Here is a 144,179-nt window from a genome sequence, read left to right as displayed (position 1 = left end):
CAAGGCACTGAACCCACTTCCTGCGCTATGCTTTGCTGTACATTTATTACCCCTCCCTGTCAATAACATGTCCTCTAAGCTCCAAGATGGATGCCTGCTGAATGAGTTAACCTTGTGTATATTTGGCAATGGCTATTGGTGGTCCATCTCTTTGAGGGTAACTTGACACAAAGACGCTTTGTATTTGTGATTTTTTTTTTTGTATTTTTTGTATTTTGTATTCTTTTCCCTTGTGCTCTTCTTCTTGGCCTTTTTTCTTGGCACCCTGTTTTTTGTTTAAAAAATGTGAAAAAGGGGAAGAGGAAGAAGAGGTTCCCTTAAAGGCAGGCTTTTCACTTCATCATCTTTCCATTCCCTTTCTCTACACATTTTTCACACTTTCACAATATCTTTCCCTTGGCCCAGCCCCCAGTGTCTATCCGGAGCCCAGTCTCTGTGCCCTGGCGTTGCCTGTCCTGCAGCAGATTTAGCTTTTGTTGGCTAGCGTTAATAGGATTAAAATGGGTTACTACCTCAGCCACAGGGAGCTTCAAACTACCCCTAAATGTAAGTATCGCATGGGGGTCGGGGTGTATTGTGGTTCTGCGCCCACCCCCCGGCAGCCCTCCTGATCGAAGGAGAAACCCCAGGCCTGATGGGGGTGGCAAAGGTTTTGCCTTCAGGAAAATCTGCAGGATTATGTCAGCACTCATTACAATGTACACAAAGACGACAGGATCAGTGGGCACACAAATGGAGCAGTTCAGTCAAATAGGGTGGGCCAGGGAATTCTCTGCTTCTACCGTGACATTGATTAGCCTTTGTGCTCTGCAACTACCCTCATTAAGGTTACAACCACTTGGCCACTCGTAGACAATGTCTGAAGTTTGTGCTACAGGACACTATTTCAAGACAATTTAAAGAGAGTTTCATGTTGTTTAACTTCAGGTGAACTCTTACTCGCACTTCTATATGGGTGGTGAGATTGTTACTGTGCAGACAAAAGGAATGCATGACCTGCCTTAAACAACTAGACTTGGCCGGGTATATATTGTAGAGTGTACTGTGCTTGCCATCCATACATTATTATTAATTAGACAGCCAAAAAAAAATACAAGGGGCTGTACTGTACAAATCTGATTTCATATCGTCCTTGAACATCCATGATAATGACTGTATACAATGAAGTTCTAACCATTAGGGATGGTGAAGTGCCCAGTAGCATATTTACATAGCCCCGGGAGTTGTAATTATTCATCCACGCCACTGATTCACATAGCCCTTTAACAACTGTAAACAGGTAATTTAAAGTATGGAAAAAAAAAGCTGAACTGCAGAAGAGGAATAATATTCTGCTCATTGGTAAAAAAAGCAAAACAAAAAATGCACAAGCATCCTAGGTGGAGTAAGTGTGTGAATATTACACTGTCAACCACCAAGGCTAAGCATGAGGCATAGAGCATGTTTGGCCAGCGATTGATGTTTGTGTTCATTTGAATAGGCACTCAGTGGCAGTGCTACACTCACATTCAGCCCACATTGTCACAGGTGACAATGACACACTCACCTATTCAGACACACATGAAGACATAGAAATACATGTACATAACACTTCATCTTGTGCTACACATAAATGCATTTTGTCTATCGTTGTGGGTACTTGTGTCAAGCTATGCAAAGTGGCCACAGTCACAATGCGCCAGTGCTTGTGCATACTAAAAAGGTCTGGTGTGCCTGCAATGTTTGTTCACTCTGGAGGTACCTCTGCAGTACAGTTTGAGAACATACAGTACATTATTCCTGAGCCTTCCAAGAACATGGCTTTATTTTACTAACCAACAAATATAATAGAATCTCCCCATGCTGCATTGCCAGTATGGTGGCCAAACAATAGGAGGTGATTTAAGGGATTTTGTTTCCATTTCTGCTACATCAGGTTATAAAACAATGCACTTGGTCTACACAGAGTGTACACATAGACTCCTGTTAAAGTAGTTTCTCAGTAAAGCTTGCTTAGGTCCTATAAGAATATTAAAACCGTACGGGTTTTCCTTCCACACATATCTGTTTATTTACATAGATTAAATCATACAATCATGAAATTACCCTAAAATTGCTTTTTTGAGAAAGCATATATGTCCATGTGTATATATATATATATTTACACATATATCCTATCCTGTCAGTGTATTCATAAATGTGACTGAGAATTTTCTTATTTTAGCAATCCTCCAGATAGCCAGTGCCCATTTCCATAGCTTTAAATAATGTCAATCTGGGAAAACCCTGGATTGAAGCCCCTGAGCCGGAAGGCACAATTTCTCTTTTGCCTGCAGTCTGATAATTTCAGAGCTATTGGCAACTTGGGAATTTTGCAGCCTTATCACTTGGGCTCAGCGAAGTTCACTGCCACTAATCGGTACAGGGATCACTCGTTCAAGGATTGCATGATCGTGTTTTTTTTTTTCCAGGGCAGTGACAGCTGTCTACACTAGGCATTAGCAATGCAGATGAGTAAGCCTAATAGGTCAATGTGAAACATGTGAAAATTAGGTTTAATCCCCAAGTGAAATAATGTAACATTTTCAAATTCCTTGATGTGGGAATAGAAACATTGCCCATTACTCAAATAAGTGCAACGGAGATCAAAAACAAACTTACCTAGAGCATGTACCTTGCATCTCAAGCATGAAGGTGTGTGTATACGTGCAGAGCTGTGTGTGTGTTGCATGTAACAGTGAAGGATATGGCCATGTGCCTGTCCTCATAATGCTGCAGGCAAACCCAGGGCATCAATAACATCATCCTGACAGGACCCCTGCCTGCTTATTTATTCCCTTTACATACCTCACTGTTCAAATAATGTCAATACACACATATACACTCACACACAGTCACACACACACACACATACACACACACACACACACACACACACACACATATACACATATACACATATATATACACACACACACACAGTCTCACACACACACACACACACACATACACACACACATACACACACACGCACGCGTGCGCGCACACCCCGACACACAGATGCGCACGTCTTAGCTGTGGAACCTGCAGAGAAGTGATAACTGAGACAGTGGGAGCAGCGGCCGTCACAGCAGCAGTGTTTTCAGCCTAATTGGAACTAAGTACCAGACACATGTGGGAGCAAATATATGTGGTGATTCATATGCATGTGGTCAGGTTGGGATATATTTCTTATTCAAATCTAAATTGCATGGGAGTCAGCGGTATCAATTCCAAATAAAGTGGTAATGTTGAATTCCATCCTGCATCATGCCCTGTGATTACTATTCATAAGCTCCATCCATGTGTACATCAGACATCCTATACAGTTCTTTAGAAAGGATGCTCAATGCTTTTATGTGTATGCCAGCGCCAATGAGTGTGTACATATGTTATGTATCATTTACATGGTGCAGCTGGCCATTATGGTACTAAATGGTGTTGTTTGCTCTCCTCTACACTGTATTCCTTTTGGTAATTCTCTATTGTGTTTCTCTGACCACCGACAGTTTGTTAGAGGACACAAATGTTTCCTCATTGCCTGTCACACAAGTGTGTGAGTTAGGTTCAGACTGATTTCTCAAAGCAGGTAGCAAGTAATGAAAGACACACTCTAAACCTTTACGAATTGGCAATTGAGAGAGCGGAGAAGACTTCTGAAATAAGCACTGTTTAGGGATGGGAAACATCAAAACGCACCAATTACTATGCCTAGGCAGTTAGCCCTTCATGCACACACACACACACACAGAAACTCACTCTGAAATCACAAATCACTGAGGATACAAACTGAACAATCAGCTGGAACTAGCTATCAACAAGGGAGTGAAATATGCAAAAATGCCAATTAAATGTGTTAGCATACGCACTGATTTTTTTTTGTATGATATCCCAACATCTGTGGCATTATCCATGGCTCTTTATGTAAAATAGAGACAGGGAAATGAATACGCAATCTACCACTGTGTTTTCATCATTAGTGCGCTCCAACTCACGGCTGCACTCCCTCCCAAGCTGCCTGAGTGGGGAGAGAGAGGCACATTGTGTGCCCTCGCTTGCCAAATTAATTCTTGTCTTGACATCTTAATTCTCAGTTCTTGTGTGTGGTCAAATCAGCCTACTATAGAAAAGCAATCAAGCAATTATTCCCAAATTATATTTGCCCAACACACACTGATTGGTTTTTCTTTTCTTATTGAGTAAGCTCATTAATTCTGAGCAGCTTGCTTGTTATGCTTGTTATGCCTCTGTCATTACTCCTTTCCCCTCTCATCCCCTCAGTCTCTCAGTCTCTCTCACCCCCTGCTCTTCATCATTCACACTCACTCCTAGCTCTCAACCCCCCATCCCATAGACACAGAAACACAGACACAGACACATAGACAGACATGCACGCACGCACGCATGCAAGCGCACACACACACACACACACACACACACACACACACACACACACACACACAGACACACTCACATACCTCTTTCCTTCTATCTTCAGCAGATGCACCCTATCTTTCAGCCCCAGCCTGGTGATGTTTTGGAGATGACATGCACTACAAAAGCTCCATGATCTGTGGCATTGTCTAGTCTCCCAATTACTATTGCCATCTCTGATTAACTTTGATGTGGAACCTAATGAGATAAGGCAGCTTATCAAGGCAGCAGCTGATAGCGGTCTCATTTATTCCTGTGCCTGGCACACAAAGAAAGTGACAAACCTAATGAGGGGGAGTTTATATGTAAGCTCAGGTCTTAGGGAAGTCTAAAATTATTCATCTGCAGTTCATAATTTCCAGCATGAAATGGCCCGGAATAGTCGGTTTTGGGCACCAGGACACTCCACATAACAGTATACTGGCTCGATGTGAAACAGAGTTTCTCTGTCTGACTTACGCTCTCTTTTGTACCTTAGAGCATTTCCCTCTCTAGTCTCTAGTGCAAATAATTCCTCACTGTTTGGATTTGAAGAACAAGTATGTGTACTGTAAGGCTGTTCATTTTCTTGATAATCTATCTATCTATCTATCTATCTATCTATCTATCTATCTATCTATCTATCTATCTATCTATCTATCTATCTATCTATCTATCTATCTATCTATCTATCTATCTATCTATCTATCTATCTATCTATCTATCTATCTATCTATCCATCTATCTACAGGTAGGTATATAGATACATGTATTTGACATTTAATCCATAGTTTGATAAAATACCATGTTTAGTAAATTTGCATTTAATTAAAAAAAAACAGTTACTGTGAATTGTAGGTTACAAATAATTGTGGAAGCGTCTCTTTTCCCCACACTAATAGTGTGTAATAGTGATTGTCTTTAAAAGGGTTGTTAATATTTTCTTATTGACGATACCACTATATTATAATGAAACAGTCCTTTTAAATAATACTTGTGAAGCAGAGGCATAGTCTTAATGCGGTAATGTGGCTGACGAGGGAGGGAAAATATTACTCTGAAGTGAATTTAACTGTGAATTCTCCGGCATGGACTGTATGCAGAGAGACAGGAAGTGTGTGCCTTTTGATTTAGAGTATAAAAGTAAATAATATTTGTACATCTAACACATACTCGAAGTGAATGAGCAGCGCCTGAATGTGTTTCTATGAGCAAGTGGAGAGCTCTACAGACTTTAAAGCCAGAGCCCAATTAAGCCTCGCCTCATCGGGGGAGGGAGAGGAGCTAAAAGCTGAATACATAAGATAATGCAGCTACGCTAAAGCAGCCAGCTCACTCAGTGTAAAATTAGAGAGGGAAGAAAAAATCTTGATAAAGAGAGAAGAAAAAACAAGGACAGACAGTGTGGGGAAGAAGAGGAAGAAGAGGAAAAGAAGTTCCTTTGGGCAAATTTCCTTTGAAACTGGTTAACCAAATACAGCCATTCATATTCAACACAATTAATGGTGTCTCTTTCTTGTGCAGGCGGCACATCATAACGGGCAGAGGGGAAGAGAGAGAAGAGGATTTCTTTCTTCCTCCGAATTGTTGCCAATTTAAGGATAAAGCTATACTCTCCTGTTACCCCGGAATAGGACTTACATTCTAAAAAGAAGACTGACAGTTGACATCCAAAACTCATTCAAAGATGCAATTTCCAAGTGATAATCATAATCTGCAGATGCTGGTCACTGATGCACCTGTTTGTTTGTTTGTTTGTTTGTTTGTTTGTTTGTTTGTTTGTTTGTTTGTTTGTTTGTTTGCTTATATAAGAAGAATGCCTTTGCCCGTCTTAAAAAGGCGATATGCTTGTTTGAATTCTTGACAAAGCGGTCACTTCCCTACGGCATGACCAGCCGAACCATCTGCACCATCTTCTGAGTTTGTAAGTTTGCAGATACACAAATACAAGAACATGCAAAGAATGGCACATGCAGTGCAGCACTCATATACTCACCCTCACCCTCCTCTTTTTTTTATTCTCTTGCTTTCCTTTATCTCTGGGTTTTTTTAGAGTACCTCAGATGTGTCATCAGACATCGGTTTCTGTCTGAGCCTCGGGGAAGAAAGAAATGCTTGACAGAAAGGAGGACACTCTGAATTTTTGACATTCTTTGTGCAGCTGCTTCAAAATGAGTAGGATGGAGAGGCAAGGAAAAGTAACTGCAAGATGTGTTTTTGTTTATTTGTTGCTTTTTCTCCCTTTCCGCTTTCAGGGAGATAGAGGCTAGCACAAGGCCACAGCTCACTCATCCTTGTAAAGAGATACTCAGTGCAATGAAAGGGAAATAGCTAGGCTAAATAAATTCAGAGATCTGTACTACACAGGCAAATTCAAAAAGGTAACCCTTTTTTTACTTTCTGATTGGAATATAAAACTGAGACCACTTTTACAGTTGGGTGACAGCACTTCCTTTGGTACAGTAGATACATTCAGTAAATGAAGCTGCTGAGAGAAATCTAGATATACTTAGATATGGTATAGTGTTGGGTAGTTTGCAACAGTATATATATTTTTTTTATCTATTCTTGGCTCACCATTTCAAAACATGCTAAAATTCCCATGTCACACTTTTCTATGGCTTATTCTTGCAAAAGTAAATAAAATTTGTCTTTTTTCTATTTAGGTAGACATATTAATATCAGTGTCCTTTATAAATAACATGCCAGAAAAACTCATTTTTTTCTGACAACCAGATTCCAGCATGCTACATTTTAACTGAATGGGGCTATTGAATGTGACTACATGCAATCATAAATTACTACTTGTGCTTACACGATTCCGATCAACAGGCGATCTGTCCTACAGTCGTTAGCAATGTTAGGGAAGCCAACTTGGCACAATGGCAACAATACCTAACTATAAAAGCAGCTGATTGAGGTAGAACTACCAAGATGAGTATTCTGTCGCTATTTGTGATGTTTTGTGGCTCTTTATGGATGCTTGTTCCTTTGAAGCTGTTTCTAGAGCCACTGTTGGCTCCTGGCTCTCTTTGTTGACTTTGTCCAGCCTCGCCCCCAATAAACAATCCTCCCAGCTGATAGCATGCCAGGTTCTGTCTGAAACAATCAGTGCTCATGCCCCTCTCAAGCATGCCAGGCCAATCAAAGGACAGGAGAAGACAAACAGAACTGTGCAGCTGTCTGCTGAACAAAATATAGCACTTCCGGGGTCAGTGAAAAGGAATGAGGCACTGGGTGCATCCTAAATGGGCCATTGTACTCTATTAGAAAAGGGGAAAAAACAGGATCACATAGCACCGAATTGTGAGTCAAATGACATCCCTCCACACCCACCCGCTCATACCTACAAATCGCACATTTACCCCCAATCTTTTTTATTCATTCACACTCTTCCTGTCATGTATGATGAGACTTGTATTCTTTAAGAGGAAGGAAAAGACTAAGCATATTCACAATCACTTCAGTATATCCTCTCACCCTTTGACTAGTAAGCGAGATATTCAGAGCAATGTAGCTATAAGAGTCTGCAGTCTGACTCTATGATGATTTAATATTCTGAGAACCAAATCACTAAAGTAGTATTCATGCATTCAACCTAGAGTTGAGGGGCTATGTCTTCAGTTCGCAATTATGCACAGTGACTACAAACTAAACATCTATCTCTAATGAACAAATTTACATGTCTTCAACAAGGACGTTTGAAAAATGTTTGTAAAAACATGTACAATATTATAAAAGAAAACTATTCAAAACAGGTCACAAATGTGACTTTTATGTTCATCAGCTTTATAGCCTTGTGCTGTGCGGTCTCTGTGAAAGGTCACCTGCTATTTACATTCTTGCACATGTGAACAGTCACACACACACACACAGACACACACACACACACACACAAATAGAAACAAGATAATTTATCAAGTTGACCAGTCGATTATGTGATTGGGTACTGTGACAAAGGGTGAGCATGTTACTAACACATTTCTTTTCAGTACAGGGGCTGTATGTGGGCAGACACAAAGCCTCATTAAAATACATACAGAGCCAGTGCTGCACCAGTGGGTGGGAAAGATGCTCTATCAAGATGTCGTTACGACAAGGCTATCTCCACCCACTGGCATGTATCCTGCTCACACTGTCCTCCCCCATGCCTGGACCGTACAATGGCAGACTCCTTTATAGCTGGTGAGGGCTATTCCTTCCATTCCCCGTGAGGTCACGGCCTAATCCTCTGGGAGTTCTCACATTGTGTCTTTGCGAACTGGGGTCAAACTGTTTCAAATGAGGGGGTTTAGTTAAACATCTATTAGACAGGCCCACTGTGTTGGGGTGTGCTTGATTTATGCGAAAGGTTGTTGTGCTCAGCTGTCTAGAAACACTGTATTGTATTAGGCTGTGTGTTCCTCAGTTTTTACATGTGCAACTGTGAGTTCAAGCTTTCACGGTATATATGGCATTAAATTATACACATTGATCTGAGTTTCACCGCAATACATGTGCACCTACCGTACAAATACCATGTTCCTGAGGATAGAGTGTCATCTGCCACTGAGAGGTGCTGTGCTTGGCAAAAGTGGGGTGAAAATAAAGATTCAGAGTTGAAAGTGGATCTGTGTTGTCAGCATTGCCATAAGCCCACTTCCCTATTAGTGAAGCTTCATTCAAAAAGAGTTGGGATGCCGACAACAATCACAACGCCCCATGCTGTGAGAAGACATTTCGAATGGTGGCTGAGTGCTTTGATACTGCTCCTGTGATCTTGACTTGCATAGCTTTGAGAACACACGTGCACACGTGCATTCACACACATATACATGCACAGCATATTCAACATAACTGTTAAACACCATTTGAACAAAGTGGATGAAATGTGTTGCAAAATGTTCTATTTTATTACCATAAATGTATTATCTTTCAGTTAGATATCAAATGCTTATTTGTGTGGAATTTATGTTGAAATGATCTGTTGCACTTAATTGCCATTTTTACACCAACATTTGATTGACACTCTTGTGCATATTTCAAAGAAATGGGGCAATACATATTTGATAGAATGTACACAGACATATCAAAATGTCGCACTCTGAGAGAGATACAACATCAGAGGCGCCCAACATGTCGGACCGGATCTACTGGTCAACGGCAAAGGCAGCAGGAGTCGATCGCAGAGCCCTGCCAATCAAATAAACATTACCGCACAAAGTAACAAAACACTCAACCGGGAGCCGGTGAATAAACTACAGTACAGGTAGTGTGGGTAGATTCATTTTGATTTCATTTTTATTGCTGATAGATCATTTTGACCAGCCAAAAAAGTGAGACCACCCATGTATTACATTTTAAAGCTAGCTGTTGGATTCTGTTGTAAAACATCCCATTGACAACAAGTCTGCACATGTGGACATTTTACTGCAAGTATTGAACAAAAACCCACAGTATTGACCATACAGTCCACTTTTATGACTAAAGGCAACCTGCTCTAATTACTAAGGCGCTATGCAGTAATTTTTCTGAGCCGGCATTAGTGAATGGTTTCCTATTACTTCACTCTACCAACACCAGATGCTTAAGATAATGACCAGTTACTAATTGGTACTTATACCTTATATCACTTTGTGCAGAATATAATTGTAGCTATTATGGTGCTAAATAATCATTGGAATTAGCATCTTTTAGCAAAAAAAAATGTATAGAGCATTTTAGAGTAAGAGGCCATTGTGCAGGTGCACCACTGGTTGATTCATCATTAACTTAGGTTCAGTGCACTGGGAATGCCTTCCACTCATGTTGTGGTGTCAGTGAATCTTCTTCACCAGCTAATGGAGGCAATATTGAGCCCTATCAATATCTGTGTGTGCAGAGAGAGGTGCATGAAGATATTTGTGTGTGCCTTTGCATGACTTGAAGTGGATAGGCGAATCGAAGGTGCTCTATATTCTATGCAGATCACGTTCTCTGTGCTTGAGCAGCTCCTCCTTTGTGTTGTCCCTTCCGTCAGCTGTTGACTCCCCAAGTGTCTCAGACAGCCGTGTTTCTGTCTGTGCCTCTGTCCCATGCCTTGTCCCGCTCACATTTCTGAAGTCCGCTGACTGCAAATGGCTGTGTCCAGACAAAGAGACCACTCTGTGGCCACTTTGTAGGGCCGAGCCGGGGCCAGGGATGACCAAAGGGGTTCCAAGGAGGAGTAGATGCAGGAAGAGCTGGGTTGAGGAAAAAGGAGGGCTGTAGCCTTGGAAGAACACCCAGAATTGCCGGCCCCTCTACACTCATGTCACACTTGTGTGACAACCACTCCTCTATGCTTGTTTGAACTGTCCCTCCCAATTACCACTAATAGGTCACTTTGTAAGGATGAGCAAGCATAGTGAACCCAATCACCCCCAATTTACATACGCATAAACAGATTTTAGCAAAAACACAAACACATATTCCCTCTACTCCTAAGCTTAGCAGCCCGTGAGAATCCCAAGAGCACAACATCGCTAATAGACAGAGAAAGCTTAAAACACGTCTCATTCCCAGCAAACAAGTGTCAGTAAAGAGGCAAATTAATGACAAGTCATTTGGAGAGGTTGCCTAAGAATAATTTTACTCTGGCATCTCGCTACCACTGGAAAATTGATTAGATCCCTGCTCAATCAAAGTGCCTAAATCAATGGGAGTGGAGCAGGCATGCTCCAGCCCAATTTATTCACAGCATCATTCTAACGTAAGAGACAGAGAGAGACAATTTTTGACAGGTGACAATATGAAGATCCAGCTGACAAGCAGAGAAGTCCAGCAGAAAAGTTATGGTCAATGTGGCAGGTGTGGCCCAATTCATGTCACCACGCTGCAAATATACTATCACATTAACTTGAATTGTAAATGGTCTCAGTTCCAGGGATTAACACCACAGCTGTCTTTTTATGGATGGAGGATCACTTCACATGCATACACTATATTCATAAAATGGAAAATCTTGACGAAATATTTACTGTAGTTTCTTTTCATTACACAGTGTTCAGTTGTAACAACAGACATACTGCATGCAAGAATAAAGCTCTGAAGCAGTCCAATGACTTCACATGTGTTTTCTCAAAGTAAAGACTGGAGGACTTAGTCAAGCTTGGCTGTGCTCAGCTGTTTATTGTTGCTGTGTGTTAATTGTCATGCAGAATGCAGGGGAGGTATTAAAGGCAGATTTCACCCTTATTTTTAAATGTGGTGCTGAAGATTAGAACGCTTGCCAAACACTGTGGAAACACTTAATTGATTTCCTTTGGACTGTTTACCTCTACTGTAGCCCTCCTAGAGCCCAGCACTCACTCGCACACATGCACACACAAACACATAGAGTAAAACCCTGGCCCCATTGACGCCAACACAGGCGTGCCAAGAGCCTCATTAGTATTCGCAGCAGTGGCATTTGCCAGCCTGAGCGTTGCCGTGGTGATGCTGCCCACACAAGTGATGATAAATGGTGCTTTCAGCTTCTCTGCCTTCCATGGAGCTGAGCAGGGAGCTGAGGAGTTGCTGGCTAGAACCCAGCGAGAGCCACAGCTAGTGAGGCCTCATCCCAACACCGGGCAACTGACACATGACTACACAAGCCCAGGGCTGCTTGAAGGCTTTTGGTGCTGGGGTGTGGTGGTTAAGAGGGGTTTGGTGCTATACTAGTTTTGTGTGTGCCTCCATTTATATGACAAAAAGTACTTAAGGGTGTGTGTCAATGTGTCAGGAAAGGGGTGTGCTTCACTATGTTATTGTTAACTAAAGAAAATTATGTGTGTTTCACTGTTCCTCTAGTATACTTTTCTCCCTGCAGTTTTCAAGTTAGCGCCATACAAGCACTACTGAAAGTCCTGGTATATCTCATATGTGTAGTAAAATAGCATGAAAATATTTAGTTCTGTATACAGTATACATTTTTGCAAAAAAAAAAATATACAAAGAATGTTTACATAGTAACAGCATATTGGAAAATATAGCACATTATTTAATATTGTAATAACACGAACAGAAGCATTATAATTGCTATGTTATTAAGAATGTTGCTGTATTTTGTTTCATATGTGATTTGCAAATACATTTTGACTTAGTTTTATTACATGCATCATTGTAGTGTCTCTAAAACTGCTGAAATCAAATGTTTCTCTTCCCCATTAAACTGACAACATACCAAAGTGTCTGAATACTTAAACTGTTTTGTACACCGACAGCTCATCACAACAAAGTGTCCCAAAATCACTGCAGACCAAAGCCACAGCGGGCTGCCTCAGTCCTTTAGCTAGTTATTTTTACTGAAGTTTGAGTATTAAATCAGTTTCGAAAAACAGAGGGTAAAGGTATCCAGCTGCACTTTCATATACATACAGTAGGTCTGTAAGAAGTAATGAAAAGAAAGCTGGATAAAATTATCTTGATCCCATCTAAGAGAGAAAAACAGTTTTAGCCACAGTGTGGAGCAGCAGTAAAGCTTTGCTAATTTGATATCATTAAAATATTATGGATTCATTTTTGTTTTTGTTTAAATGACACACTTTACTAGACCTACCATCATTAGTTATATGTATTAGCTTTGTTTGCTGTGAGCCTCATCATGAAAAAAAAACATGAAAGAAGAACACACCATTATTATTATCCTAAAAATGATGATTAATTTCAAAAGCTACAAAAATAGTCAACCAATCATCTACCAATCAATAATGGGATGGACTGCATGCCCCGCACAATTTAATATGCTTTTCTATTTACTTTTTCTCCTTCCAAAGCTTCACGGCTCAATCAATGACTGACAACTTTTTTTTCTACTTTCAAAGTTGAATACTAGCAAACACAACATGAGAGATTACAATTAACCCATAGCCCACAATCCTGCCACAGCACTCATTATACAGCCATGTTAAAATCTCCCATGCTCACTTTCAGTCAGTTAAAATCCTAACTGAGCAGAGAATACAACAGATGAAATTATATTCATTCTTTCACAGAGCATGAGGACAGCCTTCTGTGGTTGAACTTGGGGATGACTGGCCCTACTAAAGAGGGTCGGACCCTTCCAAAATCAAGGCTGATTACCCATCTCTAGGACACTAAGAAGCACCTAACTTCAAAAGGAGCAGAGATAATCACTGTTGATGGTGGGGTGCTCAGAAGCCTCAACCCTGTGTGCCGTAGCAATGTGGGCCAGACTGAACAGTCTCAGTTAGGGGGCCAAAGCTATTAAAAGATAAATGTATTTCTCTGTTCCATTATTCATGATGTAAGGAGGTGGGAAGGGAGTAGGCAGCCAGAGGCTTAGCACAGCAGTACCTTCTCTGCCTCATCAGGTCCAAGGCCCCTGCTGCCCCGATTGCAGCCACACACAAGAGAGGGTGAGTTCGAAGGGGAGACGGAGCAGCAGCTGTGGGGAAAAAGATATAGAGAGATAACACAGAAGCAAGTACTCTCACGAACACAAAGTGATTCTCGTAATTTCTCGTAATTGTGAATAAACTTGACATAGTATATAATGCCAAAGTTTTGTATAAATTTGAATGGAATATTTCATCATTGATATTTAATTAAGATCTCCCTTTGTTTTTGTTTTTGTTTTTTTTTTTCAAACCTTGTGCTTATAGGATTGTTTAAAGCTGGTTTTGGCTTTGTCATAAAGGCAGACACGTAAATACATCAAAAAAGTGGAAAGGGCATCAGTCTGGCGCCTAATATCCTCTCAGCCAATGACTGAGTAAAGCATGTGGGCAAATATTTTGAAACATATAAGACTTATCTACCAGAGTGAAAAGAAAAGTGCACTTTTGTCCAACCCACTCAGATCGTCAAGAAAAGAAGATTAGGATGACCCCGGTGTCACTCATTTGGGGATGAGTCACAGTTAAGAAAAGCCAAACACACTGAAGAGAATGTCAAACAGCAGCAGCAGCCTACTAGGCCCCCTTCATTGGCCCTTTTTTTCACAGACAAATATTCCCATCTGAAAAATAAAACACATATTATATCTGGAATTCTAAATGTGATCATTTTGATTTTTTGAGTTGTTTTGATACAAGAAAACTGTAGCTTAACAACTTATAAGAAGTTTAAGTCACATATATAAACCTGAGGCTTTTGCTCTATTATTAAATAAGCAATCATTTTTGTCATCCGTCATGTTTTAATCAAATGAAAAAGGGTTCCATAATTACAGAAAACAAACCATGCACATGGCAATTTTGCCATTTCAGGCCAGTATCAATTTTCTGCACTTGAAATCATGCTGGTATATACACTATATGGCCAAAAGTATTCATTCACCCAGCCAAATAATTGGAATCAAGTGTTCCAATCACTTCCATGGCCACAGGTGTATAAAAATCAAGCACCTAGGCATGCAGACTGTTTTGTTTTGTTTTTTGAAAAAAAAAAAAAAAGAAAACGCACAAACATTTGTGAAAGAAAGGGTTGCTCTCATGAGCTCAGTGAATTCCACCATGGACCTGTGACAGGATGCTACCTGTGTGTAACAAATCCAGATGTGAAATTACCTCCCTCCTCAATATTCCACAGTCAACTGTTAGCTGTATTATAAGAACATGGAAGTTTTTGGGAACAACAACTCAGCCGCGAAGTGGTAGCCCACATAAACTGACGGAGCAGGATCAGCAGATACTGACGTGCATAGTGCCAACTTTCTGCAGTCAATTGCTACAGACCCCTAAACTTAATTTGGCCTTCAGATTAACTCAAGAACAGTGCACAGAGAGAATCATAGAATGGATTTCCATGGCCAAGCAGCTGCATCCCAGCCACACATCACCGAGTGCAATGCAAAGCATCGGATGCAGTGGTGTTAAGCACGCCGCCACTGAACTCTAGAGCAGTGGAGACACGTTCTCAGGAGTGACGAATCGCATTTCTCTATCTGGCAATCTGATGGATGAGTCTGGGTTTAGCGATCGCCAGGAGAACAGTACTTGTCTGACTGCATTGTGCCAAGTGTGAAGTTTGGTGGAGGGCCGGATTAAAATAAATAAACACACTCCTGAACCTTGTAGACGCTGTTATAGCTGTTATAGAGAAGCTGTTATAGCTGCAAAGGGTGGACCAACATCATATTACTATGGATTAGGAATGGGTTGTCACTTATATTCATATGCCAGTCAATGTAGTTGAGTGAATACTTTTGGCCATATAGTTTATGTGTCAGCTTTGGCAGTCACAAAAATTAATAGAGTTCAGTGTCAAACCTGATATTTGATTTCATAATCTCACAGATGAAAAAAAGAATTTGAAAACATCCAGTTGGAGTTAAAAAATATAACGTCCACCGCTCACTGCTCACTATTTTACAATGTAAGTTCTTTAACTTACAATGATATCTATGAAATCAACTTATTCATTCATTAAACTGCTCCTCCTGTCCATTAAAAGCCTATTTTAGGCACTGCTCTCATTGCGTATATGTACACATTTGAGATATAGCATACAGTATATTATGATATATATGACATATAATATGTGATATATTATATGAGATATATTACGCAACGGTTAGCACTTCGGCCTCACAGCAAGAAGGACCCTGGTTCGTTTCAAAAAGTCCCCTTGTTGGAATCGAACCAGGGTCCTTTGTGGGAGGCTTTCTGTGTGGAGTTTGCATGTTCTTTCTGTGTTTGCTTAGGTTTCCCCAGGGTTCTGCGGTTTCCTTGAATAGTCCAACAACATGCAGCTGGTAAATTGCTAAAAAATGGGAACATTTCCCCATATCAGTGAGTGAGTGAAAATATAAATATATGTGGATTGACTGGCGACCAGTCCTGGGTGTACCCTGCCTCTCGCCCTATGACAGCTGGGATAGGCTCTAGCATCCCCCGTAACCCTGAGTGCAGGATAAGCGATTGACGATGGTTGGATGGATGGATGGATGGATAGATATACAGGCTTATAATATAATTCTTGGGAGAAAGAGACAAGCTCTTTAACAGAGTGGAGGGTGGTCTGAACACATCAGTACTCATGACTCCATGCTGGTATCATTTGTTTTCAGACAAGAGGGCACAAGGGTGGGAAAAAGAATATAAGACAGCCAGGAGATTTGGGAAGGGTGATGTGGGGTGAGAGTAGGGGATAAAATGTATTTGTATCTGTGTGTGCACTTGGACAGATGAGTGTGTTTTATCAGTCTTTGTGTAGTTGTTTGTGAATTACTATTCTTGCTTTGCCACTATGCACATTCTGGTTTGAATTAGACACAAGAGACAAAAGGCTTCATATTTGTGCTTGCATGTCAAGGATTACTTGTCCCATTGAATGTGTCCCCCCATTATCTGCTTATCACTCTCTGTGCTCTTTAATCTCTTTCTTGTCTCTGCTCAATGGCTTCCTCTCACTGTCTCCCCATCACAAATGTAGCCTTTCTCCCCTTCTATTTTTTAACACTTACAAAACTGAAAAGGCCTGGCCTGGTCTGGGCCACCTGGAAGCACCAGTGAAGCTTTCTCCCAGGCCTGGCTCCCTGCCACTAGCCAGCTGTAGCTTTGTGAGTTGCCCATCTCAGTTAATTCCATGCATTGCAATTGTTCCCGGGCACTGTTTACAGCCACCCCCTACTCTGCCTGGGTAGCCTCTCGGATTGTCCTGGGGCCTCCCTTGTTTAATACTGTTTTGCAAGTTATTAAGCCCTGGAAGTCCATTAATCACAGTTCACGGGCTGTGTAAGCCCACACAAGGCAAGCAGAAGTGGGGGATGGGGAGGCACACTCGCTGTACTCAATGGGCTTAGACGGTGGTCCATTCAGATCCCTAACGAGATCATTACCACTAACTAAATACAAACCTGACCCCACGACCCACTGGGAAATTACGTAGGAGCTCCCTGGTACAAGACATTATTATACCCACCCCCCATACCCCTGTTTTCCACAGCAGCATGTAAACGCCCACCCCCAATGTCTCCCAATCCAGCATGCAACATAACCCTCTCACCCCACCGCACCCCATCTTTGTCCATTCTCACTTTCCTGGCAATAGATAGAAAACTAAACCTGTCATCAAAAGGGGCCTAATCACTGCTGTGATTGTGGTAAACCAAGCCTGACAGACATTTCACTGAGACCTCAATGGCCACATCAGTGCCACCTCCCTAGCTAGCCCAATCCCCTCTACCACCACCCACCACTGTCCCTCGCTCTCTCTTTTTACCAGCCTCTGTCCAATAAGCAACAAACACCAAGGGGCTTTTCAGATTACTTGACACGCTGTGTCCACTTTTGGGAGGGGGACCACCTGGTAAGCTCATTTTAATACAAAACCAGTTCAGTCTCCTCTCCCTTTTCCCTTCTCTAATTCCGCCTCTCAAGCCAAGGTACCACCATGAATTCTGTATAATCCAGTGACCCCACAGAACATTCCTGGTTTAACACTCCTCGGAAGAAGCTGGATTTGGGCGGATTACATGCTTCCAGTTCTGTTTGGAGCCACCTATGACTGGTTGTGGATGGAGGGAGCATAAATGACAGTGAAACACGAACAGATTCCTCCTTTCCTCTGAATCTTTCACTTTCTGTTCGGACTTTTAGGATCACGAGAAGTCATCTTCTTTGTCTCCTCATGCAAGTTTCTCCTTGTGGACTGCAAGTGAGGCCTACAGTGCCACTGTAGGGCTGCTGTGCTGCCCTTGCAGAATTAAGAAGATGAGAGAGTATAAGTGAAGGATGTGAGGTGGGGGAGACACTGGTCAGGGGTTTGCACTGATTTTCACTTTAGCCCTACAGCTTATGTTAAGATGTTGTCACTTTCACCATCTCAAGTGTTGCCACTTCAGATGCCGGAGCTTAGTGTTCGAAATGGGCTTTGAGGGGGAGGGGGGCAAAGAGGGAGGAAGTCTGGGAAGATTTCCATTTTAAACAAGTGCAACTTTGTCACACTGTCACCTGACTACCATAGCTCTCCCTTTTCACTGCTTCCCAACTTCCTGTTTCCTCTTTGCTCCTTTCCAGTCTCTTTCTCTTTAGTAGCCTCTCTTCATCTTTCTCAAGAACTCTTTAGGGCTCTGTTTCCGCCCTAAATTCTTCTGCCAATTTGATAAATTGTATCTCACAGGCTTTTGAGTTGTGTGGGTGAGGCTCCTACTTGTTTCTCTCTCCCTTTTTCAGATCATGGAAAGATATTTAAACCATGTGTCTATTCATAGCTGTGCATATTTTAAATTAGGTACAATATCCACCACTTTAATCCATGATAAGATCTCAATTCTTCCATGATCTGAAATACAGATGCAGAGACATCTAGGGCGGAATCAAATCGAAATCTTAATTTACCTGTACATTGTCCTCCAGTGAAATATAATCACTAACTGAATAACTGAGCTTACTAGAAACTGGCTCTTAATGACTGCCATGGAAAATATGCTCTAGTGTAGATGTAGAGCTGAAGAAAAGATGGTTCTGTAAGCCTAGGATGTGTGAATGTGACTCTGAACAAACACAAACACATAAACACAGTCACATTTTCAAATTATCCACTCTGGGAAAAACAACTATAAACACAAAATGACAAGCTCACACCAAAGGCTGTTTGTAGAGTGGTGCCTGGCACTGCATTGATTGTTCCTCAACACTGACAATTGTAAGCTCATAATGATGATGTCTGGCATGACAAGTGATTTTAACCTGCCTGTGGGCCGCCCCCGCACCAAGTCACAGATCAGCTGCCCCATGTAAACAAAAACATTAGGAGAGCATTCCACATTTAAGAGCATGCTAATTACAGTCATTCCCATGAAGTACTTTCTGCTGCAATTTGTTCAGATCACCAAACCTCCAATCCCTCTTGTGGTAAACAAATAAACTCTCATGCAACAAAGAGATAAAGCAAATAATAAAATAGACACTGGCGCTATCAGAACTCACTGGGGCACTGTGTTTGAAGTAGGCTTCAAATAGTATCATACTACTCTACCGCACTGAGTCCTAGTGTTGTGCATATGCCTAGTGAGGAATAACTACAAGGGTTGTATTCGATGCACCCTGGAAAACAAATAATTCAATTTGTAATGAGAAAATAGAGACGATTCCAACCCCAGTGGTAGAAAATTAAGAAACTTGGTCATTCAAAAACAAAAACAAAAACTTACACATAAAAATGCACATCAATTTATCACCATGCAAAAACCAGCATTTTTCATAGATTACAATCTGAGTTAATTCATCTTCATGTCTCCCCTTAGAAAAGTTGAAGCTGGGGTATCTCTTTCTACAATGGGCAAACAGTTGTCCAGATGGGATAGCAATTACCCTATTAGCAGGTTCCTCTCGGCATCTCTAGTGACTCATATTTGGTCTCAACTGTTCACCTTGGCCCATAGGCACCATAGCTGATTCACAGCAACAGATAGGGGGTTGAATGTCACCACAGCCCTCATGAACTCTCCAGGTGAGTGTGTTTCTCCAGTGGCAGAGGAAATGAAGCAAAAATGATGGAGTGTTTGTTTTCTGACATTTTGTCTCTCTGCGGCCTCATCAGGGCTGAGACTCGCAAACGTCAAGTGTTAATTTGGGGCTCCTGCCGAGCGTGAGCCTGTCAGTGATGACACTAGGAGGAGGGAAGTGAGCTCTTGCAGAAAATGACCCTTCTGGTCTGATTGTCTTCTGGCCTGCAGACTGGCACTGAGAGGAAAAACAAAGACACAGGGAGAGAGGGAGAAGCAGCTGAGTGCTAATGCATCTCGCGGCAATTAAAGAGGCTTACCTGACTGTGTGAGCACAGCACACAAAAACACATGCAAGGTAAACCAAGTAAAGTACAGCGTTCCCGCCAGAGGAAAAAAAAAGGCTCACTCTACACACTCACTAAATACATACACACTCGCTGATCTCAGCACATACGGAAAGATAATGAAAGACTGACGCCTTTTGTAAGAATTAATTTTCCAAACCAAACACGCATACACACTCTTTCCCCACAGCTCATTCTTGGATGGCTTCCCACCACCTTTTAGTCCAGTGATTAATTGGCCTGAACCTACAATAGTGCAAACCTTTACTCTGTGAAACTTAAACAAAAAAGACCGGGCTCTCTAAAGATTACAGCAGCACATTAACCACAGAGTGAACCATGAAATTGCCTTTCCTCTCATCCCATGTTTTGACTCCATAGTGTACAGTGCCTGTCACATGAAAGGTGCACAGGCATTAGTGTTACATCACTAATAGATGGCAAGACATAGAAGAACTTATAGCAATCGGCTGCCAAGCTGGGTACAAGTGGAAAAATAGGCACAGGTATGACAGAAAGAGGAGATAGCGTCACAGGAGAAATTAGGCTCTGCTGCTTTATTCGTCTTTTCAGTTTTTGTTTTTTGTTTTTTTTGTTTTTTCAGGAGAGTCCAAAACATCAAATTCATTGTGATAAAGAGGGTTTGAGGCTTGTCACATTGGAATGAAAGGTTAATTCTATAATTATTTCAGTGTGAAAAATAAATAATGTACCCTTTGCCATTTTCATCATTTCCTAATTCGCTCAAAAATTCATTTTCTTTCCTTTTTTCACATCACCTAGCCCAATTCAATCACTTGAGTTCATCTGTCTATGTTATGCAAATCTGAGCGGCTGAGATTGAACCCATTTGAATACCTGGTTCAGCTTGCGAGCAGAGGTGCTGATAGAAATGATGAATTCTTCCATTTCAATGTGCCTCTCTTTTTCACAGTTGTACGGTATCAAGGCTACCTTTTTACATATTGCTCTCATTTATTTTAGTCCATTGCACAATGCTGCTCTGGCAGTCAAATGTATGAATAAGGAGAAGCATTCACTTGTATGCCCAACAGTCGGACAGGGTCTGTACCTAAGATCACGGACACTAACAGTAAAGACCAGAGTTGATCCTTTTGAAAAAATGAGTGTTCACTCAAAGGGAAGGATTTCCCAAATACACCTACATTTTTTTTACTGAAATGTGCTGTATTTAAAAAGGAAAAACATGTTTTAGGTGCTTTGTTAGTAAATATTTGGTATGCTGAAATTGGCAGCATCAGGGTTTTGATTGACAACCAGACCCAGGGCTGAGTGTGGCTATGGCTGGTGTCTCAGAGGCATTCAGACATAACACTATTATTCAAACTTACCCTTAGGAATACGTCCAGACAGCCATGGTCACAGCAGGAGGCTAATAGACTAGCCCTGAGTAGCCCCCCTGAAGCTTGATACATTGTGTCAAGGCCTTGTCTACATTAAGGATCACATGCAACAATTTCACAGTACAGCAGGGGGACTGGACCCCATCCCAGATCCTTATTGGCAATTGATGGATGATGTTGACAGCTACAAGCCAAGTACCAAGTAGAGCAACAAAAAGGTCAAGGTTGGCTCTACCAGTGTGGTCTTGTTAACAATGGAAGGTCTCCATAGTAAGAAAATGCTGTTTGTATTACCCACTAACAATGCGCCATGTTATCCGGACAAAGAGGGGCTTTAGTGATTTGAAGCCTTTTTTTTATACAGCCGGTTTTGCAGTCTTCGCCATTTAGGACCAGGTTATTAAAAAGTCAATCATCATTAAAATGTCTCAGTGAAAAAGATAGCAAAATGGCCAGCAATGGCAGGACATTTGCATGAGGAAACAGCCTTGTTCTTACAAAAGAACACTTGGTGATTGTATTCTGTGCTCAATCACCTTGAGAAGGAGGGAATAAAAAACTGCAGTGCCCTGCAGTGGGAACAACTTAAGGTTGAAGGCATTTCTCCTGTTATTTTCCTCCAGTACTTCAATGTAATTCTTTTTTCCCCTCTGCCCTCCATTTTCCCCAGCGACTGCAGTATGTGGCAGTTTGAATTGTGTGTTATTACCCAGCAGGAGACAATATCATTACCACATATTTGCTGTCAAGGGTCTGCAAAGAATGGTGCTGTCTTGGGCCTCAGTGATCTAACAACCTCACACCGGGCTCCAGAATTACCCACTCTTGGCTGGGGGAAGTCAAACACTACCAGTTAGAGAGGGGAGTGAACAGAAGAGAGGCAGAACCCCCACCCGACCTCCAAGCTGCTCACTCGTGAAGATAGAAGGGGACACACCTCCTCGGTGCAAAACGGAGGATGCTATTCTGCAACGCCTTGATAGAAATATATGTTTGGTTCAAGTACCCGAACAATATGAGACTGCAAGGTAGATGTAGACGGGCTTCATGTATGACAGACTGTCATTTTAGATAAAGAGACAAATTGTATTCTCTGTGGTATATTATTAGTGTTGGATGAGCAGCTCGTTATTATCAGCACTTGTATAAAGATTTTGCGTGATACTACCTCAGCATCCAACGCAAGGCTCGTAGCAATGAAGGGACAGTGTGCCAAACTCTGTTCAGGCAATAATTTGTGCGTGCAAAACATGTCAAGATTGTTCTCTGCTATCCCCTTAACATATATTTCAGCATTTGAATCATGTAGATATGTCTGAGGAAAATAACTTTAGAATGAACAAACAATCCCTTTTATGAAAACCACTATTCAGACTTTGTAACAATGTCTTTCTCTTGAGACAAATGGAATTGCTATCATTTCCATTGACACCGTACAACAAACAGACCAACAGTTTATGCATACTGAGTGACAAAAGCCACCTATTTTCTCTCTGAAAAAAAAAAAACAGGTAATACAGACTCTGGCAATTGAACCAAAAAGAAAAAAAAAATCAAACTCTCCCAATGCCATCATTTCTACAAACCATAGAAATGTTTGTTTGCTCTTGCATATCTCCTTGTGCTTAAATAGTCAACCAACCAATACACTGCAACATAAACAAAGTTTGGGATTCTATGTGATCCAGTCATGTAAGAATCAAGGTAAAACAGCTGAATAACAACCAAGAGGGCAATGCCAGTTATTCAACATGGGGCTCTTTTTGTTGAGCAAAGATATAAATAGAAAGGCATATTTAAGGTATTACATGGATGTACACTTTTGTAATGAATCAAGACAAGCATCCCTAGTGTCACAACCGAGAGAAAGACACATTGACAATGATCAATCAAGCATACATAAGGATCAATTAAAGGTATGCTACTTTATGAATCCTCAGATTCATCCTACTTGTAGTTTAACAAAAATAATTGCATTTTTTTACTGTTGATGGCAACTTTAAAGGATCAATTCTGGTTCAATAATAGGCAAAAGTAAAACAAATAGGCAAATGGCAGACATCCATGAATTTATTGTAGTCGAATAATTTATGTTCAACTGGTGTACAGTGACATTCACTTCATCCAAAGGAGGTCTCCTTATTCCAATTTAGAATTTAATTAATGTGGTCTTCTCGCAATCACTGCTCTGCAAGCGATATTCAAGATCATGCATCGTCAGATATGGTATCTGACATGATATTAAATTTGAACAGTTACACCTTACAAACAGAGAGCACTCAAAGTCATGAGCAGATTGGATGATATGAAAACGTTTTGAAATCATTGCCACTAAATTAACCTGATTCTATTAGGATTTGAGATAGATAACATGGAAAATTACTGTTTTCTTTTCAAGGCAATATACAAAATGGAAGTGCCTCAAATTGATTTCTACTTCCTTCCTAGATGCCCTCCCCCATCCACACATTTTCATAATTTGAGATGAGGCGATATGGCATTAATATTCCCTGTCTTATCTTGTCACATCCTGAAATTGTTGGAGAGGATATGATTAGCTGAACAATAGCATGAGAAATGCATTTTATGAAGGCTATCCAGGTTTTTATGACAAAGAGAGTAGAGAGGTGCAAGATGGGCAGACATGACAACAGTCAAATGCTGTTCTCTTTGGTTCTTGATTTGACACAGAGGGTATTCTAGAAGAGCCCAGGATTTGATGATACATGCATGGCCATTGGTGTTGCCCATTCACACATGATTAGCATTTTATTATTGTTTATAGGCCATCTAGGAAGCAACAAGACAGTCCAAGCCAATGGCATCAGGATGGCTCCAATACACAGTGTTTTGGACTGGTTAAATGCACCATTAAGCCTTTTAAAATGAGCTCCACCCGTTAGAGACAAAAAACAAACGTGGCTTTCTGGCTATCAATAGGCACCACTTAGAGGAAACAATGCCAGGTTGAGGCCCACCAGTTTCCTCATCAATGAACATCAAAGATGAATGAGCGCTGGTTGACAGCTTTGTTTTGACTCTGATACACATAAATCCCTGCTCAATATCATCCCTATCCTTCTCCTTTGGGCTACCCTAACAGGTGCAATCCCTCTTCTCAATGCACCATTTGACAAGACCGCGGGCGGGAAGGGGCAGTGGGGGGCTTTGTACCACATCAGCTTTAATTCATTCTACTTTAAAAACACTTGTTAAAAAACAAATGTTTATTTGGCTGGTGTCAAAGCCCTGGAGCCTTCGGCACATCCACGGCCTGCCCAGGCCTTCTCCCTTTTTTCCTTGCTGTTTTTGTCAGTGTTAACTCTTCCTTGGCCATTTGGACGGAACATTAAACAGCACAAAGAAGGATGTGATTTTCACCCATTTACCAGAGAAAAAAAATACAGTGAGGACAAGGACAATGAGAAGTGGGAGTCGAGGGTGAGGGTGAGAGTAGGGGGCCAGTCAGTTTACTGGTACAAAATAGTCTGCAAGAAAACAGCCACTGACATCAGAAGATGCAGAAGCAAACCTGATTATCAGACAAGTTACTTTATCGATGTTGAGTATTTGAAGATCCTTAATTTCTGAATGCAACCCCCCTACTTTTTCAGTATTGTGAACTGTGCGTTTCACTGCCAGTGATAGGCTCCCACTACTTCATGAGGAGATTAGAGCTCCTCCACTCAGGGATATAAAAAGGCCTTCAGCTTGGCAGAGAGAGAGGGAGGGCCAATGTTGAGCATTTTAATCTAGGGGCCCCATGATAAGATGCAATGGCAGATCAATATGTGCCCTATGGTGGCAGCTCCCTGAGAACTTGTCTCTCTCACTGTGTACTGAGAAGCCTTTACCCCGTGTACCCCGTGGCTTCATTTCTCTACAGACCAGCTATCTGTTGTGACTTTCTCTCAGTGACATCTTACACCGGGGCATGTATAACCTCAGACACCACACGAAACAGACAGTGAATATCTAAATAGGATCGCTCGGGAAATTTGCTTTGATAAATCACTCCAGGAATCACCCAGTTTGAATATTTGAAATCACATCTGTCCTTGGCTACCTCAGGGGGTGAGGCAGGTATGATAAGGGATATTCAGAGGAGTGATTAGATAAAAGAAAGCTAAATTCTTTTTTGATTGCAAGAGATGCATAGCAATGGTAGTTGCACTCTGCTACGTATGTGTGATTGAAATAAAGTGTTTAGGTAACATTCAGAATGTCATTTTTACTTAATTTGCATCAGTGCAGCATTCCATCATTCCCTTATCATCAGATACACTGTCAAGAAGAAGACATCATATGAAAAAGATAAAATGAAAATTCTTCAATGCTTGATGTTCAAAAGTGAGACACCTTGAACTCCCTTAATTTTCACCCAGATACACTGCTGCCACAACATGCCATTATGTTTTAAGGAGACAGACAACTCATTTGCATGCACTCATACAGACATCATTAGCACACACAAGTGGGTTATGACTACACAGTCTTTCATGTGTTTCCAGCAGCCCACATCCTCTGTTTGTGGTTGTCCTTCACATTTCAGCTCTCTGTCTTTTGACATGGCTGTTCTACACAAAGAGAGATCATTACAGGGAAAAAATGCAAAGTATTGTCATGTTTTGTCTTTTTTCATGCTGAGCAGCAGTTCAGAGTCAACCTCAGCTGCTGCAATGAACAGCAAATCAGGATTTGGGAGCAAAATGCATATCCTGTAAGTCAACTAAACATTTTTTCCTTTTTCTTTTTTCTTTTTTAAGGGGTGGATGCTGCAAGTTGTCAGGCACGTACACACCAGCACACATCTGTGCAAATTTGTGAGTGTTTGTATGTCTGTATGCTGTGAGACAGGGGACCTCTCTGAGGAGGACTAGCAATCACTCCATTCAGCATCTGCTGCCACACAACTCATATTGTCATTCCCCAGTTTAAAGGAACCTTGAACGGCTTCAAAGATCTTTTCAAAGCCTTAATCCTAATAGGTCGCAGTTTGTTCTGTCACATCAAAAGGGGGAGAGAGGAGGTAGGGGGAATAATGCATTGGGCTGGCAAAGATTCTTAAGGGCAGAAGATTGGCAGAGGATTTGCAGTGTGGGGAGGACTGAAATCTGAAATATCGGACACAGAATGCCTGCTGTAATAGATATGAAATAGGTCTTCTCAACAGCTTGAAAGACTGACATTTCCAGAAAGTTTGTCATGAGAAGATCCTTTTATTCCCCTTCGTCTATCTGCGTTTCGACTGCCACCTTGTCTACAGTGGAAGTTAGCAAGTGTCACTCTGACAAGTTATTGAATAGGATTGGACATTTGAAAAAAAATGTTCCCCCCACCTCTTCCCTTTTTTATTGAACATTTAGAATTTCCAGTCAGACCAATTGAGCCACTGCCATTTGAGAAAACTACCTCCATACGGCACTCAAGGTGAAAAAAAACAACAAATTCAGCACTAGATTCTTGACCTTGTAAAGTAAAATACAAACCTAAATAAAACATGCATTGTTAGTCACAGACCCACAATTATAATATCCTGCCTGTGTATGTCCTAATATTCTGTTGAAGGTATTCCCAAAATACAAAAGTATTCTTGATATGCACATATAGCCCTCATCATGGGCAGCCTCATGACATGGATGATAAAGTTCAAATCAAGTCTGCCAAAGCATATAGTGGGGGTGAGCCATGCTAAACTATAAGTGTCACTTGTGTGTTTACTCCTTACCCCCTAATTCTTTATCAGCTTTGAAGGTGTCTCTCGTGAATTTCACCCAATCAGCTTGACATAGAGATCCAGCCTGTGTTTTAACAGTACACAAGTGTCTAGCTTATTAGGTGCTCATGGGAAACTCAGTATTGATTTTCTTTCAGCTTGAACATAGCTCAGATAGAAACAGGGTTGTTTGTCTTTTTCTAATGAAGCACCGTTTGCTATTGATAACAGCGATAAAACAGGTGAAACATTAGTAAACCTGAAGATAAAATACCTGTGGGAACCCATATGTAATGATGGCATTTAATTTTTCTGAGTTTAAGGAATACATTGGCTGTGACCCATTGGAAGTCAACAAAGTTTGTTGGGAATAGTAATGGACTGAGTTGTCAAACAAAATCATATCTTTTCGGCGCTGCAAAGGCATGAAATCCCTCTTGTGCTTGTTATTTCACACTCCTGTGGCTCCAGCCTGGGCCAGCACTGTCATGATAAACAAACAAGCATGAGAATGCACGCAAAGTACTCTGATACACATACACACACCAAATGCTGACGAGAAGGGATTTTGGCTGAACTTACTAATGACCTAACATTTCAGAATCGTCACACAGAATATGGATTCTGGAACTGTGGATTTTTTGCAAACTACTTCAATACATCCCTTATATTTGTGATGGATCCGTCATATACAAGTGTTATCTATTTTTTTCGAACATCACCAAATGGCCACGGATGCCATCAACTGCACATACATTCTGCCTGAGGTGGGAAACATGGTTTTGCACACAGTGAACTGCTATGGCTAAATAATGGTTTCAGTATCATGTTGGACAGTGTGCCAGCCACCTGCTGATCCATCAACAGACAGGTAGAGCCAACCCAGGGTGACACTGGGCTGTAGACATGGGTATTCAATCTGCCAGCAAACTAATCAGTGAAAGGGATGAACTCCAAGCTTATCGGAAGGGGTCATGGATGTAGGTGGAGGAGGCAGCAGTGGGAAAGCAGGAATGCTTTGCACAGCCACAGCAGGGTGACATGGGCCCGAGAAAGAGGAGCTACGCAAAGCTCAATGTATGAGGTTGCAAGAGCACAAACCTCAAGGAGGTGAAGGAAGCTTTGCTGTTTGCCACCCACACATTACCTGAACAGGTCAGAGCCATTGCTACATGATGATATCATTAATGTCAGGGTTTTTTGCAGCCTTGCAATGGATTTCTAGCAGCTCTATTTGTAATGTATGATTGTGCATTTTAAACCTTTATTATAATGATAGTTGTCATCGGTTCAGATGAAAAATTCAACACATTGCAGAATTTAATTAAGATATGTTGACAAAATTCAACAGTGGGGCCACATATCCCATGTCTTTTTAAGTATTGCATTGTCTCTCAAATGCTCACATGTTAAGAACTACAATTCATTTTACTGGATAAACATTTCTCCTTAAAATACCGGGTCCCCAGATTGAACAGCTTGCCTTTAAATTCAAGAATGTTCTTTCACCTCAGCACAGTGACGCCCCATTGAACAGAGGCATTATTTTAGCTCCTTAAATGATCACCGCTGGAAACCAGTCTGTATCAGCATTTAAAGGTACAAGACTGCAAATCAGGAGGTAATTTAACATCTTAACAGAATCCAATTAAAGGCATGGGCATTTCAGTTGAACGTCTCCTGGCTTTTTGCTACAGTGTCACATCATAAGTGAAATTGCAATCAGATTATGGAGAGAACCTGAAGAACTATTTTTCAGCTTAATATGGATCACACATTCCTGATATAGACCCCTGTCATGCATACTGGAGAAGAAAAATAGCCTGTCTTTGCCAGCATTAGTGATTTAATTCTCCATCCTTATTAATTTCACAGCAGATTACCTGAGAAGATACAAAATGCTGTCAGCAAGAGTTTTAATTAAGTATGGCATATTTTGCAATGAGTACCTTATGTGAAACCATTGCCTTATAATGCTCTTATTTTAATTACTTCAGAGTGCCCCCTCATTAACCTCTATGGAGATGTGCTCCAATCTACAGTGTGCATTACAAACACTAGCCTCAGCTATTGCCTGGATCCATCTACACACCTAAATTGTGCAGTTGTATTTGTATAAAAAAAAGTAAGTGATCTGGATAATTTGGTAATTGAGTATAGGCAATTTTCTTCTTCTGTTTTCCGGTTAATATATATACATATGCATATGCATATGCATATATATAAACATATACATATACATATACATATACATGTGTGTGTGTGTGTGTGTGTGTGTGTGTGTGTGTGTGTGTGTGTGTGTGCTTGTACATATATCAAATTTTCTCAATAATATAACTCTTTGATCATTGTGGGGATAAAATTGGTCGTCCGGGGCACCATGACGACCCCTGGTGGGAGCTGGAACCCCATCTTGTCAACACATCAAAATAAATGGTATTAAGGGTGAAAAAATGTTTTGTAATAATAATAATAATAATGATAACCTTTTCCTTTCTGCCAGTCCCTTTTTAGGTTGCAAATCATCAACCTCGATTTAACACCAACTAACTTAATGTCCTCTTTCGCAACATTAATGTCCTCTTTCACTGCATTGTAAAATAATAAAACAATTTTCTATGATGAATTTGAAACCTTGGAAATGAAAATATGTTTTCAAAATAATCAATACTCTGTGCAATACTTCTACGACATTGACTGCTTTTGCTACCTCTAATAATAACAATAATGATAATAATAATTCCAACAGTGTGCATAGAAATTAATGTAACTAATTAGATACATTTAGAAACACTATATCTCCAAATTGTGTAAAAGAAAAAAAAATCAATTAATTGTCTCTTTAAAATCCACAATTAGAACAGAAAAATGCCATGCATAAAGACATCCTACGATCTCTAAGGTTTCATTATCAGGTACTAGAAGAGTGTGAGCCTGTCTGAGTAAAGAACAACTGGAATGTGTTTCATAATTTGGTTTCTTTATTGCTCATGTCAGTCAAGCAGCTGTTGGTGGTTTCGCAGCTGAAAAAATTGCAAGCACTCTGGACATTTGCTTTTGATCTGTTTCATCATTAAGTTTCTGAATGGTACGGTATAAATTTCAAAAACACTCTGAGAGTTACCCTATTCAAAATATGTAGATGGTTAAATGTTCCACTGTCCACCCTAACACCTTAATGTAGTTTAACAGGATACATTAGATTTTAATGGCACTTAATTGCACAAAAAGGAAATCCATAACCACATAAGTAGAAAAGTCAAGTATTTCCTCACTCTTTGCAAGAACAATTTAGAGCAGACAAGTGCTTTTCAAACCTTGGATTGGAATCAGTCTGACAGCTTGAGCATGAAAGGAATGCTACGCATTTGTGAGGCTACAGTACCCCCATTTGGTCATAGATGGCTGTCATTTCACTATAAATGGAAATTGGAAATGTTTTGATCAAAGAATAAGGAATTACAATTGAAAAATTGAATAGATGATATTTAGACAATTAATTCAAAATACCAGTGCTCATTGTTTATATAGATGTGACTTTGTTTTAAATCCAATTTAGTTTCACCGTATTGTATACCTACTCAAAGATTCCCACTTAATGGTCAGATTGTGCACTGAACTACCTTCAATACAGCAGCTTACTTGGCAACAGAAGTCAGTTAAGTTTAAACATCCTGCCCAAGGTATGTCATTTAAAAAAAAATTGTACTGATCATTCTTCCAGGTGCAGAATTGGAGAGGGAAGTGAACATTGAATTCTATTGTTATTGTTGATAAATTATTGTAGTGTCCATTCTAACCTCAGATAATGAGCAACAACCCGCACTTCAAGAACAGGGTGGGTTTGCCAAGATGATTACAATGGTGATTACTTCTCAGAATGGCCCACTTCAGATGATGAGTGTCATACCAAACCACAGGGCAAAGACTGATGTTATTCCTCTTTTTACTCTCTCTCTCTCTGACCTCTGCTACCTCTACCTTCTGTTTCTTCAGCTGTCACTAAGGATCTCCACTGCATAGAAACTAGGGAAATTACAGTGTTTGCATATCTAATATGTTGAATTTGTAAGGAAAAACAGCTTTAAAGTGTACTTTGAAAATGAACTATTTAGCCCAATTATTTGATTACCACCTCCCACCACGTAGCAACACCTATGCTATTTTTTAAGTATTATTCCTCCCCTATTTCTACAATGACGGTGAACATAACAAATGTAATTGTAAACTTGGCTGGGTTTGGAGAGTTTGAGTTTGCCATCACTGATTGAATACAAAGTATTTGGGCGCCATCTAACGGTGCATTCGTATACCCTCACAAACGCTGAATGCCTCAAACACGATTGCGGGTGATTTGAATATCTTTTTACCCCCTCTCACTGTCTTTAATTCCATGTAACAACAAACTTTTACAAAGTGTAAAATTGAATGGTTATCAAAGCTGTATAGTATTCAGGGTCCTCTTTCTTACAGTATACATTACTTGGAATTAAATCTGGGAAAAAAAACGAAGTTCTTTTTTTCAGTCAGATGTACATAAGTTGCAAATATAAAACAATTTCCCAGCTTGGATCCAAGAATGTAAATGTGGAGTACTTGGCATAAAACATCTACTTTCTTCAAGGTCTGAGTGAGAGTGACAGTGAGGGAGAGACCGAACCCACACAGACATGGAAACAAAATCATACTCGAACAACAAACCATTTGATGAGACTTTACTCGGCAGTGATATTCATATCTTATCAAACCTATTCTTTTCATGTATATTTGCTTCATCTGAGCTTCTCACATTTATTTCTGGGCAAAGTCACCTAATGTATTTTGTCCTTCTCAAAAATGTCAAGTAGATCATAGGTATTGTTTGCTAGAAACTACCTGAAAATGACCAACTATCTGTTTATTCTTTTTATTTAAGTTACTGTGATAGATCTATAATAGATTTAGATAATAAAATTAAATTCTTAATTATTATAGTATAGTATAGTATAGTACAGTATAGTATAGTATAGTATAGTAGTCTCTATATTTCCATTATAATGGCTTTGAGAACAATCCTTTCAGTTAAGGCAAATGGACAAATGGAAAGATACAAAATTAAAAATTATATTAAAAAATAAAAGAATAATCTGACCACGTAAAAACAAGCACACACACAAACATACACACACTATACCAGTGATGCAAATAAGTAATGAAAAGATACAAAATTAAAGAAATCTCACAATTGACATACTGCATATATTTGCAATTACTGTAGTATAGTATAGTATAGTATAGTATAGTATAGTATAGTATAGTATAGTATAGTATAATAGTCTTTATGTATCCATTATAATGGCTTTGAAAACAATCCTTTCGGTTAAGGCAAATAAACAAATGGAAAGATACAAATTAAAAATTGTATTAAAAAATAAAAGAATAATCTGACCACGTAAAAACAAGCACACACACAAACATACACACACTATACCAGTGATGCAAATAAATACATGAAAAGATACAAAATTAAAGAAATCTGACAATTTACATACTGCATATATTTGCAATGACTGTCACATGCAAATTATCCTGATTTCTCCTGACTTACAACTTGGATTATTGTCTGATTACTTGATTGATCTATATTTTTCAGCAGAAAAAATATTACGTTAAACAATTGTGTTTTCTGTAAGATTTAGACTGCTGATTAAATTGCTGTCATTTTGTTTGTGCTTTATCATATATTTATATTACATTACAGTCATTTAGCAGACGCTTTTATCCAAATCGATTTAAAAAAAACTGAAAAAAAATAAAAAAAAAACATTTCACAACATTAGTCTGAGTCTTACTTAAACGTGACAACTATTGTTTTACATACAACTAAATATATAAAGCAAGCATTACTTGAAGGAAACAGGAGTGTAATCCTTTTAGTTTTTTGATTTGTTGTTTTTAGACACCAGGGGGAGCATTGGGGTTATCACATTTATTGGGCCTTAATCTCTTTTAAGATTCTCCTTTATTACGAAATGATACCTATAAATTTTGCATACACATTGACAATTGGCGAAAATGTAAAGACATACACGTCTGGTGTTACATTGGTTTAACCCAAATCATATGGTTGTTAATTACGTCTTAAATGTGTTATTTGGAAATACAGGAGAGAAATTGGCTTTGAGCTACTTCACACGTGTATCGTTAAAGACTATCGGATTGAGCTGACATTATTTCACCAAGGTGGACTATGATATGCAAGGTGAGACTGCTATAAACAGGGAGGCGTTATCATATAAACTAACCACTCCTCTTTGTCGGGTTGCGCTTCCGTATTTACACACCCACCGCGAAAACGGGGCACGGGCTGCAGACGACTGAATGTTTACCTTGCAACCATAGACTGGTGGTGTGGGCAGCGGCAGTCACACTTGGCTTGCTTTATGGTACAACACAGGTGATCGGCTTCCACGGCTGCATTTCACACCGGAATGTTCACTCGAAGGGGTCATGGAGACGTCAAGAAATCTACACAGAAAGTTCTGGACTCAAAGAAGGATGTACTGACTCGACTGAAACACCTTCGGTCACTAATAGGTGAGCGAAATGTCACCGGGCTTTTGATGCTGCATCGACGCCGCTTAGCCAGTCAAGCTAGCTAGGAGGCATTTGCGAACTGTTAACGTTAGAATGGGTTAGCTGGCTGTCTTTCACTGCTTGGACTTAATTGAGCTAACCGACAAACTATATATTCACATAAATGCAAAAATGGTAGAGGCCGTTTGGAGCATTTATCGCTGCGTGCCGGTGGAGCCTGTTTGTTCTGTTAACGTGACACTTTAAAAATAGCATAACGATAACGCATGGATACTCGCTAACGTGAGTTAGCCACAGCTAACTAGCCGGTCAATGCTAACAGACGCTCCCTCGTTTGGGCATCGCTGGACGAGCTGTCCATCATATGACTTCCACAGAAACCACCATGGTCGTCTGTTCCTAGACTTCAGTAATAACTTCACCTCACTGAACTGCTCAGTAACTGCAAGTTACCTGTTTGTATAACGTTAGTCTATTGCATTGTTGACCTGCTCTCTGGGTCCCCTCCCGAATGGATGCTTGAATGGAAACTGATGCAAATTTGCTACATTAGAAAATGAAGGGGAGTATTTAAACACCCTTTCAACAGCGTGGCTGTTTTTGAACCTTGTCTTCCTTTGTTCTTGGTAATGGAAAATAAATGACAGTGAAACGAGGCAACATGGCATGTGCCATGGATAGCCGAGGGGTTTGTTTCACATAATGCAGCCTATTTGCAGCCCACTTTAAAGTTTTACTTATTGATCAGCATTATAATGCTTTTTGAAAGGTTAATGACATTCAAGTTAAGTGTTTTTATCCACTCTGTTGGCTTGACAAAAAAATGCATGACTAAATGTTTTACACAAAGTAGCTCTCTAAGATTTAGCTTTATTTCAGCAAAATAGGTCTTGCGCTCTTGCTGAAATACTCTCCCTTACCAACATTAGTATATCAAAGAAATAAGCTGAACTTGGCAATATGTAATCTTAAAAAAAGGAATTGCCCTCTGTCTATGTTGCCAACATTTTAGTGGTGTTACATTGTGTATGACAACATTTGATACAATCATTTAAGCATGGTTAATTTATTCATACTTATTGGTGTATTTTTGCCTTAGCTTGACCATGATGCCATGTTGCTGCAGGTGTCAGAGATTGGAGGTATTGGCCTGGAATCTGCATGTCGCAGATTTCCAGATTCCTATCCCTGCCAACAATTCGAAATTTTCCGCATTAATGTACAAGTGGCTGAGAAGATGGTGTCCTCAGATCTTTTTTCTCAACACTCAAACATTATGTTCAATGTCAAGGCAAGCACAGCCCTAACGTCAACACAGAGCTCTGGTAGTCGGCATCTCTTCTGTGTTTTTGTTTCCTTCATGTGCAGTTGAAGATAAGACCGGTGTGTTTGTCCAGCAGCTAGATAGAAGGGCTTGCATGATGATGTCCCCCAAACTCTGAATCCTCTATACTGTCTGCAAAGAATGGATTTCCTCCAGGTGCTGCTGGTTCCTGTGTGGACAGGAAACAGAGATGAGAGATGCTGCATAACGGACAAGACAGAGAACAGCAGATTTATTGCTGATTCCCATTCATTGGTCCTTGTTTGATATTTCTACAACAGAAATAATTTACATACAAGTAGCTAAAGAGAGCAGGAATTTGCAGTTTGTATTAAGTAGTTGAAACCTTCATTATGAAACAGTACAGCTTCGTGATTAATCTGCATGTACATTTGAAATTTGGCATGCTTATTTATCAGACTCTTGACCTCGAGCTTGATTTGTATATCCATTTGCAAACTGGACACTATTGTCCTTTGAAATGATTTTGTATAGATTTTTCATTCTTCTAAAACACTGTGATCTTTTTCTCAAAAGACATTTCTATATTGAGGTATCTGGCCTTCCAATAAAATTGAGGGGGAAAACATATTCTAATTTTTATTTTGATCATTTCAAACAAATTTTGATTCCTGCAATTGCTATATATTTCCAGCATTTTCAGACACCACATGAATGTTTAATATACAACAAAACCCCTAAATGTTATTTATTTTGTTTTGTTTTTATATATACATTTCTGGCAATTCTGTGCAAATACTTAAAGTAGGAACAAGGACTTGATCACGTTGCACCTTCCTCCTATAATTAATCAACATTCTAGGTACATGCAATAAGTTTATTTAGTAAGTTGTGTCTTAATAGCTCAAGACCATAAATGTGTTTAATCAGCTTGGTCAACTCCTAGTCGTGTGTCAGCTGAAAGGACAGTCCATAATCTGAGCTTTTTGCAGAGTAGTACTGTGTTGCTTTTCTGCCCACTGAGCAGATCTTTGGGATAGAGTGTGAAAGCTGCTGCATGTTAATTTTTTTGGTCATGGCCAGCTGGATTTGCCTGAGGTTGTTAATTACAGGAGCCAAGCAAAGTCTTTGCTACACAAAGTCACTCTGGTTATTCATCTGAGGTTGGTCTGCTTTTGATTTGCACATTTCTGTTTTGACTTCCTAAAAAACAAATCCAAAAGGTGATTGTAAATATGTGGGGAAATCACAGTGTGTATCTTAGCAAGAGGAGCACAATATTGAATGGTCTGTTCAAAAGATCCAGTGTTTGGCTGTAGTGATGGTTGGTATCATTCTCCTTATTATCATTCACAATATAGATCTAAGTAAACATACTTAGTTACTGCCATTTAGTTGATGAAATTTAGGTATGACATCGGACTTAGGCTCTTTTTTGTGTAAACAAGTGTCATTGTTACATTTAGCTCAGGATCATAAAACCATGTTGAATGAGCCTCTGTGAGCTTCCACCTTACCATGGTGGAGGGGTTTGCGCGTCCCAGTGATCCTGGGAACTATGTTGTCAGGGGGCTTTATGCCCCTGGAAGGGTCACCCAAGGCAAACAGGGCCCAGGTGAGGGACCTAACAAAGTGTGGCTCAGAAGACCCTCATGAAGAAGACAATCATTGGACCCACTTTTCCCTTGCCTGGATGCGGATCACCGGGGTTCCCCCCGGAACTAGGTCCAGGAGCGGGCTCAGTGGCAAGCGCCTGGTGGCCGGGCCTTAACCCATGGGGCTCGGCCAGGCACAGCCCAAAGGAACAACAGGGGTCCATCTTCCCCTGGGCTCACCACCCACAGAGAGGGCCAAGGGGGTCGGTACCTTGTGAGTTGGGCAGTAGCCGGAGTTGGGCACCTTTGCGGTCTGATCCTCGGCTACAGAAGCTGGCTCTTGGTCCATGGAATGTCACCTCTCTGGCAGGGAAGGAGCCAGAGATGGTGTGCGAGGATGAGAGATTTCAACTATATACAGTCGGACTCACCTCGACGCACAGCGTGGGGTCTGGAACCAGGCCTCTGGAGAGGGGCTGGACTCTTTTTTTTTTACTCTGGAGTTGCCCCCGGTGAGAGGCGCCTGGCAGGTGTGGGCATATTGATTGCCCCCTGTCTTGGTGTCTGCACGTTGGGTTCAACCCAGTGGGCGAGAGGGTAGCTCTCCGCAATCTGAACCAGAGCTGTGTTTTGTCATTGAACTTCTGTCTTCTGTGCTTGTCATGGATTGTCCATAACAAACACGATATTCAGGCATAAAGGTTTCCATATATTCACTTGGCACCAACACACCTTAGGCCACAGTTCTTTGATGAATCTTGTGGTCGCATCGTTGGAATTGCAGCCGCATGTCCTGGACACTCGGGCGACGAGAGGGGCAGAGCTTTCAAATGATGAACTCTGATGCTGTCAGTGAATGCCCGTCAGACATGGCAGATCCAAACGTAACATGAGGGTCTGCTGGGAACAGATTCCCCTGTCAGACGCAGTTTCAACTCCCACCTCTGGCAGAACTTACAACCACATCCCAAGGGAGGCAGGGGAGATTGGGTCCGAATGGGCCATGTTCTATTTTTCAATTGTTGAGGTGGTAGACTGGAGTTGCAGCCATAAGGCACCGGCGCCTGTCTGGGTGGCAACCCTCGAATCTGGACGATGGTTGCCAAGGCAAAAACTTCTGTGAGGGAATAGCTGGATTGACCTTGGAGAACGATTTCCGGTGGGGGTCGAGGAGTATTCGGTCCAAAATCCGGCAGCTCAGGAGGGGAAAGCATTGCTCTGGCAACACTGTGTACAGTGGGAGCGGAGCGCTGCTGACCTCAACTTGAGACGTAGATTGGTGGCAGTAATACTTCCGAGACCTCCTCAACCCTGTTGAAATGCCTCGTAGGTGATAGGAATACTTTTGAGACCCAGTTGAAACTCCTTCGACTGAGGAAGCAGAGCCAGGGGACTCTGGAATGGACATAACTATTTGCGGGGCTGAAATCGCTGAAGCATTAAAAAAACTCTTCAGTAGCTGGGCCCCGAGGATGGATGATGTCCGCCCTGGGCTCCTCAAGGCTCTGGGTACTGTAGGGCTGTCCTGGCTGAGACGCCTCTGCCACATTGCGTGGATGTCAGGGACAGTGCTGCTGGACTGGCAGACCGGGGTGGATTCTCCCTTTTTTACAAGGGGATCGGAGGGTGTGCTCCAACTACAGGGGGGATCAAACTCCTCAGCCTCTATAGTAAAGTCTATTTAGTGGTGCTGGAGATGAGGGGCCACCGGGTCGTTGAATCTCGGATCCAAGAGGAGCAGTGTGGTTTTCGTCCTGGCCATGGAACAGTGGACTAGCTCTATACTCTCGGCAGGGTCCTTAGGGGAGCAGGGGAGTTTGCCCAACCAATCTACATGTGTTTTGTGGACCTGGAGAAGGAATTCGACCATGTCCTGTGGGCAATTTGTGGGGGGTACTCCATGAGTATGGGGTACTGAACCCCGTCATACGGACTATTTGGTCCCTTTATGATTGGTGTCGGACCTTGGTCCGCATTGCCAGTTGTAAGGCTGACCCATGTGTTGGCTGGTTCCTGTTCAATGGCTGCCCTTTGTCACCGATTCTGTTCATCATGCTTATGGATAGAATTTCTAGGCGCAGCCAGGGCGTTGAGGGGATGCGGTTTGGCAGCCACTGGACTGAGTCTCTGCTTTTTGCAGATGATGTGGTTTTGTATGCTTCATCAAGCCATGATCTCCGGCTCTCAGTGGAACAGTTTGCAGCCAAGTGTGAAGCGGCCGGGATAAGGATCAGCACCTCCAAATTTGAGACCATGGTGCTCAACTGGAAACGGGTGGAATGCCCACTCCAGGTCGAGGAAGAGGTTCTTCCCCAAGTGAGGGAGTTCTGAGTATGTTATGTCTTTTTCTTTGTCAGACCACTGACAGCAGTAGAACATCAGCAGGTAAAAAAAAGTAACATATTTTTTAAGGTTTTCTCTTAAAATGCTGCCTTAAAATGCATTCTAGAATGCCCTTTTGTCTGAATATCTGCATACATGACAACAACAATTACCTTATAAAGCCGATTCAATTGTCCCATTTTGGAGGAGGGTAGATGTCCCCAGAGCTAAACAAACTCACCTTTTCTGACCCCCACTGCCATAACTCTACATAGCGGATGTTTAGCAAAATAGAAACTCATCCAGTTTCACATCAAAATAAAACAAGCAAAATGAGTGAAACAGCCCTAAAACAGAGAACTCTGTAGATCACATGAATCTTTTTAGCTTCTATGTTTCATATTCAGGGTGGACATATGAAAACCAAAAACTGTACATTTACTTTGTTAAAAGCTTTACTTTTTTTTACCAACAAGGTTATAGGCTAATAGATATAATATTGCCTAAGTGAACTATGATTTCAACATCTCAAGTTGAGGTCAGCAATGCCCCGCTCCCACTCTACACAGTGTTGACGGAGCACTGTGTTCCCTTCCTGAGCCGGGGGATGGTGGACCAGAATCCTCTCGACGGCCACCGGAAGTTGTTCCCCAAAGCCACATGCCGCTTAGACTGCCGATATCGGTCAGCTGCCTCTGTAGCCTCTCGGTTTGGGCCTCACAGTTTGGTTGCTGCCCCTGCGACCCAACTCTGGATAAGCGGGGGAAGATGGATGGATGGATTGTTTTTCTCTCAGGTTATGTATTATAACACTGAACTTCTTTCTATTTATTTCCCAAAACTGCAGATAACCTCAAACGTAGTTGAAAGCTGCACTACAATTCACATATCCCATATTATAAAACTCTCATTGAGCTATATGAAGGGCATTTTCAGTTTACTGACAGCCTGCAAGAGAGAAGCAAGGCAGCAGCACAACGCTACCCCATGCTCCGGGGTGAAAATACCCATGAGACTTTGCAGCATGTGAAAAACCAGTTTGTCAAGTTCGTTTGTTCTCAGAGCCCTGCTTTTATAAATACAGATCTGAGTGTTAGACCTGAGGTGCTGTTGTGGCATCACTTCTTATCAGAATACAATCCAGCTACTGATACACTTTTCTGAGTGTCCAAAGTCACTTTAATCTGTTTTCTCCATTCAAAGCCAAAGTTAAACAAATTCTGATCTTTGTGTTTTGTTTCAGAATGTCAAACATTTTTACTGAATAACCCTTAGAATTATCAGAATGACTTTGTGGAAATAGTAATTTTGAGATATATATGATGTCCAGTTCTTGTACTCTACAACAGAGGCAAAAAATTGGCTATGTAAAATTTCAAAGGGCAATCATTTGGCTTTTATTTCAGATGATTTCCATTTTTAAAGTTTTTTGCTGGATGATGGCATCCAAAAGAACTGGCAGAATAACATGAGATGAGATGAGATGAGATGAGATGAGATGATAACAACTTTATTGTGCCAGAGTTTCAAGTAAAAACATAACAGTAATAGATAATAGTGGAAAGGAGGAAGAATAAGAAATATAATGAAATATAAATTGTCTTAGCTGTCTTATCTATTTACCTAACATCAGATGTTAGGTAAATAGAAATTCTGGTATTTTATTTCAATTGTGTTTGCTCTTTATTTAATGAATTTACTTTCAATGATTTAGGCTCACATTTCTTCCTGTGTTTCCAGTTTAAATTGAACTAATGTTGTTTTATTTTAACAGTTTTTTAGTCAGACATTATAAATAAATTGTCTTCATGAATTAAATTTCTCTATACCCACAATTAAAAAGACAAAAAAAAAATGTATTGTAGCTCTAGCACTCTTTCTCTCTCTGTCTTATGTGTCACTGGTATCAATAAATTGCCTTCAATGAGTAATTATGGAAAACAGAGAAAGCCCAGACAAAACTTGGTAAATTGTTAATCAGCTGCTAAAAAATAAGGCAATTACAATATTTAATTTACTCCGACAGGGTATATTGTCTCAGTGTGACATTGTATCTTGGAATTTATTTTAAACTCTGGGTAGTAAGTCAGATTGTCGAGTCGTATGTTGAAATGTTAGGTGGTAAAACTACCACAAAAGATTGTATCATGCATCTTCTTAACATGCAGGGTATGTGTAAAGAATGTTTTACACTCCCACACAGATAGCAAGATATGTACAAATGTTGTAAAAGGGCCAAAAGTATTATCTTTCTCTCCTTATCATCCACCTTTACCATGAATACTCCTAAAAACTATCTTCATATTCATGCAGTTAGCACAGAGGCTACTAATAAGTTTAGATTAACTCCAAGAGACAGCTTGTTGTCTTCATGGTCACAAGTATGAGGGACTTCCATCCTTTTATTCCTGACAAGTACCGGCACTTACGGTTATCCTGGGACATAGCACAAATCAAAATGGCGCTGTACAAATTCAAACATCCATCTTTCAAATATTTTTCTTTTTGCACCTCTTTCAAAAAACATAGGCATAATCCTTTGAGCACCATCACACTGCTTGAACTAGGCCAGTGTGTTTTACTCAATTGTGTTAACCTGGTATCATGTTAACCAATATGTGACTATGTGCTTTAAAGGATGAACATTGCATGGCTAAACATGTTCTTTATGTCATCCACCCATGGAATTAGCAGCAACAAATTGTCATGGCTGCAATTCATCTAAAATTGCACTCTGATGGGACTTCAAAGGTTTAGAATCTTAACATGATGCAAGATACATGCTGGGTCAATTCCTGAACCGAAATGAAAAGTATATGTGCAAATAAACCCTGACAAGTAGCATCAATTTATTACTGAGTATTGAATTGGAACTGACAGCCTTGACTGCACAGTCTGGGGAACATTCAGCAGTGACATAAATTGCCATTTTCTTTATTTAATGAGTCTCATTTAGGTTGCTACCTATTGTGAGTCTGTGAAATTCTGCCATGTGAGAGCCATTACCCCTTCCCCTCTTCACTCTCTTTGCATCAGCTTTATATTTAATTGTATATCACTGTGGTCAAATACTAACCTCCATGCCCAGCTTACCCAACATTAAACTTTTTCTATTTTCATGTGGAATTTGTTGCAGAAAAGGTAATGCTCGTTTCTTCATTTTGAGTGCTAGAGAACTGCTTCGACCTCAGTCAGGGACTTTTGATACTGTCTTAATGGTTTGTTGCTGGTAGCTGTAGTTTGAAGTATGATACACAGTGTTGGTCACCACATTATTTTCTGCTGTACAAGCTAAATATCAAAACATGCTGTAGTATTTGCATTATAGTGATATGGATCATCAAGTGGAAAAACATAGCACTAACTCTTGTAAGTTACTAAAATGATTGTTCTGCATTTGACACAAATATGAAGGTCTTTTCTCTGGTGTTTTTTTTCTTCATTTTTTGTAATCTGTACTGGAATTTTGTAAATAAGGAGGAAGTGGTTTCCAAATTGTTATATGAAATATATTAATATAATTATATTAATGAAACTGTTGTCATTCTGTCTGTGTTAATGATAAATGGTAATTGTAACCATGCTGAGTGTCAGCCATGAGAGTATGTGGCTGATATTGTGTTTTTGTCCCGATAGCGTCCAGTATGTGATATTTGTTTTGTCCAGATAGGACAGACACAGTACCATGTCAATGGTGTGTACTTTCATGCACATGGACTCAAATCTTCTTATGGGCCACATCCTTTAATAATTTTGAAAATATTAAAGAAGTAAATAAAGATTGAGGATCAGTTGAGAGTGAAAGAAAATTTAGCAGATGTACCTGCAGTTGTCAATTCAAACCTGTGCTGTTGGGATTACACTGAAATTTTCAGAACACAGCACATGTGAACTATGGAAAATATCAATTTTTATTTCCGAATATAACATTACGTTCAAGGCATTTTAACATTATATTGTGTACAATATGGTTTCTTAGGAATTGAAAGAGACTTTTGGAAAAGAAAAGAAACAGACAAGTTTGAAACACTAGTTTCAGAGTACGTCTGGATAGTTTCAGAGAGTGCACCAGATTGATTCTGATGACTTGACAGAGCCAATGCTCAACATCTTCCTCTGACACATCAACTAAATGTAGCTCTTCTTTCACTACATCCACAAATCTCTGCTTTGGTCTTTCCCTTTTCTTTCTGCCTGGCAGCTTTATCTGTAATATTCCTCTGCAAATGTACTCATTCCCCCCCCCCACTTCACATGTTCAAAATGTCTCAACCTAGCCTCTCTGGGTTTGTTTTCAAGCTGTCCAACCTGGGCTTTCCTTCTGAAGTGCTTGTTTCTAATCCTGTACATTCTCGTCACATCCAAAGAAAACTAATGTGAAGTAAGCGTAACAACTCTTAGCCTCATCATGCATCTTTTTTTCTCAAAATTTTATTTTGTTTTGTGGATTAGGGGGCAATAGTTACTACTGACTGGGACAGTAGTTACCAACATTTTTCAGAAGAAATCAAAATAGGGGAATTGAGTTAAGTGTAAGTCCATACACGTTTGTAACAGTTTGCTTCTCCAGAGAAATATAGCACACTACTTAATCTACCGTTTATTGGTCAGGAACAGTTGAAAAGGCCGGTGAAGCCTGAATATAGTCAACTATTTTTGATCAAATATATGATTCAAATAGGTATACTGTTTCAACAGTGTATAGTTTAACTAAAAATAAGATATAGAGAAACTAGAATACTGCAGAAATAGTTACGGAGGACATACAGAGTTTTTGTATTTTTAATATGATCTGATATTTTTTATGCTACTGTTAACTATTCTATTCTATATTTCATATAGCCAGCCCTGCTAAAAAGTGTTCCTATCACTGATTCTGAAAATTCCAGCTTTCCCAGCTAGCTCTCGGCATCTTTCATTTAAGATCCCTCTATCAAAGAAAGATATCACTCTCTTTGCCCTTCCCATATTTCCATTCTGGCAAGAATTTAGTGCACCTGCCCCCCAGCTAGCTCGTGGCTAACATTAATGAGGGCTGTCTGATCAAAAGCCATTGTGTTGTGAGCATGACCTTGCATATTAATAATGCAGGTGGTTTTAGTATATATTTGAAGGTGGTTAAACTTAAATACAGTTTGTATGTTAAATTTGTGTGCTGATTAAGTATGAATTGTGAGCTGTATGCAGAGTAGCCTGGTGTCTGTGGTTTACTGGGTCAATAGACCATTGCTTTAACTGACATGATGACCTTCATCCGGTCAGCAAACAACTCAATGTGCACACTACTGTGTGCACTCTCATAGTGTTTACTGTGTGAATCCAGGTCAAGCACAGGATAAATGGATACTAATTATTAATCTGAAGCCTAAATTGAGGCCTCTATCTCCATCAGATACATTTTCTCATTGTTACCTTTTTTTGAATTTCTGGTGTGACAAAAGCATGTCACAGTCTCTCAATATTGTTTGGGAAAGGGAACAACAGGAACGCAAAAGCAACAAATTGGAGAGGGATTAGACACAATTTAGTTTTGTGCTCTATTGCATTTGTGTGAACATATTTGGTTAGGATATTCCTTCTTTTTAGTGTACATAAAACAGGACAAAAACTGAATGCTGCAATCTTGGTAAAGTTTGTCTTTTTTAATGCTCATCCTGATACGATCTGCAAGCATCATTATTTATGATTTCTTACAGCAAAATTACAGAGTATGTAAACAAAAAAATGACAAAAAAATACACAAAAAGTAGAGCTTTTTTGTGCACTCGATTGTACCTAAAAATCCTCCCAATATAAAATGTTTCAAGAATTTCTATTATTAGTAAAGGGTTTCCTTTTATGAATGTTTGGCTCAGTGTGCAGAATCGTTGACTGGGCCTGAAAGTATAGAAGGCCACCGGTCACAGAATGAGTCACAAAAACTGAGGATTTTGAAAAGCTATACCACAGTCAAAAAGCCCCCTCAGTGACCAAGCTATTTAAGGTAGACTGTGTTATCATTTATATATGCGCAGGGGAAAAGATAAATCCTTGTCTTGCAGTGAAATGCTATGTTGGAATCTGTTTAAAGAACATTTATGAAATAAATGCTAAGAAAATTTGTGCCCTGAAAAGGTATTGTACAATGAGCCGGATTGCTTCTACATCTTCTAGAAAGCCTTGGAATGCAGTTCACTTAAAAAATGGAGAAAACAAGACAAACTTTGCAAATACAGTGCTAAATTATGAGACCTTTCATTAACATCTTCAACAGTACATGAGTAGTTGTTGCAATACTATTTAATACCTCACTTTTGGTTCTGTTTGTTATGTGCATTACTTCTCTCTGTTTCAAGGAACCACAATAAATTATTTTTCATTTGTTTTTTTACATTATCCCATATCTCTTACAAGGTTGATTTCTAATGTTTGTTTGAGAGAAGTGAAAGCGGTGAGTGTAAAGTTTTCAATAAGAAAACTAACCATTGGACTGGTATTAATGTTCACATTTTAACCAAAACTTTCCTCTACCATATACAGTATATTTCCAAAAACCACTCTATAACAGTTGTTTAAAAATATCTTAAAAATACATTGGAAAATATATTCCCAGGCTCAAATTAGCCCTCTAATTCAAAGATGGAATCCATGCAGTAACATCTGAAGTTGTGTTACAATTGTAATCTCTGCCTGAAGTAAAGGTAGTAAGATTTATTTTCTTATTCAAAACCTTTTGAAGGATGTGACACATGCAGGATAATATGGACACTGAATAAAATATCTTTTAGCAATCCTTATTGTAGCAAATACTTTGAAATGTTTAATATTTATTAGATATATGCCCTGACAAGTCAGTCAAGCTTAGGCCATCTCTGTCTGCTTGTGTAGATTTAGCCTTTGGAATTTAACATTATACCTCATCAACAGGTTATTATTTTTCCATCTCATCTTTTCATATGGAGATGAAATATCTGCCCTATCCCTGGCAGTTAACAGGAAATCCATTCCAATAAAGAGAGATATCATCCAACCTCTACCAAGACTGCTGCATTTGGCACATGTTTATTGTTCCACCTTTAGCTTACACTGTTATCATCTAGAACATTAGTGCATTAACAGTACATTAATCAGTTTACTGCAATCCATCCATCCAGCCATCCGTCTTCTGTCACTTAACTGCGGTCGGGTTTACTTAAACCCCCCCTGGGCAGAATGCTGTTAATTAACACTAGCTGTGTTTAACTTAACTCAGAAAGAGGTGGCCTTCTTGGAAAAGAATTGACTGAAGGGATTGTACCCTACTTTCTCTGAACTTTTCCAGGTTTCTTCTCACACTTAATTTTCTTTTATTCCTCTTTTGAAGTGCTACATCTTTGAGGCCTCCTTATGTTTTACATTATTGACATAAAATAATGCAAAATTAAGCCATTGGATTGCAAAGTAAAACTAAAACCAACTGACTTGTTTTTGTTCAAATTGACGGAACAGTTCAACTGCAAACTTCTTCTTCTTCTTTCGGCTTTTCCCGTCAGGGGTCGCCACAGCGAGTCAACTTTCTCCATCTAACCCTATTCTCAGTTCAACTGCAAAATAATTCATACTCACTGATTCTGTAACTTTCATTTAATTGTTAATGAAAGACCTGAAAAAGACCTGAAAACATGTAAGAAAAAGATGGCCCATAACAAAGGATAGCGATCAGAGAAAAGAGCGCTCAAATTTCCAAAACAAGCAATTTAGAAAATATCTGCTTGTTCTCTGGCACACAGACATTGAAGTATTTGAAATTCAGTGTCATCTGTTTGTTAGAAAAAAATCAGTTAAACTGCAACATCAAAGGCTTTGCAAGTCAATGAGCTGAATGTACCATTGGCTCAGTTCAGTTCAAGTGGTTTTGCTTTTAGTCACATCCTATTTTTTCAAGCATTATACATGAAAGAAATAGATTAGTATTGTCAGTTTCAGGTAATTTAGTTTTGATCGCTGATCACCCATTCCTTTTATATATATAAACACATACAACGTGTGCCACTCCTAGTCAGAGGTTCATTCCAAAGAATACAAGTTGTTTAAGATTCAAGGGTCAGCAGTGACCCTTGAATTCAACTTACCGTATTTTCACGACCATAAGGCACACCGTACTAAAAGGCGCAGTCTCAGTTATGTGTGCCATTACTGTATTTAACACATACATAAGGCGCACCTGATTATAGGGCACGGGTTTTATATACAATCCACGCCCACACTTCCCCCTTTAACGTTCTCAAGTTGTCCTCTACTTTCAAAAACGCACACTCACAAGCATACAAGTTTGCGTATTTAAAAATAGAGCGGGAGCAAAACTGAGTTTTGTATTCACATTTTTTACCGGTAATCGTCATCAATCGAACCCATCGAAGTCCTCATTCTCTGTTTCTGATTTGAACAGCTGCGCTAAATCTCCATCAAACATGTCAGGTTCACTTTCTTCACTGTCATTCACTTTCTGTGCCGTGCGGCTCCTCGGAAATGATGCCGGCTTTTGCGAAAGCTCAAACAACAGTGCCGGCAGACACGTTAGCCCGAGCATTTACAATCCATTCGCAAATTGTGGTGTAACTCGCCCGGTGCTGCCTTCCACTCTTAGTGAAACTGTGGTCTCCACGTGCACAAGCAGCAACTCTACTTTGAGCCCCTCCCGGTTGGCAGAGTTCCTAACCCTCTCTTTCGGTCACGACCCACAGCTCGTGAGCATAGGTGAGGGTTGGAGCATAAATCGACTGATAAATGGAGAGCTTTACCTTTTGGCTCAGCGCCTTCTTCTCCAGAACAGACCAGTGCAGAGTCCGCATCACTGGCCCCATGCCAATCTGCCTGTTGCTTTCCTGTTTCATCCTGCCTTCAGTCATGAACAACACCCCAAGACTCCAATTGAGGCGAACTGGAGTGGGCATTCCACTCCATTCCAAGTCTTGGATTTGGAGGTGCTGATCCTCATTCTGGCCGCTTCACATTGGGCTGCAAACAGCTCCAGCAAAAGCTGGAGATCATGGTCCGATTTGGCCAACAGAACCACATTATCCGCAAAAATCAGAGGTCCAATCCTAAGGTCACCAAGCTGGATCCCCTCAACACCCTGGCTGCACTGAGAAATTTTGTACATAAAAGTTATGAACAGACTCGGTGACAAAGGACAGCCCTGGTGGAGTCAACCCTCACCCAACCTTCACCAGAAACCGTCCGATTTTAAAACCGGGAATGCAGAACATGCCCTGGCATTGATCATACAAGGACCAAACAGCCCATACTGCAGGGTTCAGTACTCCCCACAGGAGTACCCTCAGATCATGGTCAAATGCCTTCTCCAGGTCCACAAAACACATGTATACAGGTTGAGCAAACTCCCCTGCACCCCCAAGGACCCTGCTGAGGATGTAGAACTGGTCCACTGTTCCACTGCTCCTCCTGGTGTTTGGGTCTGCCAGGTCTGACTGGTGTCCCCCCCCACCATTGGAGCCAGCTCTCCACCAGGTGGGTATCAGTTGACAGCTCCACCTCTCTCTTCACCCACGTTTTCAGAACATTCAGCCTCAAGTTTGATGGTATTACCACAAAGGCGATCATTGAACTGCGGCCTGAGGTGTGCTGGTGCCAGGTGCATATGTGCACACCTTTATATCTGAACATGGTATATTTTATGGACAGTCCATGAAGAGCGCAGAAGTCCAGTAATGAAACACCGCTCAGGGTTCAGATCAGGGGGACAATTCCTCCCAATCACGCCTTTCCAGGTCTCACTGTCGCTGAGTGTTGAAATCCCCCAGTAAGACTAGGGCGTCCCGGACAAGAGTGGTCTCTAGCCGCCTGTCTCGGGACCCCAAAAAGGGTGAGTAGTGTGATTTGCTTTTGTTTGCCACACACCACACGCAACAGTCAGAACCAATCCCCCAACACCAGGTTGAACCCCGACATGCAGGTGCCGAGTCAGGGGGCAATCAATATGCCCACACCTGCCCAGTGCCTCTCACTAGGGGGAAAACCAGATTGAACAAGAGTCCAACCCTCTCAAGAAGCCTGATTCCAGAGCTCAAGTCATGTGTCAAGGTGAGCGCGACTGTCTCGCTTGAACCTTGCTGGCTCGAGGGAGGGGCCCTGGTGACTCATGTCCAGGCAGGGGAAATCCAGGTCATACATTGAAAATCCCTGGGCTGTAAGAACAGGTTCCTGTCCCTTTCTGTTAGCATCATGTCACTTAAGAAGTTATTCGAAATCCAGGTTTTGCTAAATAAATCTGTTCTCAATGCTTCAAGCCATTTCCAGCCTTAGGGAGCACTTTCTTAGCTTGCAGATGACTAATAACCAAATGTGTTAATCAGTAACTAACATGCGGAATCAACCTTTGGTGGCCTTGACTCATTCATCTTTCCCCATTTTTGATAAGGTATACATTTGAATTCCTCAGTCATTATCTTTAAAAGAAACTCATAAAGTGAACAAAAGAACCTCCCCAAGTCTTCTTTTTTTTGTCAAATGATCACTTTTCAATTTTGTTGAAGCATCTAGTTTTGAAATTTGAAGGGGCTAAATGATTGTAATTACTTGGTAGATGAAGAAAATTCAGAATGTTTTTTGCATAATTTGCAGGGTGAGCAAGCATTTTTTATTGAGTCTTCAATCAAAATTGTTACAAACCCACTACATCACATTGAAATAAATCTCTAAATGAAGGGATTAAGGTAACTGGACTGGGCTCATGCAGTTAATATCCAACTGAAAACAAAATACAGCGTGCAATTACCACCCTGTCAGACATACTGAAACCCCCCAAAAGAAAGTGAATGCGCTTTAACAAATTAACAAAGCCATCATCATTTATTCATATCAAACATTATCACCGTTTGTGCTATATTATCTTAAAAACTGGGCTGAACAGAATTGATTACACGAGGGCTGTACATTTGATAATTGGTCACAACCTTTTGACTAATTCCCTAATATTTTAGGATGAATGGTCACATTGAAAGACAATGTACATCCTCATCCTTAGATCTATTTTACTGACTGTAACATGAAGCATAAAGCTTGACTGTCTTTGTCTGAGCTTCAGCAATGGATGGCTGATTTCCATATGATCCATCAAGCTCCAGTGATTGGTAAGGGTTGTTTGAGCAGATTGAGTGAGTCCAAAGGCCGCAGTGAGGAGGATGACAAGTTGATAGCTGTGTGACATGACGCTTGGCATATGAAATGGACCTCTCGCCACCACCACCATCCCAATCCCCACAACCATTCCATCGGCTCCTTGCACACTCGGCCTTTCACATAAACTTTGAAACTTAAACTATTAAACTTTCTGTATGTGCCGTTAGCCGATGACTAGGAAGGAGGGTGGATTTAACCAGGGAGTAGAGCACTTATAGGCATATAGAGTATGTTGAGGTTGTGTAATCCCTGTGGTCACCGATAGACACAGATGCGAAATATATTCGAAAAGTAATTCTAATTTAAGGGAATGTTTTTTTATCTGCTAACAGATGCCCTCTCTGTGTGTTTGGATTAATTACATATGGTGCTTATAGACATATAGACAGGTCTATGGTTAAAGAACCTTCTCAAAGATTAAACTCAGATTTTTACATGTTTTTTAGTCAACACCAAGAGTTAAAGTATAGATGTCTGGCTGTATCTTCGATGTAGCAAGATGTGCAATTTCTCCAAAATAAAATCATGTACAGCTGGGCCGACATCAGCACAGGGTCTACATATTAAAACAGTATTTATAAACCCTCATCTCTTCAACAATTCTATAATTTGATTTAATGTTCAGTGCATATTATCAGTCATACATTTGTCAACCTCCCTAAAATTCTGCATTGTATCAGCTGCTTTGTTGGAAGTCCTGAAGAAACTCAGTTTTGATCCACATTCATCTTCCTGTGAAATCTCAGCTCAAAAGTGCCACTGCTTAACAGAACTAGAACTGCCCACACCACCTGTGTTCGCAGACCTTTCTTAACTTTACTGAGTGTGTGACTTGATTTTTTTTCTAAAATATTTGTCATTGTGAGTCTCTAATCCTGAACGTACCTCTTAGCAATACAGGTTTTTCTCAATGAATGGTTCTAGTTTCCACATAATTTGGGTGAATGTCACACATACTGTTTGTGGGTCTGCCTCTTAAAAGTTACATCTTCATCAAGAACTAAATGTATAAAATAACCTCTAATACAGCCCCAAGCAGCTAAATGGTGTGTCACCGCATTGCAGGTAAAGTAACACATTATCATGTCAATATGACAGCTGCATGATGATGATTTTACATGTATACTTAGTATTCAGCAATTCTTTTTTTGTTTTTTTCCTGGAATTTGCTTCCAATTTTGTGGCTTGATGTCTTCAGCAATCACTGGGCTCATGCAGACCTTTCTTGGCATAAAATGCTTGAAACATTGCAAGTTTTTATGGCATGTCAAATCAACAATGTTATTAAATGCATGATAAGGTAGACAAGGATACCTTCAGACTTTTTCCAACACATGAAGAGGTCAGTCCTGAGGCATTTATATCAGACTCTTATGCCAGTTTGACTGGAAAAATGCAGGTTATGTGACATCTTTTTCATAAAAAAAATGATTAACTTTCAATCCTAGAACATCCATTTGCAGTGTCCCTTGCAAATCCTGCTCCCTCCCACTTTGAAAATACCTGATCCACTATATCACTTGATCCATACTTTTTTAGGCACATTCATTAGAATTTAATTCACGTTTGCTCTCACTCCCTCTCTCTCCTTCCCTGTCCGCTTTCTTATCTCACTTTATAGATATCATTGACAAGAGTGAATTGAAGATATTCTTCGAGAGCAACTGTTCACAAATTTATTTTATCTTCTATGAAAGTTTCATTACACTGGAAAGCAACTTAAAACAAAAAGGTAAGCGTGATCCTTATGTTGTGTGTTTTTTTTTGTTTTGTTTGGTTCTTACCGCCCTCCTACTGTGAACCCTGGTTCAATAATTAACCCTTTCCCCTTCCGTTCACTTTGCTAAATGTTACAGCAAAGCTCTATTTACCTTTAACCCCGATTCAAAGGCTCCCATTTTATTTCCAGAACCTCTAAGTTAACTGGCCTCAAATTGTGATATTTTCATTTGACCCTGTTGTACACCGATGTCTTGAAATACTGCTAACAAGGGATCAGTATTGTTATTATTCTCATGTAATGGAGGCAATGTATCTGGTGGGTATATATCAAACACATGTCCTTGTCTTTCAGGGAACAAATCTCAAAGGGAGGAGCTGGACTCTATCCTCTTTATTTTTGAAGTAAGTTACCCTTTCTTTATACTTGTGTCTCAATCTGTAATTACCGACACTAGACTGAGTAGCCTCGACCTGTTTACTCCAACACAGGAACAAATCAAACTTTCAGCAGCCCTCTTCTGCTTTTAAGCTGCTTATTTGGTTTGTACTGTAGAAAACCATTGGTGGTTGTACATTGTGGACACTGTAAGGTCAGCCGTGTGTTTGCACATGCAGTCCCCTCCCCTATTTTCCCACCTGACTGCCAAGGCAGCTCCAGTTTCCAATACTAACAGTCAGTTCTCCAATTACAGCTCCGGGCTGGGCTCTATAGATGGCAGCATATGTGAATAGGAGATGGGGCTTTTGTCCCTTTTCATACAGATATAATTTTCAGTTTCTCTCCACTTGGAAGTTAGGCATGTTAATGGTACTGTGCCATCTATTTGTCAAATATTAAATCTTTACAGATAACATAGCACAGATGGAAATCCATGGTTTTGGATTAAACCCCATTGACAAGTGTTATCAGATGAGAATCTGCTGTAAGCCATCTTAAGCTGTCTTCTTACTATGGTAATCTTATCTGGCTAACACAACTTATAAGAGATGGCAGGAACTGATCCAGGTATGTTTTAATGGATTTGTAAAAATATAGCCTACCGGACCATTACAGCAGTTTACTGCAATGTGTTTTATCAGCCTCAACTGAGCTTGACTGCTGTAAAACACATCAGTCCTCCAATGGGAGAATTTTGCTGGTTCAGTGAAAATAGAAGTGCATGAATATAAAAAGTTTTGGTACTTTGATGAGTCACTCTGAGTTCATGCACTGAGATAGAGAACTGCATTGATTTGCACAAATGTGATGCAATTATTCATTGACCAAGCAGAGAATAAAACATTAGCAGCTTCTCTGTCTTCACTGACCCATCAGTTTCACAGGTAAGAAGGATAGAAGTTGCATATACATCTAAGGACTTGCATAGGAGAATAGTAATTAATGAGTCTGTTATTACTCAAGTTTGTAACAGTATCAGTTGATACTAGGCTCTTGTTATTGCTTCGATAGAATGATATTAATATGGGACTGGAAAGACATTCTGCTCTCTAGGATGACAGACTCTTAACCTGAGTGAAGGAATGGATGTAAGTCATTGTTGATTGAGAAACTATGTGATTTGTTAATGGTTGAAGCTATAACAAGAGGAACTTTAGTTTTGTTGCTGCTAAATTTGGAGGAAAACCATGCTTTCACCCCCATAAGGCAGTCATAGAAGGAGGTGGGTCAAGGAGTAGAAGTCATCCACGTATTACTGAAAGTTGATGTTATTTACAGAATATGCGTTTAGGAGGGTAGTATGGAATTAACAAATAGAAGGGGCCCCAGATCTTACCCCGTGGAGTCACCTGCAAAGACAGGAAAGAGTAGGTGTAGGTTTTAATTTATGAACTGAGTCAGGTGAGGGAAGTGCGGCTGATGCCAGTGGATGGTAATCTATAAATGCGGTATGATGCGAAGGTTGTTTCTGTACTGAAGCAGGGCAAAAACCAGACTGAATTTGATCATAAAGGTTGTGATTGCTGATGTGTGTAAAGCTGGAAGGTGACAACTGTCTTAATGATTTTTTTTAGATAGAAGGGAGATAAGAAATTGGGCAAAGGTTACTGAAGTTGTATGGATCTGGGCCAAGTTTTTTTTCCGAATTTGAGCAATAGAAGCAGTTTGTAGGGATGAGGGAACAATTCCTGTGATGAGGGAATAATGGATAATTGAGGTAATGGGGTGCGAGGAGACATGCTTTAACTAGAACAGTAAGAAGAAGAGGAGGAAAGTCTTGTGGCTTGTGGAAAGTCAAAATTTGAGAATAATTTTGATGTATCAATAATGGATTGAGTGAAGTTTGAATGTGTAGCTCAGTGGTAGAGCGAAACGCTTCGCATGTATGAGGTCCTGGGCTCAATCCCTGGCATCTCCACTGTAAGTCGCTTTGGATAAAAAAAGCAAATGACTGTATTCTATTCTGACTGTATTCTAAAAAGACAGAAAAGGGAACATGGTACCTACTTCAGAGGCTAGTTGCTGATGGAGGTTTGATGTTTTGCAAGGGAAAGACATAAGGGAAAAACAGAAGTCATCAGATTGCCTTTTCGAGGGGGGAGGGCTGGGGACCTGGTAATGTTGTTACTCAGAGAAGAAGATCTGGAGTTAGATTCATGGTCGGAGATTAAACTGGAGTAGCGAGCAGATTTTTCTGAGGAAATGTTGTCCCTATGAAAAAAGGAATGATAATTGTTTAGTTCCTTGCGAATGGTGATTCCTGTTTTATTGTATCAGCATCCTTGAGCTTTGAGGAGACAAAAAGTAAGTAAAAAACCAAAGTGTAGGGTGAGAGAAAGGCTAAATGTGTTGACAGGATTGCAGAGGTCATTATTGTAGTGGAACACCTGTTCATCAGTCGTCCGGGGCCGTGGGCCATTTATGTTGGATGAGAAGGTGTCCAGGTTAATAGCTTTGATTTTCATAAATCCAATACTGCGAGGTGTGTATGTGTAAGAAAGTTTTAGATTCAGATTGAACATAATGGATGTATGATATCAGAGCGTTAGTAGTGAATTCAATGTCTTGTTTAGGTCGAAGAACAAGAAGAAGAGGAGGAGTGCGTGTTCGTAAGCAGAGAGAGAAGGAAAGGAAAGAGCCTGAACTGAGAGTAGGGACTTTGAATATTGGGACTATGACAGGAAAAGGTAGAGAGTTGGTCGACATGATGCAGAGAAGGAAGGTGGATATATTGTGTGTCAAGGAGACCAGGTGGAAAGGTAGTAAGGCTAGAAGCATAGGAGCAGGCTTTAAGTTGTACGATTGTGGTACTGACAAGAAGAGAAATGGAGTACGAGTTATCTTGAAGGAGGAGTTTGTTAGGAATGTTCTAGAGGTGATGCTCGGTTGGATAGTAAGGAGGGTGAGAATGACGATGCAGAATATTCCCAGAAATGAGAGAGTAGTAATTGGTGCAGACTTCAAGGGACATGTTGGTGAAGGCAATAGAGGGGAGGAAGAAGTGATGGGCAAATTTGGTATAGGATAGGAATACAGAGGGACAGATGGTGGTAGATTTTGCAAAAAAGATGGAAATGGCTGTAGTGAACACCATTTTCCAGAAAAAAAACAGCAACATAGTGTAACTTATAGCATAACTTAGAGCTAGGTAGGAGCACGCAGGTAGACTACATCTTGTGTAGACGAGGTAACCTGAAAGAGATCAGTGACTGCAAAGTAGTTGTAGGTGAGAGTGTAGCCAGAGAGCATAGGATGGTGGTTTGTAGGAAGACTCTGGTGACAGGGAAGATCAAGAGGAAAAAGACAGAGCAGAGGACAAAGTGGTGGAAGCTGTAAAGGGAGGAGTGTTGTATGGTTTTTTAGATTTTCTGACTCGATTATTCAACATGATCCTAGAGAGTGAGACGATGCCTGAAGAATGGAGACAAAGTGTGATAGGGCCTATTTTTAAGACTATGAGATGATGAGAGATGAGAACAACTTTATCAATCCCGAAGGAAATTGTTGTGCCAGAGTTTCAAGTAAAAAACATAACAGTAATAAAGGATACGTGCAGAATTGTGTTAACTGTAGAGGGATAAAGTTGATGAGCCATACAATGAAGTTATGGGAAAGAGTAGTGGAAACTAGACTGAGAGCAGAAGTCAGCATTTGTGAACAGCAGTATGGCTTCATGCTTAGAAATTACTACGGATGCAGTATTTGCGTTGTGAATGCTAATAGAGAAGTAAAGAGAAGGCCAGAGGGAGCTGCATTGTGTTTTTGTAGACCTAAAAAAACCATATGACCGGGTTCCAAGAGAGGAGCTTTGGTATTGTATGAGGAAGTCTGGCGTGGCAGTGAAGTATGTTAAACTGGTGCAGGACATGTATGCTAGCTGTGAGACAGTACTACGGTGTGTTTTAGGGGCAACAGAGAAGTTCAATATGGAGGTGGGACTCCATCAGGGATCAGCTCTGAGCCCCTTCTTGTTCGCAAGGGTGATGGACAGGTTGACAGATGAGGTCAGACAGGAATCTCCATGGACCATGATGTTTGCAGGTGCCATTGTGATCTGCAGTGAGAGCAGGTACAAGAAAATCTTGAGAGGTGGAGATATGCTCTGGAAAGGAGAGGAATGAAAGTTGGTCGCAGCAAGACAGAATATAGGTGTGTGAATGAGAGGAACTCAGGGGGAACGATGAGGCTACAGGGAGTGGAGATCAAGAAGCTGGAGGATTTCAGGTACTTGGGGTCAGCAGTCCAGAGCAATGGAGAGTGTGGAAAAAAGGTGAAGAGATGGGTCCAAGCAGGTTGGAATGGGTGGAGAAAAATGTCAGGGGTACTATGTGATAGAAGACTAAAGGCCAGAATCAAAGGAAAGGTGTACAAGACAGTGTTGAGACCAGCGATGCTGTATAGCCTAGAAACTGTTACAATGATGAAAAGACAGGAGGCAGAACTAGAGGTTGCAGAGATGAAGATGTTGAGGTTCTCTTTGGGACGAGGATGGATAGGATCAGGAATGAGTCTATCAGAGGAACAGCACATGTTTTGGAGAGAAGGTAAGAGAAGCCAGACTGAGATGGTTCAGCCATGTACAAAGGAGGAATAGAGAATATATTGGTAGACGGATGCTGGAATTGGAGCTGCCAGGCAAGAGGTCTGGAGGAAGACCAAAGAAAAGATATATGGACGTAGTGAGAGAGGATATGAAGGTAGTTGGTGTGAGAGAGAAGGATACAGAGAGTAGGGTTAAGTGGCGACCCCTGAAGGGAAAAGCCGAAAGAAGAACAGGAAGTTTAGATCCAAAAAATAAACCAGACAGTATGTGGAGTCTGTTTAAGGGGGAGGGGGTTGTCATTGACCATATGGATGTTCAAGTCGCATAGGATTGTCAAGTTGATAGAAAGTCAGGAGAGCTTGTAAGGACAGTTGTAAAGTCACTCTGACAATGCTTATTTGGCATGGGTGGTTGATAAATAGTACATAAAATTGTGGGAGGAGATCCAGGGAACTGTGATGTAGTGTATTCTAATGAGTTGAAGACAGAGGTGATTCCATACAATTTCAACTGCATACAGTGAATCCTCGGGAACAACTTGGAACCCAAGCTCTCATGCGACGTTATCAAAACTATAAACTCAGAAGTGTTAACCACTGAGTAGTGGCACCCAAATGGGCCGACATGCACACAACCAATAACATGAGTTCTTTTGCAAAGCATTGGAAACAACATAAAAGAATGACTGCAAAGTCATGGAGCAAATTTTCACTACAGGTTAATACCATAAAACAGTTTTCGAACAGCAACATCCAGAGGGAATTTCCCTGGAAAGCTCCAATTATGTCTCCCACCTGGCACATCAGATAGGTCCTCCTCAGTCCCTGTTACTGTCCATTCAGTTGGAAATCCAAATTGATCATAGTTATTTACATAACTTTTATTATTTTTGTAGGTTGTCATTAAGTTTTCAGCAAAACTCATTTTGCAAATTGACGTACATTTTGTCAACTTATACTGAATTCAGGCTCAAAATCCCATCATGGCAAATAGTGTGAGCCTGTTGAATATTGTATCATGTCCAGTAATAACTGAATACAATCTGCATATTGTGTCATGATTTTTTTCCATAAAGCTAAACTGAAAGTCAAAGATAGATTTAGATAGATTTAGCATAGCATATGCTATATCTGAGAAGCCCTAGTAGCCCTACTAGCCCTATTTAGTCTGAACCAGTACTACAGTAGAAAACATTTATGATAATTGACAACACAAAACAATGGGCCCTGCTGTGGGAAGACTGTGAGTTCAGCCTGGAATTGGGGACCATTAAGAGTTATATTATGAAAAATAAAGTTGAAAGATGAGCTCCAAACTAAAATAAGATATTGTGGCTTCCCTTAGTTATACTCAATGCCATTCTCCTTCTTTTAGAAGGTATACTTGATCAAAAGTTGTATTAGTTATGTAAATATGAAATCTAACCTTAAACATGTATAAGTTTTATTGACATGTAATGCTTTTGCCACCCAAACAAATCAACTTTGTGAAACAGTGTTTCTGTCTGTTGACTTGCATCCATTTGTAAGCTTATACATTGAACTGTGCTTAAAAAAGTGTATAGAATGTAATGGCAAAAAATTGAAACTATTTTCTACTTCTGGCAGCTGTTTTGCAGTCACAAGACCAGAATGAGTTCCATGGTCAGATGTCTGTGGTCTCAGGCCTTAAGAGACTCCAGTTTGTTTATTCTCCCGTCTGACTGTAGATGACCTTATTTGCTCAGTGCCTCTGAGTAGTTAGATTCTGGCACCACCAAGGTTATGGGACAGGTTACTGAACAGATCTGGAACCATCAAAATGCAAAGGGAAGTCTGCATATCTGCTTCCCTTGACTTTCTCTTCAGGATGTGACCTTTTTGTGACCCATCAGGAATGGACTAAGCATTCTGAATTCCCCTTATTGTCCTCTCTCATTCCACCCATCAAGGTTACAGATTTGCCTAATTTAATTGCCATATACTAAATAGGTAAATCAGTTTAAAACAAGTCAAACTTCTTTTTTTTTTTTTTTTTTTTTTTTATGGATGGCATGGAATCTGAACTCATTCAATCAATGCAGGACGCTGCTGTGTATGACAGCTGTTTGAACCACATGCAAGAAGCAGAGCAGGGACTTTGGACTGAGACCAAAAGAAAGCAGAAAATCAAAATCTAACGAACTTGCTGCAGATGTATAAATACAAATACTAGTAGAACCAGTATTCGGTCTAGTAGTACTAAGTGGGTAATTAACCACATCAGTCAATCTTTTGTCCATTTGCCCTTTCTATCAGGATATCATCCCCATATTCTTACTTGTGCACATCTACCCTGCATGCTGCCAGATATATTTTTGAGTGATAAGCAATGAGTCGTTGGTGGAGTGATTTATTTTCCTCTCCCTCCCCCTCACGCAGTCCTTGTAAAGACTGAATTCAGAGGATTACTGTTTGGCCCATAAAGATTTATTGAGTGGAGAAGCACATGGCGCAGGTTGAGTTAATCCTGATGCCTGAAGCCCTGGTTTGAAACAGTTTTTCAAATTAAGATCATGCACCTGATCTTTTTTGGATCAATAAATCATTTGAAAAAAATTTGTTTATTTTACAGACTCCTCGCCTCTTCACACCCAAATATTTATGCTTAATGATAAAAGTAGTTTCAGGGTCTTAAGTGTGCTGCAACTTGCGAGAGTAAAGCAGAACAAGTCAGACCTATCAGCACATGATTGTACTCTGCTGCCATCTATTGGCCGTGATTGAGAATTGTCGTCTTACCGGTGATACTTTTATATAGGCAGTCATGCTTACTCATCTAGGGGAGGCTAAAAAATTGAAGAAGCTCACGATGTAAGGTAAAGGTGTTAACAAGCACCCTGATAAGCCATTTTCCCTCAAACAAAAAGCTAACTCGATCCTTTCGCTGCAGTTTCCTTCCCACAGTTTGTAAGCCATAAATGCAGTTGATGATGAGAGATGATGAGATGAGATGAGAACAACTTTATTTATCCTGAAGGAAATTGTTGTGCCAGAGTTTCAAGCAAAAACATAACAGTAATAGATAATAGTAGGAAGGGGGGAGAATGAGAATGTCTTAAGAAGGTCTTAAGTACAAAGATTTGAAGATTCCTTGCGGCTGAGGGAAGAGGAATTAAAAAGTCTGATAGCCATGATGGCATGGTGTTGTGGTGGTTAAGCCTTTTTTGATGCATGTTCTCTCCCTGTTTCTTTTTCATGTTGTCTTTAAATGTTCAGAAATTTGAATAAGAGAGTGAATGGCTTTAAATCTTTATACAGGGCTCTGTGATTGACAGGTGACCAGTCCAGGTTCACATGCGTGTCTCACCCGATGTCCGCTGGCATTGACTCAGGTCCCTTTGAACCCGCATGCAGGTTGATTGGTTTAGGTAACTTATCAGTGATGGCCACCTTATTATGCAAACCTATATTTAGTCTATTCTGCCATTCATTTATATTTTACAAGCTTCGAAGTATTCCGTTTTGGGAAATAGTCAGTAAGATATTTTGTTTTAAAATCTATGTGTATAATTGAAATTTGATTGGGAAGGTTAAACGCATTTCTTTGTGCCTCTAATACCCTAAATGAAGTTCTTAGCCAACATTTTGGAACTACTTTTCATTTTATCCTGTTATTTTAATGCTTTTGCTGAAATTCCTTTTTTAAATTTTGGACCCTAACATTTTGTGTCTTTACTTTTGTTGCGCTTTTTTCATATTTGTCTGATTACCAAATGTTATAAATTTTGTGTCACTTGACTTTTAGAAATAATTGTCCAGGGAAGGTATATTTATGTCTGAGCTCTGTTGAACACCTAAACTAAATGCAAATGTCAATGTCAGAGGGCTGCTTGTCTGTCAAAAAGCCCTTGTGGACCATGTGGGAGAAGTGTATTCCATGCCATGTTCAGGGCCTGCAGCTAGAAACCCAAGTGCAGATCATGTAAATAGGTTGAGGCTGTGGTTGTACCGCAGTAATGCCTCCATCTTTATGCTGGAGTATGGCTGCAGATTATAGTATATCCATGAGCCTCCAGTGTGGCAGAACTGCTTCCGTCTTGAATCAGCCAATAAATTCCTCATTGTTGTGCCTGCCATTCCAGCTCCATGGGGAGTCTTTCTGAGCTAGCTTCTCTATCTCATTCCCGCTTTCCCCTCCCCACGCCGTGTAAAGGAGTGAACCGAGGTGTTATTGTGTTTGATGGCACGATCGTGAGCACATTCACACAAGGGAACGCTTAATCAAGCTAACCTGCTGTGTTGCGGGCCAAGAATAATATATCTGCCATCCCTAGAAGATCCAAATTGGATCACTGGTGTGATGCAGTCCTGTACCTCCACACATGCACACACACACACACACACACACACACACACAAATGCGCACACACACACACACCATCATTATCATCATCACCTTGTCACTGGATGAGAGCAAAAAGTTGAGGAGCTTAGATATCTTGCTGATTTAAAAATGATGTGTCTTTCATCATTTACTCTGGTATACATAATCACATCGGTTTAGTCTCAGAGGGAGAAGGGAAAGTTGTATGAAAGTAGCTGACAATCTGAAGTGAAATCTTGAATAAACCACCTTGGAGCAACATACAATGAAGTTTAAGCCAACAAAATGACATCAAATAGCAGTTTTAAGCATTTCTTTTTTTCTGGATCCAACTTGTATACTATTTCAGAAACATGAAGGACACATTATAAACTATAATGAACATGCTGGGTGGGGGGGACTGCTGAAAGGTTAGGGCGCTCGAATTGTGTTGTAATGTGGTCAGTACCAAGGTGATGACATTTCTCACTACTGTCGTGTGTCACATACACAAATGACACTGCAATCTTACATTTCATATTATTTTTTGCCCAGTATTGCATTACAATATTCAGGTGCCATTTCATTTTTCTTTCGGTTTATGATCACTCCACATAAATATGTATTTTCATGAACTCTGGAGATAGTGGGTGTCTATTGACTTGATTAATAAGTGTTTGTTTTTTTACTCCCAACAGAAAATTCTCCAACTTCTGCCTGAGAAAATTTACAACCGATGGCAGTTTCACAGCATAGGTATGTCTGGCTAATAATTTTCATCAAATTATATCCATGGCAATAATTTAATGTTATTTGTTCTGATGCAAACCAACAACATTATGAACAGTTTTCATTTCATAGGTATTTGAAAAGTAGTCTTTAAGTAGTACCACATTTTAAGAGTCAAATATTGTATATTTCTTTCTGTACAATATTTGATGTGGGAATAACAAACAGTTGTGGCTGTAACTCAGAAAAAGAGCAAATTAAAGTACCAGAAATCTAGCCTTATCCTGTTCTTTGCAAAGACTCAGTTTGGAGGTATAAATTAGATATAGCTACTCTGCATCTGTTTAAGTGCAATTTAAAGGCTTACAGTGTCTCTTTCTTTCTGCCATTACACCACACACTTGTAGTTCCCTCATGAGTTTGACCTACATTTTGTTATTTTATCTATTACTTTGAGAATGTGTACCCTAGGATTTGGCTGGATGCCGTGCAGCCACTAAGGCTTTCAGTTTTAATAGAATTGCTTTCCTTCTCAAAAATCAAATTCCTTTTTCATTTGAGTCCTCATCTCTGTTTATTTACTATTATATATTTAGATTTAGACTAGTAAAGAGCCCCCTGGCTGGGAGTGTTTACTGCACATGTCTTTTCTTCATATGCTTCCATAACCTTAAAGATGAACTTTAGGGCAGAACTGTCACCACAATCGTGTCCAAGTATTCTACAATGCTGAGAAAATAATTAGTCTTTGACAGGAATGTAAATTGGATATGCAAATTAGCCTCTCATTTGAAATGCAAATAAGTAATTGAATTATGCTGGCATGATTTCAGTCCCACACAAAAGAAAAAAAAAATTACAAGATGCGATAACCCCGACTTTTGTTTGTCAGCTGTTGGCGGCTAAGCAGTCTGGGATTCTTGTTGCTTGGTCCTTCCCTTAGGCTGGATTTAAATGTTAAAGCTCAATACTGTCTGCACCCTATAAGCTTACTGTTTCTTAAGACATCAAATTATTACAGATTCAAACCTACTGTGGGGCCCTCTCTTGAACACATTTCTTTTCACGCATTCCATGTAGAGGTGTCATCTCTCTGTTCTGCTATGTCTCTGTGTAGTTGTTCTCTGAAAAAAGGCACTCATCAGATACAATGTCTTATTTTATCCAGGTTTGAGATAATTTTATGTCTGATTTAAAAGATTCCTTCACCAAACTTGTACAATCACAGTATTGTTCTGTTTAGACTTTTATATGACTTCATTTAGCACATTATAGCTACTTTGCCTGAGGCAAATTATTTTCCAAACAACTCTCTTCATCAAAGGAATATGCCCTTCATACCTCCATTCAAACCCCAATGGTTCCCTAGTTTTAAACTTAATCCAGAGTATCTTCACAGCTGTGCTCTTGCTGTCTTAGTATCCATATGTTCCTCACATGCATTCAGACCTCTACTACATACTACAAGCATGTAGTAATCAGAGCAGCATTCTATTCTATAACAATCAAACGAGGTTGGTTCTATGAACAAGTGACGTAAATTTTTATCAGAGGGATTTCAAGACTCGTTACTCTCACCACTTGTTAGATGGTAACAAGTGGTGTGCTGAACTTTTGTTTTCTCATTTGCACAGGTTCTATTCTAAAAAAGCTTCTACACACTGGAAATTCATTCAAGGTAATTTTTTTTTCTTTTTATTTCAACACAAAAGCCTTTTCATCTTCTTGCTACTTCATATACCAATAACATCACATTATTGAATTATAGTAAAATGGTAGTGGTATGCCTTATATGATTTAGCAAATGACAAGATTGTTCGATTTGTTTTTTGTATATATTTTTTTGCAAAGAAAGTCTTCCTCCTTGTGTCGCACCATATCTCCTCCCATTCACAGATTCGCTGTGAGGGGATTCGTCTCTTCCTGCTATGGCTCCAGGCTCTGAGGGACAACTGTGCCGAGGAGCAGTTTCTTATCTTTGCCTGTTTGGTGCCAGGATTCCCTGCTGTGCCCTCATCCAGAGGGCCCTGCACCCTTGACAACATCATATACAACCCCTTTTCCACTCCCCCTGATGGTGAGGCAGGGCAGGCACACCGGCAGTTATGCCTCTTTATTTACTGATATTTCACAGTATATACAAATCGTACTTAACTGAAATCTTTTTTCATCCATCAACCTAAGCAGCTAAGGTAGTGCCTGAGGAAATTACCCCACTAGTTCCAGCTGGTGTAGGAGAAAAGGTTGCAGATGACCAGACCTGTTATATCCTTGAAACTCTGCTTAAGTTCATGGTTATCCAGGTAATGACTATTTTTGCTCAGGAGATATGAATTGCATGTTTTCCAGAGGGATGTGCCCTCAATACAATTCTTATGCCCCAACAGAACCTTTTCTCTCTAAGCCCACACATCTTAAAACTCTCAGCAGCCAATTATTCTAGACAATCAATGTCTCGCCTATTTTTTGATAGCAAAAACTAGAAATACAGGTAATCAATAACTCTGCAGCAGCGCTGAAGCACCACAGCAATCCCAAGACAGAATACAGGCAGGACTGGTTTTATATTCCTTTTGTCAAGGTTATTAAAACAGACTGTATAGTAGCTCTATATTGTACATTATAAGTGTGGCTCAAGTCTTGATCCCTTGATATTTTTTTTTCCATCTACGCTACTTGTTAATAGTTGACATCCCAGTGACACAGTGCCTGCTTCTTCTGTCCACCTTTCAGCTCTTACTCAATTATATCGGGTGACTTTCAGAAGGTTCCTCGATTGTTGCAACGCTCAGACTCACCACTAGATGACACTTTGTTTTTTTTGTTTTTTGTTTTTATGATAGGCTGTCAAACGTTCGTTGCTGGCACTTTCTGCTCATGTGTCAGTCCATAAGATGAAAAGCCACATGCCAAAGCTATGAAATGTGTTACACTGATACAGATTGTATCTTGTCCAAATCATTACTTGAAATATTCTTTGTTTTCAGAGGTACCTTCAATTGTGTTTTTAACAATAATCTGCCACTGACAGAATGATGCTGGAGCCCTTTTGTTCCATTTGTTGTCTGACCTTGTATGCCTGTGTGTTGTTTGCCAGGCCTCCAGTTTAGAATGGAAGAACAAAGAGAACCAGAACACAGGCTTCCGGTTTCTATTCAGCCTTTTTAAGAAGTACTACCTTCCACATATTTTCCCTTCCTTCACCAAGCTCACAAATGTCTACAAGCCTTTATTAGGTAAGATGACCATGTGTATACATGCAGAGGGTGGAGTAAAACATAAATATTGGGGGTTTAAAAAGAGGTGTTTCATTTGTAATTGTTTTATTATTTCTAAATTATGAAATATTTGTGTGTGCTTGTGTGAACATTCGGGCTGTCAAACAATTAGAATTTTTAAAATTTCAAATAATCACAGAATAATCGAATAAGCTTTACTGGGCAACCAAGCATACAAGTCATCATACGCTGTTTGGCCCTTGCTACCTCTACCTTTACCTTGCGATGCACTCCCCTGTACTCTTCTCTGTTCTCTTCAGTCCCCTCAGTGTCCCACTTCTTTTTGCTAACCACTTTCTCTGTATATACTCCTGCACTTCCTCATCCCATTACCAAGTCTCCTTATCTACTTTCCTTCCAGACAACACATCAAGTACTCTCCTGCCTGTTTCCCTGATCACATTAGCTGTAGTTGTCCATTCATCTGGAAGCTGTCCCTGACCACCCAGAGCCTTTCTTCAACTGCTTCTTGATAATCATACAACACTCCCCCCTTTTCAGCTTCTACCACTTCGTTCTCTGCTCTGCATTTGACTTCTTTATCTTTCCTGTCACCAGAGTCATCCTACAAACCATCATCCTATGCTGTCTGGCTACATTTTCTACCACTACTTTGCAGTCACTGATGTCCTTCAGATAAATTGTCTATACAAGATGTAGCCCAACTTCAATTTCCCAGTTTCAGACTTATCAGTCTATCTGACACTCGTTACCTCCAGAACATTCCTTACAAATTCCTCCTTCAAGATAACTCCTACTCCATTTTGCTTCCTGTCAGTACCATGATAGCTCAACTTAGAACCTGCTTCTAAGCTTCTAGCCTTGCTATTTTTCAACCTAGTCTCCAGGACACATAGTATATCCACCTAACTTCTCTGCATCATGTCAACCAACCCTGAAGGTTTTTTGCTGTCTTCATCCCAATATTCAAAGTCCCTGTCACCTCCAGACTCGTACTTTTTCTCTTCTCTTTCTGCTTCTGAACATGCCTTCTTCCTCTCCTTCTTCGACCCACAGTAGCCCAATTTCCACTGGTACCCTGTAAATTATCAGCACCAATGACAGTTGTTGCCAACCTGGGCTTCGACCAATTTAATCTGAGATTTGTTGGTTCGATTCACATATTTTGTTTTTTGCACACGTTTTATGCCAGGTGCTGTTCCTGACCCAACCCTCTGTATCTATTCAGGTTTGGGACTTGCTCAGAGAGACACTGGCCTGTGCACCCTTGAGCCTGCATTTCACTGCACACATGTTCCTTGCATTAAAAAAAAAAGTCAAATTGCTAATACACATTAATTAATCAGGATTAAAGTGTTTATTTGGAGACCCCTTTTTGTGTGTGTGTGTGTGTGTGTGTGTGTGTGTGTGTGTGTGTGTGTTTGTTTGTGTGTGTGTGTGTGTTTCTTCTCACAATTTCAGTTATCTTCACTGTTTTTACCATGTCTTCCAAACAGACCTCCCCCATTACAGACCAAAACCCTTATATGTGCCAGTGACAAGGAACAATGAAAGCACCTTCTGCACCAGGGACCAGTATTTGGCACCCCGTGTGGCCTTCATTACCTGGCTGGTCACCTTCTTCCTGGAGAAGAAGTACATCAACAGCGCTGCTGCAGTGCAGAGCGCCAAGAATGGCACAGAGGTCATTCCCAAACTCATCCAGGTGAGCATGGCAGTGCTCCTCTGATAATCTCCATCATTTAGAAAGATATGGACTGATATCATGCATAGGTTTTGAGAAACCCCCCAGTACCGGCATCTGTTTTAAGACTGACCGTGTATTTGATATAATATTATATCAAATAAAACTGAATATGAACATGTAATTTTTGCAAGCTCACATTGGGAGGTCCCGTTTTTATAAAGGAACGTAATATAGACCAGAATCTCTTCTTGTTTTGTATTATGTAAATGCATGTAATTTGGGTAGGCACACTGTTAAAATATTTTTGGGTCCATGCAGAAGTAGACTATTCAAATAAAGTCAAATAAAGCACTGTAGTGATCATTTGTATCCTCACATGAGAAAATCCCCCAGCCTTATATCCAATTATTTATTTTTTGGTTTTCAAGTATTAATAGTTAAAGGATGAAATATATTAAAAATACAATGGATTCAAAATTTTCATATTTTTGGAACATTTTACAGCAGCGGGCATGATTTAGGGTGATGGAGGTACAGAAAAAAATAATTACTCTATATGTTTTTTTCTGCCATCCAGTGAGTACGCTGAAAGTGTGACGCCCCAACAAATTGAGGACCTTTTTAACTAACAATTTGTTTATGTGATGCTCAGACTGTGACTGCAGGCAGTAGCAGCCAGGATAAGGATAAGATGTCAGATGGGGATATGAATGGGGCGGCGGGGGAACCTGAGAAGAGCCACTCCAATAGCAGCACATTATCAGATCGACGACCCAGCGACTCCAGTTTGTGTAGCATTGAGGAGGAGCACCGCTATGTCTACGACATGGTGCATTCCATTCTCCTGTCCACAAGGGACAATGTCAATTTTGTCAACGAGGTCTTCCACCAGGTACAGATAGAATATTGTCAAGTCAATTTGACTTCATATGAAGTATTAACTTTGCACACCACTGTGGGGTTTTAATCTTAAACCATGATTGCAATTAAGAAATTTTGGAATCTTTTGTGATTTCTTGTTTTCTTGTGTTGTTTGTTTAATGTCCCCCTGCACTTTTACTGATATTTTAGACATCTTGTGTTTACTGTGTTGTTGTTTGTATAATATCCTGTGTTCTCCTGTGTCAAGTGTACAATACTTTGGTCCTTCCCTTCCTTTTAAAGTGCTCTATAAAATAAGTTGATGAGAGTTAACTTTGAGTATATGCGCCACACCCCCTCCAGGCCGGTTGTAACAAGAACTGAATCACCCTTCAGATTATCTATGCAAAAACACATGAAAAACATCATCAGTTTAAATTGAACATTTATGTTTTCTTATAGGCTTTCTTGCTGCCCTCTTGTGAGGCATCAGTCACCAGGAAGGTGATCAAAGTATATAGAAAGTGGATATTGCAGGAGAAGCCAAGCTTCATGACAGAGCCTGACAAAACTACTCAGGAAGATGAAGTGGATGACAGAGCTGTGCAAATCCACAGCGCAGAGACAAATAACATGCATGGCCAGGTAATTTTTTGAAAGGTCGCTATAAATAAAGTTTTGGTGTAATAATGTGATTGAATGTACAATAATCTTGGTTAGGACTATTAGTCACGGACATTGGGTAGGAATGAGGGAAAAATGATTGTCCCAAGTACACGTGCAAATCATCCACATGGCATCCATTCTCTTTTCTGTAAGCTGCAAAGACACTACTCAAGGACTTAAGATTGAAACAGACAACATCTGGGAAAGATTCAAGGGGCAACAGCTTTATAAGCTTACCATCAAACATGGGTACAGAGAAATGTTTTGTCCAGTGTAATTCATTTCTGATAACCAGAAAGGTCATCCATTCTCACTCTTGAGTAATGGTGGTAAATTCAGTTCAGTTTTTGCTTGCAGCTGCTATGTTTTCTGGTAACTTATTAAAAGGATATTTTAGAGACATTATCAGCTACACTGCATGCAACTTGATCCCTTTGATTACTGGAATAAGGATGGGCTTATAGCCTTTTCATGTCCCCTCTGATATTTATGTATTTCTCATTTAACTAGATCTGTTGATAGATTAATATGCTACCATCCATCCATCTATCTATCTTCTGCCGCTTATCTGAAGTTGGGTCGTAGGGGGAGCAGCCAGAGTAGAGAGGCTCAGACTACACTCTCCCGAGCCACATGGTCCAGCTCTTCTGGGAGGCCAGTCGAGAGCCATAGTCTCTCCAGCGTATCCTGGGTCTTCCTCATGGCCTCCTCCCAGATGGACGTGCCCAGAATACATCCCCCAGGATGCATCCAGGAGGCATCCTGACCAGATGCCTGAGCAACCTCATCTGACTCCTCTCAATGCGGAGGAGCAGCAACTCTATTCTGAGCTCCTCCTGGATGACCGAACTTCTCACCCTAACTTTAAGGGAGGGTCTGGCCATCTTTCAGAGAAACCTCATTTCGTCCACTTGTATCTGCGATCTTGTTCTTCTGGTCACTACCCACAGCTCGTGGCCATAGGTGAAGGTGGGAACGTAGATCGACCGGTAAATTGAGAGCTTTGCCTTCTTGCTCAGTTCCTTCTTCACCACGACAGACTGGTATAGATTCCGCATCACTGCAGACACTGCACCGAACCACGCGTCGATCTCGCGCTCCGAGATCCCGAGATACTTCCTCCACTTGGGGCAGGACCTCTTCCCTGACACTCCACCAGTCTCAGATTTGGAGGTGCTGATCCTCATCCCAGCTACGTCACATTCGGCTGCGAACCGCTCCAGTGAGAGCTGGAGATCATGGACTGATGAAGCCAACAGAACAACATCGTCTGCAAAAATCAGGGACCCAATCATATGGCCCCCAAACCGGATCCCCTCGACACCCTGGCTGTGTCTAGAAATTCTGTTCATATAAGTTATGAACAGAATCAGTGACAAAGGACTCTCAAAGGCCTTCTCCAGATCCACAGGCACATGTAGACTTGTTGGGCAAACTCGTCCTCAAGGACCCTGCTGAGGGTATAGAACTGGTCCACTGTTCTACAATCAGGACAAAATCCACACTGCTCCTGGATCTGAGGTTCAACAACCCGGCGGATCCTCCTCTTCAGCACTACTGAATTGACCTTATCAGGGAGGCTGAGGGGTGTGATCCCCTTGTTTTCGGAGCACACCCTCTGATCCCCCTTTTTAAAAAGGGGGAGCACCACCCCAGTCTTCCAGTCCAGTGGCACTGTCCCTGACACCCACGCAATGCTGCATAAGTGTGTCAGCCAGGACACCCCTGCAACATCGAGAGCCTTGAGGAACCCAGGGCGGACCTCATCAACCCCCAGGGCCCCGCTACTGAAGAGCTTTTTGACTGCCACAGCAACTTCAGCCCCAGAAATAGGCGGGTCCGCCCCTGAGTCCCCTGGCTCCGCTTCCTCATTGGAGCCGCACAGGCCAGAAAGGCTCGATAGGACTCCTTCAGTTTGAAGGCATCCCTGGAGTGGGTTCGAGCATTGATGCCCCAACAGGTGCCAACCACCTTACGGCTCCAGCTCCGGTCTGCCGCTTCGACAATGGAATCACGGAACATGACCCATTTTGACTCATTGTCCCCCACCTCCCCCGATATGTGGTTGTCGTTCTGCCAGAGGTGGGATTTGAAACTCCTTCTGACAGGGGACTCTGCCAGATGTTTCCAGAAGACCCTCCCGTTAGGTTTGGGTCTACCAGGTCTGACCGGCATCTTCCCCCACCATCGGAGCCACCTTACCACCACCCTCTCTTCACCCGAATGTCCAGGACATGCATCCGCAGGTCCGACGTCACAACTACATTGTCAATCAAAGAACTGCGGCTTATGGTGCGTTGGTGGCAATTATACATATGGACACCTTTATGCCTGAACATGGTGTTTGTTATGGACAATCCGTAACAAGCACAAATGTCCCACAACAAAACACTGCTCTCAGATCTGGGAGGGCCGTTCCTCCCAATCACACCATTCCAACTCTCACTGTAGTTTCCCGCATGAGCGTTGAAGTATCCCAGTAGAACAAGGGAGTCCCCAGTAGGAGCGCTATCTAGCAGCCCCTCTAGGGACCCCAAGAGGGGCCCCAAGTGGGTAAACTGAACTGTTGTTGGGTGCATAGCAGCAAACAACAGTCAGAACCTGTCCCCCTACCTTAATGCAGAGGGAGGCTATGCTCTCATCCACTGGGATAAACCCCAACATACAGGCACTGAGTTGGTGTGGGCAATCAATATGCCCACACCTTCCCAGCACCTCTCACCAGGGGCAACTCCAGAGTAAAAAAGAGTCCAGCCTCTTTCAGGAAGCCTGGTTCCAGCTGTGCATCGAGGTGAGTCCAACTATATCAAGTCTAAATCTCTCAGCCCCAGCCTCCAGCTCGGGCTCCTTCCCCGCTAGAAAGGTAACATTCCATATATCAAGAGCTTCTGCACCCACGGGTCAGACCACCAAAGTCCCCCACTCCGGCCGCTGCCCAGCTCACAGTGCACTAAACCCCCTTGGCCCTTCCTATGGGTAGTGAGCCCAGGGGAGGAAGGACCCATGTCATCCCTTTGGGCTGTGTACAGCCAAGCCCCATGGGTGCAGGCCCAGCTGTCAAGCCCTGGGTCCAAATCCTTTATTCTTCATAAGGGTCTTCTGAGCCACACTTTGTCTGGTCCCTCACCTGGGACCTGTTTGCCTTTGGGGACCCTTCCAGGGGCATAATGCCCCCGATAACATAGCTCCTAGGATCCCTGGGACACGCATATTGGTCCACCACAATAAGGTTGCGGCTCAAGGAGGGGTAATTATGGTTCCATGCTATGGACATTTGTTATAAAAACACTGTTCAATGATAAAAATATTGTTCAGTAATAATTGTTTAATTTTCACATGCAGTCATTTCTGTCCATTAGGATGTGAAAGGAGGCTTGAAAAAATGTTTTAATTTTTTACTCAGACACTGGAGAGTTATGGTCATCGACGGACATCCAGCTGGGGTAGGACATACTCATTTAGCAGTGCAATCAGCCGGGGCTTTCTTACAGAGGAACAAAACAAGGACATCAAGGCTGGCATCCAGCCCACACTACAGGTCTGTTTCTTACCCTTAGATGTGTGTGTTGTCTTGGCGGTTTTTCCACTTTAAATCAGTGTCACCTTTTTGTTTTTACAACTATATTTGTAGGTATTTCTAACCAACTCTGCCAATGTGTTTCTGCTGGAGCCCTGCCAGGATGTACCAAAACTCCTTGAAAACCAGGTTGATGTGTGCAAATGTGTTCTCAGCATTTATCGGCACATGATTATGGAGCACACAATGGACACACAGACATGGTAGGGGAGATATTCAAATACAAACTGAATGTAGTGACTTTCGACGGGGTTAAGATTTTTCCCAATCATTCTTTACTGCTGATATGTTGACTGACTGTGTCCTCCAGGGAGCAGATGTTGCAGGTACTACTAAGGATTACTGATGCTGTGATGAAGAGGCCACGGGAAAACCAAAGAAAAGACAGCTTTGCTGAAAGTTTGGCCTCTATACTTTTTCGGGTATATCAATCAAATTATTGTTCCGCAACGGAAAAATAGGAAAGCTGGACTTGTTTTGTGAAAAAGCTGGAAACTCAGAGTTGCCTTCAGTCGAATGGAAGGTTCTTGGATTTAATAGCAGCTAGTAGGCTTGTAGTCTCACAAAAAAGTTCATTGAACTTTGAAATTAAAATGTCTCTTTTTTTTATTTTTTATATGTAATGCTAATGAAAAACGTTTTTTGGTGAAGTATTTCAAAAGAAGTAGGTTAATAATCAGGTATGAAAAATGCCAAGAAGTGAATATTCAAGTTTTTTTTTAGATTATTTCAATAGTTATTCAGGCATCAATGTTTATAAAAATGAATAAATCTATGTAAATGAACAGAGGATCTTTGATTCATAGGAAATTCATTTATTCAGGAAAGAAAATGCAGTATCAAGAGGTTGCATAAAAAATTGCTTAACTTCTAGATGTTCCAATGACATGGAAATCTAGAAGTTTATTTTTCATCTCACTCTTTTTCTCTTGCAAAGGAATTGTCAATTGATTCATGCTATCCCAATTTCTCAGAGGCTCTGTTCACACTAGTTAACCCTGTCGTTCTCATTTTGTATCCAGACCATCATTGTTGCATGGGTGCGGGCCAACCTGTGTGTTTTTATCTCCCGGGAACTCTGGGATGAGCTGCTGACAGTCCTGTCCTCTCTGACCTGCTGGGAGGAGTTGGTGACAGAGTGGGCCAGCATCATGGACTCCCTAACGGCTGTGCTCGCACGCTCTGTTTACGGTCTAGACATGGCCAACCTGCCCCTAGACAAACTCAGTGAACAGAAAGAGAAGAAACAACGAGGACGTGGTGAGGAAGAAAGGAAAAATGAATACCACATATAACTGGCTCATCAGTCAGCTGATAAGCTTGTCAATCCCATCGAAGCACAAAGCCCTGTCCTGCACATCATATTTTTCCTCAAACCCCCTGAAAATGTTCCCCTCATATTGCATGTGTTATTCTCTGAATTCCAGGAGTGATGCAGGACTCTCAGAAGGCAGCGGCAGTTGCCCGTTCCTTCTCACTCAGCTGGAGGAACCAAGGGGAGCAAGATAGTCAGGGTGTCCAGGAGCCCATGAGGATTCGCTCAGCTACAACATCAGGTGCTCCTGGTGTAGAAAAAGCCCGTAACAATGTCCGACAGAAGGCCTCTGGTAATTATCTGTACTCGAGTATAAAAGTTCGACAGTACTAATAATACTTTAAGTAGACAAGTACAAGTAGACAAGTACTTTCTATATGAGGGTTGAACAAAAAAATGTTGTCATTGGACTGTTGGTTTTTGTTTCATTTTAGTCCATGTCAATCAGAAGTTATAATTCAGACTAAAGACCTGGAAGTAACAGTAAAATCTAAATACATTATTTTGGATTAAAACAACCTTAACTAAAGCATATGTTTCTTAAATACACATAGTTAATAATGTAAATGTTAACAGTGAAATGAAGAGCAAATTTGTCATATCAGTCATTAAATTACATATCAGGGATTGGCCCTGGGGATTTGCAATTTATACAATGATTGAAAGTGCCTCTACTCCAGTGAGAAAAATCTATCCAACCCCTTTAAAAATTGACAGATCCTCAGGAGAAGCATCAAACAAGGTTGCTTTCTCCAGGATAGACAGGCACAAGAGCAAGATTATTTTTTAACCTCTGTGCCCAGTCTGTCTTTTATCGGGTAACCTGTCATTGCGACAACAATGCAACAACTTGTCATTTTAAGTAGTTGGTTGTGTGTGTGCGTGCGTGCGTGCGTGCGTGCGTGCGTGCGTGCGTGCGTGCGTGCGTGCGTGCGTGCGTGCGTGCGTGCGTGCGTGCGTGCGTGTGTGTGTGTTGCTTGTAGCACACTGCTCTACAGGTGTATGGTAGATAATTTATTAACAAAGGAACAAGCCAATTGAAGCCACATTCATGGTACAAAACTTTTTATTTGTAATATGGTTTCACAGAAGTAGAAAGAAATAAAATTTTGTCATTGCTAAATTATTGCGATTGAGACGTGGGATATTGCATAGATAAATCAGACCAAAATATCAGGCAGAGGGATACCTTTATGGTCCTTATCCCTGCAATATGAATCTCTTGGATTTGTTGACCAAACTGACCATATCAGTAAACCTCTTGGATAAGTGTTACGTTAGTGACTATTGGATTTATGGACCGCATTTAATAGCACTCGGACAAAGTCCATGCCTATGTTGAGCCAGATGGACTTGAGCCATCAGATGCCCACACTCACTGTACCGACACAGTTCAGTTCAGACACAGCAAGCACCCTCATCTGATAGAGGTGTGGTTGAGTAATGTTAGTTAACCCAGTCGTTGATAACTAATTTGTGGCATTTCTTGTCCCACTCATACACACAGAATGATAGAATCTTAAAGTTAACAGGAGAAATGACAAGACCATTTCTATCCACATTCTTGGTACACCTTTGTATAGATTAAGTCATGTTTGTTTGTTCATATGCACATGCAAAGATGGGCATTAGATATAACCCTATCTTTGGTATAATTGGATATCCTCTACATTGATCTTCAAAGGCCGAACAGTCCTCCTTCATACTACTCAAGAGAAGGCCCAAACATCACTTGTATGGCATTTTTAATAGATTCATCAAGAGTGTAATTAATGCTCATTCATATTCATAAACAGAAAGCTGCAGTGGGTGGTAGCTGTATCATTCTCATCAAAAGATGTCATTATAGTATGCTGAAATGATGAAGAAAGTGCTATCTGGACACAATTGTAATTCCCCCCCAATTCTGATGTCAAAACTTGCCTATAGTTACTCATTAACATGTAAAATATTTTGTTATAATAACCCTGAGAAACGGATTAAATTGAACCATTGTTTATTTTGCTATAGCAGGGATAGGTTTTAGGTCATCTTGATCCTATGGCTTCTACTTTGAAGATCCCCGTTTTTGATGTTAAGAACATTGTTGCCTGTGATTTAATAATTATCATATCTCAGTCACATCAGCATGTGGGTACTTAAGTATTCTTAAAAATATGGGTGTATATATAATACATCTTTATCATATTATTTACTATTAAGCCTTATTACTCGTGTTTACAAGGGACAGGTAAAAGTTTCAATTTGGAGATCATTTACTCTGTTATTCTAGTCAATGATGCATTTATTATTGGTTACAAATTTTTTGCAAGCATTTTTTACAAAGTACTGTCTTCATCCCTCTATTCTCAACTGTTCTGGCTCTGTGTTTTCTGTTTCCTCTTCCCCTAATGGAAGCTAAGCGAAGCCAGTCCATCAGCAACTGTGTCCATCTATATGAGGCTTTGCCCACTACTAAAAGTGTTCCTATGCTGCTCCACACTGTGAGCTCTTTCTTGCCTGGTATCTCTTCTGGTAACTCTGCTTGCTCTCACAGACTCTCAGGTAAAGTGTATTCTGAGAGCTACAAATGTTTGTGTGTTTTGTCTCATCCCCCCTTCTCTTCCCAGCTGTGTGCCGTCATGTCATTGTACAGTTTCTTGCAGATATTTTTAACCAAGAGCTCAAACAGCAGATTTTAAATAACTTAAACAGAAAACAAGTCTTGGCCAGACATATCGATATATATTGTCTGCCACATGATGCTGTGTAGTAAGGGTCTCAGCATCACGCACCAATGCATGCTTGCACGTCCTAATGTCTGTCCAGTATATCATGTTTTTGTGAATCCCTAAAAACAACCACATATAACAAAATCCAGATCCTGTGTTACAATTTCACTCTTTTGTTTGTGATTTGTCACTTTCCTAACCAAAATGTCCTCCTTTGCCATCCCTGTTAGACGTTGAGGAGTGTCAGCTGTCAGAATGTGGGGCAGAGGAGGAATTGGGAGGTGCAGATAGCCCTCTTCCGCGTAGCAGCAGCACCTCAGACATCACTCAACAGTTGTCGGATACACTACCTGGTAACCACGAACACAATTTTCTCAGTTCCTGAGCATTGTCTGAAAAGCTTAGTATCAGTCAAACATTTCTTATAGATTATTCATGGAGAGGGAGAGCTTTGCCCAGCACAATAATTTTTTTTATAAAAATATTTTTCTTGCCTCAGTCTCTTTTTATCATTTATTGAAACTCTACAGTCCAAAACAGACAGCACTCCCCAACTTCCTTTGGCTCTGATATCATGATGGGGGAAGGGAGAAGAGCGAGCAATGAACCACCGGTGGTGAGAAAAATGCATTGCATGTAAAAGTTATGAAAAAGGATTTTCCTATGCAAGACTATTACTTATGAGGTTGTTCTTTTGTTTGTTTGTGTGTTTGTTTTTCGGGGGGGGGGATTGTTTGTTTGTTTGTTTTGTTTTATCTTGTCCTTAGATCCTTATCCAGCGTAGCAGCAGTCCAGCTGAAGCAGAGAGCAATGCTGAGGGATACCTAAACTACACAAGGACTAAGCTCAGGGAGAAAAGTAAAAAACTGTATAACTTATATCTCAAGAATAATAGTTACATGTTTATATAACTATGTTTTCATATAAGTCACTTAAAGGAATAATTTTCTTTCCATAATTCATTAAAGACCCTTCTTTACATGCAATGATAATTTGTCTCACTTCTGTTAGTTATAATGTGATTCTTCTCACTTTCAATATCCATTCTCATTCATCTGTCCTTCACAGGTGAGAGTATAAGCAGTGAGACATCAAATGGCTATCTCAATGAAGCGGAAGTCACTTGGCAGGTTTTTGATGAGGAGGCTGACACTCAGTCTACCCAGTCAGCCCACATGGATGTGACAACTGACCCACAGAGCCAGGGGAATCTACTTCTCAGTCACCATGAGGCTTTGGCAGGTATAGACTTATTATCCAGTTCTGTGTTAACTGTTATTTTCAGACTTCCTTAAGATTGTATGAGATTGACCATGAACTTACCACTTTCTTTGTGATCTTGAGCAATAGTACTGTACCATTCAACCCTGTTAATTAAAATGAATCATCCCCCAGGCATACACTAGGTCTTGTGAGATTGAAAAGCAGATAAAGAAAATGAGATCTTGAAACTCCTGGGGCAAATTGGATGGAATTGCTCATTATGGGGGAGCTGTAGATATAGTCTATACCCCAGGTAAATATTTAATAGGGATAGTAGATAGCATTTATCAAATTTCAGCAAGCAATCACTTAAGAAAGTTCAGTAATTCTATAAATTCATCTGTTTTTCGTACCTTCCATATTTTGATTTGATAAATATCATGGGTCATAGAAGTTGACTTTGGAAAAGGAAAGTGACATGGGTCAACTGCAACAACTCAAAGGATCATCCCAAAATTCCTGATCTGTTTTCTTCTCAGTTGCTCAAAACAGTGAAGTATTCAATGTTTATTTGTTTGTTCCATCACTAAAGGGCCTGGGATTTACAGTTACATTTCGAAAGGGGTGTGTGTGGACATGTGTTCTACCATTGCAAATTAGCCATAAACAGTGGCATCTCGGCCTTCAAATTGAAATGAAATGTACTCGGACCAAATTAATTCCCACTGATATTTATGTAAATCCCATTGATCCATTCTTTAGCCCCCAAAACATACTTTTTTTGGGGTTAATGTGTGGCAAAAGTATAGAAAGGAATTATAGAAACCGCAATTATTACTGTGCTCCTGGTGTTTTTTTTCTCTTCTTTGTGTCATTTGAATTGGTTCAATGGCCGGCTAGATGGGTGCTCTTTGAACAAGAAAACAATCCAGAAAAATTTGCCTTTTTTGTTGGAGAATTTTCCGAAAATGGGCCATCATATCGTCATTTAAAATTTCCACTGCTCTGCTGGTCACAGTTCTCTTCTTCATACTTCTCAATGAAAGCCTGCAATTCACTCCACTTGCTACAGATTTGTTTGAACTCAGCACTTTAAACGTTTAGCACCTCTTCCTTCTCCTCTTCAGATCTACTATAATAGGCTTAGGCTCCCTAAACCCACTATCACTAACACTTTTTACTGTCTTGGGAACCATAACGAGGGTTACTTTAATACTAAAAGATCAAAAAAACATATTAAGAGGAAAATGCAATGATAAACGATGTAAACAATGCTGAGTACTATGCACAGCTGTCGCTATGCTACAGTGCCACACACCGAAACGCCTGCAAGTTTTTTTGTGTGTTCGTGCACCTAGGGAGCCCAGGTTCATTCAAAATATTTTTTAAAACTCTGGGCCAATTTGTTCAGGATGAACGGCGTTCACAGGGCGAGGTTCCACTGTACACACACACGTGTGTGTGTGTGTGTGTGTGCGTGCGTGCGTGCGTGCGTGCGTGCGTGCGTGCGTGCGTGCGTGCGTGCGTGCGTGCGTGCGTGCGTGCGTGCGTGCTCACATTCCACCTATCAAAGCCTTGCAGCTTTCCATTATTATTGACTGAGAGGCTGTTCTCACCACTTCCCATTGTCGTATGTGAATTTTTGTCTATGTTGTCTTGCATCTTCATTTTTTCTTCCCTCAAACCCAGTTTTATCCCTATCCATTGTTTCTAGGTCCTGCGTGTGCTCCCCCCCCCCAGTCAGCACCCCCGTCCTACCAAATCCACTTCCACTATCCTCAGAACTCCCAAGCTTCACCAGCCCTTCTGGTGCAATCTGAACACCCGCGGGATAGCCCCCTGGATGACACCATGCATCAGTCTGTCTTGCACATGCCACACCACTTGGGTACTACTCTTTGGCCACTACTAACTAATTAGATTAGAGTCTTCATTTGGCTCTCCATTCTCTATCTTTGTCATACATTCAATTCCCTTCATTACATCAAGCTCATACAGATTTTTCTTCATTCATCAATCCTGTAGATGCTGCTTGCTCCAAACAATTTATGTCATTTTTGGTTCCACATTGAACCTGAAACTAATTCCTGCATCTCTGGTTTAAACATTGTGCTCATAGCATTGCCTCATATCTACCGCTTATTGGTTCCAGCCATCAACTCTGCATTATTCCTCTGTTGCCCACAGTGTGGCACTGTCCTCAAACAAACCATCCAACATTCATTTCTGTCTTGAGTGAGACTTATGCCTGTTTTACCAAACAGATCTCTTTCAGTGGACAGAGATTTTAGTTTTTCTTTTTGTCTTTCCAGAAAATTTACAGTAACCACAAGGATTTGATCAACAGCTGCTCAGTATTTTGAAAAAGTATTATTTGACTTTCAAACTGTCATATGGTACATGATACCTCTTTTGTGAGTGATATTCTGCATTTGTTGATTAAATCCAATGTCTTTATTAGATAAACTTTTGGATCACTTTGTGTCAGGTATTCACAGCCACAGGTGTGGCGGTTACCAAATATTTTTTGGGGTGGCTGGTTTGGGGTCAGGACTAAACTTTCCTTTGTCTTTTGCTCCTTTCTTTGACCATGTAGACAGCAGTGAGTGTTTGGCTGATGATGTCAGCATAATTGCGGGTGGAACCCTAACCGGTTGGCATGCTGATTCGGCCTTCGTCCTATGGAGAAGGATTTTGGGTATCCTTGGTGATGTCAACAACATCTGCTGCCCCAAAATCCACTCCAAGGTCTTTTCCCATCTCTATGAGCTCTGGCACAAGCTAGCCAAGGTGAGGTGATGAGGAAGACGCACTTACATTTAAACCTTTTCTTTATCAAAACTTAACAAAAATACTATATGTTTTAATGATTTAAGGAGTTCCAGATAAAGTTTTTTTTTTCATATATTTTTCTGTATTTACTTTAGTTGGATTGTAAGATTATTACAAATATGCATTTGCAGTTGTTTTTGTCTTCTCTTGATGTTAGGCCCCTACCTTTTTATTATTTGCTGCTTTACACAAAGATGATGTCTGATCTATTTGACTCCTTAAATTGGATTTTGGTTTTACAGATCCGGGACAACCTGGGTATCAGCATGGACAACCAGTCTTCTCCTCCCAGGCCTGCTTTCATCCCCCCTCTCCGAATGCTTGCCTGCTGGCTCTTCAAGGTGGCAGCATCACACAGTAACAGAAAACAGGATAACCTATCAAAAAAACACAATCTCAAGAACATGCAGAATTAATTTTAATCTACTCTCAAACTTGCACATCTCAAATTTTATGGAGCCGTATTCATTATTGTATGTTAATATAACAATTTGTCTCATTTAGTCAACTTATACTTTTTTCATGAGTACTTGATCATTTATCTCTCCATTTCTTCAACAAGGCCACTATGTTGCCAGCAGAATACAAAGCTGGCAAACTCCAAGCCTACAAACTGATCTGTGAAATGATGACCAGGCACCAGGATGTCCTCCCCAACAGTGATTTCCTGGCTCACCTCTACCACATCATGCACAAGGGCTTCACTAGTGATGACCAGGTACAACCAGCAGATGGCTCCTCAGTCCAGCTGCCTATGCATATGCAATTCAGTACTAGTTGCCCACCAGTAATTTTGATGTATTTAAATTGAAATTTCCAGAAGTTTGTGTTTTTTCTTTTGTTTTGTAATTCTGTGGTTCAGGTTCACACATTTTGAAATTCAAGTAAACCCTTTTTTGCTGATATTAGTATGTGTACCTGATGATGTTTATGCATGTGTTATCAACTTGGTGGCCTTTACTGCCGGTGCACAGACATATGGGTACCCCCCCATCATCTTCTATTGCTGTTGATACTCAGATTATAAAACTGCCTGCCAACTAGTGGTAAAGAAGAATTCCTCTGTCTTTTGGCATCACCTCCTTTAGCCACACCCTTCCATGTATTTAAATTTTGTCCAGCTCCATCCCTTTGAGACGAAGCTGAGTGGAGATGAATGGAATCAACCAAAACAAAGAAAAAAAGTGCAGGTTGGGGATGTTGCAGATACAAGTGTGTGCGTGCGTGCGCGCGTATGCGCGTGTGCGCGCGCACCCTCTTGTCTGGGTTTCTATTGCACCTTGGCAGTGGGACAAGCTTATTAGAATGTTTTCAATATCATTGAATGATGTTTTGAGCCCCTGCCGTGTATACGTGATTAATTAAGGATTGACGTCTGTCGCGTCGTGCTCCGTTAGGCTGACAATTCAGCCAGTGGCCCAGTGCCGGCTAGCCTGCCTGCTTGTGTGTATACAAGTGTGTGAAGGAGCAGGAGGAGAGCTTGGGGAACGTAATGCAGAGTAGAGCAATGGGGGGGACAGGGCTACATTCTCCAGCTTTTGTTGCAGATCTGTATAATGCGTTGGGGGCCCAGAAGCAGGCTGGCCACTGAAGCATAATCAAACTGGCCAGGAAAAAAAAAAAAAAAAAAAGAGTCCTCACGCCACACAATAGAGGACAGCCGCACGCCTGCTTAACATAAGAAAGTGGATCTTGCAACCTCCCCCCTTTCTTTTGGCTCATATGCCACCCTTCCCCATAGAAAAAAAGGCTGAAATATTTGCTTGGCTGTATAGAACTCTATAACTGTGTAGTCCTCTTTTTATATGGGTAGTCTACTGCTGCAATCTACAGTACACATTCTAGGTCTAATCTGCAAGTTTGAAAATGAAAGGACACATTCCGCAATTAACATTTAATTTTTTATTACTTGTAGACTTTTGCAGAGAAATGTCATATTATATAATGCAGATCTGGGTCTGCCTTATGTTGACAATGAAGAGAAATTCTATCGTAAGTCATTATGATTAAATCCTGTTGAAGCTGGAGCAAAAAGACAGTAGTCATTTGAAAAGACAGAATGACAAGGTCAGAGTTCTTGTTTTATTGAATATCCTCTTCTGACCATACAAAGGCATTGTGCCATAATAGCTGTAATCTATCCAATATGTAACCTGTCTTAACCACCTGAACAACATATTTTGTTGTAAATTTTGGAACTACATGAACATTCATGAATATTGCAAATACGACAGACCACAGCAGGAGAAGCCATTGGCTTCACAAAGTTAGGCTTTCCAGAGAAACATCATCTCCTTTTTTACTTTTATGTCTAATTGTATCACAGCAAATTGAGTGTTGTTTCACATATATGGTGCCAAATTAGTTTTGCACAGATGACCACAAATCAAAAGCCCTAATCCTCATTCCTGTTGTTATACAGATGGCCAATATTTTTTCCCAAATCAGCTCATGAAGGGAAAATTCTGGATACAGGGTTACAATGCCAGCACTGAACTTCAACTGTTAATTGGGCCCATACCAAATATTACATTAAGATGAAACATTGTCAAAGTGATTTATTGCTGAAGTGAACTCTGTCACCCCAAGGTCCAACAGGTGTGCTGGAAACGAAGTCAAATGAAAAGGTCTGAGGTGGTTCTATTCAGCTTTATCTTAATGCATCTTTTGTTGATGCGAGCACCAGTCCTGCAGCCGACAGACACACGCAGGGCTCAATATCTACTTTGAGATCTGTACCTCAAATCAGTCTCCCTCTCCTTACACGTGCAAAAGAAAACACTGGCCATTCTGCATTTGACTTCCTTCAAACCATTCATTTCAGGCAATCAAGCAACAGTTTGTTGCTCACTAATTACCTCTGACTGCACCACACATTACGCTTCAGAGGTCAATTACCTACAAAATGAGGGTAAAACAGGACCTCAATCCTAAAGCTCTCACCACCAATTTTCATGTTGGATCGACTTCTTAACTATTGCCTTTGTGTGTTTATTCTTTTTTTTCCCTGAATTCCCTATTTGCCAAAGCTTCAGGTGATTGTTGTAGATAGGTGGTACAGGACCTTGTTTCTGTCTCTGTAATTGGAAGGGAGCGAGAGAGAAATTGTGTGCCTTTATGATTGCGAAGGTGCCTCTCAGTTTAGCTAGAAACAGACTGATGTTTGAACTGTTGGATTTACACAAGTTTATGACCAAGAAGGCAGGTGTTTTTAGTCTGAACCTTGCCTTTGTACACAAATATGCATGCGCATGTCAAAGATAAGCAAGATCTTCCCTTTTCTGCTCGATTGTGAGAGCCTGCATTCTTCTACTTTTTACTTTTTTATCGCTCTAAAAATATTATACTTTTTTTAATTATTTTTGTTTTTTTAGGTGACTGTTAGTTAATTGTATGCATGTGCCCAGTTTCACATTAAAAACGAAATGTTAAAATAAACTACTAAAATTGTTACTTTCTCACACGGAATTCAGGCATCGTGTTGCACTGTACATTCTTGAGCTGTTTGTGAGACTATAGAGCATATGTCAGTGTTGAAAAAGCACCCATCTGCCACTGGCCTCGCTGTACCCCTGCAAAACAAAACCTCTCCGGCTTTAATTACAGGTTTGGTTATGTGTGTGTATATACATGTGACTCACAAATGCTGTCTTTTGTTCTCCCTCTTATCTTCTGCGAACAAGCTGTCTGCTGCTGCTCTTGCACTTGCTTCTCTGTATTTCTCTATTAATTCCTCATTGTTTAGTTACATGTCTTACTGAGATCCTCACTCCCCTCACCACATGTGAAATACTGTGTGTTGTTGTGGCATAAATCTGTTTTGCTAGAGCTTACTTTGAATCATGCTAGCAAAACCCTGTGTTCACATGCTCATAGCACCTGCTACAGTCCAATAAAACAGTGCTCTCTCCCAGGAGGGTGAAGGGAGTCTTGAGATTTTCAGAATTCAAATGGAATTTTGAAACACAAATGAAGAAATGGGAAATAATGAGGAAGATCGGCAGTGACGGGAAGCTAATGTTTCTTTCATAATTGTATTGGCTAAATTATCAAATGTTTCTTATGGTTCTTGAAATTGATGGAAATGTAGTGGTTATATTTGCCAGCAAGAAGCAATAGAACATACAGAATTCAAAGATCCAAAGCAAGAAACGGGCAAGATATTGAAACAAAATTAGCCAGGTGGTTGAAAGAAAAATGAAAATTCCAATAGCCAATTCTATTGAGTCTAGAGAATGGCACATTACAAAAAATAATAGAAGAGATACAATAGACTTTATTGACAGTAATCATATTTTTTGGCATTTTAAATCAAAATCTCTTCCACATGAACACACTCAGTTTTTACTGTCTAATGACCACAATATTGATATTAACATTTTGTGTCATCAGGATGTTGTAAATACCATCATCCAGTCTTGCTCTCCTCGATTCTTCTTCCTTGGCCTGCCGGGGTTCACCATGCTGATTGGTGATTTCATCACTGCTGCTGCCTGCGTTCTCAGTTGTGACTCCTTAGAGGTAAAGACACTCTTTTACAATAGGAGCTGCCATTTTATTATGTTCACCGGAACACACTAATTCATTACATTAAAATCAATGAAGTAATCACAGATATTAAACATAAATTACCACAGTCTTTTTTTAGAATGATTGAATCATTTTTAGTTATTCAGTCTGAAAATACAGAAGGCAGTGTTTCTTCTGCATTGAATCAACTGCCAACAGATTATTCACGAGACATCTCATTTCCTGGAAATTTAGGCTGATGGAAATTCAGATCAGATGTGAAGAATGCTGATTTAAACTTCTAACATGACTCAAATAATCATATCCTCCAAGTTAAGTCTATACACACAGCATGTAAGTCGAACTTTTCGGGCTATCACCTTTGATGCACTTGCTAAAAAGATTGATCAAAAATGTGGCTCAATAATAATCAATTATTTGTCTTATTTCAGAGAAGCTAACTGCTGTCGGGATAGAGATGTTCCTTAAAGCTACTTCCATCATTTACTCATTTGGTTCCTGTACTGTGTGCCATGTCTTGTTTTTTGTTTTGTATTTTTTACTGTGACACACTTAGAGAATCATGAATCTACCAGTAATTCATGTCCTAACCCGTTTCGCTTAATGGGCCTACTGTTTCCTAGAAATTAGTTGTTTTGAATGAGCCCTCACCTTTGTTCTTTGCTTGGGGACAAGATACCAGTTAAGAGCATCATGAGGAACAGAATCCTTCCAAAGAATATGGCCATAAAAGTATTCAGCATTAACCTTTTATCAGCTTTAATTAAATAACTTTTTTAGCTAACTTGGGCTCTGCCTATAACCAAACTTTCCCAAGTCACACACCACCAACACCCACTCGAAAGGATTCACTCTCTTACAAACACTCATACACGCAGAGACACACAAACATACACACAAGGATGCATACAATTATCTCCAAAAACAGCATACCATAAAGTGATTCAACTAAGCATATATATTTTTTAGGCCTCAATTTACAAGATCATTGTTGTGCATGAATTAGTGGTTAGAAAGTGTGTGTGTTTGTGTGTGTGTGTGTGTGTGAGAGAGAGAGAGACAGGTAATTCTGATTCTCAGCAGTTTCATGCTGCATTTTTGGTGCAAACATTTAAACATTTATTACCTGAAAAGTCTTTTAATACACCAAAAACAAAAATCAGAGAATTTTGTAATTCTTTTGAGGAAACATTTTGCAAAACTTAAAAATCTCATGGATTGAGATAGAAATTCATTAATCACACCCATTAAAAGAGTAACACCCCCCCCCCACACACACACACACACACACACACACACACGACAGAACTTTTATTTTGAAGTCATTGTTATGTGGTCCTGCAATTGACTGGCAACGGTCAAGGGCAGGGGTCGGCAACCTTTACCGCTCAAATACCCATTTGGACCCGTTTCCCCCCCCCCTGTAAAGAAAGCACCAGGGGCCACACAACCCTTTTGAAATTTAAAATCAATTAAATTGGCATATAACTGTATTTTTTTATGCCTTTATGACATGTATAAACAAAATGTGTTGCTTTTTTTAAACCAATGAACCGCTGCAGAGAAAACAAAATTGTATTTCTGCATGCAACAAAACATCTTGAACTCCGAAAAAAAGATGTTGGGTTGAAGGATATTTTTCAGAAAAAAAACTTAATTTCCATATGAGTCTTTCCTGTATTTATGGGGAAAAAAAAGCCGAACCAGCACCAAACCAAAAATGCCGTCCTCTCTGTGTGCTGTCACCCGTTGCCGTATGCAGTCGTTATTAAGAGTGACAAAACGTTTTATTTAGATGTTAAAAGATCGCCATAATCTTCCGATTTAAAATTACATTTTAAAAATGAACGATCAAAAATTTAATGCATTTTAATAAAATACTCGTTAGTTATTTTCAAAAGCCACAGGGAGCCGCATCAGAGGGATCAAAGGGAGCCTTGGGTTACTGACCCCTGGTCTAGGAAATATCCCGCCTCTCACCCAATGACAGCTGCAAAAGGCTACAACATCCCTTGCGACCCTAAGTGTAGGATAAGGGGTAGATAATTGATGGATGGATGTCAATGTAATCAAAAAAAAGTTTGAACGAGTTTCTTGGGGCTGGAGAATAAGTGATTTTATGTTTATGTTTTTTTTTAATTTCTCTTTTTTCTAGGCACCCAGGGTGGAGGCTCAAACTATTCTTGGCTCACTGGTGTGCTTTCCTAATCTTTACATCCATATTCCACTACTGCAGAGCAGACCTGGCTCTGATGACATTGACGTGGGCAATGAGAATATCAGGGTAATGATAATGTAATAATATTTAATAATACATTAATATATTATTTACACCCAGGTTCCATTTGTGGGTAAGAAGAATGTGCTTTTTTATATTTAATTAGAAAATTGCTTTTAAGGACTTACTTAACCCCGAAATCACATTTGCTAGCAGTTTAAAATGTTTGTAGGGATGAGATTAAGAGGAAGGATTAGATTGTCATCTGACAGTGTTTATTGTTGCTGCTCAGGATTATCTTGTCAACATCCTGCTTGAGACAGCAACAAAGGAACACTGTGAAGGGGCCAGGTAATCTTTCATTTCATTGTGTTTGATACAATGTGGCTGTCGATAACAAAAAATCATAACCTTACTTGTCTTAATCATATGTTCTGTTCTTAACTTCAATGTTCAGGTGTATTGCTGTTTGTAGCCTTGGTCTGTGGGTGTGCGAGGAGCTAATGCAGAAGAACATCCACCACCTGGTCAAAGATGCTATTAATGTCCTGGGGGTAACACTAAAGGTCAGAGGCAAACTTAAGCGAGTGGGTTGTACTATCTAGTTAAGTACCCTCTTTTTCAGTATCATTTATAGAATATTGTCTTTCAGTAACATTTGTGGTCCAGTTTGAACCTAGTGTCTGTAAATTGGTAGATTCGGAATTCTCAGATTTCTCTCTCTCTCAGTTTGTCACTTTCTTTTCCTAACCTGAAACCCTTATCTTTGACAAAATGATAGATGATCACATTTAAAGGACTGCATTTTTTATGACATTGTTAACGGTGGGAAAAGTGTTAGAATAAAATTTGTCCTATGATGCAGACTATGGGTGCATTTTGGAAGAACCCTCTTTTCTCCCTTAGTGAAGAGATGCAGAAAACCAGTGGAGGTTATTTTTATATATTTATTTCTCTATTTCCATGGAAAAAGGGGTTCGGGCGGTGCCGTAATTTCCAGGCTGCTCGCTCTCAGTAGATGTGGGCCAATTTAAGCAGCTACATCTCCTAGCTTCCTGCTTGAGAACCCACCCCCACCCCCTTCTCTAATGGAGCAGTAATCACTCCCATGTACAACTTGACACACAGACTCACCCAGCCCCAAAATAGCGGGTATAGGCTGGGTAAGAGGGGGGAGGGGGGGTGAGTGGCACTGAGAGTCTCTCTTCTAAAAGCAGGTGCTGAACTCCCAGGGCCTCTTTTTGTGTTTGGCCATTTCTGCACTCCCCACATTGTCTGCCCTTGTTACATGTTGAGAGGCATTCAGCTGAAAGAAATAGGAAATTCTCATTCTCCAAAAAGAATTTCAAATCACTGAAGAAATCCACATCTAAGCGAAAACTGTCAAGAGCTCAATTCTCTCCTTCAATGAGTCTGGAGAAAATGAACTATGGCACAAAGTGGAAATAAAACAATTCTGATTATATGCACAGTTTGAGGGGCAGGGCGGAAACACACAAACACACACATAGATCTAAAAGTATAGGTCTTTGTCCAAATCTACCTTCCTTTACTTTTTCACACTCTTGATTTCAATTGCATTTTTATGATTTGAGGATTTGTTAGTAAAAAGTAGGGAAATGATTGGATGTTCATTTGTGGTTTGGAAGTCTACGTTATTTTAATTGTGATCCAAAATACTTCAGTGTCACTGTGTAGTTTACATTTCACTAGAAGTCCAGTGTCCTGACATTTTTATCTCAAGAGCTGAGTAAATCATTTGGAAATCAGTCTTTGTCTAAAACATCAGCAGGCCCAAGTATAACCTAGAAAAGTGAAGCCAGCAGGACACAAAAATTGTTGGGACTTTATCTCTCATTAATCCTTTTTCAGGTTGCAACAGCTCTGATATGTTAAGCCTTAGAAATTTCCATCACGGTCCCGAAATGTCTTTTAATTGGCCGGCATGAATGTGTTACACTCTGAATGTCATTGGAGCACTCCTGTGAAATTTAGTTTTAAAAATCACCTGTGGGGCCAACAAACAGCCTCTTATTTTTGGTCAGAGGTTTTAAGATTCATAACATTAGGAACACCGTTGAAAGTTACTGGATTGTTAGAAGCTCTGCTGTTCAGTATAATTGCAAATAATTGAAGCACGTTATGAATTTTCATTGTTTGACATGAACTATTGGTCTTGATTCAAATTATGCGTCCAGTAACTTAATTGCTTGTATTGAAATAACTTTAAAAATTGCCTTAAGAGTGCCTGGCAATTTACAATATCTGGTAATTCCCAGTGATCCCTGAAGCTTTAACCGCAAATGTCCACTCGGGCCAAACACATAAACGGCTACTGTAATTGTGTTCCTGTCTGTGTACTTTTATATCTGGTAAAACATCTGGTCCCCCTAAGTCCTTTCCACCTGCTTTATTTGTTTGACCAGTTTGGAAACAAAGCAGTGGCCCAGGTAGCCTGTAATGTGTTTCAACTGCTCATCTCTCACTGGGAAAATCTCCAAAGGTTGGATCCAACTCTGCCGAAAAAGATCATTGAAGTAAGACATAAACATTTGTGGCTTATGAGAATATTCTATAAAGCAAGAATTTTCTTTTTTTGACTTTGGGCTTTAATTTTTATACTTGCATGCACAACTGCTTCCACTGTCTTTTATCCCAACACAGATCTTTGTTGCTACAATTGCTTTTTTGTTGCCGAGCGCCGAGCACTCAACCCTGGAAGCAGATAAACAGGTATTAGTTGGAAAAATTATGACTTAAATTACCTTGACATATCCTGTTGGAGGGTGCATTTATTTGGGAATGTTTTGCCCATATATGCTTCAATTTTCAGTGTTTGTTTTTTAACATAGATAATTTTCTATATTAATCTTCCCTGGCAAAATTCCTTCTCTTTTCTTCCTGGCTTTCTCAGTTAATGGTGTCACTACTGCTTTGCCTTTTGGACTGGTGCATGGCCGTTCCCCTGAGTTTGCTGCTGGAGCCCCTCAGTATCCCTTCTGGGGAGGATCACTCATCCCTAAAAGCCCCGCTGCTAGACTACATCTATAGGGTGGGTAGTCTCACTTGCAGCTTGGAGAACAAACTTAAGAGTCTCAATCAGAATCAACATATAGTTTAATGTGAGCAAAGTTTATCATTTTACTACTGACTAATTTCAGTATCTTCTCACATATATATGGTTTGTGCAAGCTGATATAAGAACCTCAAACATCTCACCTCTAACATCCATTCCGCCACATATGCCACCACATTCATTGGACCAACCTCCCCAGTGACCTCATCGCAATGCCTATTATATTATGACAATTGTGTAATAGCGTTTAAACTGCAACCATAGGTAAAGTTGACGTGTATTAGAAGCATAAAACCTACAACCCCTTGTTGTAGCATTGCATGCATGTGTTTGGAAAAATATTTATCGTTCGATCTGTCTGTCTCTGTATTTGTTTCAGTAAATTTTACTTTGTGGTCTGATCCTGAAATCGAGGGCTAAGCTTCAAGCACAAATGAATGACATATTATTCACTCCCTCCTGTCTGGGCAGATGCGGTCAACGGCACATCTTTGTAAGGATGTCAGCCCTGATAAGAAATGGTCCAATTATTCAAACAGGACCCTTTGTCCACTTGATAAGCTAAGGACATAAACGCTTGTCCTGCAGATCTGAATGGAATATGTCTTAATATGAGAGCAACTGCAGCTGTTATTAAAGCAAAGACAATTAGGCATGATTGGTTGTCTATCACCAGACAAAAAAAAATAGCCCCTCTGGCTTTCATTGGTAATAATATACCAAACAGGGCATCACAAGGTATTAATCCAATATCAAGAGTGAAATCTATAAATTTCCAGACACGTTGACTTGTAATTGTTCCAATCATTATGAAGTGAGTATCTTCTCTGGTAGAAAAATACCTTCTGTTTAGTACTTTACAGAAAATATAGCTGCATGTCCCATTTTTGATATTAACTTTTTCCTTGATTACAGTTTTTATTATTGCATCTTTTATTTTAAAAGCCATCAAATTATTGCATGGCTAACAAGGTGTTTGTCACACTCGTCGTTCTTGCATTGACGAGCTGTGTATAGCGTGACTCACAATAAAGAGATCACTTGGAAAAAAAACAACATTGCACAGACCTCTTTGGAGTATTGCTCAAGCCTCTCCATCTGTTCTCTTTGGCTATAGCAGGCAGCTGCACCACCCCTCCATACATGTGTTGAACCTACAGCTTTCTATGGACCCATTTTGAGATTAAGACTTTGGTAGTTAGTAGCTTCTGGTCACCCTTTACTTTCTATATCATTTTCAAAAGACAATTGGAGGACTTCAGACTTAATTTTGGGGTTCAAGTTAATGGATTTCATTACTTTTAGGAAAGGGGCTAGGGTCAATCACTCAGTGTTAGGAAGGACAGCTGGAGAAGAATACATGTTGAGTGGTCTAACAGAATGCAAATTAAAGTTTATATGTATAAGGATTTATTAATGTAAATGTAGCGATGTGCATTTTTCTCATTTAAAAATTTTGCAGTTTCCTCTGCTCAGGAGCATAACTCTGTTGTAGTTCAGGATGATCTTTAAATTAAAGCTTACACTTAAAAGTCCATTTAGTGGACGTGCAACAGAATACATCTGCTGAGTGGTTCTTTCTATACTACATGTAGGCATGTGCTTAGCATGTGATGCACACAGAGCAGGATATTCTGGCTCCCACTCTATTGCTCCTCTTATACTCCACTAGCAGCTGCACATTTCTACTAGGTTAGGTTTCAACTTTTGATGTCTGATTATACAGTACTCTGATGCAACACATATGCTTCCCTGCTTAGAGCACAGTGTATTGAAAAATGAAAGTAATGCAAGTCTGTATTTCTTCTAAATTGAGAGTGAGTGCATGCATGTATGTGCTTGCAGGGGCGCAGATGTGCACATGTATGATGGTAATTCTTTGGTGCTTGCATGTACCAGCTGTTCGGTTCATGTCTTTTCAGCATAAAACCACCAATACATCTCACATGCACCCAGAAGTCTGCATGGTATTTTCATCCAGACTGTTTGCATTGCCTTACACAATACTGTTTCAGATTACATGGCCAACCTTCCTCTCTGGTTGTTTCTCAGCCAAGCGCAAGCTTATGTGTACTGAATGGGATTAGCCTTTGTATTGCTGTACCCAGGTTGCCCCACTCAGAGCCCCCCCCCCCTCTCATTTACATACATTACACATATGATTTGTTCCCCTATATACAGCAGCTGACCTTCACTGATTTTGTTGTGCGTAGATGTTTATTTGGTTTATGGGGATGCATGTGTTTGTGATGGGACCCGTGCACCAGGATAAAGTCTTAATTAAATCAAACTGTGTAAACCTATCCAATGGCTGTAATCAACTGCCCCGCTGTGTCTTATCTGACCATGCCAACGGTTGCCCTGCCAACAGTTATTTAGATCGATAAACTCACATATCGCAGCAGTTAAGGCCCCCTTTCTCTGTTTTTCTTACACCTGCCTTCTATTCCTGATGTAACTGGAAAATGTATTCCCCTTTCATATGCTCGTAGAGCACGTCAATCTCAGACTGTCCTACAGGGTTGTTGAACATTGAACAGACATACATCAGACAGACAAATTGGACAAAGATCAATTTTGAGTTTTGTCATCAAAGTCCGTCTCACTGATATTATATAACAGAATTTTTCCAAACTGTTTTAGTATATGTAATCCTGCTTCGTAATTTCTTCCGAAAACCCCTTTCACAAACTATTTCATTTTTTAACTTTCTTTAGTTTGCCCTTGTTCCACCAGCCTGGCCTTTACTGTCTTTACCTATCTTCCTCTTAAACAACAAACAAACCAAGTTTAACTTTTTCAATAGTATAATCTTCGTAAAGAAATATATTAACTGTATGGCTGTATCAACCTATGGTGGTGTTATCAATTCCACACATAGTGTATGTATTCATCCATTCATTCATCCATCTTCCCCCACTTATCTGGAATCGGATTGTGGGGGCAGCAGCTGGTGCAGTGAGGCTCAGACCTCCCTCTCCCTCGCGACCTGGTCCAGCTCCTCTGGTCCAGCTCCTCTGGGGGGACCCCAAGGTGTTCCAAGGCCAGCCTGGGGACATAGTCTCTCCAGCGTGTACTGGGTCTTCTCTGTGGTCTCCTTCCCAGATGGACATGCCCGGAATACCTCCTCTGGGAGGCTTCCAGGAGGCTTCTGGCTTAGCTCCCTCTTCACCACGACAGACCAGTACAGAGTCTGCATCACAGCAGACGCCGCACCGATCCACTTGTCAATCTCCCACTCCATCCTTCTCTCACTCATGAACAAGACCCCAAGATACTTGAACTCCTCCACTTGGGGCAGGACCTTTTCCTCAACCTGGAGTGGGCACTCCACCCGTTTCCAGTTGAGCACCATGGTCTCGGATTTGGAGGTGCTGATCCTCATCCTGGCCGCTTCACACTGCTGCGAAGCACTCCAGTGAGAGCTAGAGATCATGGCCTGATGAAGCCAACAGAACCACATCATCTGCAAAAAGCAGAGACTCGATCCTGTAGCCACCAAACCAGATCCCCTCAACACCCTGGCTGCGCCTAGAAATTCTGTCCGTAAAAGTCATATTGTATATATGTTACATAGAAAATGGTGTTTTCGCGTGCATGCGTGTGTCTCCACACACAATACATACGCCACAATTTGTGAGACTCTGCTTTAGGATGTCTAGTCAGCTTGTCAGGTGCTCAGTGTCTATAGATAATGAATCAGTGCTTCTTTGAAACGCTCCTCAGGTGTTGCACTGCTGTGTGTCCGGGTCCACACTCCACACCCAACAAAGCCACTATCTCCTCAGCCTTTCCGACTTGTCCCCTGACTATGACCTTATGTTGGGACAACTCAAGAGCTTTGAACCACCACCCTCCCAAACTACCAGCAATGACTTTGGCAGCCTGCTCACAGTAGCTGAGGGTAAGGACACATGACTGACATGTCTACATTCACAACAGGAAGGCAGGGGCAGTCCTGATACCCCCTTTTACTACCTGCTGTGTGAACTATTGAAATAGGTTTGCAAATAAGATGACTGGACCACATTCATTAAGAAAATAGTATGTGTTGATCATGTACTGACAAACATGAATAGTAAGTATAAAAATGATTGGTTGTTGTTACTCTCAGCTAATGAAAGTTTATTGCACTTGAAAATGTTTGGTCTCCTTTTTGCATACAGTATGCCGAAATGCTATTCTTCTGTTAGGCCAAAAAGGAAAATGCAGCGTCCCCGCTCAAAAGAATATCCTAAAATGTTTGCATGAAAATGAACTCTTAAGTAGCCATTCCATACAGAGCATCTCCTTTAAATGCCAATATCTTATTAAAAGTATGAAAAGGAAATCAACCATCACATAGAATGGAATGTTCACATTAGTGCTCATGCCTAGAAAAAAGACCCATAATGGGCTATAGATATAATGTATGTTTTTATTTTGTTATTTTGTGACCTTGTGATTCCATTAGGCAATGTAATCCACTCTATCTCACTCTCATGTCCTCATCTTCTGAAAAGTCCTTTCAGCCCAAATATGCATGGCATGTTTTTTCTTGAAACAATGAAAGATATTTGAGCGGTAGCTTTTACCTGGAAAATGTCACCACATGTTTGCTTTGTGGCACACAGCTGCACATAGTTTGTCAAAATAACAAAACACTATCAAAAGGCCAAACCAAAGAGTGCCAACCTAGTTATATGCATGCCCCACCTAATATTGATCAAGTCACATCAAAGGGGCCAGTTCATCTCTAATGCAGCTTAGCCTGCTTTCTAAAGAGCCTTTTTCACTTTGATGGGGGATGATAGTATTGATAGCACTGTCACAATGCAAGACTGCATCTTCTTGTTTTTCCCACATCAGTGCAAAATAAAGAGCAACATGCCTTTCACTTCTGAGTAAAAAATATGAATTTACATAAATGCAATTCGCCAAGTAGAGTCCTTTTCAGACGTCTGTAAAAACTGAGTTTCTCATTAGCACTCTGCCAGCCTCAACATTTATCCTTTGTAAGAAGACTGGGCTTTTCAGAGTTGTCTCATGATGTGATGATACCTACTTAGATGTGTGCTGGCCAAGCTATTGTGAGAAATGAACAAACTGCTCTATAAGTAATCATAAATGAGATCTGGCTTGCACAAAAGGACTCATCATAAATGATAGCATATGTATACACAAATTAATCTTTTGTAATATGGTTTGTTAGGGTGCCCTTAGTATTGTAAATTATAGCATCATTCATGAGCATTCTCCTCAAGTGATTGTATCATCCTATAATTAGGGTATTTCTGCTTAACGCCCTCTTTCTTTCACCAGAAAAGCGACGTCGAAACATGGAAGTGATTCCTCTGACAGCACGTATGGTTATGACTCATTTGGTAAACCATTTGGGACATCATCCACTGAGTGGAGGCCCTGCCCTCCTCCATAGCCTTGTGAGCGAAAATCACGACAACCCATATGTGGAGTCATCTGAGTTGTCCTCGGAGGTCTTCAAAAGCCCAAACCTCCAGCTCTTTGTCTTCAATGATACCACATTGATTTCTTACCTGCAGATTCCTGGTGAGACTCCCATTGTTGGACAGCCTCCCCATTCTTCCTCTCAAGTGCGTGTGATTGTACGTGACATTTCAGGAAAGTACTCATGGGATGGGGCTATCCTTTACTGCGCAAACCCTGATGGTGCAGGAGTTTTTAGTTCAGCCAATCAGACTTTTTTTGACACCAGTACAGTCTCACACAATGCAACCCACACCACTTCACCTGGAAGGGGACCACAAAAGTATCATCACTCTATCTCAGAATCCTTTTCGGACTGTTGTGATGAGGAAGGGGTAGATGTTCTGGACAAGCTTTTGGAGGATCTTGGACACAGCAGCCCTGAATGTCTGCCAAAGCCACAACTCAGACTAAATCAGCCAGCCCCCTTACCCTGCTGTATGAACCGAGAGCAGGAGAATGTAATCCTTGAGGCCATTCTACGCCAGACTCAGCAGGAGGAAGAGCAAGTAAGGAGGTGGGATGCAGATGTCAGCTTTCGGGCCGCTTGCCAGCAAGAACCCTCCCACCAGGAACCGAAAGCTCCTTTTTACTTCTGCCGGTTACTGCTTAATGACCTTGGCATGAATTCTTGGGATCGCAGGTATGATGACAGCTGAAATTGGCTATGATTATTGTTTTTTTATTAGTATTTTATACAGTCATGCATGTCCTTTTATTTATTAATCACTTCACCACCTACATCTGAAATTTGGCCACTTGGAAAAACACACACGGTTCAGTCAAGGATGATTTCTGCCGGTATTATTTTTTGTACAATTAATTTTTCCCGTCACCCTCATAGTAATTCAGCTGTCTGACTGTAACTCAGAAGACTGCTAGGGTTACTTAAAAGCACACAGAAGTCTGAAGTGTTTTTTTAATCTCTGCCCTACAGGGTAAAAATGTCCAGTTGGTTTCGCAAAGATCTACTTTGCAGGGCCACATCATTGCAATACTTCCCAGTAAATTAAAAGCTTACACTTAACTGTGATGGCACAACATGCACACAGCCAAAATGTTAGAGTGCCATTTGCACCTGTGACTTCATTCCATTTGTAAATCTGTTCTGTGAAACAAAACTTTGTCCAAATCATAGTTGTATCTGCTCTTGATTGAAGATTCCACAATAGGGCGTCTTAGGAGCTTTAGTAATTGTTGAGATTTGTCAACGTGGCAGTTTCCTAAAACATTGTTGGAGTACAAAATAGTGACAGGGCACAGGTCAAAGTCACTTAACTCACCATTTAGAAAAACAAGCATTTACTTCTACTGTATATTTATAATACTCCCAAGCAAGTCAATCAGATAACCTGATAAAACTGCTTTGCTGTCATTTGGTTTCTGCCTTGTTTTGTAGAATGAACCAAACCCAATGACAGCCAATATATTTACCAATCTCTAAATCCCAACTGCTGACCTGAAAATGTGATTTTGACTCTTTTTTTAAACAGGAAAAGTTTCCATTTGCTGAAGAAAAACTCCAAACTCTTAAGGGAACTGAAGAATTTGGACTCAAGACAGTGGTAATGCTCATTTTTATGTCGTATCCCGTGGACATGTATTTTGTCCGAGATTGTAATACCAATTCAAAACCTGCCCCTACCTGATATCTCAGAATTATTTAGTATTATATTTCCTTCACCTGTCATTATTTATATTATCAACCGTCTCCTATTGATGGCAGGCATTGAAAGGAGGATACGATTTAGCTCTAAAAAGAGTAGAGGGCTCAAAGAATAGCAAGAAAAGCTTCAGAAAACCTCTTTTTTATTTCCTTTTTTCCCATGATTTCCTCTCCATATTTTATTTAAAAGCATTTGAGTCATGGAACATGATTTTTTTTAGCCCTTCTCATCCGAAGTAACTAAAGCAGTGAGAGGCTTTTCATGTTATTTTGACCATGAGATTGTCTGCTGTTGTCATTTCAGTATTGAACTATTCATGTTTTGTTTTTTTCTTTGCAGTCGTGAGACGCACAAGATTGCTGTTTTTTATATTGAGGAGGGCCAAGAAGACAAGTGCTCCATCTTGTCCAACACTGGAGGCAGCCAGGCCTATGAAGATTTTGTATCCGGACTAGGATGGGAGGTAGCCACAACTAGACTTATGACACAACTAGATGCATGTCAGTATGCAGACTATTTATTTAAGCAAGCTTCTATGACACTTAACTGAAGCTCTTTCTCTCAGGTGGACCTAGCCACACACTGTGGCTTCATGGGTGGCCTGCAGAGGAATGGCAGCACAGGTATAACAGCTCCATACTACGCTACCTCTACTGTGGAAGCCATTTTTCACGTCTCCACACGTATGCCATCTGATTCTGATGACAGCCTCACAAAAAAAGTGAGTCCTGTATATTTTCCTGCACTGCTTTAAAACCAAATTTTATGAATGGGTTTTTGAGGGGCAAATTTTTGCCCAAGGTAGATTTGTGTAATGGGCAATGTATTAGTAATATACCCTGAGGACTGGGTATGTTAGAATAAAGGTGAAATAGTGCAATTTGTTCGATATGATGAAATGGCTACACAGTCCTACTTTCCGAGATCAGTATGTTGTTGAAGCCTTCAGCTCTGTGTTAAGCTGTGATCGGGAGGTGTGACTCCAGAATGTGGGCATTGATTAGTGACCCAGGCCAGGTAGGCCTGAGGAGTAGAGAATTGCAGGTGTATGAGTGAAGAGAGGGCATTTGCCGCTGTGGTAATGACTATGATTTTGCTATCCCCTGCCCCCCTCACTGTGTGCTGTGACCAGGGCCTGGATTCAGCCATTAGTTCTCCCAGCTAGAGCTGGCACTGGCGGATACCGGCAGGATCCTTTTATCCAATTCCTACTGGCCCCACAGGAGCTATTGATTTGGGTTCTGAAGCTAGATTCTGGATGGTATTGCACAAGTAGCAGTTAGCACAGAGAAATGAGCTGCAAGGACCCTCCCTGTGCTGCCATTCCTCTCATATAGTACCCTGCTGAGAGAGGAAATTCATCAGGCTCTCCTTGTATCCAATTCTGTAGCAAAGCAACAACCACACCACCATCAACCCCTGACCTGAACCTCTGTGAGGGCTGAAATAAGTCAGACTTTGTCATGCCTGAGTGAGGTTTTGGAGGGTGGACATGCCCAGGATACAGCACCCTGCACTTTCTGTGTATGACTTGAAGTAGAGTTTTATTTGAGCTCCAGAACATATGAAATTTGGAAGGCTGGCAAAGCTGCTTCTGAGGGAGATTGGGGAGAGGTTGGTAAAGAATTGAGGTGAAAACATTTTCTCTGCGTCCAAGTGAGCATTTCCCTGTGATTATAAAAAAGTACCACTTTTTGTTCTGTAGTCATTCATTTTATTACTGGTAACCATCTAGGTATGATGAGAAATATCGATGAGTGGATCTCAGTTTGCCTCTGAGAAGAAAAGGGGAGAAAGCAGCTAAACCCAAAAGAGCACAAAATGTGAATTCCTCAATCCAATTGTTGGATTCAAAGCAGTGCATGCTGCAACAGTAGCAGCTGGCTTCAGTAATGTGGTTATGAAAACAAGCCTCTGGTCAGGGTCAGGCCATGTAGAATGTATCCATCTGTGTATCTGTGTTTCTGTCTGTGGTAGAGAATGATAGACAGGTGCTCCAACTACCACACCTACCCCCCCCCAGGCACGGAAGCTTAATTGGGCTCCTGCTGGTTGTTTTTATGAAGAGCCGTATGTGTTCTCGGGTCCTCAGGTCCATGGTATGTGTTTGAAGCTGGATGGGGGGTCAAGAAGGCTAATTGGACTAGATCCTTTGACTTGATCCCATTTTATTGAAGAAGTCGTAGACATTTGGATGTGATTAACAAGGATGTAAATAGACTAGTACAGGAAATGATTGACCAGAGCATAAGCATCCTCATTACACTTGTGATTCAGCTCATTCCAAATGCTAATGTCTTAACCCAAATTAATTGTGTACTGCAAATTCATAGTCAACATTTCTCTGATATTGTCCCAGTAACTGACCTGGTGGGTACCTGCTGATCCTTGGCTAGGCTGACTGAAGTGGCGAACTTCAGTAATCAGCATGCTGTGGTTTTGTTTAAGATTAGCGTATTACCATAATTAGGGTGTTAAAATAGAATGTGCTAATTGCATTTTTGGTGGCGAGGGCATGTTTCTTAATGGCTCATTAGACCCACAGTATATTGGCAGATGTTTTCTACTGACTGGAGGTTCACTTTTCAGTGTCCATAAACCCTTGAAAAGGAAGTGATTGCTTGATTCAACTTCACTGTAGTTCTAGGTGATGTGTGATCTAGACTTGTCAGATAACGTAATTTAGCTGTGTCCATCCACTTAACCTTGGAAAAGATGTTTACCCATTTCAAGCAAGCATCAGTCAATTTCCTGTTATTTAAGTGTATGGTCTTATCCTGCCCACTTTCATTTGTGTTTGTGAATAGAGTGAAAATGGAAAGCAATTTAATCTCTGGTCGGGGAAAGTTAATTGGATTTGAATTATTTGGTTCGAAAATGTTCACTTTTGTGCATTTTCACTTTGCAATTTTAATTTGTTGGGACCAACCACAGTGCAGATCCTCCCATAAACCTTTGTTTTCAAACTTTTTGTGTTAGTACTAAACAGCAGATTGTGAACTCTCAAACAACAAAGAAATAAGTCAGTCACAATACTACATATAATGAAGTTCCATCCACTTGTCAGCTGGAAACAATTTGTTCTTATTGGTCATTTTCTCTCCACTACTCCGATACGTCATTTTACTTTTCAGGTTTCTTTAGAATCTTGGGCCACAGACACTGACTGGGTTAACACAGTGATGCACTATTATCGTGCCAATATTGTACCTACCAAGCTCTTGACTATTTTGATTATGTTCATTTGGCAGCTGCGTCACCTGGGAAATGATGAGGTACACATAGTGTGGTCAGAGCATACCAGGGACTACCGTCGTGGAATCATTCCAACTGACTTTGGAGATGCGTTGATCGTCATCTACCCCATGAAAAACCACATGTACTTCATCCAGATCATGAAGAAACCGCAGGTAAAAGTCTCCTTATTTTGTTACGTGTATTGATAAAAATGTACTAAAGGTTAAATGAAAATTCGACAGAGCACCCAATACATGTAGATGCTCTGTTTTAGTTAGTAAATTTCAACAAGCTTTCCAACAAAGGTTAGTAATTGTTTTTGCAAAGGCCACGGTGCCAACAGCACACTGCTTATTTCATCAGTTCCCTAAATCACTTTGTGCCCAACAATCACAGACATAACTTACTGCCAGTTTTTGCTTCTTTGTTTGTTTTAATCAGGCATTGAATAATTTAAAAAGTGTATTTGTCATGTATAAGTTCATTTTCAATCATATTTTCAAGACACAATTTTAGTACTATTTAAATTTTCTGAAATTGTCTAGATTCTCATTTGAACCATTATCAATTATATGTATTTTTTATCCACTCCTCATGAAAATTCTGAATTCATATAATTCAATTAATCATAATATCTGTATTGCTGTATTACTTCTTCCACCTAATCAAAGAAGTCATTATGTAAAACTGGCACACTGATAAAGCCAGGCATGAATTCACTGGGTACCTCAAAACAACCGATTCTTTCATAAATCTTAAGTTATTGAAGATTGCATGGCTTGGTTTCCCTCATTTTTGTTTTTCTTACACGCCTTTTAGCAGATCTCTTTTTGAAACACCTGATTTCAGCATGTGTCCCAATATCTTTACCCATCTAATGTAAATATTGCTGTGGTAGTGAGCTTGAAGACAGAATAAAAGCTGTTTTTTCCTAATGTTAAATCTTGGCTACCATTGCATTTTTTTGTTTACAAAGTCAGAAGAAACTAAGACTGTCGGGTAGAAAAATTCTGTTATTCTCAACAATAGTTTTGTTTACACAGGTTTTCATTGGCGTTTGTCACTATCTTATTCGGCTTTGGTATGAATTTTTTTTGGGATGGTCTGTAGCCTCTATTCAAGATGCAGGAATTACTTAAGTTTAGTCCTTTCTTTATTCGTAACAAATTACATAAAGAATAAAATTCAAATCAATGCACTGAACTGTCCGAGGTCAATTTGTCATTGTCTGTGTAATGTTGACAAACTTAATTAACTAGAACTCATTCATCTGCCCCATCAGAGGGGAAAAAGTTGGATGTTGGATGTGCCAAACGATTGGAGTACATTAAGGTTGTGCGTAGAGCTTTTCAACTGCAAAAGCATTACTTTTTGAACTGTTGTCAGGGACAAATGGTATGAGCAATGGCTGAAGAACCTTTTTAAATCAATCAAGAGGGTACTCTTAATTGAGTAAATTCTGATCATGAATTTAATTTCGTCATTTAAAAAGGGAGGGTGATAATACAGTCATTTTAAGGAAGACACTTGGACATGCATGGAGCTACCTTATATTTCCCAACCACTTTGTTATAAGTGCTTTGTAATAAGACAACATTAAAGTTACATCTCCTGCTCTGCTGGGAATGTGTTATGTGTTAAGGCCATGTAGAACATTTTTGCTGCTGAACTTAGACAGTGCAATGCTATGTTTACATTTTTTTACCTTTGTCTCAGGGTGACTGGGATATTTTTGGAGGGGGGAAGGGTTATTACCAAACTATAGGTACTGTAGCAAAAATTAATGGTTATTTTAAAACTGAATGGCTTCATTAGGAGCTGATTTTGGGCATTATTCTTTCCTAAGGCAATTGTAATCATCCAGTCCCTACAATAGGCTATCACTAGGTCTCCTACCTTCCTAGTATATGAACTAACTATTATTGTGGGATATTTTATAACATGTAAACCAAAAGAATTTCAACAAAAATAAATTCAATGGGGTAAATGTGGGATTTAAAGATGGAATACTTTTAAGAAGTTGAGTAAAGCTGATTCTTAGGCCTTGGAGAAGCATTGTTCTTCATTAAGCAAGAATACCAGTAACAAAACAACTAACAAAAAAACTTTCTGTTTTATTCAGCCTTGGCAAACAAAGTTTTAGGTCAATATTTTTTTTTCCAGCCCCATACATCCTGGCAATATTATTCTCTTTTAACTTGTCAAAACAATGTTTCATGTAAGATTTAAAAATTTTGAATGCCTCTGATTCTTCGGTAGAGATGGAAATTGTTGGGTTTTTTTTTCTGACTAACCATTTTTCAAAAATATGTTATATGTTTCCTCTTCAGAATTTCCATTTGGTTGTACAGCTTATTTCTCCTGTTGCAATTTCTGTATGAAGGCTCTCAGTTTCCCCTTCGCCCGCAGTGCATTATTACCCACAGTGTGGGTATGTACTGTGACAGGTGGCTGCTCTCCTTACTTAACAAGCTTTCATCTTTACAACTTCATAGTCCTGTACTCCAGGTGTGGCTAGTGATGTTCTTTTCTTTGAGAAAGAAGGGTTATTCAATTGTTTTGTTTTTTTTAATTATCATATGACTTAAAACCTATCCCAAAAAATTCAGTTTTGCATTGATCACATTGATGCAAAAGATAAATATATTCCTTAAACAAGCAAATGGCATTTTATTGCACACTTTGACCGACTAGAGTGTTTATGCATTGTAGTCTCTTCATATCCAACATGTAAATTTAGCCAAGAAGGCACTGTATGATGTCATATTACAACATTCACTATCAGTAAACATCAGACAGTAACTTATTCATGAGTTGCACAACATATTCTGCCAATCAAATTGGCTGTTTTGTTTTTTTCTCAGACTTTTCTGGTGTTTTTTTTTAGGTCTTAGAACAGTGTGCGTGTGCATGGGTGTTTTTCTACAAATGTAATGAAGCTACATGTATCTGCCTGCTTGTAACATTTCAATATCTCGATATCATCAATATCTCTCTATCTTTAATATCATTTTTTGTTTTTATTTGACTGGTTATTTTACTCCATGAATTAAGATTTATGGACGTAGCGAGAGAGGATATGAAGGTAGCTGGTGTGAGAGAGGGGGATACAGAGAATAGGGTTAGATGGAGAAAGTTGATTCGCTGTGGCGACCCCTGAAGGGAAAAGCCGAAAGAAGAAGAAGAATTCTACTACATGAATTACCAAGTAGAAGACAGCACAATCTTTTGATGGCATTCATGTCAACTTCCAGGTCAAATGACTATTGGACTCCAGTGATTGAGGGCCTCCATGAGCAAACGCATGTACCCTCACATAGTCACGCACTGCAGCTAAAATACATTGCTTTGCTTTGTATTTGATTGTAGACTACAAATAAGGAGATTGTTTTGGACTATTTGTCATTCTATTTCACTTTGCATTGATTTGCATCAGATACGGTTTATGTAGTTGTCAAACAAATACAGGGAAACTCTACATCCATCTTGAACTCTTTGCCTAAACAGATGAAGAAAGGATTGGGGAAAAAAAGAACTATGAAATCAATATTCTCTTTCTGACGTGTATACAAAAGCGTGGCATTGACAAAATGAACTTGTTTATGATGTTTAAATGACTTGTGTTTTTGGTCTTGGCTCTCCCTGTTTTTTCTATTGCTCTCTCAGGTTCCCTTCTTTGGGCCATTGTTTAATGGTGCCGTCATAACCGGGGCTCTGCTGCCAAGCTTGGTGCGAGCTACCTGTATCAATGCCAGCAGAGCCGTCAAGTCCAGACTGACTCTCTACCAGAGTTTGTATCCTTTACTCCTCATGTTGTCTGGTTCATTAACTTTTAACAGTCCAATATGTGGATGGGTCAGCTAAGTATTAAGTTTTTGTTCTGTAAATTCACTCCTGAATAATCAATCAATCAAAAGATAATTATTCAGTTAAAAAGGCTGTCAGATTATTCAGATATTTTTAGCACAACTGATCTCAATTTTCTAACATAAGCAGCCACCCATAAGGTACATTCACATAAAATACATTAACATGCTTGTCACATTAGCCAGTGTACACAATTGAGTGCTGACAATGATCTTTATTGGTTTGGCTATTTTACATACAGCTATTAAACCAGGGTTGCACAGCCTGAAGCTGCATGGGAGGTTGTGTGAAGCTGTTTTGTGTGCAGATGCTGTGTCATCATCTACTACTTTTAATGGAGCATAGGGAGAGCCAAACTTGTAGTAACATCAACAAATGCATATGGACACTTACACATGTGCACACCCATACAGCAAACAGGCTCACTCACTTCCCTTCACCCATCCTTCCAACACTGAGCCTGTCTCCAGCTGCAGTTGTCAGTTGGTTTTAAAAGGAGTGTAATCACCAATGGAGAGTAATTAGCATGTGAATGTCAGCAGTTTAGGATTGGAAGGGGCTGTCTCGATGGCCCCTAGAGGGGGAAACCTGATCTCTCATAACACTCTGCTCCATCCCAGATAAAATGTACAGCGCCGCCTTACCAGAAGTGCAGCACCCTTCCAGCGGTTGCTATAGAAACTGCCTCAAAACAGATTTAATTTGGGTTAAATAATTGTACCTAGACTATGTCCTTAAATTAATTAGTGTTTTTAGGCTGGCATGTTTGGTGCAAGTATGTGTCTACAGACCATCTCATCCCTTGTACCCTATACTTTGATCAGATCTTATCTGTATGCCCCCAGGGCATGCTGAGTGACAGATGTCTGTTACCGTACGCCAAGAGAATTAGCACTGTGTGTGTGCGTGTGTGCGTGTGTGCGTGCGTGCGTGCGTGCGTGCATTCGTGGTGGGGGGGCGGCAGCCGCAGTCCTATTTGCGTTGTCTGGGTTGGGCACCAGGCCTTGCAGGACCCCTAACCTTACCTGGCATTCCTTAGCAGAGCAGCAGACGGCACAAAATCATTGACCTATTCCAGAAGATAAGCGCTACCTCTGGAGTTCTGATGTGGATATGGTTACAGGCCTCTGGCAGTCCAGGGGAAAAGATGAATGAATGTGCCAACCAAAGCATGCTGCCAGCATTATAATCAGTATTTCTGTCTTGTGTTTTTGTCCCTAGCAAGAGAGGCTTTTGAGGATTGATAGCATAACCAAAACTTTAAATTGGGGATTTGCCAAGCGATTGTCATCTAGTATTCCATTTTTCCCGAGTGACAAAATGCCCTCCATTGGCATGAGCCTTTTGCTCTTTTATCAGTTGCCATTCTTCTATCTTTGGTTCTCTTTCTCTTTCGTATGTTGGAACAATGATCAACCCCCCTTTTTTTAGCAGATTTGTTTGTTGTGCAAGATGAAAATCCTCATTCTTTGATTACCCCGTGGCAAGGCCTTAACAATTCACAGACTGCTCTCTGCCTGTGAGGCCACTCTACAAGGTAATTAGTTGAATATTTCTTCAAAGAGAAGCTATATGACCCCTGTGTGTCCTGATAAAAGGCCAGTATGACGCTCTGGCCCCCTCTCTCGCTCTGTCACAAGGCTAGAGAGGACTCCAGCAGTCGGCTTCAACGCTCAGAGGATCTCTCAGGCTAATAGGATTTGATATTGAAAAATGACCACAAGGAACATTTTCAGAAAATACACACAGATAGGCCTTAAGAGTGTTTTTCAAGTAGATGCTCCTCCAAGCTATATCTGTCTCCCCTTCACTGATCTTTGAAATTTGTGTTATTACATTTGTTTTCTTGCTGTGTCCAGCATGCAATGTCAGTTAAAAAATTGCATTTTTGTTGAACCATAACCATAGACATCATATAACAAGCCTCTCACAGACAACTCATAATGTATCATCTATTATTGATAAGGCTGATGGAAAATGCAGCTGATCTCGCTTTGTCTGTTCTAAGTGGATTGTCTGCAAGTGTTCCATCCCTCACAGTTGCTTTTTGAATACTTGTGACCACAAAATGTGCTACATGAAACAACTTAATTTTTTACTAAAGCACATTCTGTTATTGATTCAGGCACAGATCAACGTAATTATAGTCATCCAGTACCTATACAGTATTAATCAAAAATACCACTTTGTGAAATAAAAAATTCAAAAAAGATGCTGTGATTCTTTGTATCACCTTATCACAGCCGAGCTCTGGACACACTTGTATGCTGCTGTGTTCAGTGTCACAAAGAATAGATTAGAATCAGCTTTATTGTCATTATTCATGTAAGGATATAGAGTAACGAAATGCAGTAGGTCCTTCATATTGTCACTGTCCAGAAGAACAGTTTAATTTCTCTCAAAAACACTTGAGTTTTATTTGCTGTCCATCACTAGATGTATTTTGGGAATTGTTAAGGGTAAAACTGACTGTGTGCATGTGTATTGGGGAGATGGCAAGTTTCTAATAGGTGAGACAGTGCAGAACTGACCTTGACTCAAAGCCAGAGCCTTCCTACTGAATAGAATCAATAGCCTTTGCACACTGTCCTTAGCCCCCATCCTCTACTCTGACACACACATAAACACAATAAACAGACACACATTCACACACAGATCCATCTCCAGGCAGCGATCAATAACTCTAATCTGTTTCTGCCCTTCACCAGTCATGCGAGCTAGGCTTTTAGGTGCTGTGCTTGCATGCGTGTGCATACATGTGTGCGCGTGTGCATGCACACAGTTGTAGAACGATGAGAGGAAGGCTTTATTCTGTCAGTGGAACCCAGAAAACTATTGAAATCTGTCATGTTCCCTCTGAGGCCTATGTGAGCATATCTAAAGTCCCTCAGCTCAACAAAAACATGTACACAGTCCAGGTTGCTGTGTGCTAAAGCTTCAATGTATAATATCTTCAATGTACTACTTTGGGTGTCATTGCTGCCCCCTTGGACTCCAAAACCTAATACAGTCACTGCTTTGATGATGCCACAGCATCTCAGCCTTTTTCAGCAAGCTGCTATCCTTCTCTTAACGTTGTTTTTTGTATTTTTTAGAATCCTTACCTAGTAGAGACTAAAGTGGGCCTGTATGCCTGACAGGGTGTAATGAATGGATCTGCCATGTTGGTGTTCGGACATAAATTATTAAGCGTTGCTGATAGGTCTAATTTGCCATTAGTTGTGCTATAAATGTCTGCAGGCTTTCAGATAATACTTGTCTGTCTCTATTACTGAGGAAAGCATTGCTCGAGTGGGCACAGTGAGATGCCAAGCCAGTGATTATGTTGAGGGTTTCATGTAAAGCTCTGAACTGATATGAGTATAACAAGCCAACTTCCTGTTTATTGCGAAATAGGCTGTCTGGTTTAAAGTTGGTCTTCAGTTGTTTATGCTATGCTGAAATTGCCCTCAAATCAGCTTGAATTATTGCTCAGTGGCTAATATGAGCAAAGCCAGAGCCTATCAGTATTCCTGGATGTAAGTCCCCCATTTGAAAAGTTAATGGAGGCATTTTTATTTTTTTTCCTTCCCCTTGGCATCTGCAGGTAAGAGGGGGTTTGGCTTCAGAAACCAATTCTGACTCGTCCTGCCCCAACTTTGCCACTGTGTTTGTGGTAGATCCTGCCATTGGCTTCGATGGAGCGGCTGAGAGTTTACACAATATTTGGGGAGGCTCAGAGAGAGGGAGGGGTCTCTTCTCCACTGAATGCTTTAGCCTAATCCCATTATCAGTGTAGCGCACTGCCTCCCAGCTCCTCTCCCCTCTTTATCCCTACACCCCCACCCATCTCTCCAGCTGACCAGCTGTTCCTGCCGGGACTTGCGACAATGTCCGATGTGTTCAGATCAATGAGTACCAACCCCACCCCACCCCCGCCGCCCTTACTTGAACACATATGCACAGAGTGAAGTCCAGGCACAACCTAAGCAATTGCTCAGCTCATTATTTGAGCCTTTGAAGGCCTACAGTGAGGTGGATGCTAGTTGTAGAAAAGGGTAAAGGGAGAATCTTTTGAGGTACGCAAGCACAGGCCTGTCAAGCCCCGAGCCCTGACTTGAGAGGCAGCCCTGCTCGGATGACATATGGCGTCTAGCGTCATACAACATCCAAAAGTATTCTCTCCCTTTGCCCCTCGTATCCTCACCCCCTCCCTGTCTTGCTCCCCTGCAGCAAATACAGAATGACTCATGGCATTACTCATTTTTTTCTTTACCCCCCTTTTCCAACACACAAAAACTGAAAAACACACTTAACTTCCTCCTCTTGCCACAATATCTCTAACACTAACTGTTGGTGTGTATGTGTATCTGTATTTTACCAAAGCTACCCTTATTTTGTTGTGTATCTGGTTTCTTAATATTGTCACAACTGGCTGTAATTACTTGCATTTTTGTTCTACAACAAAGTTAGTTAGTTTTTTTCCTTTCATTTCAAATTGGTCTACCCTCATCTCATTTTCATGTACTTGATTTTTTGCTTCTTTACAATGATAGAGTTGTAAGATTTCTAGAGCAAATAATTGAAAATTGCCCATGCAATGATAACAGACTGGTTTTCAAATTGTATTTGTCATATTCTCTATTTCCAAACTTGAAACCTCACCCCATGCCCCTCCTGTTCCCTCTCCATCTGTTATGTATTCATGTCTGACATCTGTCTGTGTGTGTCTTACATAGTGAGAGTGCGTAAGACTGCCAGTTTTGTGTTAGATCAGACGCTAATACTTAGTCAAGTTCATAGTATCAACCTATCTAAACAGTTATGTAAATCTGTTTGTTTGTTTCCACTAGCCCTATGTTGATATTTGAGTTTGTTTTTTTTTTCTGTTTCACAGATGACAGTGTTGTTTAACTGTTTATAATCACTAAATATGCCCAATGTACATCTGTCATTTGCCTCTTAAAAAAATACTATATGCCAGTAATATCAAAACATTTCCAGGAAACTTATTTGAGGTTTATTGTCATATTGTTACCATTCAAGTCACCTTGTCCACATCATTTAGTTCTCAACCATTCCACTTAGATTAGATGTTAATCAGATGATGTCCATAATGTGTTTTTTGCTAACTAACTCAAATCCAATGTTTTCAGCATGTAATTACAAGATTACATTTTATCCATATAAAGCCAAAAGTCTAAAGTCAAACAAATTAAAAATATGAGGTGAAAGTGCACTACAGATAAAACTTCCATTTCACTCAAATAATGATCTATTTCTTTGTATGATATTTAAAAGCTGTTCAGACTGAATAAAATAGCATATTTTCAATCTTCTTTCTCAATAACTATTTGCACTTTTCATACTTTAAACACTTTTGTTTCAGCCGTCATCAGCCATTTTAATCCTTTTCATTTCTCTATATTGGTATTTGTCACAGCTTCAGATGTCTGGTATTGGCCACACCCCAGTAACACTAGCCCTTCTCATTATTCTTCTAACTTTCATCAAAAGTGTTACCGTGTATTCTTTTGTAAATAGCAAATCCACACGGCTACATATTATAAAACAAAATTATTTGCTATTGTCACATTAAAAAAAAATTGATTACATTCCACATTAATCTCCAAATTGCCCTAACTTTTGTGTCACACCTAAGCTGGCATTGACTGGGCTACTGTTAAGAGACATTTTCGATGTGACTGATGTGTGTTGGGAACTCCTCTATCAGGGATTCAAGAATTGTCTGCTTAGAGTGATTAGCATCCAGCTAACGATTCCATCTGTTCCTCTAGCCCTTTTTCATTAATTAACTTCCTGTCTCTCCCCCATAGCCAGCCAATGCAATGCAAAGGCAAAAATTGTTAACACTCTCAGGTTATGCAAACTGATGCCCTGTACCCTTTTCTATAATTGCTCCAAGTATAGGGGCATTCTACCCAATGGGTGCATTCGAATCGATTAGTTATGATTTGTTTGTCTCCCTTTTGTCTCAGGGTTCTTGAAAGGCTGGTTGCTGAGCTGTAGTGCCTGGAATGCAGGAATAAATGGGAACACTTAAGTTGTTTTACTGTTTTGTTTTTGTTTCAGTATTTGTTTTTGCAATGGTCTTGGCAGTGATGTGAAGCCTTATGTCTGTCTGTCTGTCTGTCTGTCTGTCTGTCTGTCTGTCTGTCTGTCTGTCTGTCTGTCTGTCTGTCTGTCTGTCTGTCTGTCTGTGAGAGAGAATTGCTTTTAGGGGTTGTGTATTGCATTTCATCCCTGCTGGTCCATTATTCATCTTCCGAAGCAGGGAATCTTGAACACACTTTAACAGTTTGCTCTCTCACTATTCATTCACACCTCCAGTCATCCCAGCAAAACTCTTGTCTCGTCTTCATTTTGCCACAAAATACATTCTTTCCTCCTTTATGTCCTGTCCTCCCTCCGTGTCTTTAGTTACAAGGCAGTGGACAGCTCTTTGTCCAGCTAAAGCTGCCCTCTTTGTTTGGTCTGCCTTTTTTATCCTTGTGCTAATCGCCATGGTCGTGTGCCTGAGTTGGACCCCATATTTCACACTCAGCTCTCCTTTGTTTGACATACCGCCCCTGATAAGAATCCCAATTCTAGGGCCTCTCTGATATTGAAATCCAACAGCGGAATAGAAAGAGCCTTCAATCATCCATTATCTGTGCTCCAGTGATTACCATTCAATCTACCATGGTCCAGGCTCCTCAACACCAGCCCCCAAGCCCAGGCCATCCCCTGAAAGAACCTGCATCTCTTAACACTTATGTCACATTCGAGTATATCCATAGATATTCCTGATGTCTTGAGGTGGCCCCATGTTGAATGCTGCTGGGAAATGTCAGTGAAATGTCACTTATCACTCTGCAGTGGAATCTCTTGTTTGTAATGTGGTCCCTGGTTATTTGGTACTCTTGCAAGGAAACCTTCTGACATTATTGGTGTCTTTGTTCTGAGATGGCCATTAAATTTCAATTTTCCTTTTTTTTTTTTCTTTTTTTTGTGAGGAAATGAAAATTGCTCTTTTTTCATAATGCTGCAATGCTTTTAATGTCACAGATTTAATTGGCTGTTTTAAGATGGAATTAGTTGATTATTTATAAGTTGCACATTAATGCCTCTTTAAAAGGTTCAAAGGCAGTGTCTGCTCCTCTGCTGGCCTCTGGCCATTGTTCTCTTTTAGAGGGTGTCCTTCTGCCTCGCAGCATTTGCATTTTTGCACAAAATCGAATTTTCTGCATTGACAGACAAGGCAAGGCAAACAAAGCAGTTACAAAAAAAACATTTAAGTATGCATCGCTGTGCATTGTGTGCCTCTTCTTAGAGAAAACAACCTTTGATATGTTAATCCCGATAGCCTGTGTTCCGTTGTCAAGTGGTAATTGTTGCTGAAAGAGACGTTTTTGAGAAATATTAGACAAATCTTTCACTCTTCATCTTCCCACTATCGCACAAGCTTTCATAATATTGGAAAAGATTTAAGCAAAGTTTTATTGCAATAGAGACAAGTAAACCACTTTTTACACCTGTCAGTGTTAATGGTAACATAGAAATTATTAGTTTTTATAGCATGAGAAAGTATTGCCATTGAATTTGATTGAAGTGTGAGAGAAACCGTGTGTTGTAAACATACACTTGTCAACGATTATGCATGTAGATTTAAAATAGCTCTTTTTTTGCTACATTTAGTGTACACTTATTCATTAGTTATGTATAACCTCTAATCGTTATTGATAGGACTCTAGGTTATTTGGGTACAAATCTATAGCTTTTATCATTCAAATGACTATTTCCCTGCAGATCTACAAGCCAGGGGGCTTTGGAATGGGGCTTTGTGAAGGCAGATATTGCTAGGCTGCTCATACTACACCCACTCTTTTTTTTTGGATCTGCTAGCTTTGACGATATTCAGCCCCCCTCCATCATACCCTTCTGTATGGATGTATAGCCCTTCTCGCTCCTCCATCTGTTTTTGCCCACCCATGAAAAGTTCCATTGTAAACTGCAGGATGCACAGTTGACATGCCGCTATCTCTGCTTGAGCTAATCAAGGCAGTTCACCAATCAACCCATGGTTCCAAGAGACCCTAGCCAATATATTTGTGTTTGGCAAGAACCGCTGTCTTAGATCTTTAATTGAACAAGTTTTTTTTACAACTTTGCCTCCATCAACAATTTTCTCTTAAAGCTTGAATGGGGCACTATGCGTGCCTGCAGAATGATAGTCGGCTCCTGATTAACCCTGGAGTGACAAGCTAATGTCATTGAAGAAGGGCCACCTGGCTAGGAGACTGTACAGTCAGCTGCCACTGAAGGGCCAGAATAGGAGACGACCAGGTGTTGGGCTCCAGCCCCCCTAATTGTTGCCATGTAATAGCCTGCTTGACTGCACAATATAGCCTAGGGGTGAGGATTAGGGAAAAGCTATTGCCAACATAGAAGTCTGTTTTCTTTTCTTTCCCCAAGGTTTTGTGTTGAGATTTCTTTTGGTATACATCTGTGAACATACATACATACATACATACATACATACATACATACGCGTGTGTGTGTGTGTGTGTGTGTGTATGTGTGTGCATGCGTGTGTCTTCTGTTTGCAGTCTGCCTTATCCTTTGCAATTATTGTAACTGTAAGGAAGAGGCCCCCTTTTCTAGCACCCTTACCTATCTAGTACACTTATAATTCTTCGATTATTTTGCTTCTGATCAGAATGAGGTTTTCCCTTGCCCATACTTATTATGGAGGAAGTATGTTCTTTCCAAGATAATTGTATAGCCAATGTCAATCAGTTACAATTTTATGGAGTGGTGTTCTAATTCATAAAAATAGCAATTAAAATATTGTCTCACTTTATTTATCATTTTTACTTCTCCCTGCCTTATCAGCAGCAAGTTCATTCACTGCCATCATTTACAGAAGTTTTCCAATGGGATGAATAGTGGTTCTTGCAGTCTGCTGACTAAATACTGGTATGCATTTTAAGAGGTCAGATCTCATTGTAATCATAATGATACTGATTAAAATATGCCGACAATACACATATGAGACTAAATTAAATCCCTCGGTACCTAATCTACTCTGAGTATTTGCAACAGCTGTGGTCACATATACTCTAGCCCTAATCATTATCATTCTCGCTAAATGCTTGGCATTTTGCATAAGGCCACAAGGCTTAATTGGCCCGTTGAACCTTTATGATTTGGGGTGAGGAGGGCACAGTGAAGACACAAGATTCATCTGCAATGCACTTGCATTGGAAGCAGGGATGTTCGGTGTTCACGTATTTCAGTTATTCTGTAACACAAGGCACAAGCATCATTAAAATTGCAGGATGCTCTCTTAATTTAGTTTTAATTTTTCAGCAATGCTTGTTTGAGCAAAGCCGGCAACAATGATGTCAGAGCCATTTGGGATGAGCCAAAGAGTTGAAACCAGCTTGTCTAAGGCTGGTTTTATACTTGTTAAATGTATTTGAAATGCTAAAGGGCTCTAATCTTCTATGTGGTTTCAGGCTGCGCAAAACACACAGGAAGGAGTTATATTGTCTCACCTCTATAATGATCATGAGGCTTCTATTTTGTGCCAAGCAGCTCGATGAAATTAGAGGTGAAATGACCCACAGGGAATCAGGAGGATTTGAATTCAAGACCTGGATCCGTCTAGTCCTTGCCAGTTTCATCTTGAACTTTTTATTAAAAGTTCAAATTTAAATCAGATAGATGTTCCAGTTCCCTGACTTGATTCTCAACTATTCAAATAGCAGGAAGTGAAGTGAAAATTAGACGCATATGCACGTCTGGCTCATGTGATACACACCTTTGTCCTGACCTAATATGTATCCATAAGGCTGAGGTATTCATGTCAGAATGGCCATCATCACTGATAAAGGCAACCTTCAGAGAGAACTGTCATCCAACCAGTCACAGAGCTGTATCTGTTAATCTTCATCCCTATCAGCCTTTTGTAGCTCATCTTATTATGACTTTCTGTTAATGCACAGTGGTGGCCTGCGTGACTGTCTGGCCATAATGGGCCTGTGTTTGATTAATCATGTTGATCCATTGTGTTTCACATCTAAGGCTGCTGCGTTAGTACTCACCAATAGAGATCAGAGTCCTTTGAAAGGAGATTGATTACAGACTCAGCTCATCTGTATACACAAGCCCAGTCGCCTTTGATGGCAGCCCTGCCATGTTAAGCAAACCACGCCATAGCAAATTATGTTGTCACTTGTGATTTTGTTACCATCTTGTTTCCATGAGTTGTTAGATGACCGTGTGCTCTGTCATTTCTATTCTCTGAGCTCCCAACAATCAGTTGCTTTAACATAGTTTAGGGGTCAACATTTACTTTATAGTAGGTGCTGTTCTTATGATTTGTTGCAGAGCAAAAATCGATTTTTAGTCTCCTCCAGAGGAGCGATGGGCTGCCAGAGACTTGGTTTGCTTGAGAAAATGGGTGACTACTTCCTCAAGTCAGCTCATAAATAACCAGTTCATGCCAGCTAGCAGACATCAGATTTTGTCTGCAGCTGTGGCAAACCTGTGTGATATCACTGATGGGCAGTGATGATGTCACAGGTTAGGAGTGATGTCATAATCATAACTCCCAATCCCGCTGTCTGAATGCCAGATGGACGGTAGAGAGGTGTGGAGGTTGGACTATAGAAGCCCTATCTGTGGAGAATTCACCCCTCAGGAGATGTCATTAACCCTGGCTTACTGTTTGACCCAAATCCTTTGGGAGCGGTGAGTTCCACTTTCTCAGGCCTTCTCCCTAATTAGGCCTCCTGTTTCAATTTTCTGAAACCAGCTATCACTCTAGAGCTTCAGATGTTATTTCAACACACACCTAGAAAGTGGATGTACAGACACTTCCACACTGATGCATTCAGACATTTTTCGTCCTGTTTCTGTCTACGAGAAAAAAACATCTGTTTAATGAGACTCAGCTTTTATGTGGTTGCCCTATAAAATGGAGCAGGATATTCACACACAAACACCATTCAATCACCCTACCAGATAGAACCTGTCTTTCATGCTCTGGCTTTATCCATCTTGATTTGTTTTTTTTCCATCCCTTTTTCCTGTTATTCTGGCTCCCAGCTTTTTTGCCACATTCCCCCTTTCTTCCCCTGCCCTCTGTGTGTGTGTGTGTTACTCTGTCTAAATGTCCCTGCCTTAGTCCCGTTTTCCCATAATCACCTCACACCTCCGAGGGACTCTGCTGAGACGAGCATCACATCTCTGTCCTCACTGTGACAACAGGTTCCACTGGAGCTCACCACCTGGCCTCTCTCCAATCAACACCTGCTCTGCTTTATCCCTCTTTTTTCCCCGTTCAATCTCCACTTTCTTATTTAATAGTTCCGTATCTGGTTTTAATCGCTCGTCCAGTCAGTGTTTCCTTCATATTACTTTCTATTTTCTACCCCACCATCCAGCCATTTTTCTGCGTTTTATCTGCTTTCCATGACGAACTGTTTATCTTTATTTTGCTATATCCATTTCTCCATGTCAGTTTCTCCTGATGGTTTTGATTCATGATTTAAATCCATTAATGTCACATATGTGCACTTTGAACGTCTTTTGAATGGTAATGACCATGAAAGTAATCTGACATTAAATGTGTTGTCCTGCTTCCAGTAGTTTCACCATTCGTACAACTATACACCGTTTATGTAGGAGGTTTGACCCTAAAATGTTACCAGCAGATTAGGCCCAATACTGTTTGTCTATTGTCTGATAATATCATCATTAGTGTGCATTTGGTGCACCGCAGGGCACTGCACAGTTTAACAAAAAGATAATAGCTATGTCTGCTTTCTCCATTTTTTGCCCTGCTTTTAATCACTGCCAAGCTCGAATGAACTTCCCAATTCCTTGCCCTGAACAGGCCAATTATGTGACTGCTGGCGTCAATGGAGCTGTAAGCTACTCCTCAGCTCTTCTCTTCACCAAGGTCAAGCTGATTGGCCCAGGTTAATGGGCAGATGTTAGGCTAAGAGGGGGTGGGAGTGGGGGGTCAAGCACCAAGAGCCACCCCACCATCTCTAAACTGTTCCTCCTCATCACAAGAGGCCCCTTTATGACAAGTACTTCTAAAAACAAGATTAACCTTGGTTGTGCTGTGGAGGCTTGAGTTGTGTAAAAGAGATTGTATGCCAGAAATTTGAAGATATTAGGTAGATCTTTTTCTTGAATGAGGAAGTTCATATTTCCATTTTAATGCATTGTTCCTAACTTTCCTGGAATGAAATTCAACATCCCTTCATAGTCAGCTTCTTTTACTTACCATCAGCATTCCTTCAAAGATTTTCGACTGTAATCCTGCCCAAAAATGTTTGGTGGTATAGTTGCTTGCCATCTTAAGGCAACATCAGAGCTGACCTGGGAGCTATATTTATTGCCTCAGTTCCTTCCTTTCCAGTGTTTGCCTCAGCTCTTGCCCATGGTCTTATGAGTATAAAAGGGAACAAAGAGATTTTGGCAGTTCACTATTTAGATGGATAGATAGATAGACTGTACAGATAAAATAAGTAGTAGTGTAGCGTAGTAGTGTTGTGGATATAGTTCTCTCTGCCTGTAGCATGGTTGGGTTGTATCTTTTAAGATTCTGCTGATATTAATTTGACAATTCACTGTAATGTGAGCCCCGATAAGTAGCTAATTTGTATTCAATGTCACTGTACTGTGCAGCTTTAGATCATGAGGTTTTCAGTGTTGGTACCCTAGATGCTATAAACGTTGTCAAAAGCGGGGTGTTTTGGCCAGATGCCTGAAAATCATGGTTTACTCTTGGGTGTATGATACAGAAAGGTTTCTTCATACTTCAAGACCAACTCAGTATCACAAGATAAAAAAAAAGTCCCTTTTTGAGAACCCTCCTATTTTTTCACGTCTATCTTTGCTGAAGTTCCGAATCACCTTGCTTCATGGTCATGTGTACATTGCGGACAATGTATGGCATGTAAGTGTATTTTGTGTTGGTCAAATATTGTTAGTATGAGATGAGTTCTTGATTTCATTCAAATAATGTTAGGACTGAGTTTTACAATTTACAATGGAATTTTTGACATACATATATATATATAATCGTAGGCTCATCTGAAAGGCAAGGCAGCATGTATATACATAGAAATAAATAAATATTAGAGTGTACTTTGGGTTTTTTGAGCATTTTATAGAATGATATAAAAATAGATTCTTTAGTGTCTCTATCTTATGGCTTGCTCGAACCGCCAATATGGCAAGTGAAACGATGTAACTTCCCATTGACTTTGACTATTCTTTGTTGATCCAAATTTCTTTGGAATGGATTAACAAATGCGTCTGAGGGATATAAAAATATACAAGGTTGTATGGCACAAATTAAACACATTTACATTTAATCAGAAAAAGGTGCTTTTTGATAGTATTGATATATATGCCAGCGCTGTGTATTTGAAAACTGTTTGGTTGCGAGCTGCGAGGTGTGTGCTAGGGTAAGCAGAAAGACAGGCTGAACCGAAGTTGACCTAAAGGGAAAAACAAGATGGGGGGGCAATATGAGGTATGGTCATGTGTGTGCGTGATACACATTTACTGTATTTCCTGTTTGTATATCTTTGGGTCAGGTCCACATCAATAATGCAGACAAAAAAGGGATATGGTAATAATGATTCAGGGGGCAGCACCAATGCAGAATCCTGCTAATGAAGAGCCATCTGAGGCCTACACTCACCTTGAACATGGGCCACTGCAGCTGCCCTAACCTTGGCTTTGATCCAGAACGATGCTTGGCCCCTGTTTTAACCCTAAGAGTTAACCTGCTGACCCCATCCTGCCATCTGGACCACGCGTGCGCGCGCGCACACACACACACACACACACACACACACACACACACACACACACGTACGCACGCACGCATGCACACACACACACACACACACTCACAGATCTCTATGCACATACTCATATATATCTTGGCATTAGTATCTGCACAGGTAGGATGTTGATGGGCTGGTTTTTGTGGTGTTAATTCAGTCTGATCAATTTTTCAATCTCACAAACTGCATAATATGTGTCTATACATAAGTGAGTACATTTGTGTTGCACATCCTGTCTTTTGGACAGATACTATCAAGTTACTCATTCCAACCATAAATTTGTATCTTGTTTTACTTTCGGATAATAATACAGGGAGGAACAAGGATGATAAAGTTTCAATTGTCCTCAAGCATCATCATTTTAAAGACAAACAGAAATTATTTGGAATACATTTATTAACCCCCAACAACAGTCTCTGCATATTGTTTTTTCACATTGTCACAAACCTGATTTTCCCCAGAAACATCACATGGTCTGCAAATACTTATATTGCCACCAAATCTTCCGCCAATCTAATAGAAATGCAGCCACTTGAAACCTTGGAAATTCCCAAAGTGGTGCAACCCACTCCAACACATTGCCGTTACTGTTTGTCCACCCAGCTAAGCTGTAAATGACAGTTGAGTTATGGGTGACTTGAGTTGTAGTCCATCTGTGGAAATCTTTAGCTGAATTTTTGCTGTATAAAATATAAGAGAACAAAATAGCAAAAAATACAATCTTAAAGGCTTTCATCGTATGTAATAAATCTGTCATTACAAACCAATAGCACAGCAAGGCAGTTATGAGTGGAGTGCTGTCAATTATTTCTTACCCAGAAGTAGGTCAGTGTCAGTGGATTTGGTGTCTGACATAATCTATGCATCACTGTGCTGGATGTGTCCCTTGATTAAGTTACTGCATGGAGGCAGCAGCATCTGGGCATATGCAGAGTAACAAGCTATGCCCCTGGGATGGTAATTAGAGACAAACAGAAAGATGAGGTAGCATAAGAGAGAGAGGGAGAGGGAAGACAAGATCCCCCCTTGCTATGCATCAGGACTGATTTCTGTGCAGCAATTTTTTCCAAACAGATACCATCATAGATATTTTTTAAGTGAGCTGATCAAGGCTTTCCCTTGCACTGTTCTCCAAAATACCTTCTATAAAATTAGTCTCCATCTCTCACTGCACGTCCCTTACTTTCTCCTGTCTGTTTATGATTCTACTCTTCACTACCTTTTACTTTGTTCTCTGATGTTTTTTTGTTTTTTTTTGTTACCCAGTATAATCCATTTGTCTAACTTGGACAGAGGACAGCGGAAGGAAGTAGTGGAGGAGAGGCGTGTGTCAGAGTCAGAGAAGAGCGTCTGTTCCAGCTGGAGTCAATATTTGCTTAAGGAATCTCAATAACAGGCCCGTAGTCATCTGCATCTCTGATAATGGATGGCCATATGGCTCTGTTGACCCACGCTGTGCCGCCATTCTCTGTTTCTGTCTTTCTTTCTTCTCTTTCCTGAGCTGGCTTCTTTCACTCTAACTTTTCTCATTTCTTTTCATTAACAGTCGTTCACACTTATTTGTCTTCCACTTATCACTTTATGCAGGTGCATTTCGTACCTCTACAAATATCCTCTCTCTCTGTTTGTCTTCTATAAAAACCGTGGTTATGACCCACTGCACAGAGCTGTGACCCAGGTTGCCATGGAAGCAGAGCCTGGGTTGCCCACTCTTTGTCCAGCACTATTCCCAGCAAGTGACTGAAAAATGTGATGTTGCATGCCTGGCTATGACTGAATAACAGATTCATTTTCACAGTGTACTGCTTCTTAATGCTTGGACTCTAGTTCTGCAACACTCATCTTTTTGTCCAGTGAAGAACACTTATTTGGTTAATATAGACTAGCTTTTTCTCCAACAGACCTCTCGGTAGTCTTAGTTTTAGAGACAGCCAAATCTTGTCCAACAGAAATTTTGCTACAAAATCCCCGAAAACGTATTGTTCAACAGCTGTCTCCTCTTGTAGTGAGCATCTGTTATTAAAGGGTATAGTCAACAAATAGTTTACATTGCACAATAGATCTATTGTTTTTCTCTAGTTCCCAGTGTTGTTCTTTCTATGGGCATCAAGGGTCTACACAAGGGTCCTGCCATCAGTTTCAGTTGGCTTCATTATTAAACTGAATCTTTTTTTTTTTACTCTTCCCTGTGTCCAATCCTGGATTTATTTAGTAGTAGTATGCCCACCACACCCAATGGTCTGTACCGGCTCAGGTACCCCCAATAAGGCATTGGTCATGGCTGCCTTGGCCCCTGCTGTGACAGCATGTGCCCATAAAGCCTCCTGCTCAGTCACTGTCTTGTCCTATCTACCTAACCCAGACCAGAGCCTCTTGGCCCAGTCCAGCCTATCTCAACTCAGCCCGGTTCACCCTTGGCATAACTGACACACCACCTTGGCAGTCAAAATGGAGTAAGGGGGTGGGGGCCCCTTGTGGTAGCCAGCAGAGATGTGTTTGTGCCTGTGTGCATTCAAAAAGCAATTTGCTTAGTGTTGTCTATGGAGGAATCATGGCCACAAACAAACAGCTGTGAAAATGATCAGACTTATTCTCATTCATGTACAGTACATGTACACACATGTGCTTGTTATCATTATAATATCAGAGAGACCTTTTTACTCAAGTAGTTTCCTTTGTGATATTTTGCTCAGCACGTGATTATGATCCACAAAAGCGCGAGGCACCTATGATAATGATATGATAATGGACATCAGAATGCTTTTCACCTTCACCCGGCAGCCATTTTGCAGGCTTATTTATTTATTGGACTTTCCCAATTTCAAACTCCGCAATCCATCCTACATGCTGGCTGCCCAGGCACCATTCGCTGCTTGTCACTCTGAATTTCAAATGGCTCCAATTTTCCCCCCTGATGGCACTGAGAAGTGGCAGGCAGAGCATTGGGGAAGGTGGTCCTAGACATGCTGCCTACAGTGGGGGTTCGATTATAGAGAACAGAGAGATGAGAGGGGGGACAGAAGATGTTTGCAGCCTCACACCGGCTGTAATGTATTCTTTTTTATGATTATTTTAGAAAGTGCTCTCTCATTTGGGCTGTGTGGCATGGCTGATTGTTTCATTTTTGCTCCGGGCTACGTTGCTGATGGTGGTGTTTCCCTGCCTGGTAAAATAGTTCTTCACTTTCCAAGTCAAATATCTCTCCCGCGTACAAATGAAAAATTCAGTTTGTTGTTATGATTTGAGTCCTTTTGTTCTTTAATGATCTTCACTACTTAAAGACAAACAGCAATGTAGAATCTCTAACTCTTCTTTATCATTCTGTTTTCCTTGTGTATCATTATGTTATTCCATTTAACGAGAACTAACCAGCTATGAGGAGCGGGCACTCTATTTGGAAGCTATTGTCCAGAACCACAGAGAGGTCATGACCTTTGAAGACTTTGCCTCACAGGTGTTCACCCCCTCTACTGGTTATCCTATGAGTGGAACAGGTAAGATATGAATCAAACTGTACCTCGACTGCTCTTTGTGTTGTTGTGTCTCTGTTTTGCTAATGTCATCCTGTTTCCAAAATATTCCTTCATGCCTACTTTTTTCCATCTTTGTCTTATCTTATTTCATATTTTCCATTGTCTATTCCTTTTAATTCTGACCGGTCACCTCCTCTCCCCATCATTCTGATGATGCTCTTTCCTTCTTACACTCACTGATGAATAACAAACATGTCTGACTGTTCATGCAATCTGACCCGCTCTCTACTTCCTCAAGCCCCACTCATAGCACTTTGTTCATCTCTTCCTCCTTGGAAAAGGATCTTTCCACGCAATTTCTTACCTGTGAATATAAGCAGCCTTGTTAAATGGCAGATGCTGTGTGTTCGTGCACGTGTTCCCTCATGAGATCATTCACAAACACTTAAAAAGCCATCAAACACAGCAGCTTGCAGATGTCAGCACAGGGTTCTTATCTGTTCATGATGAATAGAGTGAAAAATGTGCCTTATCGTGTTCTTCCTACTTGTACCAACCATGATCGATCTGCAACAGCACCAAAATCAATACCACATTGCACTTCTCCACTCTATTTGGTTCTGTCAGACATTGTGTTTTGACAGGAAATGTATTGCACATTACCACACCATAGACATAATGTTGTTTTCACATCTTTTATTGGTCTTGTGTCGTGGGCACATATTGTTGTACATATTCATATAATAGACTAAGCATATTATTAAACATAATATATGTAATGTTCATATTGAATCTGCAGGCATGTGAAACATTTACCTTCCATGGGACCGGTAAACTGCATGACTTTAATATTGACCCATCTCTACTATCTCAGTATATTATTTCCTCAACACTGGAATCTAGTCATTAGTTTTATTGTATTGCTGAGAACTGAGGACTAGAGAAGAGAATTGAACAGAGCACAGTTGAAAAATAGAAAAAAACATCGACCCATAAAAAAATTGAAATTTGTCATGCGCCAGTCCCATATTATTAAGCATATGGTTAAACATAATATACCCTTTATGGCCAAAAGTATTCGCTCACCTGCCTTGATTCGCATATTAACTTAAGTTAAATCCCATTCCTAATCCCTATGGTTCAATATGATGTTGGTCCCCCCTTTGCAGCTGTAACAGCTTCAACTCTTCTGGGGCGGCTGGTTCAAAGCACAAGGTTCAAGAGTGTGTTTATGGGAATTTTTGACCATTCTTCCAAAAGCACATTTGTGAGGTCACACACTGATGTTGGACGAGAAGGCCTGGCTCTCAGTCTTCGCTCCAATTCATCACAAATGTATTCTATCAGGTTGAGGTCAGGACTCTGTGCAGGCCAGTCAAGTTCATCCACACCAGACTTGGTCACCCATGTCTTTATGGACCTTGCTTTGTGCACTGGTGCACAGTCATGTTGGAAAAGAAAGGGGCCAGCTCCAAACTGTTCACACAAAGTTGGGAGCATGGAAATGTCCGGAATGTCTTGGTATGCTGAACCTTTCAGAGTTCCTTTCCCTGGAACTAAAGGTCCAAGCCCAGCTCCTGAAAAACAACCCCACACCATAACATGTCGTCCCCCCCACCACCACCACCACCACCAAACTTTACACTTGGCACATTGCAGTCAGACAAATACTGTTCTCCTCGACACCACCATACCCAGGCTGGTCCATCAGATTGCCAGATGAAGAAGCTCAATTTGTCACTCCAGAGAACACGTCTCCACTGGTCTAGAGTCCAGTGCCAGCATGCTATATACCACTGCATCCCATGCTTTGCGTTGTACTTGATGATGTGTGGCTTGGAAGCAACTGCTTGGCCATGGAAACCCATTCTATGATGCTCTCTGCGCACTTTTCTTGAGCTAATCTGAAGGCCACATGAAGTTTGGAGATCTGTAGTGATTGACTACAGAAAGTTGGCAACTTCTTCGCACTATACGCCTCAGCATCCACTGACCCTGCTCCATCAGTTTACGTGGCCAGCCACTTCGTGGCTGAGTTGCTGTCATTCCCAAACATGTTCATGTTCTTATAATACACCTGACAGATGACTGTGGAATATTAGGGAGTGAGGAAATTTCACGACTGGATATGTTGCACAGGTGGCATCCTTTCACTGTTCCTCGCTGGAATTCACTAAGCTCCTGAGAGCGACCCATTCTTTCACAGATGTTTGCAAAAACAGTCTGTATGACTAGGTGCTTTATTTATACACCTGTAGCCAATGGAGTGATTGGAACATCTGAATATGATTATTTGGATGGGTGAGCGGATACTTTTGGCCAGATAGTGTATGTAATGTTCATATTGTACATGCAGGCATGTGAAATATTTACTGTCTATGGGACTGGTAACCTTCATGACTGTATTGTTCACCCATTTCTACCGTCTCAGTATATTATTTCCTCAACACTGACATCTAGTCATTAGTTTTATTGTGTTGCAGAGAACTGAGGAATAGAGATGAGAATAGAACAGAGCAGAGTTGAAAAATTAAAAAAAAGGATCAAAGCCATTGAAACTTTGGAATTTTCTCATCTGATAGTTACCAGGATTTAACCAGACTCAAGAATATTGAATGAATTCTGTGAGACAGCTGTGAGACAGCTGTGTCATCCTTACTGCATCCTACTGTCACTCCTTACTACCGAAACTCATTCTGAACAGAAATTTGTATTACTCCGGAATCTGCAGATGTAAATGGATTAATTCATTTGCGCACGACAGCATCGGTCCCTTCATATTTTGTCTTTGGGTCTCAATGTAAGCAGTCACTTTCCTGTTAGATAACAAGATAACTGTTCTGTTGAGTCATTTCACTAATCATCTTTTACACAATCATCTATTATGGGAGGGAACATGCGTCCATTTTCATTTAATAAAAACAAGAATTGTTACAACCTTCATGAATATATCTAAATTGGCATATTCATGGAGACCCTTTGCCCGGTCATGGAGCAGCCCAATTGAAAAATTGTCACCCAAGCCCATTTTATTTCAATAAATGCCTTGGCTGGTCAGTCTTGAAATTAAGTATACTGTTAGGGGGGATTGCACATTCTTATTTTGATAAGAAAATATCCATTCCATTCATTAACAAAACATTAACAAAAATCTAAAGTTAATAGTGCAGTTCCTTCCAGTAATTTGAAAGGTGCATTTTTCAGAAAGCCAGTTGCACCTGCTTTGGCTTTGGCTTTGTTGAAAATAACAAAAAAGTCTTAAAATACAAAACGTTTTATTGTGTACATTGTGACCTCTGCATTTTATGGATCTTTGGTGGATTTCTGCTGGTCCTATAGATAATGTAGTCACATAGTTTCAGAATTATGTATTTCTAAAATTTGCAACATCGATCACTAGGGTTTCCCATGAACATGTGTTTTTGCTTGTGAATTAGAACACTCATTTAATGTTTGATTACTTGTCAAACTTGAAGTGACAATTTTTGAAAACCCACCCACCAGAATGATTGTTAGTGCTTCAACAGTTCTTTATGTTATGAAAATTTATGAAGGTAATGTTCTTCAATATCCATTTGACATGAAATATACAGCAAATGTCATGCAGAAGGATTGCGCAACACTTGTAAACTAAACATAGTAAATTTACCTGAAAAGTACACAAGCAAATATTAAGTGGCTTGGGCCTTTTGATAATTGCTGCTTTATCGGTTATCAATTTTTAATTATTTTTTGGCTTTGCTGTCTAATATCTAACTGCAGATGTGATTTTTTCAATTTTCATCTATTATTTGCAGTCTGATGAATTCACAAGAATTTTCACATCTTTAGCATGATAAGTTTGTGAATATGATTTATCACTGTAATGTCTTGCCTGAAACATCCCATGTCTCATCAAGCATATTGCTGCAATTTTTGTTTTTTTATTTTCATCCCTCTGAAATCTACTATTGGCCTTCATACGTGTGTGCTATCCATCCTGCTCTACCGCCCTTTTCTGGCACTAACATGTCATCCATGCTCCATAACAGCGTGCAGGCGTTGGCCGGGGATGGTTTGGGACTTGGAGTACCCCTGGGCCAAACTGGATTGTAAGACTGCTTGCTTCCTCCACACTAGGCATGATGTCCAGCCACCCATTAACATCTGTTTGCTTGTTTAGGCTGCCCTAAACTCAAACTGAATCAGCTACCTGGAAATGTGCTTGTTTTTGCACTAAAATGTTGAACACAGTCAATCACTGCAGCACCTTCTTTTTTGTCACTGGGCATGCCGGACCTGTTCGGCCACTTTTGTTCTTTTTTACCTTGTTCTTGTTTTGTCTGTAACTTCATCCTCCATATCCCAAATGTTTCCTCAATATCTCCCTGCAGCCTCAGATCAGCATAGCTTGCATGAGCTAGTCCATCTGTCATTAGGACCCAAGACTGCATCCTCTGTCTGAAAGCAGTTTTTTATTGTTTCTTTCATTTCTCCTCTCAACTTTTCACTGTGAGAACCTGCATTTACCATGGTTCCTCTTACTGGTGAATAATATCAGCCTTGTTGCCCAGACATTACCACATCTCATTCAGTGTAACACTGGTTTAAAAATGTTTTGCAGGCTGATGTTGTAATGGGAATCACCCCATTCTTAGTTTCAATTCCAATATTGCCTTACTTTTCAACTATAAGGTGGCTCATTTCATCATATCATACTGTCAGTCATCATGGCCTTTAAGGGGATGTGTGTGGGGGGGAAATGGCACTTGTTGATTAACTCCTCATCAACTGGCTGCTAACATTGGACATTCCACACCACGCGTTGTCTGATGATCCTTTCACTGCCCCCATCAAGGGTTTGTCAGCAGCACTGTCGTGTTGTGCTGTAGTATGATGTGGTGTGTGTCCACTGCTCTCTCACATGATGCTTTACTCTGTTTTTCCCATTTAGATTAAAATTATCTTAAAGGTCCAAATACTGTATATGATGAAGGTAAGCCCCGAGACAGACCGGAAGCCTGTTTCCGTCCCATGGCCTCCCTGCCCTTCGCACATTCACTCATTCTAGCTGATTTTCCTTCACCTCTCTGTTATTCATCCAATCCTAACCAATCTTTATTTACTGAGTGCTCTGACAAAGGGAAAAGGGAACCAGGAAACCAGGCTGTTTCTTTCTTGGGTATACTACTGTTAAGGCCAGGCTGGTAATTGAGAGTGATGCATGATGGGGACAATTAGCACCCGACTAAGTAGCAGCATGAACAATATGGCTACACTTCTGGCCCTCGCTTCTGCATGTGGTGTGCCCTTAGCTCTTCCCTCAGCAAACACTTTTCTCTTTTCTATTTCCCTCCCCCCCCCCCCCCCCCCCCCCTCTCATTTCCTCTTGCTGAAGTGTGTCTGTTTGCCTGGGGCAGATTCTGAGACTAACACCTGCCACACTGGAAGACGTCTTTGTCATCTAAGCCTTGTTTGAACAGCTACAGAGAGTACCAGTGGAATAGCAGGGCCACTTAAAGACTCTTTGTTGCCGCCTCCCTCCCCCTCCCCACGTTCCCTCCCATCTTCTGTCCATCTGAAATTAAGCTTGGCAGAAGGGAGTTTGGCTCTAGAAAGAAACGGAAATGTGGCGTGATAATGATGACACATTAGGCTGTTGCTCTTTTGGTTCTGGTCTTCATTTTTCCCTCTGGAACTTGCTATTAAAATTTGTTCTTACATAAGGCCATACAACATTTGGTTCATATCATTTAGATACTAATGCAACCACAGTCATTACGCACCATATTGGAGTGAAGACTGTTTAGTGCAGCATGTTTTAATGGCTGCTAAACAGATAGGAAAGCCTGCAGAGTGGGTGGTGAACTTTACCACACTATAGCCTGTGTATATTATCTTTAATGACATGGCCTTCCTCCCATCCATCATCACAGTAAATGCCATATTAGTTGTGTCTATGAAGTAAAGACTTTATCAGCAGAAGACTACAAGAATGCAATATTTGCTCTGTTAGGCAGATTTTCAGCTGTGCTGACTTTATCAATACTCATTCTCAGATATAAAAGAAGATGTATGGATCATTCATATCCCCTTTCAAGAGAAAAAATGTTCTCAAAGACACAAAACAATGGTTTATCAATAGCCCAGCCTTCTCTCTCTGTAAGCAGAGACCCTGGATGCCGCCAGAGTCCACAGTGCTTGCAAGTGTCTGTTACTCCAGCCATCTGCCATTCTTTTTTGGTGCTGCAACTTGAGATACCCCTGGAAAATGCGGGGAACTAAAGGGATAGAAAAGAAAATAGGCAACCAGATGCTGTCTCCACAAAACAGAAAAGTTGTTTAAACCTCACTTACAGGTTAGAGGCCAGCAGTGGGCTCACAGTTTTCGTCAGTCAAGGGGCCACTTGGGGAGTCGGGGTGACGTTCGCGTGTTAGTTCTTGGTGGCATTTTTTGCCACTCTCCCATCTTATTAGTTTCCCAATAATTTCTGATGTGTAGTTTCCATGGGAAGACCATTTGACCATTGGGAAGCTACCACGTGTCCACAAGCCGATAATGTGTAATTTTATTTTCAATCAACATACCCTTTTTTCCAGCCTTTTTTTGTCTGTTTTGTCTGCAGCTACTTCTTTTTTCATTTCATGTAAGCATTTCCTGTATTTATTTATTTATTTTTTCTTTTTTACAAAGTGGCTGTTTTTTCTGCAGCACATAAAAAAAGCATGTGGTCTCAGAAATGATTGCCTTCTTGCATTTATCTTACTGACTTCAGGGCTGCAAGAGTCCCAAATCTTAACACCTGTTTTTCACAGTGCACATCTGGCATTTTGTTAATGTCAATAGATGTCCTTTGAATTGATGACCTAGCAGGGGGATGATGATATATGCATGACAACGCATGCCAGGATTTATCACCCAATCAAAGTCCAATTAACAGCTTCCATGTCTGAACAACTATTTATGCCTCTGTTGACCTTTCTTCTGTCTACAAACTCCCTCCATTTCACTCACAGGTTCCTTTACCGGCAGCACAAACACCGATGCCTCCACCACCACTGCAGCAACGATGGACCCTGTTGACCAGGTTTCCCCACCCATGCCCCGGGCCACAAAGAGCCGAGTTCCCGGAAAACTCCGCAGATCAGCCAGTGCTATAAGCAAATCCTCAAACTGAGCACTCAAGCCCCTCCTCACCCACTCAAGTGTAGCCTTTACTCTTTTATTGAAGAACCTCAAACACCCAATTGTTACTGCAACATGTTTTAGTGTGTGTGTGTGTGTGTGTGTGTGTGTGTGTGTGTGTGTGTGTGTGTGTGTGTGTGTGTGACAACTACATGTAATGGAGCATATTGCAATTTCCATTTAAGCGGCAATCATGAATTTTGTTGATTTATCCATTTTGAACTGTATCCAGATGGACATGAGTGTGTTTTCAAAATCGTGATTTCTGCTTCCGAATCTGCTGAACAGTAAGACTTGACTGAGCCTCAAGTAGACCTGTGGTGAAATTTTGATTTTTAACCTAATCTTGAATTGCAGTCTTAATGCACAAAAAGATTGTATGCTAGTATGGAAAGCAAAGACTGTGTCACACTTCCTCTGTATCTGAACATTTTATGTAACAGTGCGCTGAATGGAGTCCATTTTAATGCAGCACCCAAGAGATTAGTAGACATCTATAAATATTTTTACCTTTGGACCTCTGTTCTGCATCTGTTACAGCCTTTCTTTGCGAAAGGCACCGCCTCTGTAGGTGACAGGATGGTGTCACATCCTTCAGTCGGCCCTGTAAGGCCACCAGTTGAAAGGAAAAAGACAAGGCGCATCTCTACCCCAGAATAATTTTGTACACACTACTGCACACACACACACATCCAGGTGCCGAGTCCCTCTAGTATATGCAGTTTTCAATGGTTTTGGACCTGGAGAAGAAAATCCCTTACATCTTTCAAACTTGAGCTGAACTTTTTAATCACTATAATTTACCTTTTTAAAGTTAACTGCTGGATCACGTCGTGAATTTATTCATGCAATTCTGCTTGAATGACAAAAGACTGCATTTGTAATTGTTTTTGATGTCGTTAACATAGGCTCATGTCCGGTAATTGACTGGTTGCCTCCTGTCTCTTTTGTGCTCAATTAGTTTCCCTGTCCAGTGAATCTAATACATTTACATTCCAACATTCCCACCAAGGGTTTTTGCACTTGCCGTCATTGATAAATTGGCATGAATTTTTCTAAATTAAATTGATTTAAATTGTTTTTTGCTGATGCTTGCTCCATGCGTAAACATTTAAGGAATTATTATGCTGTTGCACAGCTTCACGTTGTCATGAGTTCTATGGAAAAGTACCACCAGAGCCTCAGGTGATTTGGGTTACTTGCACTAGTTATTGTGTGCATGTGTGTGTGTCTAGTGGATCTTCTCTCAGTGCCTGTGTGTTGTCTTTCTTCTAAAATACTGTTCCAAACCACCTCCACTCTCCATAATAAGACTTAATTCTCTCCTCTTCATCTTGTGTAACAAACCATTGGATCTACTGCCACGCATCTCCTGACACCCCCCCCCGCCCGCCCATCTCTAAAGGTCCACCCATTGTGCTTCCAATATCAAAAATTTATAAAGACTCACAAGGTTCTCTTATTAAAGGTGTTTCACTGCTCCATCTTTATCTGAAAATGGAAGAAAGTGACACCCTTCTCTTTCCCATGACCCTCTCCCTATGTTGTCTCCTGAGGCCACCCAAGGGTTGGTAGGCTTGGGTATAGGTGGCATGCCAGTGCTAACAGCCTTCCTAGCAACAGCCATGCTACAGCTACTGCCTCTCTAGCCTGACTTCTTAGGTTGTCATGGTAGCCAGGTGTTTTCCCAGTTGCAAACACACACAAGCTATAGGATCACACCCTTTGAGGGCTCCACCCAAGCTGCAACACTATCCCCATCTGTTGCGCTACTATGCCTTATTTTTTCCAACCTTCTCCTGTCTTTCTTTCACAGCTCACCTCCTTTGTTTGCCCATTCCCGAAAGTAGAAAATGGGCGGCAAACAGCATTTTTGTACTTTTTTTCAAGAATGTATATAAAGACTTGGATCACTTCACAGGATTGTGATCTGAAGATTGTTTCTTCGAGGTGATGTGTATGAGTGGGCTCAGGGCCCTCTTCCCGACCTCCTGTTCACGGTTTTGTCACTGGATATGATAGTTTGGACCAAGATAAGGATTTTGTTTGTCTTATAAATGTGAAAAAAATGAGTTTGTGTAAGGTCTAGTTTTTATCCTTATTCTTCTCATTTCAGAATCGTTGTACATTGAATTTGAGGGCCTGAGCACTCTTGGACTATAAATATATTAATGCCTGTATTATAATCTTTGTATGGGAAGAAAAGGAAAAGATTTCTTTGTTTCTTGTCAAAATATCAAACTGTTTTAACAACTAAAGTCATGCTATCTTTATTAGAAATGTGAAAACTGAAACATTTCATTAAATCCATTTGAAATTCTGTCTTTTGTGTCTTCCCCCCCCCGCCCTCCTTTTTCATGATAGTGTAATCAAGTAATTGTCATTTCACATTTTGCAAAGTAGTCGTTTTGTGTGCAAGAGTGACATGATGGTGCTGTTACTGTGGACTTTTTGACCCCAGCATGGCCTTGCTAGCGAGCAGCGCAGTGGGGTAACCTGACCCTCTGTCCATCTGTCTGCCCTGCTGCTCAGCCCTGCTCAGGAGAGGACAGCATAAAGGAACCACAGGAGGTACAGGTGTAATGGTTGCAGCACCTACATGTACCCTGCCCGGTGTAAAGACGCAAGAAAAGCACTTGACCATAATTTTAGCCCACAAACCACGAGTAAGAAAGAAATCTTATGTTACCGCATTTTGATCGTGCTCCATGTTGCTTGCTCCTGTCATTGCCGGTAACGTGGTCAACAACAGACCGAGCAAGGCCTGGATGTCCCGGCTTCAGGGATCTTCCATCCTCTCACCATTATTTCATGAGCAACGCAGTGGCTCTTATCTATTTTCACATTTAAAACACCTCACCATTTTAATTTTTTTTCGTTAGTCGAGGAGAGGAGTGACATTGATTCTAAAAGTTTTCTGGTTTTGGACCTTGCATATTCAATGGGCAAGAAAAAGGGGATGAATTTTGTGATGCTGGATATGACCAAAAGTTCAGCCTCACAAGGATTCTATGTTAATCTCAGTGTGAATTCACAGAATTTAAAGATACCTGCTCAGATAGAGCTGAATTAATGCTTTGCATGTCCTAAGGGTCCAATATGAATCCAAGGAAGCTGTAAATCAGCTGAAAAAATTGAGCTGCTGGAGTTTTTCAAAGCAGATACTTGTTTTACCGCTCCAGGGGTGAACTCTGATCTGCCATCTCTTTGTCCTCCTGTCATGTTCTGAAATGGAGGAAGAGAATTTATGATTAGGCCCTAAGTGCGTCGTCTGTTGAGCCACCAGAGTCATGATTTACAGCAGTGGCCCACGACAGGCAAAGGTTTGACGGGGGACTCCTCAGGTTTCTTATTCTTAATGAGGACGACTTAATAGGCCCGCACTATACTGAGGTGTGTGTGTGTGCGTGTGTTAGAGCCTCAGAAAGAGAGAAAGCGAAACTTGTTACAAAATCACAACCCCCAGCTTGGCCCTGCTTTGGATAGAGATAGCTCTTATTGGCAATTTGAAATTTGGGAACAATTTTGTCATGTGTTAAAGTTCCGGAAAAAATGAAGATGAAAATCAGGCCATGAAGGCTAAGGATTTTTTTCCTATTGAAAGAAAGTAAGTCAAGCACTCTTCAATCTCAAGCAGCAAAGTCAATCTACAAATCGAAATGTATAGATGTTTTGAGATCATTAAAGCTCCCTTAGTCTCTGCTCGCTCGACCCAGAAAGGTCCTTTAGAAACAACGTCTTTTTTGAAAATAATCTTTTTATTTGTACAGACAACAACGATACACACATACAATCAAAGCGCTATAAAAGCCGACATTTAAGAAAAATAACTCGTCCTTAAAAAAGATTGCATCTAATGTAAGAGCTTTGCGTTTTTTTCTTTCTTTTCCTTTTTTTATTATAATTGTTTTTAATTTTAGTTTTTACCAGAGCTATGGCGATTCAAAATTAAAACCCGAAACACGACGTTTATCACAACTCAATTTTTGACATAAAAAAAATTTGAAACAAAACAAAAAGAAAAAAATACATTTTATTTTGGCTATACGACATGTAAACTGCCAGAACGATTCACAGGGAAAAATCACGACAAACACAACAATAAATAACATAAAATAATTAGAATAAATAAATAAATAAACGTATGATGAAAATATTGCAACAATCTTCATTAATAATGATAATAATCGTAACATATGTGCCAGCGTTTTGAAAAAAACAAAACAAAAAAAAAAAACAATCTAGGCTGACTTTTAAGGCAGTTTTACAGCGGGATTTGGATGTCTATGGAGGCTATCTCGGACTACTAAAGGCATTCGTGGTTCTACGAGGAATGCTTAACCCCCCCAACCCCCAAACCCACCCCCGGCGTCGCCGCCGAGACAGAAGTTGTCTTCGGGGAGCACGGCTACAGTGATGAAGCAGTCAGAGGCGGTGAAAAGTAAAAATAAAAACAAAATGTAAAAAAAAATATAGATATATTAAATAATAAGTAATTAATTTTTGAAGGCTTTTTGACTGGACAAGAACATTTCTGAGAATTCCATGACATTTCTTAGGTCTAGAAGCTATTCATTGAGCACGTCGCTTTTCTAGAAAAATACCATTCAACAGTCAAACTAATGCTTTGCCCCAACCACCACCGACAACAACAAAACTGAGAGTAGGAAATCTCAAAATAGGCCTATTTGATTTGTAGATCAAATATCGAGAAGCGTTCGACAATCACTGATTGAACATCGGCAAGAAAAAAAAAAAGACACCTTAATAAAACACCGCTTAAACATCAAACCGCCCTGCCTTTCATTGGCCTAAAGTTATGGCAGTGAGCCTTACAATCTCCCTTTTTCTTCTTCTTTGTTTTATCGACTTGTGACGTCTTTTTTTGCTGCTCCTTTCCATCTTCTTCAAAAGGCACGGATTTTGTCTTGTCTCTAGCAGGCGGGGCGCACCGGCATCTGGAGCAGGATCACCTGCCGGTTCTCGGAGGGGTGGCACTTGTTTATGTGCCTGGTGAGTCCCGGCGAGCTGTACAGGGTGGCGGGGCAGTATTTGCACGGGTAGATCTGGGAGGAGTGCACCAGGCGCAGGTGTCTCTCCTGGCCGGCCCTGCTGGAGAAACTCTCCCCGCACACCGGGCACAGCAGGCAGTCCGCCGGGCTCAGATTGAGGGGGCTTTGGTTTGACGCGTCCTCCGAGACCGGGGAGGAGGATGAGGAAGAGGAGGAGGAGGAGGAGGAGGAGGAGGAGGTCGGAGTCGGAGCCTGCTCTGCGGCGCGGTCGCCAGTCTGAAAGCCGTGCTCCCCGAGCACTTTCTTTTGCACGGCCTGGTGACCCATGATGTGTTTTCTTAGGTACGCCTGCCGCTTGAACCTCTTCCCGCAGAACTGGCAGTCATACGAGCCGTCCTCGGAGCCGGTCTCGGACGGCCCCGGACTCGGGGTGTCCCTGTCGCTCGTGTCTTTGGCTTCGTCCGGGACCGATTTGACGCCGAGCGGAGCCACTTTGGCCGCGTCGGTTTTGAAGGTCTGCGCGGAAGTCACGGCCGGCGAGCTGGCGGTCCGGGGTTTGTGCCAGCGGCGGTGCGAGGCGAGGTTGGCCGGGCAGCTGAACATCTTGTCGCACTCGGGACAACGGTACTCGACCCGCACGATGCGGGAGCACTTGTGCTGCGCCAGGGAGAAGGGGTCCGCGTACGCCTCCTTGCACAGTTGGCACACGAACTCCCCCAGAGGCTTGCTCCCCGCGGACGACTGCGCCCTCGGCTTGAGCTCCAGCGGCCCCTCCTTGATCTTCAGACCGAGCACCGGAGACGTCGTCACCTCGTCTTCGAAGTTGAGTTTTCGAATGGCTTTGGGTTTCTTTGGCGCGGCTTTAGCTTTGCGCTCCGCTCCGTCCGCCGCGGGTCTTTTGGAGCCGACCCGGTTGCTCGGTCCTGGGATGCTGCTGATGCTGGCGGCGGCGGCGGCGGTGCCGGTGCCGGTGCCGCTGCGGCTGCTGTTGCTGGTGCCGATCTTCAGGTCAACCGGGGCGTAGAGGAGGTGGTCCAAGACGGAGAGGGAGGCGGGCGTCGGGAATGACTCAGCAGAAATAGGCGAGCCCAAATTGAAACTTCGCTCGAAATAGTCTCGGTCGTGCTCTTTGCTGATCGGCCGGGTGGGGCTGTAGATGGCTTGGCACACCGTCTCCGGGTTGCCGAACTGCGCCGGCTTTTCCAGCCGCGGCACCGGCGCGTCAGCCCCCGCGAAGCCCGCCGAGTCTCCCGGACGCCCCGGACTGGACGCCATTGGCACGGGCGGGGAGGGGTACGCTTGTATCGGCAAGGCAGCTGCGGTGGGTGGGTCCTGGAGGTCATCTTCGTCTTGCCGATTCCGGTAGGAAACATGTGCAGATTTCTTGTTTCTTTTTACCAAGAATCCTTTGGGCATTTTGACGAGGGGCAGTGGAAAGGCACTTCGGGGAGGCGCGCGAAGTCTCGAGAATCCAGGTTTGTTAAAAGATGTGGCAACACTTTGACGCTTGCGGGACTTTATTTCCCCCTACTATATCGACCACTCTGTTGCTAAAATGTTTTCGTCTCAAAAGCATAGCTCCACTCTTTTTATGCCGGAATGATGCTATTGTTCTCCCCCACCCCCCTCGCAGCATCCCCGACCAATCAGACGGACCGAAGGTCCCAGTGGATTTGATAGTGGGAGGGCCTGCAGCCCGGGTTCGGTGGATTTCGTTGGAGGATGTGCAGATAGCTTAACAGATGTACTGGCGGTTTATTACATTAACGTGTGCGCTCAGCCTCTCCCCGGCGCAGGCACACGCCGGGACCCTCCTCCTTTTACGGTCTGATAGGCCCCTATACAAATGCACACGTGCCTGGGTTTTGTGGCTCTCCTCCGAGGGGGTGGGGGCTTCAGTTGCCAAAAAGGAAATGTCCGTCACTGAGAAATCATCAACATTTGGAGTTAAGAGAGGGATGAGACACAACCAGCAGAAATCTTTTCTTTCCGTGATGCTGCGTATACACAGCGCGCCACGTAGTGATGGCCATCTTCTTAAAAAAAAAAAAGAAAACAACGTGTTGTTTGCGTAAATTTACACACAGCATGCAACACTGGCAGCAATCCACAACCTCCTGTTTTGTTTTTTTTTGTTTTTTTTTATAGGCCTATATTTTACGATGCCTTAAATAAACCCCGCAGCGAGGGAGTGTTTCTCTCCATCAGGGCACGTGTCTGTCTCGGTAGTTTAATTCCACATATAAATCAGACAACTCGCTGCATACATAAGTAATACGAAGGCCCACTGGTCTTTGCGCACAATAGCCACATCTGTCCGCGCTTGGATATCCTTGACTTTTTTCTTTCTTTCGTTGGAAAGGCAAATTGACCTCTTTAACTGTGACACGAAACTGGCGGCCAATCTGCCCCGCGCGGCTGAGGCGTGTGCTGGGCGGGCGTCTGGACAAAGAAGGCCGCGGATGGCGCGTTCGACGCGGCTCCCCTTTTTTTTTTTTTTACAAAAAAAAAAAAAAAAAGTCTGACATGCGTGCCACCCTCGAAGTTTGTCAAATGAAAAGAATCCAGTTAAGATTAAAAAAAATATTTTTTTTCCTTGTGTGAATCCGGTAAAGCAAGCTAAGATCATTTCATGAAGTAATTAAAGTTTTTGAAGATTCAATTCACACAACTTGCGCACCCTTTCGCTATAATAATGCACCAAACACACACACACACACACACACACACACACATAGAGCCAGACACCCACTTATTTTACTCCCCCCCCCCCCCCCCCACGCCCCCGCTTATACATTATATATTTGCTGGCTTCTTCTGGTCGTGATGGCTGGATGTAGTGTGCGGTGCGCCACTTGTCAGAGAACGCATTCTTCTCCTTTCAGCCGGCAGACCAGGGAGGGATTAATCTCCATCGTCGTACATTGTTCCTCTCATTTGCATAAAGCTGCAGTATGACCAAGTCAAATAATTGCACAATCGGAGCTGAGCTGCGGGCCTGCGCCCTCCTCTCAATGGGCCGCTGTGTCCCCCGCTGCCTCCTCACCTGCCTTCCAGTTCGTCTTAACTTTATTTCGCCAGGGTTCATTTCCGGGGGGAAGGGCGGGGTGAGAGTCAATAATGATCCAAAATGTCTTCGGGAGAGGACGGAAACTTTGAACCCGCCGTTATTTCTCACTGAACCGGTCCCCGCTTGTTCATGATGGGGAGGGGAGGGGGGGGGTTGTTAAATTTTACATTTCCGAGGTAAAAAATGGCTGCTGCCAATTAAAGTTGTGACCGAGTGAATCCGGTGTTCGGTTAGTTCGTAAACTCGTCGTCTCCATTTTTACCGTTTTCCACACAAAAACGCGCGTACTTTAATGGCATTTTTTACGACTCCGCCCCACCCCGCGTGCTAATTGGTGTGAAGCGCGTGGACCATCGCGATCAGGGGCGCATGCGCGTGTTTGCTCAGTGGCGCGTGCTGCCCAGCTCGGACTGGAAGCATCGGCGTCCGATTAGCATACAGCTGCAGCCACTTCAATGTGGGCGGCGACTACATCCTGCTAAACCTTACCTCCTACCACTGGATTAAATGTGTTCCCGTTTTTTGTTTTTTTTGTGCCTCGTTGGTAATTGAATTGTTGACATTTTAGATAAATACATATTTGATTTTTTTTCTGTGTTTATGTTTGGTGAAAACTATTCGCACTTCACAACCTTCAAGGTGAGGGTAAAGACGAGGAAGATCTAAGAAGACCTTCTGCCCAAATTTCCTGCAGGCATCTGGTCTCAGTTCCTGTCAAACACTAACCACAACTACCCGAGGGAGCTCTCTGGTCTCGCAATGATCACCCTTCTGTCATAGAAGACCTCTTAGATGAGTGAGTGACCTCCAATCTGAGAGTGATAGGAAGTGGCTCTATTTGGCGCCGGCTACACAGCCACCTTCAGTGCATTGTCAATCGATTATTGTAACGGATCAGCTGAGGCTCCATTCTTGCCGGTTTCTTTTCAGCTCTTTGGAGAGAGCTAGCGAGAGACCCGGACTTAATCACGCAGCCCGAGGGCATGGCCCATAGTCTGAGCCTCTGTCGCTGACTCGAGCTTGGGTGGGCAGCAGCAACAGAACAATGATTGTGGGGAACAACATCGCCGAAATTTAGTTTTTCTTTTTTTTATAGATATTGTTCCATTTGGATTCATTAGATAATACACTGCATCTACAGGGGCAAGCAGCATTAAAGTCGTATCCTAATCCGCTTCCTCCCATCCATTTCTGTTTTGTTCATTGAACCCTTTGTTTATGAATACAAAGTTCTTTTATTGGTTAAAACATCAGCACTCCCGAATCACATTGTGCAAAGGCTATTAGCTTTTCTCTAGGGGGGGCTGCTGAACAAAATTTGTTTCTGAGAACATCTTTTCCTCATTTTAGAACAAAGTACAGATTAATTGTTCCTTCGAAAACCACAAGGCCCTTACAACAGTAATTTGATCACAGGGGAGGTGTATATGCTTGAAAGAACCCTTTCATCAGCATTTAGAGAGTAAAGTAGATTTTGCTTTGTATTACATGCCTCAGATATGTATTTTTGTTCTTGTTCGTCAGAGTTTTATATTTTGAATTAGCAGATGACATTATCCACAGTGACATATCAACAAAACGTAATATTATTTTGTCAGTAAGCTGCTCAGTCTATTGCTGCTTATGGCACAATGTTTGACACATTTTGGCAGCTAATCATGGACAGCCTTTTAGGTCACAGATTGATATGGTCAAAAACTAGCTTATCTCTAGGCTATCTCAGGAAAATCAATGTGTCATGAAAAAGTAGTTTGCAACTGTAAAAGACCAAAAAAAGATAATGAAGTTTTGAGGCCTCAGTTAAAGATAATGAGACTGTAAAAGCCACACTATAATGTCTGGAAGATTGATGGGGAAAATTGCCAGTTTCTTCATGACAGCAGGATAGAGGTCACTGCTTAGACTGTATCATGTACTTCACAGGGACGTATGTGAGACCAGGTTACTGTGAAAATCCTTGTACAGTAGCATGTTTTAAATTTATACGGCTAATGGACCTCGTCGCTGACACAAAATGTCCCTGATGTCACTTGTAGTTTACAACGATGCTGATGACCTTATTAGAAAAAGCAGAGGTCTTTTGTGATTTTGTCAACTGTGATGCCATCCATTAGCATGTTCCTTTGGCAAGATACTGAGTATTTTTTCATGTATCTCGTATCAGCATGCATGATTTATATATTCTTGTAGTGAGGCTTTTATTAAAAAGATTCTCCCTGCATATCAGGCATATCGGTTGCTGGAGTCCCAGGGGCATGTTTAGCTCTAATGTACTCATCAGAAACATCAGAGTGTCTCTCAATAATCTCCACAGTCCATTGGTTGTTTGGGGTGGAGTCCCCTGTCAGAAAGCATGCCCTGGAATGTTAAACACTAATTCACCTCTGAGCTATGGAGGTGGATAAAGTGATTGGTCTATCTGGGAGCTGATTAAAACAGCTCTGGCCTGTTTCTCCCCTCGGCGTTCACCTCTGACGTCCATCACATTCATTTCAGTATTCATGAGTGGATGAGAAAGCGCAGGCAGAACGGCTAGCGTATTAGAGATAATAAGGCCAGCATGCGCCACATTTACTGCCACAGGTTTCCCCCTGCCCCAACTCATTCAATTACTCCACAAGAGTTCTCTGAGGCACAGCTGCACTATGGGGGTGAAGAGCAGTAAATTGAGGCACATTCATGTACACACACATGAACGGGCACGCAAGCTGCACAGATACAAAGAAGCTGAAGAGGCGCACAACCCATATTAAGCGAATCCAGCAAGGGATCTTGTAGACTGATATTCAGTGAAGCAACTGATTCACCGCTTAGAAAGTAGACAACCCCAACAAAAAACGTCCATCTTCTGTTGCCCTCTTGCTCTCAGAAGATTCTAATGATATTGATCATAACTTCATAAAAGAAAAATGACACCAGGCCCAACTGTCACAGTCACCAAATACAAGGATCACTATTATCTTGATGAAAGTTCGGACAGCAGGTATCATCAAGGAACATTAGAGATTTCGTCTGGCAGATCTAATGGGCCATATCCTTTATGTATTGGCTTACAGCGATACGCTGGACTAATTTTTCATAGCCTTACGCTATTAGCTTATCTTATCTATTTAGCAAAAGATGCATTGCACCCGTGTTAAAATCTCTGGAAATTACATAACTTCCCTGTTGTCTGATTAATGCGCTCTATACTACTTAGAAGAAATGCCTTTGTGTTTTTCATCTGTGTTTGGTCTCTCTGAAGCGTTCTAGTTGCTGTCCATGGTCCTGAACTGTCAGCTCCCCTTTCTACAGCCACATAGTATTTCACACCAGTCAGGTATTGCTTTGTCCCACTAACTAATGAATCAAAAAAGAATCACTTTAACTATTCCTTTCAAAAAATGAATTGTGCAAGTGTGTTTTTTTTTTCATTATGCTCACTCCCTTTTGTGCTTGTCATGCAAAAAACACATTAATGAAAAGTTGATCAGAAAAATTATGGCTTAATAAAACAATTTGGGGTTCAAGTACATCATGATCCTCATGTTCACACAGAAAAAGGCTTCCTTTTGACATTTGAGCTTGGAATGCAACATTTCACAAACAGAACTCCTAGAATTTGCACACTCTTCATTAGATGGCGCATTTGCTTTCCCATATAATTGTGCTGCTTCCTTGATTATTAAATGATCACCCTAATTAGGAATCATAATAGGGTTAATCAGACTCTGCTCATCACACTTATTACTATTCCTTCAAAAATGAAGGGAAAAGATAGAGTATTTGATAAATTATATCAGCCTTTTCATCAACCCGGCCACCATTCCCCCCTCTGAAATTAATATTGTGTTGTAAATGGAAGGAAGGAGATGGCTGGACAGTCAGATGAAAGATTTCACTCAAATTAATTAAGCACTAATTATGCAGCAGGAGTTGGGAGCAGTTTGCATAATGAGCTCTATCAAAAGAGATCAGTCATGGAGAGGGGCCTTGGAGTTTCTATGCAGCCATCTGATGATAGACAAACCCACATACACATCACTGCAATACATGAGAGAGCGTGCAGAGAAGTGGGAAGGGGTTAAAGTACTTTTGAAGCTTGAGTTGTTGGGCTGAAGGGTGTTTAGTTTGGTTTGTCAACATGCTATGAATCTTATGATTCCCTGCTTTGCTCATTATGTGCCTCATTTGTTGATGAGTTTGTACTTAGTACATTATATCTTTCCTTGTGTGTGTGTGTGTGTGTGTGTGTGTGTGTGTGCGTGCGTGCGTGCGTGCGTGCGTGCGTGCGTGCGTGCGTGCGTGTGTGTGTGTGTATGTAATGAATTCCCGGGGCCAGACACAACCAGTAAGCCTCACAATGTACCTCTAAATGCAAGTTAATATCAAATAGCCTACCTCCTCACTTTAAATACTCAAATCAGTATCCGTTGCTTTTTTCGTCATCACTGATCAGAGGCTGTTCTGTCTGAGTTTAGATGAGGGAAAAGGGGATTAAAAAGGAGAGAAACTCCCAACATCTTAATCCGTTTCATAATCTGTTTAATCACAGCAACTGTGTGGTGTATAGAGTTGAGTTACTTGAACTGATTTGTGCCATAGTAGCGGCAATCATGCATAGGCTAATCAAGGAGCACAGCCCAGCACTGCCCTTCAGGGTCTCCAAGTGGAATTACAAAGACTATGATTAGTTAATCAAATGAAGAACCCAATGTCCTTTTTTTACTTGTGTATACACCTTATCTAAATGGAAATTGTACAGCCAAAGCACTTCCTGAAGGACACATCTACATGTGAATAATCCTTCTTGAGCTCTTGGCGGTGAATACGGAGTAAGATCTTTTACCCCCAATCATCGTGTTATGCCATGATGTAGACTTTTGTATGTCTCTGACATTTGTTGTCTGTGTTCATGCGATTTTTGCAATCACCCGGTCTGTTGTGAAGTAAACCAGGATGCGCCAGACAGCAGCCCTTCAAATGTGTATGATTATGAGAGGCAGAATGTCAAGATTCTATTATTATGAAAGAGCAAGCAACAACAAACAGGCAATGAGAATAAGGCTGCTTCTGAAAAAATAAATATAGTCAAATGTGGGGAGTGAAAGCTTAAATAGCTCTGTTGAAAATGAGCCTTTCTGTGTCGAGCTCTATGGTATACTAATAGTGCAATACAACATTTTCTAGTTAATTTGTCAATAACATAGAAAAACGGAATACTTTAATACCTCAAGCACCACTGTTATTTTATACTACAATATAAAACCCTTATATCAAACTCTGCATCCCCTTCTTTAAAATATCTGCGACAATTACAATAATGCAACTTTGATGCTTGATGGCACATCTGGTTATCCAGGTAACTTTACAAGCAGCTTGTAATTTTCCTTAACATATTCAACATATTTAACATTAGCCTTTTACCACCAGTTGGTCTTTACTGACTTTTGGAGATTATTCTGAAATAGTCAAGCACCAAAAGGATTCCTTTAACAGGAATGTTTTTGTTGAAGTTGTAGCTAAAAACACATTGATATATTTAATTAGTCCCAGCTATGCATCAAAATATATTCCTCATGCAAAAATGCACATACTCAGCTATAGGTTGTCATATGAATGGCTCTGTGTTATAAGGTGCATTCTAAATTTAACGCCTTTACCAGCAAAGCAGACATTTCACTGCAACGCAGCCTTCTATCATACATGCTGTTCCACATTATCAGTGTTGTTCGTAATGTAAAAAGAATTAGAGTCCATGGATTTGTGATAACTTCCTTCCAGACTTGACTTCCTCACTTCTTTTTAAGTAACCTCTTTTATGTGTCAGTGACAGCAGCCCTTTGGATGACAGGGGCCTCCCATGAAAGGTATAGGGTCTTGGATCCCAATCTATCTCTGTCTGCTCAGCAATAGATTGCAATTTAGCGTGCAAGGCAGGAGATGGTGGGATTTCATTCTGATGAGCGATAAGTGGGAACCCTTTGACTCCAAACACATGGAAGGCAGAGGAAAGGCTATGATGAGGGGTCAGAGGCAGCTGGTGTGGGTGACTGGGGTGGCTCGGGGGGTTGGATGCAGGTATCGGTGGGGGGTCGCATGGAGCACAAGACAGATCCAGGACAAAGCCCTCCAACGAACCGCCTGAGTCTATCACATAGCCCATCCATCTTTGTGGTTAGAAACACAGTCACTGGCTAATTGTTTCATTATCAGAAGGATAATGGAAGTGACAGTGAATATTGAGCAGCAGAATGGCTACACTATAAGTAGAGGATGATATGTCGGGGAGGGGGGGGGGGTACGCCAGCTGGAGTAGATAGATGTGTTTTTACAATGGCAAAAGTACACTGTGTTATTAAGAAAATAAGCAAGTCCCTCGTTCTCAGCACTCTTAAATCAATGGATGGCCTTGTGTCACCCATTGGTTTAAGACGCACTGTTTGGGCAATGAGGTGAGCACTGACAGTAATGTTACATAGTTAGTTATCTCTAAAAATTTGACAGTAGCAAATGGATATCAGCAATATCAGTATAATTATGACTCAGGTACCAGGTGGTCTCTAGCCACACAGTATATCATAATCTCTTTAGTCTGATGTCAGTATTTTTCATAGTGCCATGACTGAAAGCTAACAATTTGCCAAATTTGAGTTGGAGCTATGACTTTTCTTAAAAGTTTTATCCTCTGTATCAAAGGTTTCTTTATAAATCAGTGACTGCCAAGTGACCCTTAGTGTTGCATTGACTCACTATGGCCTACTTGTGTAAAAAGGATAATTGCAAGATGTAATGAACAAAAGCTCCAACCGTTAGCTGCATATGTGAATGAAACATAAAAACACAAAGTATGTCTATAAAACTTTCTGTAAATTAAGATAATTTATTAATTTTCTTATGTTGCTTAACCTGCTGTCAGGGTTGCAAGGAGGGGGGAGTTTTGACAAAACAGCATTTCATGTGTAAGATAAGTCATTTGAGTTGAAATATCATATGACAGTTTCATAAAAGCAGACAAAAGTTAACAGTGTATCTTACAAAGACTGATTTCAGTGAGACAGTTATTTTATGCTTTCTCTTCACAAAGGGTCCCAGAATTATATCAGTCACCTACTTCTTTAAGGTGGCTGAGAGAAGTTCCAAACATACCATCCATTTTTTTGTTTTGTTTTCCTCAGCTTTTGACTTCAACCAACTCTTTCAGCTTCCCTGACTGAACGCTAATTTTCACACAGTCTTAATAGCAACATGTAGCACTGCCTCAGTGCAAGCTCTTCATTTTTTTAAATTTCAGTTTTTTATCAGATTAGTCAAGCTACTACTCATCAATCTACAAACTTGGTGGTAACTTTGGCATAAGTACCAGTGATTAGGATTAACTGTCCTGGGCGAAGTGGCGAGATGATGTTTGTTTAGATTTCAGTTTATGGTTACACATGACTGCATGATGAAGCTGGTTCTGTTCTTTGAAATAATCAGCTTCCTCAATGTTTGATTAGGAATTAAAC

At 40.9% G+C, this 144,179-nt stretch overlaps 2 protein-coding genes across 11 annotated transcripts; one reads left to right on the top strand and one right to left on the bottom strand.

Moving 5' to 3' along the window:
- Positions 1 to 33,595: 33,595 nt before the first annotated feature.
- On the top strand, positions 33,596 to 130,927 carry ralgapa2 (Ral GTPase activating protein catalytic subunit alpha 2). 10 transcript variants are annotated; one of them, XM_086147545.1, is made up of 43 exons: positions 33,597 to 33,825; positions 51,809 to 51,919; positions 52,262 to 52,311; positions 61,913 to 61,970; positions 63,578 to 63,621; positions 63,840 to 64,020; positions 64,128 to 64,246; positions 65,041 to 65,179; positions 66,679 to 66,887; positions 67,522 to 67,761; positions 68,193 to 68,375; positions 71,800 to 71,934; positions 72,028 to 72,176; positions 72,284 to 72,395; positions 72,996 to 73,233; positions 73,401 to 73,580; positions 75,686 to 75,832; positions 76,230 to 76,352; positions 76,530 to 76,615; positions 76,767 to 76,857; positions 77,068 to 77,241; positions 78,917 to 79,090; positions 79,799 to 79,992; positions 80,277 to 80,375; positions 80,597 to 80,752; positions 84,427 to 84,555; positions 86,720 to 86,848; positions 87,075 to 87,133; positions 87,240 to 87,348; positions 89,209 to 89,319; positions 89,447 to 89,515; positions 89,697 to 89,834; positions 93,585 to 93,762; positions 95,160 to 95,985; positions 96,836 to 96,907; positions 97,349 to 97,472; positions 97,575 to 97,730; positions 100,261 to 100,419; positions 103,913 to 104,040; positions 121,345 to 121,466; positions 125,477 to 125,536; positions 126,379 to 126,420; positions 128,442 to 128,580. In XM_086147545.1, the coding sequence occupies exons 1-42, from the start codon at positions 33,720 to 33,722 to the stop codon at positions 126,381 to 126,383; spliced, it is 6,072 nt and encodes a 2,023-aa protein (XP_086003671.1). In that variant the 5' UTR covers positions 33,597 to 33,719; the 3' UTR covers positions 126,384 to 126,420; positions 128,442 to 128,580. The 10 variants fall into 10 exon arrangements, with proteins under 10 accessions (XP_086003656.1, XP_086003671.1, XP_086003635.1 ...); XM_086147509.1 differs by lacking the exon at positions 126,379 to 126,420 and having other exon boundaries at positions 64,131 to 64,246; positions 128,442 to 130,927; XM_086147502.1 differs by lacking the exon at positions 126,379 to 126,420 and having other exon boundaries at positions 128,442 to 130,927.
- Positions 130,928 to 132,349: 1,422 nt separating this feature from the next.
- Positions 132,350 to 135,185, bottom strand: insm1b (insulinoma-associated 1b). Its single transcript, XM_086147342.1, has one exon. The coding sequence runs from the start codon at positions 135,036 to 135,038 to the stop codon at positions 133,545 to 133,547; it is 1,494 nt and encodes a 497-aa protein (XP_086003468.1). The 5' UTR covers positions 135,039 to 135,185; the 3' UTR covers positions 132,350 to 133,544.
- Between the last annotated feature and the right edge of the window lie 8,994 nt (positions 135,186 to 144,179).

This window comes from Fistularia commersonii, chromosome 1, assembly GCF_037954325.1.
Source record: "Fistularia commersonii isolate RoL2024-O1a breed Wild chromosome 1, RoL_Fcom_v1.0, whole genome shotgun sequence".
Lineage (NCBI taxonomy): Eukaryota > Metazoa > Chordata > Actinopteri > Syngnathiformes > Fistulariidae > Fistularia > Fistularia commersonii.
The sequence above is the reverse complement of the archived record's forward strand: the minus strand, read 5'-3'. Positions and strand labels throughout refer to the sequence as shown.

Excerpts from the sequence above, each read along its gene's own strand:
- ralgapa2 (XM_086147502.1), top strand. The coding sequence starts at position 33,720 with ATGTTCACTCGAAGGGGTCATGGAGACGTCAAGAAATCTACACAGAAA. Across the intron at positions 77,242-78,916 it reads TCACCATGAGGCTTTGGCAG|GTCCTGCGTGTGCTCCCCCC; the intron begins GTATAGACTTAT and ends CATTGTTTCTAG. Across the intron at positions 86,849-87,074 it reads TGGGCAATGAGAATATCAGG|GATTATCTTGTCAACATCCT; the intron begins GTAATGATAATG and ends GTTGCTGCTCAG.
- insm1b (XM_086147342.1), bottom strand. The coding sequence starts at position 135,038 with ATGCCCAAAGGATTCTTGGTAAAAAGAAACAAGAAATCTGCACATGTT.